The 121896-nt window shown below is 45.7% G+C and overlaps 6 protein-coding genes across 25 annotated transcripts in view; 4 read left to right on the top strand and 2 right to left on the bottom strand.

The window, feature by feature from the left end:
• Nucleotides 1-3146: 3146 nt before the first annotated feature.
• On the bottom strand, nt 3147-16188 carry EAF2 (ELL associated factor 2). The gene is made up of 6 exons (XM_027879767.1): nt 16017-16188; nt 13568-13662; nt 12775-12911; nt 11907-12052; nt 8301-8567; nt 3147-3986 (listed from the first exon to the last, which is right to left on the bottom strand). The coding sequence occupies exons 1-6, from the start codon at nt 16117-16119 to the stop codon at nt 3940-3942; spliced, it is 795 nt and encodes a 264-aa protein (XP_027735568.1). The 5' UTR covers nt 16120-16188; the 3' UTR covers nt 3147-3939.
• Nucleotides 16189-16425: 237 nt separating this feature from the next.
• Nucleotides 16426-41143, top strand: IQCB1 (IQ motif containing B1). 4 transcript variants are annotated; one of them, XM_027879763.1, is made up of 14 exons: nt 16426-16513; nt 16815-17059; nt 17875-18037; nt 19714-19843; nt 22533-22626; nt 23680-23779; nt 24164-24336; nt 26879-26991; nt 28031-28155; nt 32973-33115; nt 33542-33690; nt 34152-34280; nt 34661-34817; nt 35862-36489. In XM_027879763.1, exons 2-14 carry the CDS (start codon nt 16966-16968, stop codon nt 36092-36094), a joined length of 1803 nt encoding a protein of 600 aa, XP_027735564.1. In that variant the 5' UTR covers nt 16426-16513; nt 16815-16965; the 3' UTR covers nt 36095-36489. The 4 variants fall into 4 exon arrangements, with proteins under 4 accessions (XP_027735564.1, XP_027735563.1, XP_027735566.1 ...); XM_027879762.1 differs by lacking the exon at nt 16426-16513 and adding an exon at nt 16630-16692; XM_027879765.1 differs by lacking the exon at nt 16426-16513 and adding an exon at nt 40087-41143 and having other exon boundaries at nt 16726-17059; nt 35862-36088.
• A 1093-nt stretch (nt 41144-42236) lies between these two features.
• On the top strand, nt 42237-89371 carry LOC114055520. 8 transcript variants are annotated; one of them, XR_003570752.1, is made up of 11 exons: nt 42237-42442; nt 72290-72407; nt 74033-75769; nt 81358-81532; nt 82242-82446; nt 82859-83481; nt 85120-85265; nt 86078-87226; nt 88389-88480; nt 88654-88805; nt 88937-89371. XR_003570752.1 is itself a non-coding variant. In XM_027879758.1 (8 exons), the coding sequence occupies exons 3-8, from the start codon at nt 74202-74204 to the stop codon at nt 86871-86873; spliced, it is 3513 nt and encodes a 1170-aa protein (XP_027735559.1). In that variant the 5' UTR covers nt 42237-42442; nt 72290-72407; nt 74033-74201; the 3' UTR covers nt 86874-87786. The 8 variants fall into 8 exon arrangements, 4 of the variants coding, with proteins under 4 accessions (XP_027735559.1, XP_027735562.1, XP_027735561.1 ...); XR_003570753.1 differs by lacking the exon at nt 88654-88805; XR_003570751.1 differs by having other exon boundaries at nt 88680-89371.
• Nucleotides 89372-95810: 6439 nt separating this feature from the next.
• TSN (translin) lies at nt 95811-101804 on the bottom strand. The gene is made up of 6 exons (XM_027879757.1): nt 101702-101804; nt 101522-101615; nt 98184-98280; nt 97281-97396; nt 96732-96811; nt 95811-96387 (listed from the first exon to the last, which is right to left on the bottom strand). The coding sequence occupies exons 1-6, from the start codon at nt 101765-101767 to the stop codon at nt 96151-96153; spliced, it is 690 nt and encodes a 229-aa protein (XP_027735558.1). The 5' UTR covers nt 101768-101804; the 3' UTR covers nt 95811-96150.
• Nucleotides 101805-102025: 221 nt separating this feature from the next.
• Nucleotides 102026-106185, top strand: NIFK (nucleolar protein interacting with the FHA domain of MKI67). The gene is made up of 6 exons (XM_027879756.1): nt 102026-102174; nt 102254-102379; nt 103056-103164; nt 103832-104043; nt 104592-104672; nt 105843-106185. The coding sequence occupies exons 1-6, from the start codon at nt 102046-102048 to the stop codon at nt 106017-106019; spliced, it is 834 nt and encodes a 277-aa protein (XP_027735557.1). The 5' UTR covers nt 102026-102045; the 3' UTR covers nt 106020-106185.
• Nucleotides 106186-117773: 11588 nt separating this feature from the next.
• CLASP1 (cytoplasmic linker associated protein 1) overlaps nt 117774-121896 on the top strand; it is a 177675-nt gene continuing 173552 nt past the window's right edge. For 5 of the 10 annotated variants that reach the window (XM_027879748.1, XM_027879747.1, XM_027879750.1 and 2 more), the window contains exon 1: nt 117775-117840. The gene's annotated coding sequence lies outside the window, so the exon portion shown is untranslated. Of the gene's footprint in view, nt 117841-121896 lie in introns of all 10 variants that reach the window. The other 5 variants (XM_027879755.1, XM_027879754.1, XM_027879752.1 and 2 more) reach the window with 2 other exon arrangements.

Here is a 121896-nt window from a genome sequence, read left to right as displayed (position 1 = left end):
TTCTTAGAAATACCATGGCTCTCTTCTCAAGGTGATTCACTGTCTGTTAGCACGGAAGTGACTTACTAAAGTCCTTCAATCTGAAAAACAGTTATCTCCTGCCTTCCTCCAAAATAAGGAACAAAGTCCACACAATAAAGCTGATCATGTCAGGTGCCTTGACAACAAACTCACAATGAGCTGTGCTCCAGCTGATGCTGATACCATGATTTTGATGAGCATCTGTTTTCAGTAATCCATGCCTAGACACCAAAATAATTGTGAACAATTACACGGGAATTAAGATTATTATTTATCTGGACATTGTATCAAGTTTGGTGCTTATAAACTAGACCTTCCTAAACAGACATAACAGCATGAGGGGCAAGGATCTCAAGAGGGAATTATAGATAGAAAGAAAACCCCAAGTAAATGGCAATCCCAGTGTTAATCATGGAATACAGTGGTGCCAGGGCTGCCCTGAAGAGATCACCTCAGCCTCTCCACATGCCCCAGGGCAAGGTTCATGAAAAATAAGAGTAGGACAGAGTTCTTACAAAAATTGGAAGCTGCCAGGCAAGGTGGGTCCAGTTGGTAAGCACAGATACTCATCATTTCAGGACTTAACAGGGACTAACTACTGCAACTGTGGAGAAATAGTTACCAAAAAAACTGTCCATATACCAGGTGCCACCACGCAGAAAGAAGGGCTCCGGTGAGCTGTGGCTGCAGTGGTCCTTAGCACTGCAGTAGTCAGAAGACTAAAAAATTCTTAAGTTTTCAGCTGCATTCGAAAAGTATTTTTGGTTTATCAATATAAGTGATAAGCAGCTGTTCCACAAATCCAGAGTACACATAATAGCTTAATTAAATGTCACAGTAAAACTTATAATGTCACAATAAAAAATATTCTTCAAATATATCTGCTGCTTAGAGATACACACACACGTTTTAAATCTCTGGATGTACAGACAAAATAACTGAAAGCAACAAGATAGAGTCAGATACATTTCAAATTATTTTGAAAGAGGTTGTAGGAACAGTGGCCATGGAACTTACAGCAGTTGCTGATTTTATTACTTTATAGTTAAATTGATATCACATTAATAAAACTGTTTTTGAGGGAGATTAGAATTTTCGAATCAGGGTCCAAAAAAGAAAATTCCTTTTAAATCTCAGTGCAACTCCCTTCTCACTCCTGCTGCAGTAGGAGATATGAGGGCTTGGCACTGCTCAGGGCACACAACCCAAACCTTGGGGGAGGAAGTGCCCCCAGAAAGTCACAAAGGAGACCCTGGCCAACCCCTATGACAGCTGGCCAAGCAAGCCCTTTAGATCACCTGCCAATATTCCACAGGTACATGGATAGGGGGGGCCAGATCACATACACTCGGGCTGGAAATGGCATGCAGAGCTTTTTTCCTTCATGCATTTGTATGTTATCTTTTTCCTCTTATCTCCCCAAGAACCCTGCTACAGAATCTTATCTCCTGTCGTGATATTTAAAGGGAACCTTTCCTGAATTACCACAACAGTGCATTTGACAAAATATATCCATCTAGATCACACAATTATTTATGTTGAGTAGGGCCTGACTGGCCACTAACCACTTGTACTACATACTGTACAAAAGCTTAGACAACACTCTTCCCATCCTAGAAAGCTTTCAACCCAAAGATCAATTCCTAAAGATAGCACAGGCTTAGTTACAGTCCTGAGACCCAGGAACATAGGAAATCTGATTTACTCCCAGAGCTATATTTAAGCACTTGTATCCATCTAAGTCCAGTTACTCACAGACATAGGTAGATGGCACTCAGCAGTTATACTGCTAAAAGAGTGATTATAATCCATGTGTACACACACTCTGCATGATTTAGACCCTGGCCTGGTCCTCACTCCACACATCTGATCACTCCCATACACCTTGAACACAGTTATTCAGAAAAACATCAGCATGCTGGCTGGAATTGGAATTTAGCATTTACCTAAGGCAAGGCTTTCATGCAAATGAACCACTGGGGTCAGGGCTAAGGCAAAAAGAGGATATTTCAGCTCAGGACACTGCGTTATCATGCTTCCCTTTATTTAGCACACAGGGCTGCTCCTTAGTGCTAAGGATACCTGCAATATCTGGGCTCCTCACATCACCCTGGCAGACCTTAACAGCAGCACGTGCCAAGAACCAGGTGCTCTGCTGGAGTTCCCACACCAACAGTATGACCCACCAAAAAACTCAGGACACTTTCTCTTACAGGAGTTATTCCACAGCAGCCTTCCTCAAGATTGAGCATTAGGCCTTCTCAAAGACCTGTTCACCCATGGCTATTAACTCAAGCTTTTTTCTTTGAGCATAAACACAAGAATGTTTTGCTTCTTATGATGCCAACTTTAGGAAGCCACAAGACCAGCAGGCTGTGACCCGCTGCAGAGCGTGGACCAGCACCATAGTCTGGGGTACAGAGCATGAGGTATGAAGGCATTGGAAAGCAGCATTTCCCGTATTTCATTTAATTTCCCATATTTCATTTCACATATTTCATTGGGCTGATACTCAGAGCACAGTGCAGAGAATAAGCTGGTCTAGTACCATCTATTGTATACATTTCCTGAGTGGGCATTTTTTTCATGTCTGCGCATTCAGGCTTACATATGGGATTCAATCCTCTCAGTTTAGACACAGAGCTGTGACCCAATCACTGCAAGCCAGCAAAGGAGACTTCCGTGCAAGACTGAACATATTTATCTCTTCAGAACTCACCCTACAGACATTTCCTACTGTTAGTTACAAAACTCTTCAGTGGTAAATTACAGGATGAAACTCGGACTCTGACACACAGTTCTTCAGGTCTTGAAGTGTAATTTCAAATGAGGGAAAAATAAGACCTTTTCTTCTCTAACACAGTATCACTTCCCACTGGCACTTGGATGTCATCTGTAACAAACATTCATCAGTACACTTGCACCACCATAAATTTCTGGTGAGCTCTTACTTAGCTCATCTCACTGTAGCAAAAGCAACAAACACGGGTCTCGCAGAGAAGGTGGGGAGTCCATATTAGCTACCATTTCACTGCTTTATTTCTTTGCCTGACCTCTTCACTGGCATAACTACTTTAGATAGAAAGTGGAGTTCTTAACCAGTAAAAACATAATCTGACACATGAAAATGATAAATATTTGCTTTATTAAATTACTTTTATACTTTTACAAAGAAATTTTCTGATTTCCATTACAGAATCAAATGAAGGAAATTCGTTGCTGTCTCTGCAGTTACCTAAATTTAGATACAAAAAGGTTGTAAAAAGACCAGCCTATTCAAGTGACATAAAAAAGGCAGAGAATAGACAAGTTCCTTTAGGAATCTTGAGGCTCAGAAATATAAAGTCCCATAATACAATGAAATTAAGAATTCAGCAATGTGTTGAACAATTGTAAACTGTAACTGCACCAGTGGACCACATTATTCAGCAGTTTCCTTAAAGGTATGAACTGTGAACTGAACAAAAAGTATAGCTGACACAGCAGACCTCATTTAGTTGTTCTCCCTTTCACTCCCTCCAAGTCAAAGTTGTCAGATCAGCATTTAAATGATAGGAAGGAAACTTGCCTCCATAAATATCAGAAATTTCTCCATTCCATAGCTATTTATATAAAGTAACTAGCTGTTACAAATCAGTTTTCAAGTAAAACAGGTGGCTGAGGCAAAAATAATCAAAATCAGATCATACACAATTTTACTGTAAATACAGTAATTTGAAAGATAAACACATAACCATAGCACTGACAGGATATCAATGCTGCTCTATCATAGACATGATGTATCAGTAGAAAATTAGGATGTCTATTATCAAAATTGAGGACATTCATTCCAGTCTCTGGTAATCTAATCTTAGTGCAAAACAGATGCTAGGACATATTTAGCAAAAAAAGGTGATACATTTAAGGCCAGAAAGTTGTTCAGTCATCACTATCGCTTCCAGATTCACTCAGCTGCAAGTCATTTCCTAGAAGAGAGAGTCATCGAATTAGTCATTTTCAAGGAAATAATTTTCTTCTTTCAAGATATTCCCCTTCCCAATTAAAAAAGCTTACAAAAGCTACTACTAAACAGGTCAGGGAGACTGGACCAGACAATCTTTAAAGGTTCCTTCTAACCCAAACTATTCCACGATAAGATAATAAATAGGTGTAGAACCAAATTCCCCAGTGACAGAACTTCAGAGAGATCCCTTTTCTACAATTTTAAAATCTTGGCAAGGAAGCCATTAGCTTATTTGCACAAGTGCATTTATTTAATATCACCAGATCACAAAAGACAACACCTAGCTATCTCTGCCACCCACATTTCCATGCTTCATAAGTGGGAAAACTGCTGGTGAAAGCAGTTTTGTGAAAAACAAGTTGTTAGGTTTTTTTGAAACACATCTGAATGCTACTCGGCTGTGCTTGAAAACAGAATGGTGTCTCAATCAAGCAGCTCTTTGACATACCATTTAAAGATGTATCAGTGACCTACTATTTCAAACTGGTTTTGGAACAAGTGAAGAAACAAAACATCAAAAGAATTTTACACAGCACTTTAATTTGGTGACTATATATATGTACTTTTCAAAATGAGGAAGTAAGAAGAAAGACTATATTGTGCGTGCCATGGATGTCCATAAGCTTGGGGGTGGAAAAGAGGGAATTCTTCCCAGGATGACAGATAACTCACAAAAAATACAGCAGCATGCTGTACACAATCTACATCGTATCTAGCAACTTCCCACACGTTTTTAAGAGTCTGTGCCAACAAGTATGCTTTTACTCACACCTCCCTTGCCAAACAACCATTACAAAAGAAGAAAAGAGAGAGAAAAAAAAAAAAGAAATTCATCTCAGGTTGTGCAGAAATGGCCTAAAAAACAAATCAAAAATCACTGAAAGTGAGAAAACTGAGTTGGCACACTGTTTTCACTTGCCCTTTCCTCAGCTGCAGCACCCTCCACAGATCCCTTTTGCAGATGGGTGAAAAAGTAACCTCAAGGGGGTAAACCCCACAAGACACTCAGATTGGATCTTTTGTTCTCAGGCATACGATTTCTGCCAGAACACTGGAGTCTTTAACATGGCTGCATTTAGCCTTCCTTTGTTTTCTACTATGTCATCACTAAAGCTCAGAAAGTGGTACATGTTTCTCTGCAACAAAACAAAAACACTTTATATAAGAAAAGAACAGTGAAGATGGCTGTTTCCAGCAATCTCTAAAGTACTACTGCAGACAATTATTCTGTTTCCATCTCTCTATATGGACAAAATTTACAGCCGTGTAATTTTAAGATAAATTTTAAAAATCAATTTAGAAAGAACAAAATCAAGTTATTTGTCAACAACTATTCAGAACAATATAATATCCTAGAAAATAGTACTTCAAGATAGAGAATGGTATTGGTAAATTAAACTCATGTATATATCACTCAGAGGAGAATTACAGTGTATTCTTAGAAATCCCAGCCCTGTTATGCACTACCTACTTTAGGAGAGGACAGGGAGTGTGAACAAGAAGATAACTTCCAAATAGTGTTTCTGCAGCCTTCAAAAGTTATTTCAACACAGTTAATAGAAATTACATAAACCTTGTAACACCAGCCAAAAATATCAGTGCTTGTGAAAACCAGCAGATGGGAAAGCAAGAACTCCAAGTTCCAGAGGCAGAAATAATATGTTAGGATTTACTTCAGGGTAAACTTTCTGCCCCATTTTTATAACCCTACCCCCAAAAAACATCTTCAGAGAGATGGCAAAATAAAACAGTCTAGAGCTAACAAATTTCAGATGGATTTGGTGCAAAGATAGAAAGCTTATTTAATGAGGACTCTGAAGAAACTCTGTTGTGCTTATGGGGCAGCAGTGAAAAGGGGAAAAACAGTTGAATTCAGTTTGCACAGAGCCATTGCTTATTAGCAATATTAATTGGGGAAATAGATTGCACTGCAAATTACAACATTTCCTATGCTTTTAAATTGGAATATATTCAACTGAATTCTTACTAGTTGTAGGGAAGAGAGAAACTCATAGGAGTGATCTGTGCGTCACAGATCTTAGTGGTCACAGCAACACCAAACTAACACAAGGGAAAATTATTTATTGTACCAGCACCAAGGATAAGAAGAGGTGAAGTTGTGCTGAATACTTATGTACATAACACAAGGCCCCAAAATAGCCCATCTATGCTGGGTTTTCTTTGGAAAGTTACTTTGTTTAACATAACCCTCGTTTAAACAAAAAGTAGACATAAAGCAACATATGATCAAATATTCATGAAGAGCAGATTCATTAGTGCCACCATTTACAAACTTTGTTATAAGGCAAGTCCTGAGCCTACACAACAGCTTCTGCAGATAGAGAGGGGAAGCAGCAGTATTTTGGGGGTGAGGGGCAGTCTTGATCCCCAGGTTCCTGAAGAGGTAGATATGTGTATCTGACAGAAGTATTTGGTTACCATGCTCTAGACACCACCTCCTCCGTTTTCCAAGTTCCACAAAGCCTCAGCTGTATAATTTCTACATGCCAGATGAGACTCTGCTCTCTAAGCCTTCCCCCAGCCTTCTGCCTGTGCACAGCAAGTCAGAGGAAAACTTCACTAATTACCCAGTATGGCCCTGACTCTACAGAGGTGCACAAAGACTAGTCACAGACACAAGCAGGCAAACCTTAAAACAAGATTAGACAGGCAAACAGCTTATGCTGACATTTGTTGATTCAATATTTTACTTTTGCGGAACATTATTTGAGACAGAAGAAATGACTGTACAGAACCCCAACTGAGAACTCTTGCCACTCAAACTAGAACAGTGTGATATCCATTTAGTTTCTCCAGGTTTCACTCTCCTGCCAAATTCCCTCAGCAAGGGAGCTAGAGAAAAGCATTCTCCTTGAAAGTACCTATTTTGATCTTTACCTAGTTGAAGTGTCTTGTGTTAACTGCACTGGAAGCTGGGGATGGAACTGTGTTAAGCCCTACCAGACCTGTAGCCATAACAGAAGGAAATGGCATTAAGCTCGAGAGCTGGGCGAGCTCAGAGGCCTGAGGCGACAGGCAGAGGTTCTACCTGTCAACGTGGTTCTCAAGCACCACCAAGCCACCAACTTCCCCTGTAACAGTTTTGATGTTGTCATGTTTCAAGCAGCGTTTTCTCACTATGACTGCTGGAACTGGTGGACTTGGCCACCTGTACTTGTAAATGTATTTCTCACTGGAAGCTTTGCCAGCTGGGATTCTGTCACTGGGGATAGAGTTTTCATAACAGTTTTATTTAAAGCATGGAGAATGGGAAATGGCATTTGTGAATAAGGGTTGAAATAAATGGCACCCTAAAGTTGTGCAAGTTGTAAACATGAAGACATTGTTCTCTGCAGTGACAGCAAAATGAAAGCAGCATTTAGTCCTTTGCACATGAAGTCACAGGACCTTTCAGTCTGATCTTATCTGTTAATGCAGTACATCATTAAACATCTATGCAGGTTATTTAAGTATTTAAATACTAACTAAAAAAAAAAAGAAAAAACACAAAAACCCCAAAACACACACACACACACACAAAAACCCCAACAACATGAACTCCGTTCATGTTATCCATTAAGGGCTGAAATAAAAGTAGATCTGCCAGAGTCTAAAATTTCAATATAACAAGTTTACATATAAGTGATAAACCTTAAAGGTCTTAGGCTGCAAACCAGGGTTGATGGGAATCTCTTCAAACCAAGAGCCAGCAGCTAAGCACCTAATTAAAAATGTAATCATTTCAGAAGAGTCACCATAGGTGAATACTCACTTCTGTGTCTGAATATTTCTGCCATTTAGCTAGTGACCTTAAGATTCTCTACCTAGAAGGACTTTTTTATGTGAGAGTTTTCCAAACTCTCCTTTTTGGAATATGCTGACCACTCAATTCTAGGCTGTGCAGCAACCACTCTGGAACATCAGAGCTACTCTTCAATTACTCTTCATTACTCCCAATATGTTTTGGGAGTGCCTTGTTAGTTCAAGTATTTTCAACACAAAATTACTGCTCTCCAGTCGTAACGTATAGAGCTGGAGGGGAGCCAGAAGAGTTTAGGAAGTATTTTCAACTGCATCAGCTTTAATTTAATATCTCTGGGGACCACGAACCTTCTAGCCCACTGTCTAATTCAGCCTGCTGCTGAACAATCAAACCCTAGCATCACTTCCCACAGTTTTAATTATAACAGAGACATACTTAAAAACAATATGGTTTCCTTTCAGAATCCTGATGTCTGGAATTGTGCACTAAGAAAAGAACAGCCTTTGTACTTACGTAGTGTATTCATCATATGACCACTGCTCTCTTGGGATCTGTTATGACTGGCATCTTTGTCAGGAACAGCCTGTTGTGGTATGGCAGACACAGTAGGCTGGGGCTGCAAATACGGCATCGACATAGGAAGAGAGGGCTTCATTTCCTCGTCTTCAGAATCGCTAGAACTATTTTCACTACTTGATGAAGAGGATGAAGAACTTTTAGAGTCAGATGAACTGTCAGAGCTACTCAGCTGGTCCATGATACTGGCTTCTGCTTTTAGCTCTGCAAACAATATGATTTGTTTCTCAGTTAACAGTCATCAAAATTGAAATATAAGGAGGAAGTAAAAAATAAAGAAAAAAAAAATCAACAGACATCAGGTAAACACACTACAGTGACTTGAGCAAAACCCAAACCAAACCCACCAAAACTCTCCAGAACAAAGAAAAGGGCACAGGCAACATCCAGCCTCTCATGTGGTTTTCTTCTCTCATAGCTCGGGCATTTTCTCCCTTTCAATCTAAGCACTAGAACAAGGGTGACTGTGAACCCAAACGCTTCACCCCACATTCCAGGGGGTACTGCATTCCCACATAGCCTTTAATTTCCACAACTAGTAAGTCTTCTGTATTTTCCTTAGCAACCCCAAAGATGCCTTTCACCAACTAAAAACTGCAGTTACAATCACACAGATAGTTAGCTGCAAGATGTCAGCAGCTGCACCCAAAATGCCTCCCAGCAGTTGAGCATTACAATCAATACATTTGTTTGGACCATGTGACATTTTGCTCAGAATCAAGTTAAGCATGAAGAACATCCAAAGGAACCATCCATGGTTTATATTAGGAAGATTGCAGCAAATCCTTGTTCTCCTTATAGATGTGGAGATGTGGATCATGCTGCACAGTACGCATTTTTGATATATAGTAGCTAAGTCCAGCACACAGAGGGCATTAATATTTGCAGAAGGGTACATGTAATAATTGTGCAAAATATGAGTGCTGAGAGAAGCCTGAAACAGAGCACTGAATCCTGGTGGATGGAGGACTTGAGGAGTTATGCAGTGTACAGAAGTTCATCACTATACAAGATTGTAACTACCCAGGCAATTGTTCAGATGGTCTTACAAGCATTTTGAATAGTCCAGGAACAGCTTTGATAGAGCAGACACAAAAAGCAAGGAGGAGTGGCTCATCTCACTTCAAATTTACCCAGTATAGGGCAGGCTGAAGATAAAAGTCACCAAGTCACAAGACAGTGAAGAGCTTAATCAAGAGAAGAAGGGAGAGGAAAATAAAAAAGGTTCTTCTTCAAAACAAACTTCCATGAAGCCTTCCAACTCAGAGTTATCAAATACTGGTCAAAAGGAAAGATACTTAGGCCAGCCTTATCAAAGGCCAGTCTAAAGAAAATGGAGTTCCGGAAAAATGGCACCTGAAATAGTGTAGCTATCTGTGGCTACAGGGATAAACTTACCCAATGCCAAGGAAGAACAGAAACAAGAGAAGACCACACTGGCCGCCTCAGACATAAGGAGGGGAACAGAAAGAAAATAAATATGGAAGCACCTAAGCCCCCTTCTGTTACTAAGGATATGTATAAGAGAACATGATCTACCACCCACCTGGAGCTGTAACCTAACTGAAAGACACTATCCAAGTCCCAAGTGTTTAATTCCACTTTCTCCTCAGCAGTGTCTAATATAAAAAAAAGTTTCAAGTGAATGGCTAATACCAAAACCTGAGGAGTAAGACCTCTGCCTTGAATTTTGATGTAATTTAAGCAGACAGAATTTAAAGTAAGTATTTTTAACCAGTGAAGGAAAGACTGTACTTGTACTAGAGGATAACAGAGGATAAAGGCAGAGTGATCTTCCCCCCACTCCAGAAAACAAAGTTAGTAACAAGTTCCAGGTAGCGTACTTAAGCAGGAACAGTCAGTTACACAACCATGGGATGAAGAATGATTAAGTGGGCAGCACTTCTGAAGAGTCTGTGAGTTACAGTGATCTCTAAGCACTGTTCTACCAGGCTGTGCTGTTGCAGAAAGGATTGATACTATTTGGTCTTGTGACACTTTAGACATGATACTATTTGGTCTTTGTGTATAAAGATGAACTGTGCTTGTAAAACAGCCGCCTTGCTCAACTCAGCACTGCTAGAACCTTACCTGAAACAGAAAATGTGTTTAGGGACTATACCTCAGCAGGTTTTTGAATCCTTATAAGAAAGCTAAAGGAAAGTGACAACAAATCAGAGATCTAGAAAATGCAACTTCTAAGGAAAGATTGAAGCATCATTTTGGATAAAGAATGGGAAAGACAGAGCAGCTTCTGAGCTCCTGAGTTTCATGGAGGACTGCTCAAAAGCCAATGTTCTGTACTTGCATGATAAATATGATAGTAATGGGCTTGCTGTCACACTATTTGTGGGGAAAAACCTGAGCAGTAACAAGAGTAAAGCCCTGGAATGGCTTGTCAGAGACTACACAGGATCTGTCAGTGGAAGGCTTTAAGAACAGGTTGAAAATTACATCAGAAATCTGATTTTTGGACAGAAGGATGGACTAGATGACTTGAAAAGGTCCCTATCACCCCTAGTTGTCAATTTTTCTGCATTTTTAGTAGTACTCAACATTGGACTGGCACTACACAAGAGTTTGATAAGTGTTGGCAGCCTCTTTGCTGACCTGCATGGGTTTGCCCCCACCACTCCCCCAAAAGCAACAGACCACCAAGAAAAAGCATAATTTCATTCCATGAGCTTAAATACTCCTTCCCCTTTGCAGCAACAGATGTATTCTGGTACTGTTCTGCAATATAGATTTCTGGTCAGAGCTTAAGACCAAAATGGAAACAAAAACCATCTTCATAATGATACATCTAAAAAAATCTGTTTAAAGGAATTCAAAACAACTTGGGAGGCAGATGTCAGTTCCAGTCAATGAAACTGCCACCTGTCAGCATTTCTGTAGCAAGTAATTACCACCTGCCATCATCCTTGTCCTCCAAAAGGAAATAAGGCCTCCTATTAAGTGAAATATGAGTGTCACACCAAACCAGAGTCTCTCAAGAAAACAGCGCATAGCACTGCTCAAGGGTTGATTTATGCAGGGTTTTAGCTGTCTTTTTCATTGGAGCCTCATCTTTCACAAGGTTCTATCTGGTAATTTAAAGTGTATTTTGAGTTGTAAAGCACTGTAACCTGTGTGTGCTGAGTGCACAGAAAGAAAATGGAGCAACATCAAACTGGAAGTGACTCGGTTCCAGTGCCTCAATACAACCACATACTTGATTAAAGTGGCAGTGGAAGATAGAGACAAGGAGAGAGCAGTGGGACCCTTGGCATTATTAATCCTAATGGTCCGCAAGTTTTTTACCTTAGCAAGTTACAAATGCTGCTTTGTTACCCACTTGAGCCAGACTGGTCATTTCCATATCAAAGTAAAGTGCTTACATGATCAATTTTAATGTATTCAATCTCAAAAAAACCAAACAAAAACCAAACAAAAAAAAAAACCCAACCAAACAAAAAACACCACACAAGCAAAAACCTGGGCTCTTAAATACTAATTGCTCATGAAGAGCAAAGTTTCTGAAACTCATGTATCAGTGGAGCTTACCTCGTTCAATATCATCCATGGGAGAAGATGGAAACATTTTCTCTTTTGATGGAGAGTTTTTAACGTTGTTTGGAACCTTGGTTGCATTTCGCATTTGCTGCTGTTGCTGCTCGATGCGAGACTGGACTTTACTGCTTCCTTCAGCTCTGTGTGCAAAAGGAAAAGATTTCTAATTGCTAGAGACAAGATGCAAGGAAGAAGGCAAAATACAGGGGATATGGCACAATGGAATTATTTCTCATGCCTTTCTAAATACTATAATTAGATTCTTAGGTAAGTTATTATACTGGCATAATATTGTTTATCAATGTGTTAAAATTTGTTTTTTGATACAGTGCTAATAACTTTATAACACTTTATCAGCTGATTTGTTTTTATACCTAGCTGCTCAGGATCACTTAATAATAATTCTGCTGGAAGTTATTTATATGGACTCAGCCACAGGAAAAAAAAAATTAAAAAAATCTTAGTATGAGAAAAACAAGCCATTAAAATTACTGAAGCCTGTCACAGAATTTATATATTTTTTATTTCCTAATTTACAAGTCAGAAAACAGCAGGCAAACTACTGATATTATTTCTCCCTCCAAACTCATCAGAAAAGAGTTACTATTTCTCTCAATAATGTAACAGGTTTTGGTTAACAAAAAAACAAAGTCCCATTTCTTTTGCAGTCAAGATTCGAAAGCTGTGAAGTCAGTGTGCTGAGAGAGCGGGCTTTTCACTCCTTTGAACAAGGCCAGGTACTTTCCAAAATTATGTTTTGCTAAAAATAGTAATGGGTAGTTAAGTATCTCAATTCAGGCCCATTAACAAATCGATTTTCACAGTGATTAAAGCACAATTGTTTCTCTTGTAAATCACCCACCTGGTTTTTTTCACAGTGATGTTGCTACTAAGTTTCTCTAGGCGACATTCTCCAGTGTCATGGTTGATAATTAAGATACATTCTTTTAGGTAAGGCTTCTTTGAGCCCTTGAACACAGTCACTGGTGGAGTTGAGCCCTATTAAATCAGAAGTCCAGTAAGTCTTTCTTCTTAGAAACAGCAATCCATCAGTCATGGCAAGTTCACTACAAAGGATCATTTCTAGCCTATAAAACTGTTACTGGTTCATTTAAATTAGATTCACAGTAGCCACGTCCAAAAGCAGGCGGTATTTGACTGGAATGGGATTTCACTCAGCTTAGTTTGGAACTGATTAAATGCTTATTTCCCAAGGAGAGCAGGCTCCCTGTAGGACTCCTTTCACCAAAAGGGGTTTCGGTTCCCATATCAGCAGAGCAGTAAAGCATGGCAGGTAGTAAATTTTCCCTTTCCAGTCTTTCCTGCTTTAGAACTGCACTAGAGCAATAAATACCAAGGGGAAACTTGCACTGCCAACACACACACAAAGCTTTTCTGAGTACGCAACACTCTGGGTCATCCTACAGCATATTTCCAATGTGGCCAACACACTTAAAGTTACAGTGCAGCTGCTTAACCTTTGGGTCTTCTGTAGTCTTACATTCCCAGAGCAATTGTTTTTCAACTCTGAAAATCACATGGGCAGCCCTGAAACGGCACTGAAACTTTATACCCTTCCATATTCAGGATATATACTTATGACAACAAAATAAATCACTCCCTTAGGCCCGCCACTCCTCAGCCACCCCACTCACCTCAATATTTGGCAGCGTTATTGTCACCTGTTCACCTTTGCCAACTTCAAGGTCTCCTTCACAAGACATATCGATAGATGCAGGCTTAAAGTCATCTAAATATAAAAACAAGATGGGATTATTTACAGGCTTTTCAGGCATCTTATCAATGTAGACACCATTTAATTGCAGTTGAAGTTAAAGCCTTTTAAGTTAAAGCCTCTTTTTGCTGGTGTATCACCTACTATTCCTATTATTCCCCTGAGCCTCCTCCCCTGAGCAGATTGTTCCGTAAGTCAGTACAATTCAAAGTCAAGCTGCTTTTCTCAAGATTCAGTATAAGTGTTAAAACCTTTTGGTTAAAATTAGGAAAATATTAGGTTTTAGTGGATAAAGAGGCTGAACAAGCTGTGATATATTACAAAGGATAAATCCTCACATAGTTATTTTCAGAAGAATCAATAAATAGTTCTTTAAAATGTTGATCCCAAACATGGGAGATGTAGAAAAGTGACTGAAAATGCAAAGAACAATATCAATCCTCAATATCCATTTCTGACTTTATTACAACATGTGTGTCAGAAGCTGGCCAAAACTTGGAGTTTCAGTATAGGTATTTTTGTCACAAGTGAAATTACTTCCCAATTTAATATTAGCTTCCCTTTGTCTTTTTCAACATCTAAAGTACTGGTTAAAATAAGTTTTAAAGAAAAGAAGGTATCCATTTCCGATCCTTTTAAAAAACGTGACACATGAAAAACAAGCAGCTCTGCCTCAGCACGGCAGCTCTGTTACATACCATAATACTACAAAGTATTATTTCCACCACAAATGAATTGGGAAGGGTTACAGTCAAAAGGCTGCCTGCGCTGATCTAGGGAGACGGGGTGGCAACAAAGAAGCTTTACGAGGCCTGTGGTAACATCTGTGGGGTTGAACCCGCGGCTCCAGGTACCGCAGGGCTGGAGGGATGCCGGTGTCCTGCCCCGCACACGGATCGAGGCGTGGAGGGCCCCCGTCAGCCCATTCTCCGCTCCCCGCCCGTGGCTCGGCACACGCTCCTCGCCTCGCAACCTGCCCCGTCTGGCGCTGCTGGTCACCCGCGGCGGCGGCACTCCCGTGGCTGGGGAGCTTCCCAGTTCCACAGCTCGGCCTGCAGCCACGGGCCAGGCGGCACAGACCACAGCTGGGAAGCGCGGCTCCAGCCTGCACACCAGCCGGGCAGGAAAACCAGGCTGCAGGAGCCGGTGGGCAGGACCGTGCGCGCAGCAGGAGGCTCGGAGCTGGCACACAGGTAATAGCCCCTGCTAACCTTCTGCAGGGCAAACCCCCACGTGTTGCCTCACAGGGACAAGCGTAGAGCAGTTGCAAAGTTTCTCATCAAATCAGAGAATGTTTGCTTTATTTAGTACACGGCCACTGGACTGTTAATACCTAAGAAAATTAAGGTACTGATACTTCCGATCTTAACTTCTAAACAGCTGTTGTCCTCCCTTTTTTTGTTAATATAAACGTCAGGCGTCCAAGGATATTTCTGCATGTGCTTTTGATAGAACTGGTGAACGTGCCAGTTTCTATGTCTCATTTGTTGGAAAGGAAGAGAGATTTCAAAACAGATTTCAGAACAAATCATCAAATTACAAGAGTCAGCAAGAAACTGTAGGGATAGGAGGTACCAGATGTGGTGGTTAGTCCTCTTTAAAATTAGGGCAAATTTCAAGCTGCAGCATTTGTTTAAATCCATTTATAGCTTTCCCCCCTCACCTCCACTTCCACAGTCACAGACAATCCTCCCTAAATGCCGTTCCCTTTGCTCACAAGGAGCACATTGCCCCTCTCTCACACAGGACACTCTCCGGAGAACACACGCGGGACTGAATCTTGGGGATCAGTCTATAAATAACCAGACAACAAAACCAGAAGCAGCAGTCCTAAATTACCAGGACTATAATCCTGAGAGCATTTGTTTCCTAGCTACCCTCAGAATCTTTGAGCACACACCTCTCTAGATAGTAATTATGTACTCAGGGAGGTGCACTGGCTCCGTGATTAACGCTGCCTGCCTGTAACCTTTGATTGCTGAATTGTACGGAACTTCTGAAAACTCGGCGCAAGGGAAGAGGGCTGAGCCAGAGCTTCAGCTCAGCTCGGCTACCAGCAGAACCGCAGGGAGACACTATGGACAAGGCATGGAAAGCGAAGTCAGTGCCCAGAGGGTGGCGAGGGGCAGCTCCGCGATACAATGGCCGTTCATGCCCCGGCACCGACTAAAACCTGCACCGCACCGATCCCGAAACCGGCACCGCACGGCGCTCAGCTCCCGGCTGCACCCCAGAATCAAGGGGTGAAGGCAGCCACCGGGCCGGCAAGGCCAGGCCAGGCCGCGGCCACCCCTGCCCCTCAGGGCACTGCGGGGACAAACAGCCGGGCCCCCCTCCCCGGCCCCCTGAGGGGCTGCCCCAGCACTCACAGCGGACGGTGTGGAAGGCGCAGCGCGGCTGCTTCTCGAAGCTCTCTCCCAGGTTCAGCACCCGCGCCTTGGGGTCGTAGAGCGACGGGACCGCTCCGTTCATCGCGGCAGCGCCTCACACCATGGCGGGCCCCGAGGCCGCCGCCGCAGCCCGCACCGAGCATCCCTCACACCGCCGGGCCCGCAGGCCCCGCCCACCCCGCCTCCGATAGGCCGCCGCCGCCACAGCCCCGCCCTACCTGAGCTCGGATTGGACAGCGCGTGCGCCCCTCTGTAGATCTCCACCAATGGTGCTGCCGGCCGCACCGGCCCGCACGCGGATATGCAAATGACCCCCTCCTCCCTCAGCGGGGAGCGCTGGTTGGCGGAGAGCGGCCGCGACCACGCAGCTGTGCGCGGAGGGGGGGGGGGCGGGGGAGCAGTTGCGTTGGAAACGGCGGCTCGGGCGTTCCGACTCCCCCCTTTCTCCCTCGCAGTGAGGGAGCCCCCGCGCGGCGGTGAGAGGGGCCGGGGGCGCGCGGGGGTCCCCTCAGAGCTCCCCAGGGGGCCCCGCGGTGCGGGCGCTTTGCGGCTCCGGCGCCGCCGCTCCCGGGAGCCGGGGGGGCTCCCGGGTGGCGTCGGTGGGAGAGGGCACCTGTCCCTCGCTCTCTCGCCCCCTCCCCCTGCCGAGGCTGAGGTGCGGCCGCGCTCGGGGCCGCCCGGCCGGAGCCCCGGGCTGCCGGCAGAGCCGGTCCGGCCGCCCGCGGCCTCGGGAAGCAGCGCGGTCGGGTCTCCCTCCATATTTGTTTCCTTCCCCAGGGGCAGACGGCCGGCCCGAGGCTTCCAGCCGGTGGTGCAGGAGCTGGAGGTGGGATGGAGGTAGTGGCATAAGGACCCCGCGCCAGCACCGACACAATTAGAGAGAAAAGAGGCTGGAATCGCGGGTGGTGTGCGCCTGTGGTCGCTCGCCATGGCAGCTGCGGACCCCCAGGTCCTGGCCTTGGCTGCTCAGGTCGCTGAGAGCGGGGAACAGGACATCCCCCTGCTGCTGCTGAAGTTAAAGGGTAATTAATGCCTCTCCTAAAATAAAAGGATGGGCTGGTGCGCTATGGACAGTCCTCCTCTCTTCTGCCTCCTTAAAGACTGAAGGTTTTTCTGAACATTTCTGGCTTGGCTGGAGACTCTGTAAGGTTAACAATGCAGCTTTTCCTGAGAGTGGCATTGAGTGGCGTTTGGCTCGGCAACAATAGAGCAGGAGCTGGGGAGCAAATGGACAGGAGTTTTTCCTGCCTCTCAGCTGTCACCCCGATGATGTGGGCCCTTGTCCTGCTGATACGGGCAGGGGTCAAATCATCTCTCCCAGTGCTTTTGGGCAGAGCGCCAGAGTGGTCCGCAGCATTCAGTGTTTAAGTCTTAAGACAGAAGCTTAATCATGAGCTCCTGTGTGACTCCCCTGCCTTCTCTCCTGCCACACAGCCACTGCTCTTAGGAATGGCTGGAACAAGTCGGGTCCTGTTCTAAATTGGGATGTAATTATAAGGAAGCTATATGTTTCCCAGCGGTTGTGGTTTTATGTGGCCCAGGAAATTCATACAAATGGGCCATATCCCAGGTAATGCATGTTTTGCTACTAAATGTGTAGAGAGAAAATGGAAACCTAAGTTTAGGTATCCTTCCCAATTGTCATATAATCTTACAAATGGATTGTAGCTGTAGGAGCAAAAAATGCTGACAAAATACTTTATGAAGTTGTTAGCACTCTTACAATTACTTTAATCTATGTGCATATACTCTCCTTATGTTTTAGTAAAAGAAAAAAAGATCTTGCACATCAGAATCTTACGCTCCTCTTTGTCTCTCTCCTGCTTTCTTCCCACAGGAATTTTAAGTAGCCCTTCCTTGGGATGTGAAGAATCAAAAAAAATTAAGCAAGATATATATGATTACGGTCTTACTCAGTACTGCTTGCTGGTCCTTAGGCAAGACCACTCTCGACTGCGGGGAGGCTGGGCTACTGCTGCCCAGCTAGCAGAGATACTAAGGTAAAAAAAAAAAAAAAAAGCTAAGAAGTTTTCCTCTAGTTTTCTTTCGGTCCTTTCATCTTGCTCTTTTTCTTTTCAAGCTGCAGTCATTGGCTCACATCCAGAACAAGGCTCGTTGTTCAGAAAAGGCCAGGGTTAAAGTGCAGGGAGCAGTCAAGAGCGGAGGGGTCAGGCATAGCCTAATTAGTCCTGTTTAATTCATTTGCATTGTGTGTCATTGAGCTGGGTAAACTGTGTGGTGGGAACAGGGTTTGTGTTGGCTTTACCTTTTTTTTTTTTTTGTGGACAGTACTCATCAGTGCAACAGTTCTTATACAGTAATTGCTGGTTTTGAATTGTACCTATTTAAAAAGGTTTCTTTGCTTAATTTCATCTTGAAAAAATCTTCAACCTGATTGACTCACAGCTTACTGTGGCTATATTTAAATGTCTGTTTAATATAGCTATTTTAAGTACCTATTTACATTTTTAAATATAATAGATGACAGGGTTCATATAAACTAGATAACCCCGTGTAGTGATATTGTGAGGATGGCGCTCTTAAATTTAATTCATAGTTAGTAAATAAGAAAACTTTAAACTCAAATCTGCAGTGATCAATCTCAATTTTAAATGCCAGGAAAAATAAGACATTTTCAATTTTTCCCAAGTTGTATGTGGTTCTGGCTTAACTAGGGAGCAAAATTCTAGGGCATGAAGTATTAAGCAGCCATCTCTTATTTATACCATATCTGCAGTATGAATTTTTAATGTGAGGAATTTCAGTAAGAGAATGCAAGATTTATCACCAGAGTAGAGTGATACTTAAATCATCCCCTGTAAACTATTTCAGTTTGCAGACAATACTGAAATTTATTCTAGCTGTAAAATTGTCCTTTTGTAACTGGGTGAATCTTAGCTTCATGCCTAGAATTTGCTTCCAAGAGCCTTGGTAAACAAAGCTTTACATGTGTGCTTTCCTAAAAAGCTAACAAATCCTCGATAAAATGTCAGAAAGCAAAATTTGTAAAAAATAAGGGAGACTCTTTTGTTGCACTGGTATCTGTGCCGAGCGCAGAATTGAAAACCTTCCCAGTTGTAAAACGTGCAGTTTCTTGTAAAAAGTCTTCCAAAAACAACCGACGTGTTTGCGGTGAGTAAAATAAGAGCTGAGATCTGAGGAACTGATTTCTAGCCCACATGTCTTCCTCAGCTAGAAAAAAGTTGTAGTCAGGCTTGCTGAAGGTCTTGTGATAAGTAATAGGGGGTTTTATATGTATTTTCGTTGCCTGATGTGCACGCCCTTCAGATCAGTCTTCCTTTATCAATTTTTTGTTTGCCTGTCTATTTTTTTTTTTTTTTTTTTTTTCTTCTTCATGACCATCAGAGCCCTTCCCTAGCATACGGAACAAGCCTGAACAGATCCTTTGAAGCCAAAGGAGAAAGTGCCTTGGTTATGTTTTAAACTGAGAAATGCCATAATAAGTAGTAGGATGGTCTCCAGCCTGCCGGTGATTCCTCTTCCTTTGGAAGCAGCCACCTTGGAGCCAGTCACAGCAGTGAGCTGTTGTTCCGTGGTGAATTGTCCCATGCCAGTGAAGCATTTCTTCTCCGATGACGTGACATTCATTCAAAGCTGTTCAAACAGGCCTTTGACTATTCAGGTTGATGGTATTCCTTTTTTTTTTCCATTTCAGTCATTGTTGTGTAGGGCTAGAGATGAAAGAAGATCCTGAAGAATTTTACAAGAAGTTTCTTCCTTCAGCTGTAGACAACCTGCTGGTCTTGGGAAAACGCTTGCAAGTGCGATTTATCCGAGCAATCAAGGTATTTAAATTTCACAGTTAAAAGAGCAGAGAACCTCTGTAAACTTTCCAAGGTCACATATTGGATAAGTAGGATATTATTCTAGGGACATTATATTATAAAAATTTATTTTCCAGAAAGCACAGTAGTTTTTCTTATGCCTTGGACCTTTGAAACTGAAATCTGTCATGGGGCAGCATTTGGTCCACGACTTACGCAAAGCCTATGGTATCAAAGACAAACTTTGTTACCATAGGCCTGTTTAGAAAGTTTGGCTACTACTTTTCACAAGTTTTAAAGGTAGAGGGAAGGATTGCAGTTATAAACAGGATTGAAGAGGGAGAGCAGTAGAAGAGGGGGGAAAAAAGCCTTACAAAGGCAGCATCCCAGTCACGGTAGTGTCTTAACTTTGCATATCATTAGGTCACCCTTTGTAACAACTCAGTTCCCACTGCTTTTATTCAGCTTTACAAAAAATGGTTTAGGAAGTCTTAAGATTTTAAATCAGATTTGTTGAAGTTTGTTTTGCAATACAATTTCTACTGTAAAATTGGCAGAAAAATTCCAAGAATGCTCCCTGCTTCTGATCTTACACATTGGGAATCCTAAAGGCAGATTTTGTGAATTTTTAAATTTAAACACTCTCACATTTCTCCCTCCTCTTTGCAGAGAGGAAGGGTTTTGTCCAGTTAGGTTCCCTCATGCTTCTGAAGCATTCTGAGTTCCAGAATCAGAAGAGAAAAGCTCAACAAATGAAACCCATGAGTAATTTAAATAACCAACCTCATGGATTCTCACAGTTTCTTTTAATATCCCCGTTTCCCCATATTATCTCATTTTTTAGCTCACTGGCTTCTTGCACTTAGTCAAAGTTTTCCTGCAAAGTATTCTGATAGACACCACAAACAATCAATTCTCAGAAAGCATCAGTAACATCTTTTCTGTTAGGCCGATACTTGAGAAGTGCATTTACTGCTTAAGAAGGAAGCTTCCTGAAAGACATCCCAGGAGACTCAAGTCTTATCCGCAATATGTAATTTCCCCCACACTTTCTTATTATGTCTCAGCCTACATGCTACTTGAGTCATGCTTGTGGGCAAAGATTTCTTTTGAATGCAAATGCAGTCTTCATTATAATTAGTACTTTGTCTTTTAAACTTTGTGGTCTCAGAGGTGACTGGGCACCCAGACTTGGTGCTTGCTCAGTGGAATTTTGGAAATCCCACTGTGCCAGTGGAGATTCGTAGTTTGTTCTGCCCTCATTTGCTTTTTGTACAAGTCTTTGAAGTTGAGGGAAGTACTGACATAGCTTTCAGAAACTGTCATATTGCCAAAACACAGAACAGATAATATTACAGCTTAGTTTATCACTGTTATTTTGTAGCTCTTGTTGTCAGTAAGAAAGTTAAACCTTGACTTACAGCTGGGATTTACAGCACAGATCTAGGGACTAGGCTTTCCATAGTTTGATTTGTGGCGGCTCAAGTAACATGGGAGATACCAGGCCATGTGTTTTATAACAACATTTGTCAGCAATGTAGTACTATCAAAAGCTCCTTTACTGTCCCCCCCGCCCCAAGATTCTAGATTTCCAGTGGCCTGTGGCTCACACCTGGAATACAGACTCTGGACTGTACATCTGTGTGTGCATTCACATGTTAAAACCTGAATTCCTTCTGGTCATGGCAGAGTCTGGAGCACCTCTTCTGTGAGGAGAGTCTGAGAGAGATGGGAGGTTGTTCAGCTTGAAGAAATCCCCAAGGAGACCTTATATCACCTCCCAGTACCTAAAGGGGCTACAGGAAAGCTGGAAAGGGACTTTTTACAGGGGCATGCAGTGACAGGACAAGGGGTGATGGCTGTGACACTGAATGAGGGAAATTTGCATTAGATATTGGGAAGAAATTATGTACTGTCAGGGTGGTAAAACGCTGGAACAAGTTGCCCAGGGAATCTGTGGATGCCCAGTCCCTGGAAGTGTTCAGGGCTGGGTTGGATGGGACTCTGAGCAATCTGGTCTAGTGGAAGGTGTCCCAGCCCATGGCAAGGGAGTTGGAACGAGGGGATCTTTAAGGTCCCTTCCATCCCAACCACTCTGCGATCGATTCTATGTTGTTTTCCAGTCCAGTGTTATCACAGGCAGACACATAATGTCTCTCTCTGTTTGGCAAAGGGATCAGATTTCAACTTAATAGTGGTTTGGTGTTTGCTCCCAGATCTCCAAATCTGAGGTGCTTCTGAAGCTTCATTAGACCAGTTTTTTGGGAATCTTTTCCATTTTAACTGTGTCCTTGGCCACTTTGTACCTTTTTTTCCCCTCTTCTTTAATCTTAAGTGATGTATTTCCCATTTTGTGCGTTAAGTCTGTGATGTATTTTTACTGAGCTATTATTTGTCTTCTTATCCCTCCTATGCTATCAAATATTTTTGAAGAAGTAAACAAGACTTCTTTCTCCTTGTTATAAATTTTTCACAAATTAATGCTTTTACTTTTTTAGTAGTTAAGGTCTTATTGATTGATCTCTGCCCTCAAAGAACTCACAACTTGGGGTTTTTAATGACTCGTTCCTACAGTTTCACTGGCCTCATTTGGGAATTTGGTGGAGTTTTGGCCTCCAAATTCCTGAGGCATACAAAGCTTCCCACTACATCAAACTGAAGTCCTTAGTGAAGATACATACACGTTTTTACCTGCTTCTCTTTTGTTTAGGATAAAGAAAAACAAGATTTTTTACACTGGTTCCAAACAGTAACCGATGCCATCTGCTGGCTGTTCGGTGGGCACATTCAACTGGCAGCGTGTGGTAAGGGAAATGTCAACCTATAAAACACCTGAACGTTTATTTATGGCAACTACAGGTATCCAGAATCACTCCTAAGCTAATCTCCACCTAGTCTTCTAAATTGGAGCAGATGGTAAATCAATCCCTTAAAGTATTCAGCTCAACAGCAATATCTAAAATGGAAAAGATCCATTAAAGGGAAATACTCAAGAGTTTGCCTTCTAATCTCCCAGAGACAAACATTAGAAGTGCCTTCCTGTAATTTCCCACTGTAATTCTATTCCCTTAAAATTAATTTTTTTTCTCAATAAGAGACAGTTGATCTTTTACTGTGTGTCATGAAAATATGCAGAAATTTGACCAGAGTACATTGCTGGCCCTGAGGAGTGGTTAGAGTTGGAAACAGATTTCTGAAGTTGTTGCCATACCAGGAAACTTTACGAACACCTAACAAACTTCACTATACATGTCTGACGAAAATAAGCTTTCAATTAAAACATTGTTAATCACGCTGATTTTAAAAAGCAGAATTTGGTTTTATTTCTAGTATAGAACAAAAACATAAGGATCATAAGATGTATAACTAAAAACACACAAGGTCAGAAAAATTACTGAATATGTAGACAGTGATACACTGGGATAAAAAAGATGGTGCTTTAATTACATCAATGGGCTTGGATTAAATAACCTGGTATAACCAACTGTCAAGGTTGAAGTCCTTATCTTTTTTGGATATTGTTGCCCCAGTGATAATTCTGCTGTTGTAATAAGAAACTGGTACTAGTGTAACATAAAAGGTTTTGAAGCCTCTATTCCATTGCAACATCAGGGCCTGAGGGATATCCAAAGGCAGAAAAAACAGGGTTCGTCATGTTTTTTGGATCTTGAAGTAGTTTACTTCTTTCAGTAAGTTTCAGTGTAAAAATTATAAACGAGGGAGTTTGTTCCAGAAACAGTATCTGGTTTTACTTGCTATGGCTTGTGTTCCATAATGAAGTTTATTTGTTTATTGGTGTTTCCATGTCTGGTTCTGATTGCATAATTTCTTGTTTGCTTGTTTTTGGTTTTTTGCAGTACTGCAAAATGATCGCTTCCTGCAGTTGTTAATAACAGATGATGTTGAAACAGCAGTTATAATGATGGCTGTTTTACACAATATTTTGAGGATCAATAGGTCAGTTGTTTTTCATATAATTATTTTTCTTAATTATAAATTTTAAACTCAGTTCAGTAGTGCTGGGTAAAATAAAACTTCTTCATGTACAAGAATTGTTGTGTTTTGTTGGTTTGGATTTTTCCCCCTAGCCTTTGTTGTAGAAATAAAAAAAATAAAATAAAAAAAAATCTGGCTTTTTTAACTGGTTAAATTGAGGGAATGGGAATTAGTTGATTGAAACAGTAGCACTACCTGGATCAAGTTGCTGGCTCAGCTAGCTGGGCATGTTGGCTTGCTATATGGCCTGACATATCTAAAAATAATCACTGTTAAAAAGCTCATGCTTTTTAATTAACACTTCTGTTCCCCTTTCCCTTTTTTTCCCCTTTCTTCTCTTTCAAGTTCTGTCTTCCTTCAAGTTGATAAAGCGACCCTTCACTCTATTTTGGATGAGCTTGTTTATAAGCTTTCATCTACCACCAATCCTGCTGTTGGAAGTGCTGCCACAAAACTGCTGTTGGTGGTGGCAAAATTGAGCAAACAGCTTGTGCAGTTACTCACAGCTCGCTACAAAGGTTTGTAAACATACATGGGACCCATTGCTCAGCCCTCTGCAAGGAGTTAAGTCACTGTAAGAATATAAAGATGGAGGTTTCCCATCTTGGTTCAATAACTATCCAGTACAGGTGGAAACTGCAGTGCTGTGTTGCTTTGGGGGCTTTTTCCCCCTTCTCTTCTGTTCATTTTTGTTGTAGCTTAAGACACTGTGCCTCTTTCTGTTTCCTAGATTTATTTTATTCTGTGGACTCTGCATGTGGTAACTTGTCTTTTAAACCTGTTGTTTGTCACTTCCAACTTGATGGGCTTTACTTCTTCCTGTTTCCCTGTGCAGGTTGGTTGCTGAGGGATCCCAGTAGCAGGGTGTCTGTACTGCCACAGTCAGAGCCTTGGGTCAGACATCTGTCACTGTGCTTAAGTTTTACTCAAAGTGAATTCTGACCCTGGGTGTTACAGGTCTGCTCATCTGATAGATGCTGTTCTGTTATTGAGGAGCTGACTGTCTTTTGATATCCAAGTAATTGGAATGAATTCTTTCCAAGAATTCATGAAATGAGTTTATCATTTTGTTTAGATGAGGAGGCTGCATATATGTATAATCTACTCTGTTATTCATTCTGTAATAAGGTGTCCCATTCAGTGTTTCTGTCTCTAGCCTGGCAGGGACTTCCAGGAAGCCCTTTTGTCCTCTGTCATGCCTATGGTGACTGAGGAAGAGGCTTTGGTGTTTGTCAGGTGTTTTATGTTTATTGATCAAAACTACTCACAAGCAACCTCAATCCTTTGGGGACAAGGACAATAAGAAATGGGATTAATAGACAAAAATGTTCAATTCCAGTTTTTTACACTTGTGCTGACTACTTATTAGGCAGTACCAGCCAGGTAGATTTCTGGACCAGATGGGCAGCTTTGCCACCCTTTTGCTTGAGAGGGGAGGGCTTCCTTTTGGTTTGAAATTAAGTATAGTGAGCCTAAGGCTGGTATCATGTTGTGGATCCTCGTGAAGATGTTGTGATGGTCTGATCATCCCAGCTCTAGAATGCTGGCTTGTCTGAAGAGGTGCAAGCCTTCATCAAAAGATTGTGCTTTGTTTTGCTCTAGAATCACGATATGCCACAGTCATTTAGAAACTCTTCATATCTCTTCTGTATGTTTCCTCTTTTCACTAAGAAAAAAAGAAATTGCTTTTTTCCTCTCCTTTTTTTAAAAGTTAGAATCCTTATGTTAGTTTTCACTCAGGTTTGAAATCCTTTAGGATAGTTTGAGGAATAACAGCAACAATTAAAGCATCACAGCATTTCCACCATCTGGCCGTCTCACTGAAGTCACTTGGCTTCACAGTGGCTTGGAGCCATTGCCAGTGTCAGGTGCTTCGGTGTAAGCTTTGCCAGTGGAAGCAGCCTGCCCAAGGTGAGGGCATCACCTGAACCCAGGACTAGCACAGTCTTTACATCAGGTTTCCAGGAGGGCCTGGTCTTTTTGTCTGCACAGGTTGACATGTCTGAGAGGCAAACGCTGGGAACTCCCTGTCAGTGGCTGAAAGGGCTGTGTAGTCTGTACAGAGACTGGCAAATGGTTGTGTCAGATCCACAGCACTTCTGCGAGAGAGCTGCCTTGTGTAGCCAGACTACCTGCTTTTGTAGGGCTCTGACAGCCTTAGGGCACCCACTGACTCCATGTAGAATCTCCCCTGTGTCTCTCCTGAAGGGTATAACTGTCATCATCTTTCGAAAATCATGCATGGGGTGCCACAGAGGTGCCATTTCTGTTTGCATGGAGGACTTGGTGCTCCATATCCAGATCCTGTAAGTATATATGAGCTCTGGAGTTGCCTACTATATGAATATGCTTACAATGATTTGAAGATAGAAAAGTTATTTGAATCTGCAGTTCTTCAGGAGGCTGTCCAAACATGTGCCTGCTTCCTGCCCTCTTTCCTCTTCCCTGCAACTCCCCAAAGAGCTCTTAGGCTCTGAGATTTGTCTGATACAAAGCTTTTAGCATGTGTTATTGTCTACTTGCACAAGGGAGTGTGTGTGTGCTGTGTGGGAAGCATAAGTGTGATTTTTAGCTACTGCAAACCAAAAAAGCTACTCTGTCTCATAGACTGGATGCACATGTGCTCACAGTTAGACTGTGTTATGCAGATAAGACATCAAACAATTCCAGTTATAAATAAATAAATTTTATTATGAAAAATATGAAAATAGTGCTAATAACCCCTGCACTTTTGTGGTGCTTTACATTCTTTTAGTACCTTACAATGACTTACTGTTAAGACACTGAAAGTACACTGATAATTTAACTGCCTGTTATGTTGACACAATACTTATTCAGACATACAAAATCACTGGATAATACTTCTCTGTGATGGTTGGAGCACCAGATATTCTTTGATAATATTCTGTGTTGAAACTCAAAGGTGGCTGATGGTGTTCAGCTGTAGTGTTCCTTTGCACATAGAATCAGATTTTGTTTGTTGACTCCAGTTCGTTACTTTGAAATCCTGAAAAGAAAAATTCACCTGCTGGTATCACATGCTGTTTCACTTTCCCTTAGGATTAAAAGGGCTTTTAAATAAACAGTGGACTGGCAAAGGATTTGACAGGGAGCTCAATCAGCTCTTGGACGTGCTGTATTTGGAACAATCCAGTGGAAAAGAAGAAATGCAGGTGACGAAGTTTGATTAGATTTTTGTGTGTGAAATCCTAGTTTTATGGGATTTGTATATGTTTAGAATGGATTTGCTCTATCATGTCCATGACACTTTGCAAAACCTATGTTATTTTTTCACTATAGATTTTTAAATTTCATATTTATTTTTTTCCTTTTTTTGAAAACATCAAGAAATTGCTCATTAATAAGATAGGAGACTGTGACTCTAGAGACTGACTTTCTGTATAGATTCACCATAGATTTCAATACAACCGTAGGGGGAAAAGAAATGATTCTTTTGCTAATCATAAAATAAAAACAACCATGTCTGCTTTTCTCACATCAGTGTTACAGATTTAGATCTCTGAATTCTAGGCAGCATTCACAGAGAATTAAGTCATACAGAGAAAATATGCAGTGAGAGCACCACCTGGGCTGTGTTCCCAATAAAAGGGACGACGTGTGTTTTATGAGCTTCTTAAAAAAATTTTACATAGACAATACTTTAAAGAAATCAGAGTTGTGTTTGTAGAGATCTGCTTTCGTCTTCAACAGAGCAAGGTGTTTCGTGTTTGGGTTGGTTTGTGCAGTTTTTTTTTAAAATCCATTTAAGAATAGAATTAATTTTTTTTTTCATGTTTGCATTTCAGTGACTTCTGATTATACTGCAAATGTAACATTTTTCCTGCTGCTAATTCTCCAGACTTGTCTTTCTGTCCTCTCTAGAGCAGGTGTTTTGATTGAATCACCATTTGAAATACTAAGTGCTTCAGGTGTTTTAAAGACAAATTTCTAACATTGATTATATATGTGTTTGTGCTGTAGAGCCATTTGTTCACCACAGAAAGCATCAATACAGGTGATCAGATGAGCTGCCTTTGGGGCAAATATGGAGTTCATGATAATAACTGTCTTACAAGACCTTAAGTTCCCCAAGCTGTACAAATACTGAATTTGATGCGTTTGAAAACTGATAGGTTTTAGCCAAATGTTGAGATTGTCCAATTATGCAAGCAGTAATTAAGTGTTTTTATATGCATAGAAAATATTCTACCAACTCTTTTATTTCAGAAGCAGCATCAAGCAGCTTGTATAATCCAGGCTGCGTGGAGGGGATTTCAGACAAGGAAAAGGCTGAAAAAGCTACCCCAAGCAGTGACCACGTTACAGAGAAGCTTCAGGTAAACACTATGGCTTTGTGAAAAACAGTAAGGAGTAGAGTCTAGTGAAGGTTTGGGTTGGGTTTTCTCAGGTGACAGGAAAAATTCAGGTCGTCTAATCCAATGTCCTGTTTGAAATAGGCCCAGCCTCAAAATTGAATCTCTCTGCTCAGGGCCATATCCAGTTCTGGAGGTCTCCAAGGATGGAGATCCCACCATCTCACTTGGCTGCTCTCCTGGTGCTGGATAATTTGCCTTGTGAAGAATTCTTCCAGTACAGCCAGTGGGAATTTCCTTGTTGCACTCCTTACCCCTGCCTCTTGCCCTGTTTCTGACCACCTCCATGATCTGGCTGTGTCTGTTCTATAACACTTAGGTAGTGGAAGACAGAAATTAGATTTGCCTTCCTTTTGGCTAAATAAACCTCACCTATCCTTGCATATCCTACCTTCTGTAGCCCTGACAGTCTCTGTCTGGACTGTCTCTATCCCTCCCTTCTGTCAGTATCGTGTCTTCCGCTGGGGGTCCCAGTAGAGTGTGACAAGTATTGCAGATATGCCCTCAAGGGTGTTGAGTAAAGCCAAATCATCATCTTTGGCTGCTGCTCTGCTTATGCTACTGCAGCCCACTGTGCCCTGCAAGGGTCTGTTCCTGGCTCGTGTTCAGTCTGTAATCCCACCAGGAACCCCAGGTCCTTTTCACTGGAGCTGCTGCCCAGGTAGTCAGTGCCCAGCCTGTACTGATTCAAGGGGTTATTGTGTACCAGGTGTAGAACTTCCCATTTGAACTTCACGTGGTTTCTGTTGACCCATTTTATGTGTCTGTGGAGGTTTCTCTAAGTGCCAGCCCTGCCCTGCATGGGAGATTGTGATGGCAGCTTTGATAAAGTCAAGGACAGTGACATCCAGTGCTCTCCCCTCATCCACAGAGCCAGTCATCTCATCACAGAATGCGATCTAGCTGGTCAAACATGATTTACCTGTGATAAATCTGTGCTGGCTGTTCTCATTCACCTTCTTCTCCTTGCTGGAAATAGCTTCCTTGAGAGTTTGTTTCCATATCCCAGGCCCTCAGTTTGGGCTGACCAAGTATTCCTTCATCTTGAATGGGCCTTTTTCCAGTCAGCTGTTATTTCTAAAACATAAATGTAGTGTAATGCCAATATGAGCTGTTTCACTACAGACTCTTTTAGCAGAAACATCCAAACAATGTGCTTCTCCAGCAGTACCAAACTCCCACTTCTGGTGCCAAAATCTCCAACTGTCCCTTTCCCAGCTGCCAGATTCTCCATGAAAAAACTTAGTTCTGTGATGCTTTTATGTTTTCTATGTAAAAATTTGTGGCATATGGAAAACTGAAAGTGTGGCACACTGTAGCATGGGATTGCACTAAATAGCACTGGAAATGATGTACTGGTGTAGAACAGTTAACTGATTCACGGTTAACTTGACACAAAATTGCACTGTAAATTATATGTGAAGCTGTCCTGGAATTTCCACATGCCAGAGTGCTGCAGAAACAAAAGGCCATAGTGCTTGCTCAGTATGGTGATTGCAAGACCTTGTTCTTCATTAATTTTTGAAATCTTTGACTCTCAGAAGTGGAGTAGCTTCAGTGACCTAGATAGTATCCCCTGCCTTGGAGCAGCACAGAAGAATGAAGCTGTGTAAACACTGCTTGTCTCACTTGAAGTAAGATTTCAGCAGTAACGTTAGCACATGTTAGGCTAACTCTTTTGAGAAATTTAATCTGAATTTAATATAGGTAATGGATCTAAATCAAGTTCAAACTCCACAGTAGGGTTTTTTCCAAACCATTTTTGCACTTGTTGAGCATTAGCATGTCAAAACTATACCTAGAGATGAATGTCAAATTACATTGCATTGCGACCAAGGTGATAGAAAGCAAACATGATTTGTTGTTGTCTAGACTGGCATTAAGAAGATTGGATTATCTAAGGGGTAGTCTTTAACTTCTGGAAGATTTGCAGGGGCACATAGTGTGTTTGTTGAGGGCCACTAGTCACTGCAGCTTTTGTACTAAAGAATGACACCTTGTCACTCCCTTTTGCTTCACCATACGCTTCAAGCTAACATTCCTGCTCTCATCAGGCACCTTGCAAGCCTGCAAGCCAAACTCATAGGCCAGGAAATTTGGATGTTGGGCCAAGACATAACATGGTAAAGCAGAAGGGAGAGTGTGACGAGGCTATCAAGCAATCAACAAGCTGCTTGACTCCCTTGTGTCGTATTTTCAGTGTTGCAAGCATTAGTGTGTGCCTCTTAAGTAGTTCTTGAATCATTTAAATGGACTTTTGAAAGTGTTTGTTTAATATTGAGGGGAATGGAAACTTATTAATATCCTTAAAGTTGTGTGTTCGTGGCTCAGTCAGCCCCAGTGTACTGAACAAATACAGTAACTGTGCAGCTCCAGTGTTGGTTTTCTTCTGTCTGGGTCCAAAGTGCTGCTAGCATTATGCTGAAAAATAGTGTTTGGAATACTGTAAGCATGACTTTGGAAGAACCTTCAAGAGGACTTTTTAATTTTTAACAGTCAAGGTCTGGTTATATTCACAGATTGATTTTAGAACAAGTGTGGTTAAATACTGCAGAGGCTGAAACTCTAAACTTGGCTCACCTGCAGCTGCAGTGGAAGATCTTAAACTCTGCAAGTTATAAACTTCTGAAACTGTGGTTTCAGAAATGTCTCCCCAGTGAATATTAAAGACTGTAATCTGTCCTTGAAGTTAGTTCATTGTTATGTAGCTAATTGGAAGACTCTTAAAATGGCAAGAATTTGTGTTAATTATGCAGGAAAAATTAAACCATTTTATATATATAGAGAGAGATGATCTGAGTGAGGCAGATCTGTGCCATGAACTGCTGAAAGAAGCTTGGATCTTATTCTGTGGATGTTTTACTTCTGTTCAGAGGCATTTCTCTGTCACAGTGTGGTCTTGTGCAACCAAATGCTTCTTTTCAGTAGGAGGAACAGAGAAGAACATGTGTTTTGCAGACTACATGGGGAAGAATCAGTATCAAAGAAACATTTAAATACCTGTTAGACACTACTGGTAGTTTCACAAATGTGCATCTGAAAAGTTCATTAAATATTCGTGTAGTTTTCAACCTAGTGAAGCTGGCAAAAATCTATGGGGAAAATAATAATAGTTTTATCAAGAAAATGCCATCAAAAGTCCTTTTTGATGCTGTGACTTTATTCACCTTAGAAATGTAATATTTGGATTAAAAATGCAAAGATTTACAGCTCTAATTTGCAGAAATGTGTGGGCTGAAAACCTCTAGTTTCCTTGAAACCGTTCTGATATAATCACATGTATCATGATCTGTCTCTGTAGGTTGGTGTGTGGGCACACTTCAAGTCTGTGTTACTGTTGTAGAGAGATTATGGTGTGTCAGGTTTGTGGTGGAGGCTTTTCAGTCAGGGTCAGACCTTTAAATCCAGAGCATCCCTTTTACACAACAGCTTCCATCCCATCTTTCCCCACCCAGTTACGGAGACTGAGAGAAAGTATGGTTGATGGAAAAATTGCAACTCGGTTTACACTAGTGGTGGGAAACACATAAGTATCTCAACAGTAGTGTGAGTCTAAAGATATGACATACAGCAATACCCACATTGCTGGACATTAATTCTAGTCTACTGACTTTTTTTCTCCTTTCGGGTATCCGTTGTTCCTGTGCTCTATCCATTGGTTCTCTTTCCTAACACTTAAAATGCTTCTTTCAATGTCCCTGGAAAAGTGCTCGAGGAGAGCAGAACTCAGGGCTGTGGGCCCAGTTGGGGTACTCAGGTCTTGAGTGGGGAAGTGATTTTGCTGCAGTAGGAACAGAGAAGTCACATTCTTATCTTGTTTTGGGGTAAAGTCATAAAGTCTTAGGCATTAAGCTGCTGATGAGGTCGGATCCATTGGGATGAGAAAGGGCAGGGAAGGGAGGGGAGTCCTAGCTCACACCTCCTCTTTAATACTTCACTGAGACCATGTTGAAGTGGTCTCAGTAATTGTTAATACTGATACATGAGTATATCCAGTATTTATATATTAGTCTCTGTATTGATATGTTAGTATATATATAATTGACGTACACGCTATTTTTAGCTTGAACACTCCAGGACCAGTTGCGGAGTTTTCAGTTGTCTCATCTGTGAAACATCTGCTGAGGCTTTTCCAGTGCCAGGCACAGCAGGGCAACATCCTAACATCAAATCTAGTACAGATCAGGAAGAATTTGCAAGAAAATTCTTTCCTAGTGTTCTGTTAACAAAGTTGATGGAGAAAATGTTAGTCTGTATTTCCTGGAGAAAAAAATCCCTCCAGATTTAAGAAGTGAGGCTTGGCAGCCAACATTCTGATCTACCCTTGCAGTCAGTAGAAAAATAATAGTATATATTATGGGAAGCAGGTGCCATGCTTGCTGATGGATGGACTGGAAAAGGTGCATACTGGAGCAGATGGCTAATGTTGCTTTACCTCTTCCCTAGATGAGGGAAACAAAATTGTGTTTCCAGTTTGTGCTGGCTGTGAATGTCCCACATGGAGCATTGTTCCCTTCAGGGTCCTTAGAACTTTATCCTAAGTAAAAATTTATCCTTTGATTTCACAGGCTGGCTCAGAGTTTTTTGTGGGTGTAAGAGAGTGCGATAATTTGCAGGTGACTTTTCGCTGCTTCGTGTGGTTCTGCAGCCAACAGCTGGGGTAGCAGATTATTTTGTGCATTTCCTTTCTCTCTGCTGGACCATTTAACACAAAGAGAAAGAGAGGTACTTTAAAGAAATGTACATTTTAAGGTAATTTTTAACGTACTTATGTATTGCAGAGCTAAACGGGAACAGGAGCAGCAACACTTGGCAAAACAGAAGGAAGATGAGGCTCTAAAACTGCAAATGCAACTTCAGAGACAGAGGGCCATGAGACTCTTCCATGAACGACAGCTGGCCTTGCTGGAAAGAGTCCATGCCAGTATGATTTATATTAAACTATAGCAGAAGATTTAACTGTCTGGTACTCCTTGGGAACAGTTTCCCCAAATATATGTCCTAATCTTGCGCGTCTGTTTGCACTGTAGTCTTACTGTCTCTTCTCCTGACCCAATTATCTGAAAGAGAACATTCTAATTCCCCCAGGGCTCAGTAACCACTGATCAAGATCTGCTGCCTTCAGAATGGTGCAGGAGAAAGGGGGAGCCCGTTTTCTTGTGTTACAAAGCTCCTTTGCAGCTAAAAGTCTGCAAGACACGGCCCACACCTAGTGGACCTTGGGGAAGAGGGGTTTTTAACTGGGAGCACCCAAGCTGTTTTGGTACTATGTAGTTTGAGGATTAAGAATGTAAATTGTTAAGAGATCCTGACCCACAGTCTTGTAACTGGATTTTTGTTACATTCGTAGGTCAGGTAAATAAATACATGGAGGAAATGGAGGATAAATCAGCATTAACTATCCAGAGATTCTGGCGAGGGTATAGAGCAAGAAGAATTTTTCATCAACAGAAACAATCTCTTAAGGAGTATAAAGCAGCTGTCATCATTCAGAGAACAGTGAGTACATATACTTTGTTCCAGCATTAGATGGGACTGAGTGGATTATTGTGATGCCTCAAAAAACTGTTTATTGTCTTACTACCAATGTAGCCATAATTTATCAAAAAATGACTCAGGGGGTGATAGTCTAGAGCCACAAGTTGCTTAGAAGGGTTAAACCTTGCGTAGGTTACAAAGCCTAATAGAGTTTGGTAACTTAAAAATAAGAGCTGCTACTTCAAAACCAAAGATTGGAATGTCACCACACTACAGATGAGTCAGTGACTTATTATGAGTGTTGTTACTTACTATTTAGTGCTCATGCTGACCTTGTATGTTGTCTTTCCAGCATCATAGCTGCATTTAGGTTGTAACAATGCTGTATGGAAATATTTTTCTTTCACTGATTGATTACAAAGAAAGCGAGAAGACAAACTTCTTGTCTGTGATTGTCATATTCTCGTATGTTCTTTACAAAGGCTTGTAAATTCTTGGAAAAACGAAGAAGGAGAAGACCTCTCTCTCCTTGGAAAGAACCCAAGGGACTGACTGATGAGCAGAGACTAGCTTTGCAGCAGAAGGTGGATGACTACATCAAATTGCATCCGGTCTGTTTCTTAGTCATTTCATAATTTGCATTAATGATGCAACATAAAATACTCTAGGGATGAAATAAATTCAGCATCATAAATTCTGATCAAGATAATCCATTTGAGGTATGTGTGTGTTATCCCTGCTTGTTTGACTGCAAGGCAGCAGGATATTGGGGATTTTAACCATTAATCTAATAAAAAGTGCCAAAGCAAACTGTAATTGGAAAATTTATACACTTGATGATGGATAACTTTGGAGATAGTTGCAGAAGAAGCAAAATTATCAAGTTAACAATTAAGAACAGCATTTGCATTCCTTGTTTAGGCATTATTCTACCCTCGGAAGATTTAAAATAACCAGCTCCTAATGCTAACAAACTGTTATTTTCCTCCAGGCTTCCCAAATGTCAGAAGAAATGAGTAAAGAATTACATATGCAGGCTCAGGAAAAGCTGGCACAGTTCCTGTTGAGGAGCAGGCTGGATCAGAGAGCAGCGCAGAGGAGAGAGACATTACTGGCTCAGGTCAACACCGATGTGGAGCTGCTAATGAGTATGTGACTGCCTGGGATCATAGTTTTGATTACCATTTGGATTAAACCAATTTAGGTAGAAAATTAGAGTGAGCAGTGGTAAAGCCTCATTTCAAAACTGAAATATCTTTCTTCCTTTGCCATATGCCTTATCTTGAGACTCAGGCTTTGTTAAAGATTATCCAAGTGCTGCTGTAGGTTAAGTACACCTGCTTTTCAAGGATCATCTCATTCTTCTACAAGCAATGGGCCTGTAAAAGGCATTCACGTTTCTAAAAGGGGGATCTCACACAACCTATTTCTCTACATCTGTTTTGCTTTGTTTTGTTTTCTTGTGTTGTAAGTAAGCTACTGGTTGAAGCCCTCTAACCCCTTCCAGAGGGAAATCCTTGAGCTATGAATTCTAAATCATGTTTTCATTTTCTCTGGCCTGGCTTTATGTGAAACAGAATTCACTATCATATCATCTCAATTCCAAACAAGTGGCCCAGAGTGAAGGAGCAAGAGTAGCAAACTGCAGCCACCAGAGAGCACCCAAGCCGGGCAGAATTCAGCAAGTTACTGAATTCCATTATTTAGTCTGTCACATGCTGTGTCACTGCAGCTCATTGCTCTCTGCACAGGCAAATCAGCAACACACTCTTACACTGTGCTGGGTCCCCCAGGCAGGGAATTCTCAGTGCTGCTGTGCCAGAGCAGTGGAAACACCCTGTTGATGTCACCCTGTGCCAGGAGCACTGATACAGCAGTAGTGACCAGGAGATCCTCTTAGGTCATATTTACCCAAGAAGTCATTTTGGTGGATGCCACCACTGCATCTGTAAGAAGTAGTACTGCTTTCCCCCTTCTTTCTATCCCATTATGTATTTATTTTTTCAGATTAGCCTTTATTTGGATTGCCTCTCCAATTACATTTATCACACAGTCATAAGATTGCAATGCCAGCATGGGGAAAGGGATGACCTAGGACAGTGGGAAGTGGGAGGGTAGTGCTCCTTTTTTTGTTTGAAATACTCATAAAGCCACAAACAAAATACACGAAACTCTTCTCCTTGTTTTTACAGATGCTCCAGGATTAGCAGAGACCACAGAAAAAGATATTGGTGTCTTTGTGAGTCGATCAGTCCCTGTAGCTACCAAGGCAAGACAATCCCACAACACTATGCTGAAATACACTCAGTGGCCATGGTGGAAGAAGCTTGGAGATGAGTTTATGGAGGATGATATAATTCCTGATGAGGCCCTAAATACAGAACTGGAAACGCTCTTTATTGGTGGAAGAAAATCCTTAAAGTAAAAAGCAGAAGAATTCCATATTCAACCAGACTCATACCTTGCACTATGCACTTACTTTTTTGTATTTTTAAGGAAGGAAAACATTTGAAAAAGACTAAAAAAATACCAAAGCCTCATTTTAGTGTATTTTGCTTGGAAAAGGATTCTTAGAAAGAATCTCTTCCTGTACATCAACAGTTGGATCCTATTGATCTTGTTGCAAATAGGATTTAAATACTGTAGTTGTAAATGAGGATATTTTCTGATTTGTATCACTTTAAAGGTAAGTTCATAACCTTTGTCTTTTCAGTTCTTATTCACACTGGGATGCCTAAAAAATCAGGACATTGTAAAAGCCTGGGCTTTTATAGCAAAATATTTTTATCAGGTGATGTGCTTTGAAATAAAGATGGGTTCAGAACAAAACAAGAAAGCAATACAAAATCAAACAAACAATAGGCAGCCTGGGCGCTTTCTCTGTATTTCTCCCAGGCTACCTGTCCTTGCTTCCACCTTCTGTAAGCTCCCTCTTGTTTGAGTTTGTGCAGAAGTTTCATTTTCATCCATGAAGGCCTCATGGTGTTTTTATCTGACTTGCTTCCTGTTGGTATACATTGCTCCTGAGCTTGGAGAAGAAGGTGATCCTTTAATATTAACCAGCTTTCTTGGGCCCATCTTCCCTCCAGGGCTTTATTCCATGTTACTCTACCAAGCAGGTCCCTCCAGAGGTCAGTCTGCTCTCCTGAAGTCGAGGGTAGTGAGCTTGCTGTGCACCCCATTGCCAGCCTTGGGATCTTGAACTCCACCATTTCATGGTCACTGCAGCCGAGGCAGCCCTTGAGCTTCACATTCCTCACCAGCTCCTCCCTGTTGGTGAGAACAAGCTACAGCCCTGCACCTCTCCTTGTTGTGTCCTCTACCTCTTGGAGAAGGAAGTTATCATCAATGCATTTGGGAACCTCCTGGATTGCCTGTCCCTCTAACAGGTACCAGAGTGGTTTAAGTACCCCATGAGGACCGGGGCTTGTGAATGTGAGGCTGTTCCTATCTGTCTGTAGAGGGATTCACCAGCTTGGTTTTCCTATTGGGGCAGCCTGTAGCAGACCACCACTATAATGTCACCAGTCCCTGCCCTCCCTTTAATCCTGACCCGTAAACTCTGTCAGCTCCTCATCCATCTCCAGAGCAAGCTCCATGCACTCCAGCTGGTCACTGACATAGAAGGCAACAACCCCACCTCATCTCCCCTGCCTGTCCTTCCTAGAGAGCCTTTGTCCTTCCATTCCAAGAGTCCAGTCAGAGAAGCCATCCCTCCTTTCTCTGTGATGTCAGTAAGATCACAGCCCTGCAGGTGTGTATATCTCTATATACACTCCTCTTCTTTATTCCCCATGCTGTGTGCGTTTGCACAGGGACATTGGAGCTGGGTCCCTGGTGAGACTTGATTTACTGGCTGGAGTGGCTGCAATTCCTTTGTGCTGCTCTTCAGGTGCTCTTCTGCCCACTTGTGATCCCTCTCCAGACTCTAGGCTTCTCTTGCTGGCTCTGGCATCAAACTGGTACAAGTGGGATGGATGGAGGTTCCTCTCCCCTGGCAATTGTAGTTTAAAACCCTCTTCACCAGCTGGGCAAGCCTGTGACTGAGGATGCTCTGCCCGAGGGACCCATGAGCCCCCAGCAGCCCAGGTTCCTTGAGACTCACAGGTCACCAGTGCTCCCTTGGGCTGCTTTTTTCCTTTAAAAGCCTGCAGTTCTTCCCACAGCCAGTGCAGTGCATGGGAGCATGGGCACAGTCCAAACTCTTACGTGGGATTGTAGCCTCACTGTGACCATCTGGACCATCAGCTCTGTCTTCTTAAACCATGCAGAAGTTGTTTAATCCAGAAAGGTCGCCAGCCCAGGGCCTCTGCAGTTGCTGTGGCCCAGAAGACAGTAAACACCTCCAGTCAGGGGCCAAAGGATCCTGCCCAGAACAAGAACTTGAGACTGGCACTAGTGCCACAGGTACCTGTGCTATTTTTCAGGTGAAAGGCTCAGAGAGCCTTAAAAATTAGATTTTACCTCACTACGGAGGAGGAAAAAGTGCTGTGATTTCTGCTGGTTGTATGTGGGCAGCAATATTGTTTCAGCATGTTTGTTTTCCATTCTCTCTAGAAGGCTTTGAGTTTTAATTTTAGTGGAGATGAATGGAAAACAAAAAATAGAAATAGTGGGCAGAAGCCCAAGCCCATTCAGTTGCAGCTGATACGTTGAAATTAATAACTGGATAGCTGCCAGGAGGAAGAGCTGGGCTCTGTTAATTTTTTAAAAAGAACTGTGATTTGGAATGCACTTGAATTGGCTCACAATTCCTTTTTTGGAGAGTTAACTGGTGGAACAATCCATGAGGTGTTTGCTAGGGCACTTGCATGTGTCTGTTGAGTTACATTTTGTTCTGCACAGCTCTGCTGTTAGTTTTAAGCCGTGCCTATGACAGGTCAGGTGCCCCATAACCACCAGAGCAGAGGGTCTGCGGGCAGTCACCGAGCGCTCCAGGGGATGGAAACTGTCCTCCAGCAGCTGCCAAGCTCTGGCACTGGAAGAGGCCCAGCATCTCTGGATGGATGCACTGCAGCAGACCAGCTGTTCCATCCTAAATACCTCAGTCCTCTGTATACATCGTCATGCCTTCTGCCCCAAACTATTTTGACAGCAGCCTCTGCTGTTATGTTTATTCCTAATCACGTCATTCTAACAGCTCCTTAGAGCAGGGAGATGGTCACAAAGGGGCTTTGCTGAATGTATCTTACAAAAAGAGCTGACACCCCCCCCCATGGCCAGTGTTAAATACCAAGTGAATTAGAGAGCCATCTTACCAAAAAGCCATTTATTGGAATGGCCTCTGCCACTCACTGCCACTGGAGTGGATAATGAAGTCCCCCTTTGGAATATGCAATTTGCTAGAAAATTAGGGGTTTTAAGCAAACAGAGAGCCTAGTAGAAGGTGCTGTCTTGTTGGAGGAAATAAAGTTGCTGGTCCAGCAACATGAATTCCTCTGCCCTACCACTGCACTGACAAAAATGCTTTATTTTACTTTGTGCTTGTCACCAGGATGGTGCAGTCACCTCCATTTTACAGACCAGGGAAACTGAGGCACGAGAGCCATGAGGGAACGTTCCTATGGCCATATGTAACTGTATAACCTGTCACTTGTTCCTGTTACTGTTCCAGGCAGAGCAAGCCAGAAAGGAGCCACTAAATGCTGAGGCAGAGCTGGGAGATGTTCTCAAATGCCAGTTGCTGTGGCCAGCTTGGAGCCTGGGCCCAGAAAAAGAGACCTCCAGGCTCCCTTGCTGGGAGGGATTTGGCATAGCTTAACTCATCGTCTTTTCAAGTCCTGCACCATGTGCACCAGAGGCAGGACATGTTGCTGGCATTTTATTTCACTGCATCTCTTTCTGGAATGAAGTACGCCTGAATAACGGGAACAACTGAACAGAAGCCATCTCCAGCTTGCTACCAGGTGAACAATCCTCTCTGGGTTATACAGTCACCCAAAAGAAAGGACTGTAGGAGAGGCTGTGAGCTGAGATGGGACCAGTCCTGCTCCCACTTCCCTGTGTGCCACAGGCATGCCCAGAAAGCTTGGAGCTGTTACTTGGGCATAAACATGCAGCACAGGTGGTCATGCCAGGTAGGAAAACGGGGCAGAGTTTGCTTGCGCCCAGCAGGTCTGGGCTGTGCCCCACTGGGAAGTGAGCAGGCCTTCCCCAGCAGGCTGAAGACAGACCCTGGTCACCCAGGGGAAGTGTGGGGATGCCCTCCACACGAGGGGAGTGACACACCTGAGGGCACCTGTGACAAGGGAAGGGGCAGAGGTGAAGCTGGAGCTGCTCAGGCAGTGGTCACTCAGGTCCTTAAATACTGATGGCCATCTCATCTGGCCTGTGGGGGTGATTCAGCTGAATTGCGGGTTTCTGTTGCTGTGACAAATTGGACCAATTTATCATATAGTTTTGTTTCTTCCCTCCCTTAAGTAAAGCTATACAGGTGTTATTGCTTCAGCTTCAGCAGCAGCAGACAATCTGGAAAACAAAATCCTCTGGTGGATGTGGATAAAACGGAAGGGACAGTGACTGTTCTTCTGCCAAAGGCGCCGCCAAAGTCATGGAGCTGGAAGAAGGCAGCAAAGGAACAAAACAAACAAGCAAAGAATTACTCAGCCCTTTCAGAGACGGAGACAAGGCAGTGTCCTCTGCTGGCTCCTGAAATTGAGGAAAATTCCTGTTTATGCAGACAGATATATTTTTTTTTTCAGCTGTAGCTGTAACTGGACTCTGCAAACAACAGGATGCTCATCTCCAGCAGAGACACAGGCATGCGCTCAAGACTGTGCTGCTGAGTCCAAGGGCGTCTCCTGGCCTTTGAGACTGGCTGTAACAGGAGCTCTGAGCTGAGGACAGGAGACAACCCTGATGCTATTTCACCCCTCGCCTCTGAGTCTTCTATGGCCGATTTCCATGGGAGCAGAATCTGGTACAAGCATCTGCTCTCCACTGCAGCGTATCACATATATCGAGTACAGGGAGAAATGAAAGCTTTCTCCTAGTAGCAGAATCAGGGCTATTTATAAATTATACTTCATCATAAAAGGAGGCAGATCTTTGCAGGGGGAGCTGCCAAGACCATTGCAAAACAGGCCTCCAAGTTCTTATCCTTCTTTACAGCACAATAGCACCAGGTTAATCTCCAGGCATCCTTGTGCACAGTGAAGAACCCTTTAGTAAAGAGATTGTTTACTACATGAGTGCTATAAGGGCCCAGACTGACCAAGGGGAACTGAAGGACAGTTGCCTCCCATCCCTTCTCCCCTGCTCTCCCTGAAGGTAGGGCTGGGTTTACTCCAGGTGCTGTCTGGGGACAGAATGACAAAGTCTGGCAGGTGAAGACCAAGGTCAGGACACCGCAGCTCTGGCAATTTTTCCCAGTTGTGCTGGAGAACTCCTTTGTGACCTTGAGCACACATTGTTTCTCTCTTTTCCTCTCTCAGATGAGGCTTACTGTTGCATTTGTAATTTAAGGGCCTTCAGTGGAGGAAATCTCTGAATGGGAGATACTAAGCTGAAATGGGAGTTTGACAGGCCCTGGAAAGAAAAAATATTTGTATAATCAGATATTGAGCACACAGAAAGAGCTCAAGGTTGCCATACTCTTTATTTCTCTCCACATTCAACTTCTCTCTGCAGAATTTAGTTCTTCTCTACTTACATCCTCAAACAGAAGCAATGTCTTTACCTGTGCTGGATCTCTTAATAAAACCAATGAACACAAGCAATTCTGATCTCCTTTTAACATGTCTCACCAATGCAGAACCTGCCTGTTCAGAACGAGATGAACACTCACACATATGAACAAGCTGGGTAAAAAGACCCAGCTCACTCTAGCATCACACGATAGAGGCAGTGAACTGCAGCACTTAATCCTAGAAACAATCAAAGCAACCATTAATTTGCTGAGTCCTTACTGACTGAAAGGGAGGAGGCGTTCAAGCTGTCATTGTCACTCGTATAATGAATGGTCAATTAAAATAGTTGCAAATGCAGGGTACAACTCATTCCTGTGCCCAGGAACAGGGATAAACAGAGGCATTACCACTGCCTTGGCTTTATTCTCAGAGCAGCTCCCCCTTTTCCTGCGAGACTGCCCGTCACGTGTGAGAGCCTGTGGAGGCTGATGCAGGAAGATAGTCAGGAAAGTCACCAGAGCCGTGCGCGCTGCAGGACAAAAGAACGCGCGATCTGTGACCGGAGATAGGGACTCCCGAGGTGGCCAGTCTAAGGAAAAGCTACCGGACATGGAAAATGAGGGATCTCAAGCACTGTAAGAAGAAGCCAGGGGCTCACCCAAGCCCGGCTCGGAACTGCCCGGCACGGAACTGCCCGGCACGCTGGGGAAGGAGGGGCGCAGGGCTGGGGAGGAGGGCGGGCGCCCAGAGCCCAGCGCCCTAAAGGCGAGCCTGCGGGGCCGCCTCCTCCCGTCACCGCGGGAACCCCCAGCCCCGTCCCCTCAGCACTGCCCGCCCCCGGCACCCGGGGAGCCCCGCTCGGTCCCCTCAGCGCCGCCCGCCCCGGCACCCGGGGAGCCCCGCTCGGTCCCCTCAGCGCCGCCCGCCCCGGCACCCGGGGAGCCCCGCTCGGCCCCCTCAGCCCCTTTCGGGGCGGGGCCCGGGCCGGTGCCTCTCGCGCGCCGCGCCCGCCGTTGCCGTGGCGACGGGCTAAGCCGGGCCCGGGCGCGGAGGGGCCGGGCCGGAGCCGACCCGCGGCTCGGCGCTGCCGGGGCGGGCATGCACAACAAAGGCGGCGGGAGACGCGTCCCGGGCGGGCTCCGCAGGTAGGTGGGTGCGGGCGGGCAGGTCCCTCTCGGCAGCCGCTCTCGCAGGACGTGTCCCCACGGCCGCGCTGTGAGGGGAGAGCGAGCGCGGGGCGAGGTCCATCCTCAGCCCCGGCCCCGCCGCACCTTGCGGGCGCGGGGGCTGCAACAAAGGCAAATGGCTGCGGTGCGGGAGGGCTGCGGGGCCGGCGGGGGTCTCCTGCCCCCCCGCCCAGGGCGGCTCACGGGGGGCTTTACGGTTCATCTGTGCGCCGGGTCTCATTGCCCGGGTCCGGCGGGGCCGCTCGGGTCGCACCGGCAGCTCCGCGCCCAGCGCGGGCAGCAAGAGCCGAGGGGGGGATACAGAGTTGCTTCCCCGACCCTTCCACCCTCCCCAGGCAGATACCTGCTCGTTTAGGGGGTCCCGCACGCTGCCCCCGCACCCCGCAGTCCCCGCTCCCCGCCCACAGCGGCGGCTCCGCCGGCCCTAGCGCTGGGTCCGGGCGAGCCCGAACGCTCTTCCCGCGTCCTAAAACTGCACCCGCAGGCACAGACAGCTTTGCAACCGGCAGGATAGAGCCTTTGAGGTGCCTGGGTTTGTTTTTTTTTTTTAAATTTTGCTGTGCAAGGTGGGGTATCGTGTGCTGGGCACGGTACTAGCCTGAGTTCAGTCGCTGTGAGGGGTGGCTGGGCAGCACCAAGCTCTTTACATCTGCAGGGTCCGAGTGAGTCATTTCTTAATTCGTTTCCATGTGATTCATTAGGCTTTCAACTCCAGGATGCATTTTCCCCAATTCGTGATAGGTTTTGATACCTGAGGTGTTAGCAAGGGCATCTGTTTGAATCCGTAGAGGTAGAAGTTTTACTGCATTATTGAAAACAGAATTCCCTGGAGGAAAATCTATAAAACCTACTCCTACCATTTTCATTTACACTGCAGCACAGCAATGCTGGGCGCATCTACACTTTTGCCTTCCCTCATTTTCCAGTCATTGTGGCACTGAAAAGCATTTTAAACAACTCTATGTTGTTTGTTGGTATTATAGTAAGGCCTGAGGGCTTGGTAATGGGTTTTTTTCACTCTCAGAATGCTTCACAGACATCAATTAAGACTGGGAGCACTGGTGCAAGTCAGGAAGGTTTTATTGATCCCATTTTACAGATGACAGAGCAGATCACAGACCTAGAAAGATTTAAGTCAAATCCAGAACCTAAGCCATCATCTCACAGATGCTCTGTTTAAGGTGCTCTTCTCCACCTCCTTTAACAAAATTCTCTCCTAATTTTACTGACTGCTCCAGGAGCTGTTTTGGGCACTGTCAGGTCACGTATGCTCTGGGATTTTGAGATACTGCTCTTGCATATTGCTGAAAATTATGTGTCTTTAGTGCCGTACCGTTGAGAAGAATGGTTTCTGATTAAAACAGGTCGCTCTTCTTTGGTTTATACTGAGGTAGAACCCAAGAGCTCCATCATGGACAAGGTTGCATCAGGCAAGGCACTCTGCAGCCCATCAGCAAAGCGTGCACAGAGCTGATGAGCCAAATACAGAAAGCCTGGGTGTCTGCTGTGATTTCTTTGATAGCCTCCCTCAGAAAGAGAGATGGTCTCTCCACACTAAGACTCTCGAAAGGGTATATTTCCAAAAGCAAAATAAGTGGTTCCTGTTGTGACTATAGCTGTGAAGACTCCCAATACTAGCCTGTTAGCCTGTTTTTGAGTTTGTCCACTTGCTTTCATGGCCCAGACAGGAGGTGGGCTGTGTTTAAGATGTGGTTCACATCCTTAGGCATTGCTTATGTTGATCTCCTTTAAGGCCTTTAACCAGAGAACCCCAGCTGCAGTCTCAGATTTAAGGCTTGCCCTTAAGAGAGCGCTGCACAAGACAACATTAGCCCCAAAGCATTTATAAAGTTTTAAGCTTCTTAAACTTCATCTGTGTAAGAAAAGCCTACTGCAGACTAGGTGATGATGTATAGCCCCCGGTAGCTGCAGAGGAAAGGAGCAGATTGAATGCTTTTAGGGCTTTTCTGAGTTTAATATTCATTTGTTGCTTGCTGAGTCTGATTTAGTCTAAAAAGGTGTTCTGGAAATCCTGGCTTCTAAATATTTAAGTTTCAAGGAGATCAAGTTCCACTTTTATTACACCCCCCCCAACCAAACAACTACCCCCAACCTCAAACACCTGGCGCTGCAGGTGCAAGAAGTGTTGTTGATTACTGGCAGGCAAAATACGGTATCGCAGTTTGTTTCCTTTGCAGTGTTTCAGAGGACAGTTCTTTTAGAGAGGCAGCAAGTGTAGCTCCAGGGCCTCCATGGCTGGGCATCAGCCAATTACTGTCATATCAGATTAGCTCTATGGCACATCAGCACTCATTTATGTTAATGCAAATGCAACATGACTGTTCCATAGTATTGATGGAATTATTGTGTTTACAGCCATAAAACATAACTAATTGAAATGGAGGTTCTAATTATAAAACCATGGACTTCCAAGGTGATTCCTGCTATGGCTTCTGAATGGACCAGTTTGGAACCATGAAGAATAAATGAACTGCTAAAAGACATAATCCAGTTTTTATTTTCCATTGATGCAGTTATCCTTTCAGCAAGCTCTAGGGAAAAAAAAATCCTAAAAAAAGAAACAGGAAGAACTTAATAGATTTTTTCCCACCTTGCCATGATCTTGATGCAATACAGCCCGTGCTACTGTAGCTGCTTCCTGGGCCGTGAGAAAAGCTCTAACCTGCCTGTGCCCTGCAGGAATTCAGCCCTTGAAACCAGCATGGAGATTTCCTCAGCTGCCACTGCAGTGCAGGAGCACATTCTCCTTGTCCAGAGCAGCTTGGCAGCAGCAGCCGTGGGTGTTTGTGAGATGAGGAGGCATCACATGCAGCACTCCATAGCCAGGATTGGAAACTGTACACAGTTTGATGACTTTCCTGCTCCCATGTCACCCACTGACATTCAAAGGATACGCCCATTTGTCTCTGGGAATAAACTAGGCACCTCCAGCCAAGAAACCTCAAGTTCTGCAGTCCCTGCTTCGTAATTATCCCAGCCTCAGCTTCCATCTGCTTTGCAGTTTGCAGCGGCCCTAACAGCTGGTTCCTGGCAGCCATTATCACCTTCCAGCACAGGAACAGCTTTAGCTCCGAGTCTTGGGAGGATGGACATGGCTGACAGGATCAGTGATATTAGGAAAAATAACAGAGGAGATAGAACACTGGTGCATGGGCACAGAGGGGGAAGGCAGACTGAGAACATATGTGACAGTGAGGGGAAAATGAAGTGACAGGTGGGAGGCCCTGCAAAGCCCGAGACTTCGTGGGAGTCACAGATGAGGTGGGATGAGGAGGGAGGCAGGGAGCTCTGCAGCTTGTAGGAGCAGGGTGAGGGATCTCCTCAGCTGCTGGGGATGGATTGCATTACTGCTGCCAGCCTGCAGCCCACTGCCCAGGCTTCAGAGCTGTTCAGCCAGCCCAAGCAACGCACAGGGCCATGCAGCATTTGTTATTTTCCAAACATCCCACCGTAAATTACAGCAACAAAGGGTGAGTACTCTGGGAACAGCACAGGAATGCTGGGGTCAGTAGCCTTGTCCAGAGTGCCATCCCTGCTAGGGGAGGGCCCTGGGAAAGCCCGTGGCACCACAGTAGGCACCAGCATCAGTTATATGAGGAGGAGCAATTTGCTGCTCAAGGACAGCAAGGACAGTGGGAAGTCTGTGATTTCAGGAATTAGTTATGGAAAGCTGGGACCCTCAGGCTGAGGTAATAAGAATAGCTGAAGAATTAGGCAATTCCCATATTCATGAGCTGACAGACTGCAGTCCCTTTGCCAAGGCTGTGTTAAATACACTGAGGGGCAAAGGAGTTTTCTGGCTTTGCTAACAGCTGCTTCAAGGTGAAAGACAAGGGGAAAATGAAAAAAAAAAATCTCCACTGTCTGCTGATATTCATTTTGCCATGAAGCATCTTGGGGCCTGGAACAACCCAGGACCCTCTGCAGACCTTTGGAACCTGTGTTTGAGACAGTTTCCTCACATTCTAGAAATAACCTCATCAGGAATTAAACAGTACTTGTCCTAAGGATTTCTCTCCAGGAAGTAAAGAAAGGTTATAAAGCTTTTGAAATCCTTCTCCATCTCCTGTCCTAGATGGGAAGTCAAGGAGCAGCAGTAATTTTTTTCTTATAAAGAAAAAAACATAGCTTTGTGTTTTTAGCCAGGGAGAGTGTCTACGCCCTTGTCTTCTCTGCTGCTGAAATGCTTAAAGATACGTGTAAGCAAAAATCCATTTTTCCTTTGGGATATGAAGCTTCAGCAGATGGTAGTGGGAGTTTACAGGCTTGGTTCTTTGTCAGTGCTTGCAGAAGCAGCCTGACACTGCACTAGCTGTGGATGCAGCGCTAGAGCTGCTCCAGTCAGACACTGGGCAGCCCATCTTGTGGCTTCCCCGGCGTCTGGGAGCAGTGCTGGCAGTACCCTGTCAGAAGTAATTTGTTTACCACACAGCAATCTGGCTGTTTCTGTAGGCATGTTTAGGAAGCCAGTTAGCAACTGAAAGATGACAGTGGCTTTGACCACAAGCAAGTGATTCGCAAGACTCAGAGTACACACAGCTGAACTTTTTATGCAAGGTTCTTGCCCCAGGAAAAAGGGAATTAAAGACCCTCAGACACTGAGCAGAGACAGCTCCGTTCAGACCCAGCACAGAAGTGTACGCATTAGTTTCTGGTGTCACAGCCCATTGGAGTTGCTGTGACAGATTTAACTGCTGGCTTTGTATCTTATTGCAAGGACAACTTGCCTACCATTCCCTCTAATCAAGTCCTTGCTTATCTTAAGGATCTTTACGTCTTGGGCATCTTGCGCAATAAACTCTGCAGAGAGGTCTAGAGGCAAAGCAGTGGTTTAGAGTTTGACCAGAGCAGAAATAGCACCAGCCTAATATCGTCCAGTACCAGGTTGGTATTGGATTGAAGCTGAGCCCCCTGGACTAACAGTACACTGGTGCCTGGGGATATCAGCTCTGTGCTGAAATACTCCTGTCATTCATAGTGATGTGACTGATCCTTCCAACCTGCTTCTAGGAGCAGTCAGAAGCAGCCTCTCTCCAGAGGAGATCCCTCTTAAAAGACAATTTTTAAAAAAATGCCTTGTAAGAGCCAAGAAGGTAACTGCTTCTCATAAAGGATCAATACAGTTTCACTCCTCATCTGTGCTGTGGTAGCCTAACCTGAAAAAAACACTCAGGTCTGAACTGAGACCTCTCATTTGCAAGAAGATGAGAGCATTCCCTCAGGAGTCCTGGTTTGCGGTACTTAACTGTTTTGCTCTGATGTGCCCCATTTTTTACCACAGCTGTTTCAACACCTCTGTTCTCTGTGGACAATCAGGGCTCAGGTTTCCACAGCACAAGGTAATCTGTCTGTAAGCCCCAGTGCAGCACTTCTCTTCCTAGTTTAGGGGCTAGATACGGTTTTGTAAATTGGTGCTTTGTGCTTGCAGAAGCCATACCTGCAGTAGGGAGACCTCACAAGTCAGTAGTTCAGCTTCCCTGAAAGCTCAGTATCATTGAGAACAAATATCAGGCAAAGTCACAGGAGAAAAAAGGAAAGAAGAGGAACATCTGTTTTTGAAAGAGTAGGCCGTGGAAGCCTTTGTACAGATAAGCAGCCCCTGAGCTGATCAGCTTTTTAAGATTAAGGTGCATAGTTTGCTTGTTAGATCTGCCACTGGAATCTTGGAACACCTTCCAGCAGGTATAGGAAGAGCTGACATCTCATTCCTGGCTCTGAAAACCAGGTCTACTAACTCCACAGTCAGTCCTGTCTTTCAGTGAGAATCTTCTGCCCTTTTCTTCAGGTTCTGTCCTTAGCTGGGTACCTTACAGCCACGTCCCTAAGGGACACAGTCACTGCTTGGCTACACAGTGCTGCACTATTTCTGGTCACATGCAGGCAGTAGAGCAGTAACTCTGCAACACTTCTAATTCTGGCTCTCAGCACACTCCTCAGGCTTTTCTTTATTACAGCAGTAGCATGAAGTAAATCCATAAAACAGAACTAACCCAGCTAGAAGAAACTGCAGGCACCAGCGCAGCCCACAGCCACATGAGCCGTCCCCTCCGTGCTTGGGGCAGTGCAGCGTGCATTACTGCATAGCTTGGATTTTTTTTTAATAGGATGGCTTTTGACCTCCATGGGAAGAAGCTCCCTACTCCCTCTGGCATGTCCAGAGGGATGAGAGTTGGCAACTTTCCTCATTGCTTAAGAGCCGTGCTTTTACCTGTATCTCACCTCATATAAAGACTGTGTGAGAACACGGTCTTTTTTGAGTTAAGTAATATTCAGGTCCAAATTCTGGTTGTGCCTCAAGCTAACACTACAATAAAGAGTAATCCCTTTGAAGAATGTATAAGTATTATACAAATCAACTCAGAGTTGTTGTAATAGGAAAGGCAGATGATACACACACATATATATGTATATGATAAATAGCACATCATTGCAAGTTATGTTCCTACCCACCATAAAGAGAAAAATACTTTCCATTCTTAGGATCTGTGGCATTCTGGACCAGGAGAGATGATCTGCTATTTTCAGATGGAAATTAGAGAAATTAAGGAGGTTGGCTCATAGATAGGTGCTTATTTAAGGGGCAGACTTCCAGAGGGTCTCTGCTTTCCTTGTTGAATTATTTTGAAAGATGTGAGCATTTATTTTTGGTGAAATGATGAAGCACATTCTGTGATAATTGGGCTGTATGAGCGCTGAACACTTGTAAGAATGAGGCTTTTGTGCTGTTCATTAGTGAATCTGAACGCAGTGACAGAGGTGGATATGTGTTAGTAAAGTGACTGAACTTTTGAAAGGCATACTGAGGTAAGGCTAGGTCAAGTGAGATGTCCACCTTTGCAGACAGTGAACAAGATCATGGTATATCTGGAAATACAACTCTTAGTTCATGGTTCTACCTGTGGGACCACAGTACATCAATTTGTAAAATAGCATTAGCAACCCACCCTGAATTATCTCTGTGGATTACCATAATTATCATGTGGTAAACATGTCCATGTGTAAAAGTCCTCAGCAGCAATGTAGGTGTGCAGGCTGGAGTTTGCCACACGTGGTGTTTAGTAGCTGCCTAATCCTGCTGACAGTGGCACAGCTTCCTTGGGTGGAAGCCACGCACAGGGTGTGGTCAAAGGAGATAAGAGGTTCATAGAGGGGAAAGCTGGACAAGCGTGCTGACATCTAATCTTTTGCTCCCCATGGGCTATAGGACTTCCCCAAATAGATTTGTTCTATCCATTGCCTCTCTCCTTTAATGGCGGTTTCCAGTCCCTGAGCCCTGTGAATCAGACTTTGCATTCACATCCCCAGTCCCACTGGCTGTCACCATCACTTGCCTCGGTGGGTGCTGGTGTGGTGGCTGTGTCCCCACCTCACGCTGATTATTTGGACACAGTGATAATTATGTGTGGTGATGAGGGATGTGCTTCCTGTGCTTCACACGTTCTCCTTCCACTGAACAAGAACGAAATGCTGGACTGAGCTGACAGAACCTTGGCTGTGGGGCAGTGGGGCCTCTGGAGGGACAAGGTACCAAGGTTTAGGCAGAGGTGCTGCCTAAAATTGAATTCCTGCTTTATAGCACAGCTCCAGTTCATAATTAACACGGGGCTGGAGCAGAGCTGTAATGGGAGTGCAAGTGGCTGTGGCTCTGGGGCAGGTGATTGTTGACAGCCTTCCTTCAGCTCCTTCATCGGGGATATGTGTATTGGGTCAAAGATGAGGAGTTTATAGGAGAGCACAGAAAGATGAGTTAAGAGCCTTATGAGGCAACAGGATAGCAGAAGATGCTCTGTGGTAGGAAAGGGAGTTTCTGTAGGAACTAAGAGAGCGTGTAGGAGGGGTGGCTGTGCTTACAAGTGGGAAGGAGAAACGAGTCCCCACATACAAATGCCTGGAGCTTTTGAGATTCAGTGCATCAAACACCAAAGCGGCAGGCATGCAGCATGCCTCCAGATGAGGAACAGCAAGGAGCTGAATTCCTGGCTCCCAAATAGATTCCACTCTAACCCTGCCCTATCCTATCTGCCCATTTTGCCATTCCTGGTACTGTTTGAAACATAAAGCATCTGGAAAAACCAATGCCCTTGTATGGTGCCTTTGGCTTCAGGAGAGATCTTCCAGTGTTAAATTTTGCCCATGGATTTTAATTACTCTCCACTGTGATAGTAATGGGAGCCAGTGGAATTGTACTGATTTTATTTGCTTTTAATTTGTTATGATGCTCTGGATGCAGATTAACTTTCCCAGCTCGATACATATTATTGATTCATCCTGCCTCCTGATGCAGTAAATGGTTTGAAGAGGTGGCTGATTTCATTGTAGCTTCTTCTGGTAACTCTGTACCCCATGCAGTGTCCTCCTCACTCCAGCAGTAGCCAAAATCAGGTACCTTTGCTTGCTTCTGAGCAGGTTGTTTACATGCATGTGAAGGAGGATAAACTTAAGCCTGTGGTACTGCTTCTCCCTGTGCAATAGCCCAGGCCTCCCAGCTTCCTTTCTGCGGTGATGGGTTTGTGATCATCGGATACTGATGAACCTACTTCTGTGCCCAGCACAGGGGATGGTCCTCACTGAGGGGAATTGTCCTGCAACAGAGGACAGCTGCAGTCAGAGGTGTCTCCCAGCAGTGTTCCTCTGAGCACACACCTTTCCAGGAAGCCTTTCTCAAGGCAGTGGCAGCCTCTTGCCCTTGTCCTCACTTACCTGCAGAGCATGGGTGTGGTGGTTTTAATCTAGGCCTTCCCTGGTTACCAGTTTGTAACCAAAGAAGGGGCAGTGTTCCCAGTATTCCATACGATTTTTACGTAAATTGAGGTATAAATAAGAAGAGAGGAGAGGTCTTCGCTCTCTTCTCTTCCGGCGAAGTTCGGGAACAGTGGGTCCCTGCATTGGTCTCGCTTATCTAAGGCTGAGGCCTGCAGCATCCACTGACTTGCCACGTGGAGGCGTGGGGAGTGCTGGCCGTGTGTGTGTCAATCCTGTTTTTTCTAAGGGACGTGGTGAGATTTGTTTTACTAGTTATTTTACTAATTCTCGGGTTTGATTGTGTATATATGCTCGGTGTCCTTTTTTTGTTCCCTTTTGTTCTTTTTCCCCTTTCCCTATCCCTTCGGGGGGTGTTTGGATTCCCTTTTGCTGTGTACATAGCATCTTAACTGTAATATACATAAAATTTATATTTTTTTATATAACTAGCTTGATTTTCGAGTTCTTCAATTTATATAGTTTTTTTTCCTTTACCCTGGGGGAAGTAGGAAGGGGGAAGAGAGGGGCTGCAACTGGGGGGGTTGGGCATTTGGCAGGGAGCCAAGTCCAAACCATCACAATGGGTGATCAGCACAAGGTAGCTGGGGAGGAGCAGCACGGAGACTTATGCTCACATTCTCCCTCCCAGTGAGGGAACATGACAGCAAAGCTTGTTGTGTGGGACTACACCCTACTGAAGGATCCTCCTCCACTTTCTTTGGAGAGAGACCCAGTACTCCTTGATGCAGAGTACTTAATGTCTTTTTTTCCTCTGCTTTTACGTCATTGAAGCTGTAATGGGGATGAGGAACTGAGCCTGAGTTCTCTCAGTACAAAGCCCTACCAGAGGCTGAGATTAGGAGGCTGAGACTGTGCTCTAACAGGGATGACTGTAAGACAATCTGCAGCCCCTTTAGCAGGAATTTGCTCCACAGACTCAGAGACACCCCTGGAGCCAGGCTGGGTGTACTAGTGAATTGGTGCAAGTGCACAGCCAGCCCTAGCTTGGAACCTCATGCTAACTCTGCCCCACACAGCCTGCTGCTCCTGCCTCTGGTGGCTCTCTGGGCCTGGCTGCAGACCTGGTGCTTCACCTAACCAAGTCAGCTCATGGGGCAGGGCAGTGCTCAGAAGCAGCAGGGGTGTTTTCTGTCCCCAGTGGTGTTCTTATCCTACATCATCTTGGATAGGAAAGAACCAAAGGAGAAAAACAAAAGTTGGACTCAGCAGCCCTGCATCCCTCCACATTCCAGCCTGATGGCATGGACTGCAGCAGGAAGCCTGGTGTTTCAAGACTTATCTTAGCTTCCTTGTCCTCAGCCATGGTGAAAACACTGCTTTGTGATAACTAAATACTCCAGTTCCACATGTCCTTACAGCATGAGGCTGCTGTGCCCCTCAGCAAGTCCAGAGGAACACTGACTGCATTTGTGTGAGTGATAGAGTGTCACATCATCAATCAGAGGCCATTGGGTATCTAAGTGCAGTCATTGCATTGCCAGTGAGTAGCCCAGCAGCTCAGTAATTATCTGGTTTTGCTGCTGATGGTTATCAGAGCCTTGGAGGTGTTCCTTGGAGCAGAAACTGAACCTAGCCCAGAGTAGCTTTGCCTAAAATCGGAGTCTGAACAGTCCCTTCAGACCTAAAATGTTACTTAACTTCAAATGCAAAAAAATCCGTCATCTCTGTGGACAGTTCTAATACACGAGAACATGTGTACTGACCCTGCAGCATTGGGCAAGCCAAGATAAAGCAGTGAAGAGGTAAATATCAGTTTGTCTTGTCACACAGCTGACTTAGGACTTAGACGCCTATATCCAATTAAAGCAGCCAGGCAGTTAACACCAAAACACTTGAGCCTTGTCTTAATCTAGTACATGTCAGTGTGGTTGCTGTAGGTGCAAGGAAGCCTCAGATATATCTGGGTGGGTTCGCCCCCTGCCCCCTTTATCTCCATCTTGCAGAAGTTTCATTTCCAAACCTTGCTGTGCGTGACTTGTCCGTAGCATCATGGTGGCAACAATCTTCTGTCTTCCTTCACCTACAAAGCTATCCCGTGCACCTACCTGCTGACATCCTGCTCATGTTGACCCCTGAACAGTGAGGGACTTTTCTAACCAGCTTCCTGAAAGATACTGGGTGAAAGATTGGGAAAAGCCTTTATGTAAGACCAAAAAACAGCACTCAGCAGAAAAACTGAGGTAAACTGGGACACTGTGAAAAGTCAGATACTGAGGATTAAATCCCAAATCTCAGCATCCTAGGGAGCTTGGGGCAGAATCCTGCAGACCCTAAGCCTTGGATACCCATCATGCATTAGCCCAGCAGTGTCACAGTGCCCTTGTTCCTGGCAGCATTTCCTGAGGATTCTTGGCATTCATTTAGGAGGAGCAAAAGCTTTGGGGACCTAATGATTCACCAGAGAAGATGCTTATGTTGCCTTAGGCAAAGCAGTACAAATACACACTTCTGGCTTAGTTCCACCATATCCTTAGAGAAAATAAAAAAGCATTTAACTTTTTTTTTTTTTTTGCTTCTTTTTGCTGTGTAGACAAAGCCAGGTTTCACACTTAGCTGGGCACTGAGTGTGCCTTCAGCAAAACACCACCAAGGGCAGAACTGGGAGAAAGGCCCTTGCCTCCCTCACAGGTACCCCAGGGTAACAAATGTCTCTTCATTGCCTTCCTTTCCACCTGGAATAAGAACTAGGCTGCTTGGTGCCCTTCTCTAACATTCTTTCACTGTTTAAGTGGACAAATTAACTCTATCCCAGATGAAACCATGTGAATGTTTAAACAGGCTTCAGCTTCTACCCTTCCCCAAAATGGTTTGCATTGACATGGACTTTTAATATCTTCCTGGAAAAAATGGGATTGTATTGGAACTGGTAAAACTCCTGCTTCCCTGTTTCTCTTGCAGTCCCTGCCTCACAGAATCATTTGAAAGGAAACAGCATGTCCTCCAGGATTTGGGGTTTTGTGGTTTTGGTAGTGTGGTGTTTTGTGGTTGGGGTTTTTTTTTAGTTATAAAATCCTTTACTCTCACCTCCCAGCTGGAATTGCCTGAAGCACTCTCACCTGAATGTATCTCAGGGATGGAGCCTTGCTTAGGGAAAATGTTGTAAATACCAGCCGGTCTCCTGAAGGACCAAAGGAAGCCACGTAGCAACTGCTGTTGTCTGGCAGGTCAGAGGGGCACTGTGCCTCCTAAACCAGCTCCCAGAGCACCTATACATTATCACTAGTCAGATGCCCTTTCCAGAAGATAACAGATGTCTGTTTAAAATTAAAAAAAAAAAAAAAAAAAGAAAGAAAGAAGGAAAAGGAGAAGAAAACAGTGATGAAGGCCAAACGCAGCTGCAAAGACAGAGCCACACACAGAGTGATGCTGGTGGTGTGTAAAAAGAGGCACGTATGGGTCACAGACTGGTCTTCTGATACCACAGTCCTGTCCTTGCCCACATACCTGCACTTCCTTACTGCTTCAGAGGGGAAGGCACTGTGTCCCTTGAGGTAGCTGGAGTCATTCCAGCTTGTGCTCAGGCAGTGGTTTGAAGCTGTGATACTGTGACACAGGTCTCAGAGTTTAGTTAATTCCAAGTAATTATACTTCAATTTTATGAAACCTTACCTGACTTTTCTTGGTGCTCAGAGAATGCAAGGAGAGTTCTTGCAAATGCTGGAAGTTAGTTTTATTTTCTCCTCTTACAGATAGCAGAGCTGAAACACAGAAGTTGAAGTGTCTTGTCTGGTGAGATAGGGGACCAGATGTCGGTCTCATATGTTACCAGGTTACTGTCTATTCACAGCATCTCCCACTCCACAGCTGTGAGAGTTGCAGTATTTGCTTCATTCACACACTCAGGGGTGAAAAGTCACAACTTCAGTTTGTGGCTTCTCCAGATTAAGCTATGTCCACAAAAAGCTCAAGAGTGTAAATCAGTGTCCTGGGACCTCCAGCAGAGAGGCTATTAACAGGCATCAAGAGGAGAAAGTGCTGCCTCCATTTCAAGGCAAGGGGAGTTGGCTTTAATTTTTAAAACACTCTCACAAGTGATTGATGAAGAAGTATTTTTGGAGAGGAGAGGAAACTGGCAGTCTTCTGTGGCTAGGTCAAACATCTCATGATGCCAGTGGTACAGCAGAGTGCTTCTACCAGAATACTTCAGACACTGGGGCCTGGCTAAAGTCATCTGCTCGAGCTGCAGCAGAAATGGCATCTGGAAATAAAATCTGGCTGGAGGAAATCAACAAGGCATCAGGGTCTCTCTGTATTCATCAGGATCTTGAGTCAAAGGCTGTCTTGTCCAACTGTCTTAATGATCCAGAGGTGCTGTGCTATCAGTGCCTCACAAAGTCCCAGGTGCCTGGTGGGGGACTAAGGAAGGCAATGCCAACCAGAGGTGGAGCTGAGAACAGTACTGGCCTGCGGGCCAGTTTCCGTCATCCCCAGTTGGAAAGAGAGGAAGGGATGGACTTCAGGGAGGGTCTTAAGCTGTGTGTAGTGGAGAGCGTTGTGACTGCATTAGGAGACCCCCATATCAGCAGCTGGGAGGCAGGACCACATTCATTCCATTTATCTGTTTTTCCTCTTTATTAATTACAATTCCTCTGACCTCTGCAGGAGGACGTACAGGAAGAGGAGTATCAGCCATCTAATTACAGTGCCTGATTTTGCTGCTGCTTTTACACATTTATCAAAGGTTTTACCATTGACCTCAGCGGAGCTGAAAAACAGCCCTTGTTTCATCAAGTGGCACCAGATTAAGTTAGCAGGATTCTGTTCCAGGGCTTCTGACATGCTTCCAAAATCCAGCCCTGACACTGCCCAGTCTGTGTGCGGGTAATTTGATTCTGCTGGTGCTGACAAAAGCCCTGAGCAGCAGCAGAGATTGGACCTTAAGATCTGCATACTCAGATGGTAGTGCCTACTTCTTTGCCTTTCTGGCTGATTTATTTTCATACATAATGATCAGAAAAGCAAGCCAACACCCTCAGGCATTGCTAGCTTATGGAAAATATCTAAAATGAAACCCGATTTCAGTAAGAATTGTGAGGAATTGAGCCATTATATTGTGCAGAAGTTGATGGCTGAGGCAGAATGCTTCATGCCCTGGCAAATATCAGTGATGTTAGCAGGCTGGCTTCCACTTGAGAGACCTTGGTGATTTTCACAGCTGGATGACCTCAGCAACAGGAATCAGGGCCTCACTTCACATGGAGAAAGCCCTTCGATCTTTAACTAGAGAATCTTTGACTTCATCTTATTTAAAGATTTTAGGCACAGTGCAGTGCTAAAGAGGATCTTGCTGAGCTCCTATTACCTCAGCAGCAGCTGATACATAATGAATTATTCAAGACTAGCCAGTTCCTTCATCAATTTTAATAAATCAAGTTTTCCACCATGATCTCAGCAGTGCTGTCAGCTGGGATATGATGAGGTAAGCCCATTATTTCCTGTGGCTTTTTCCATTTGGTCCAGGTTTACATACCTGAGGGCCTTGATAGTAAACAAGAGATTAGTAGCAGACGGTGATAATTTGGGGTGGATCTACACTGGGCAGAAGAGGCAACAGAACTCCCCCATCTTTCAGGAGGTCACGGAGCTCTGTCTTTACACTGGGAAGATGGCTTTGCATCCACAGAAATGGACTCAGCTGCTGCATGCTGACCCCCAGAGCAGAGTGTAACCCTTCAGACAGATGGGCTGGACGCCACAGCAGCTGAGAGAGGCACTTCCCATCTTTTGCACAGACTCACTCTCATTAAATTGTTCCTATGTCTCTAATAGTTTCTAATATTTCTCCAGAGCAGGCAGCTTGTGGTGTTTATGGACCAATCCCATTTAGAAAACACCTACATGGATCACATATCTGTGTGACACGTGCACACCTGTTAATGCACACACAAGCAGCATCTCTCAGAACTGCAGACATCCTGCCCAGGCTGCTGATAAACTTCTTCACAGTGCAAGAGCTCCCACAGCAAACACTGAGCTGGTCTGGTGACTGCTGGAACCTGTCTTTCCCTCAGCTTCTATTCCAACTCAACAACAGAAAATACTTTCTGACACTGAAGCACTTGTAGCATTTTCTGTACATCTCTTGAATAGACATGAACATGCTTCTCTCTGTTTGTTATCAGTGTCAAAACTGCTTATTCTGTTTTTTGCTTCTGCTGTTCTGGGCAAATAGGAACCAATCTCATAAGGGAGTCAAAGGCAAAAAGGTGCTGTATGCCTCCTATAGAATTTATTTTTATCATATTGTGCTGCACTGCATAAAGAGGTGAGAAGGACCCACTTCCTCCTTTCTCTTTTCCTCTGTAAACTGCAGGTTACTCAGGACAGGGTATTTCTCCAGCACAGGTCTTTTAGAAGGTTTAGCACTTACAGTCCTTATCCCTCCTGTACACAGGACGTGCAGTTTTTACTGGAGAGAAGCAGACCATTCAGCCCAAACCCGTTTCTACCACGGCTACATCCAGCTCTGATTATTCCTGTATTCAGAGGACTTACGTTGGCATGAGGACATGATCAGATATAGCAGAGCTGCACTTTACAGCACATGCAAGGAAAGCAGAAATCTCTGTAGCTCCTTCTGCTATCATGTATTTCAGCAGAGGGGAGCTGAACTGCTGAGATGGAAAGAGGCTGGACACGAGCAATGCTAAGAGTGAATTGTTTACAGCCATGGTGATAAATTCAGTGCACGGGTAGCCCATAGTATCTAACCTGTCAGCATCTCTGTGACGCACACTCTCATGAATGTGCTGCTGGAGAGGCATCCAAGCTCAGCACTTTATCCCCAGATCTGGCACTGAGGCTCAGTTTGATTGATTAATGAAAGACTGACCTTGATAAAGGAAGGTCACACTTATGGGGGGTTTAATGATTTGATCTTTGGGGATGGAGCATGAGAGAATAGCACCTAATTGTGAGAAATAGGAGTGTCCTTCCCACAGTGTATTAAACAGCAATATCCATATATCTGTGTTTCAAGAAGTGGGAGGCAGATTCGCAGATCCCTGCAACCATTGTACCTGCTGGCTCTTCAAGTCTGCCTCACACAGACATAGGGCTGTTTCCCATGCCCAAACCATTCCCACTAATCATCACAGCCCCCATTTTATTTTTGGAATGACACCATGCTGTTTTTAGGACCTAGCATATTTCAGCTCCTTACTGCCATCATTAATCCTGAAGCTCTTTAATTCTCCCTATGTCTTTTTTCCACCTTATCAGTTTTGGTCAATTCTTAGCTTGTCATTTTTATTTACTTTTTTTTTTTCCCCAGTGTTTACACATGTAACATGCTTGCTTTCACTTCCCCAATAAATAAGAATCCTGTCTTTTTTCAAAACAATATATTTACTTAGCCACAGGGTTGTGGCTATTTGAACATTTAGGGGGAAAAAAAAGCTCCCAATTACCATTTTTATTTTTCTACTCAAATTTCCCTTTATTACCTGGCTCACAGTTGTTTTCAGCTCTCCGAAGTTGACATTTTAGAGTTCTAATGATGGATAATTGGTTTGCACTGGGTTCTGTTTGCACACATCAAATGTAACTGTGTACTGATCATTGGTAACTAAGCAACCAGTTCTGTTTTATTTCTGTGATCAATTCCTTGCTATCTGTCAAGATTAAGTCTAACACAGCATGTGCCCACAAGGGATACAACAATTTTGGAGTTAAGAACCCATCATCTGGGAGTAACAGAAGCATCATGAAGCCCCTGATTTACCTCTCTGACTGCGGTCTCTTACAGGCATGTAGCCTTCTTCTTTCAGTGGATATGAAAGTTTAATGGTCTTACAAGTCTTGATGGTTAAAGTAGGAGTAGTTATTGCCTGCCATGTTTTATTCCTGTGATTTGGGCAGTGTCAACAAACACATATTTACCCTTCATCTGTTAAAGCAAATTGTTAACACTCGAAGGCTCTAAGTTGGTGTGCTAGTCAGAAGGCCACGTGTGACAGGCTTGAGTTGCTTTGTTCCTATGCCCTGGAAGGTCTCCCAGCAGTGGTTGTTGCATGAGACCTTTGAAAACTCTTCGTCTTCTACTCTATTGTTCCATGTGAACATTTCTTTCTTCTGTTTAGCTGAGGAAAGTATTACTTACCAACCACAAGGGCTTGGAGAATTCCTTGTCAGGAAGCGAGTTAGGATGGCCATCTCTGGGAAGGGAGGTGAGGCAGAAGTCACAGCAGGGCAGGTTGAGACAGGAACCTTGGACAAGGGGCACAGTCCCACTGTACCTAAACTGGAAGAGCAGAGTGGGCCCTGTGAATGTGTCTTTGTTCAGCCAGCAGGCCCCAGAGAAATCTGTAGCTCCAACACACTCTGATAACCCAAGGCTGAGCAGGTCAAAACCAGCACACACACAGCCTAACCCAAGGAAGGGCCAGGGCAAGGGCTTAAATGCAGCTCCTAGGCCAGTGGGTGGCAGGAGCAAGGGTGGAGGTTACAGAGGAGGCTGATCAAAGTAATTAGAGCCTCCAGTGTTCCACAGCCTAGGCTTGAATCTGCTCTGCTACCCAAGTTCTGTTCCAGAGGGATCACTAGTAGACATTTCACATGAAAGAAATCTATTTTAGCTTCATGCAGAAAAGAAAAAAAAAAACCTTGGTCCATCTGGTGGAGGTTGTAACAACTTCCATCACTGTCTATCTGCAACAAATGTTGCATGGTGCTCAGAAAGAAATCTTCAGAAGCTCCATCTCCAGACTCAGTTTGCAACTTACCCTTCTTGCAGTTGCTGGTTGCTGAAAGGAGCCATATGGATTTTGTACTGAAAGTTGCATAAATGCTAATAAGCAAGTATATTTAGGGGTGGCATATGGACAATAGTAAATGGCACTGAGTGGTTTTTTGATTCAGATTACACAGGCAAGTTCAGTGAAGCAGATACTGCAGTGGGTTAGTCAGGAAGCTTCATTTGCCTGAAGTCCCAGGTTTAGATCTTGATGGGGTTATTTCTGCACTTGCCTGTGCTGGGTGACTTTATCAGTGATACTGATGTTTGCCAGCAAATGCAGAAAATCCAGAAGACTTCAACCATTGTGAAAAAACTCCCTCAACATACAGTCTGATCTGGGTGATATTGTAGATTAGTCAGAATGCAATCTTCGTTCTTTGGGGTACTGTAGGCACAAAGGTACATGTTAGAGTTATTTGTAGAATAGAAATTTAGAAATTATTTAGAAAAATATATCTAAATATTTCTAAAAAATTAGAAAATTCATGTAATCTAGTAGCTGACAGTACAGCCTGCTACAGCTACTAAATGTAGGAGATTATTTTACTTTTTTTTCGAATCCTTACTGAACACCAGAAAGTCCTGGTTATGGGGTGTCTGTGGGCTTCGGTGCCCTCTCCATCCACGAGGGTGATGTGATTCATACTGGCACAGGATATCACGGCTCCTGTTGGGCCCTCCCCAGTCAGGGAGCGGGAGCATCCTGTGTGCTCAGGCAACAGGTATTTGAGCTGGATCTAAAAGCTCTGGCCTGAGTCCCATCTGGCATCAGGTGAGCTGATATCTGCACAACTGGCTGTGTCGAGAAATTTCCTAATTTACTCTTTTCTGTTTTTCAGTGCTTGGGAAATTTACTCATAGAGCCTCGAGAAAAAAAAAAATCCAAGTTGAGCAGAGATGGAAATTTTTCATGTAACTGTAGATAAAACATCCCCTTTGATGATAAAACCACAATTTTATCTGCTCTGATTAAAAGGTTAATTAGATTTAGAGCATTTATGCACAAAGGAAAAATGACAGCATTTGTGCAACTTGCTCAGAGGTTGGCTTACAGCTAATCCACTGTGGTACAGTCCCCACTCCTGTCGCAGCCTGGTGCCTCTTTTTTAAAGCCTCGCCTGCAACATTAAACAGCAGCCATAAAGCATTTGGCCACTGGTCCTGCCAGCTGATGAGCCCTCTTTAAAGCCTGCTCATTGCATCGTGTGCATTTCTCTCTGCATAGGGAAGTAGTTCGCTTTGAATGTCACCCAGTCCTACAGAGGCAAGTGGGAAGATGGATTGTGTTGGCAGCAATCCATCCATCTGTTCATCTGCCAACACTAATGTTTAGCTTTCCAGGCTCCCAGTTGTCTTAAATAATGCTGACCTACAGGATCTGGGGTGGGAAAGGTCTCATAGCTCATTTAGTCTTCCATTTCTTAAGTGGTAATTAAACTTTCTGAGGTGTTATGGCTACATGCAGGAATTGTTGATGGACAGTACTTATGAGGTTGAGATTAAAGCCTTTCCTGAAATGCTGTGTTGCATGAGGTTCTTACCATCATGTTGGTTGCAGCATCCCCACCGTATCTTCTCAGAGTACTCCTTAAAAACTGTGTTTATAAAGGATTAATATCTGTTTCCCGTAAGGGATTGGGTGCTTGCATGGACAATATTTCCTCTCTTTTGATTGATAGTATAAAGTTGTATCTATAGAGTGGTTTTGCCTCTTCTTGCTGTGGAGTGTTCAGATTTGGGTAGGCGTGGGTAGCTTGTGACAACCACAAGGGCTACACACTTTTGGTGCTGTGCAGGAGCCAACTTAGGAAAAAAGATGGTTGTTTGCCTACAGCTCTGCTGTGATGCTCTTATTTCAGCTTTTAGCACTGCTTTGGTAAAATAAATGTGCGTGCAGTGGCTCTCTTCACCTGTTATGATCTGTGCCTTATTTTTTCTCAGTTACAAAAAAAAAAATAAGGTTAACAAGAATGTAGAGACCTTCATTGGACACTTGGAATGTTTTGCAAAATGGCATGGAAGTAATGATACCTAACTGAGACTGCAAGGGTATTATAGAGCCCAGATCCGGTTGGGAACTACCAGCTTCAGACCCTACAGCAACAGAGTGGCGTATGAAGGGACATGGAGTGTCCTGTGACTCTGGATCCAGGGTGGGCCTTCATCACACTTAATATCATGTGATGTAGCAGCACGTGGAGAAGGGATCTGATTTACTGTCCTTCTCCCTCAGTTGTTTAGAAAGAGCTGCAGAACCCTGCATTTATTCTTAATTTTCTTCCCAATGTTACGTGTGCAGTGGCTAACCTGCACTGCAAAATGATGCAGCTTGCACAAGGTATCCAGTGCGTTTGAGCAAACAGAACCATTTTCTTACAGCTGGCTCTGAACAAAGGGGCATGTCCTGCCTCCTCCTCCATCACCTTTCACTATAGCATAGGATCTGGCAGAGAACCAAAAAGATAGAGTCCCTTGGCAATACTGGTAAGTTAAAATACGTGGTTGTGGTTAGGAACATCCCAAGAGCATGTGTGTTGGTAATAATCAGTCTTAGAATTTGTTTCTTAATGGTGGCTTTAAAAACATCTCCAGTAAACGATGCATGACATGATGTGTCTGGGGGACACTTGTGTGTGGTGAGAAATCCCATGGATCTCTATTACCTTCAGTATGATCTCTCCAAATCCTGTCCCTGTGGGGTCACCTGGCAGTTAATGCCCAGCTGGTGTCAAAGACAGTCTAGATTGATTCTCCTATCTTGAATGCATCTGATGCGTTTTAAGTCTTGATATAGTGATCTGAGAAACCTTTGGTGACCAGCTGTTTAAGGCAAATCACACCTGGCAAGTATCCCTCTGGAATGTGTGCTCCTCTCAAAATTCTGGGATTTGTGCCTAAAGGCCTTTATCCTGGTGTCTCCAGGTGGAGGAACTCAGAGCTCCAGCCCAGTCCAAATCCCATTTCTGCTCAGCCCCGAGCTGCTGTGGGCAGTTCACTACCTGTCATGCCTCTGCAGTCAGAGTTGTTAGCAGAAAAATAATAGCTGCAAACACAGCACAACAGCAGTTCCCCACAGGCAGAGATCCTATTTCAAGAAGCTTTTACGTTCCTGTTGCCACCTGTCTCCCATGCAAAAAACTAGTTCCTGCCCTCATCTGTCCCTACCTGTTTGTGGTGGTACCTCTTTTCTTCCACTGGTAGCACTCACAGCTCCCCCATCCCCTCACTCCTTGCTGGGGGAAAGGCAGGATGCAGCAGCTCAGTCTGTGCTCTCCACCCTGGCAAGCAGCAGGTCAAGCAGAGCAGTTAGACTTGCTAATTGCAAGTCACAACATTTCCTGCAGGGAGGACATCAACTGGAGTCTCCTCCAGCCATCAGTGTTCCTAAAAGCTTCTAATACAGACAGACAGGCAAGGGGAGATAGAAAAAAAATCCAAATAATTTCCATAGCTAATTGAAATGGAGGGGAAGGGAAGAGGTGCAAATCCAACTTGAAAGAGCAGCCTTTGCCTCTGATAGTCAACTGGGAATTTACTGGAGCATTCAAGAATATGAAACACAAGCAAATAAATGATGCTGACGTCTGATCAAAGGGTTGCTATACAAGAGAGAGCCTCTGTCAGGTCCAGCCTCCATGTGCTTAGGAACCTTGCCCAATAAATTTGATGAACAGCTACATGTAATATAAAGAAACTAACTGAATTTTTCTCTTGGGATCTGTTCCTGATGTAAAGGGCTTTCAGACTCTGTAGTCATTTAGAACTACGTTTATCAAAAGATGCAAAAGAGAGAGGCAGGGTAATTCTCTTTCCAGTTCCTGAGTTCACATGGAGGCAAAGGATCTGAACACACAAATAGATGGAAAAGCTGACACATCTGTTGGATCAGATCTGCACTGGGGCATTTACTGGCAAAACTGTCTGTGTAACGGTACTGCTGTAGATACTGCTCCCTTGTGGATGCACTTCCTCCTCAATAACAGATCCAAACCAATAAAAACTTTCTGGATTAAGAGTGCCCATCGTGCCTGGAGCAATACCACATTTGGGAATAAAAGGATCTCTAGTAAGTTTGTATGTGTTTAAGGCAACTCCTAGATAAAAAACACAGCAGAAAAGAGTCTCTGCTAGGACAAAAAGCATACCCTGAAATTTGATGATAATACTAGAATCTCCCCCAAAACAGGGCAGTTTGTGTACTCCTGCGTGAGCTTAGATAAACAGCATGTGCGGAGGAAGATGGAGTCCCAGTGGGGCATTATCACTTCCTCATTAATGTGTCACCAACACGAATTGGGGATGTTTTTCCCAGAGAAAGCAAGGTCAAAGAGAGGACTGGTGTTTTATAGGGAGATGGTTCCTGTGCCCCAAATCCCAAGAACACTTGTGCAAAGTGAAGGGGCCCAAACGTGACTGGAGCGCAGCCTGTCCTTGCCAGTGGTCACCCAGCTTGGATGAAGGGTGAAAGATTATTCTAAACTGCACACTGCAGAGTTGGAAGCTGTGAGAGAAGAGTGCACAGCGCTGAGCCTCAGGGAAATAGAGCAAAAGGCTGTGCAATAGAGGCTTTTCCACGCTTGAAACAGCTCTGGAGAGGCAGGGGGTTCCCAGTGGCTATCATGGCAGCTGAATGAAATTGTCACTTGCGATAAGGCATCCTGAGAGCTGGGGGAAATCCTGGCTCTGTGCCCACTGGCACAGGTCCAAGTGATTTCACTGGAGCCAAGATTTTTACTATGTATGTGAACTGAATTGCCAGAGTAAGTGAAGCTGCAAAACTATCTGCTGTAATGAAATCCACTCGCAGCAGTGCCACTCTGCACCAGAGCCCTGCTGCAAGCAGGAGTGTTTGCACGGGCTCTGGAGAACACCGTGTTGTTCTTGTGAGAGGCTGGAGGAGTCAGGAAGTGTGAAGTGCCACTGAATTCGTCAAGGATATCACATAAATGGCCATTTTTAGGCAAATTCATGTTTTCCTGGGGGATTTTGTGACCCACTTTATTTTTATTTTTTTCCCTATCTTTCCCAGGATTCCCACTAATGCCAGGGACTATCCATCAATATCACCATAGCAACAAGAAGTCATTAATGGTATTGTGCCTATTGACAGGATCTACAGGGTGCTGAGCTGGGTGGTGAGCCATCGCCTTCAGCTTCAGTGAGAAAGGCGGGAGCTCAGGATCTCTGCAGGATCAGGGAGATCTTTCATTCTCCATCCCCTGCATCTCCCCAGAGAAGTCCTGCATTGCGTAGTGGCCATAAGGACATATTTCTTCTCTTAGCAAGTTATATGCAGCATATCCTGGCAGCATATTCCTAGGGGACTGCTGCCAGGAAAAGAGGGGGCTGCATTTGCTGCACGAGTAAGGATAAATGTGCCTCTCTTGGGTTTGTTTGCACGGGGCTGTGGCTCTGAGAGACACTTTACATTGCAAATAAGCAACTTATCCTGCAAACCTCCAGGGAGTTCGTAGCGAAGCAGGAGGCTCAGGGGCCAGGAAAGGGGAATGGCAGGCTAAACTGCAAGGAAAGATAAAAGACGTCATATAATTCTGCTAAATGGTGAAGGAAGGGAAATTCTCAGCGAGTGCAAATTAGCATTGACAAGCAATACTGATTTACACCCAGCTCGTGGTCTGGCCCACAGTTTAATCAGCTGAAAAGCATCAGCATCTGAAAAGGAGAGTGTTGTTTAGAGAGGCCCGTGGGAGGAGTTGGAAATCTGCAAAAAAGAAGAAAATAAATTCTCCTTGGTAGGTAGGGAAGAGCTTGCGATGTTCCCTGGGACTGATGCAGAGGCAGAGCCCTGCCATCTGCACCAGTTCCCTGTCAGGACTCCCACTGAGTGGTAACAGGCAACATGCTGCACTGGACCTTCTGAGGACACATCCCTCAGCTGAGACAGCTGGCAGGTACAGTCCTCCCAGGTTTTCTGCAGAAGCTAAGTACACCCACGCTCAGAGGAAAGGGAGGTGTGCCTGCCTGTGGCCACCCCTGCCTGGCCAGGACTGCTGATGCTACTGTCACCCACATTTCCTCACACCAATCCTGCCTCTGCCAGCAGTATGCCAAAGCACCTGACAGCTTTGGGTTGTGACCAAACAAGGCATAGAATGAGATCATCCTTCTCCCTCACCCTCCCGAACACCTCCTTCCTCGCCCAGGCCTCTTTCTGATCTCACAGATGAGTTGTGAGTTGCTGGCATGGAAGAACTCTGCTCATCCACCTACCATTGCCTTTGGGGAGTGCTGGAGTGGGTTCCACTGCAAAGTTAATAAACTGAGATCAATAGGATTAGGTTAGGGGATTTTTTTGTCTCTAATGAGATGAGAGCCAGGGTTTATCGCCTTATTGGAAAGACCAATGGAGTAAGCCACTAGTGCACTCAAAGTTTGAGGCTTGTTGCTGTGCTGCAAAATAATGTCTTCCTGGTACAAGGAAGGGAGCAGAAACTTTTGACATGCAACTTACTCCTAGAATTAAGGTGTGAATTATTTCCTGTGCCTTATGCATTTTAAGGATTAGGCTGAGACTCTTGGGGCAATCTTAGAACAAGGAATTAGGAATGCCTTCAGCAACCATGAAGGATCCAACTGTATAGGACTGGCTTTCTGTTCTCTTCCTGGGACTGGTGGAAGCAATGTAACAGGACAGGGGAAATGCTGTGGTGCTGTGTTCCCTGTTGGTCATGTATTGCTAGTTCAGCTAGGAGTATTTCCACCATGAAAAAAATCCAGCAGCATGACTCAAACCCTGCAGATCACAAGATTAAGCCATGGGTTAAATGATAATGGTAAAAAAAAGATTTGTTTTTTCCCATTAAGTGTGGCTTGGCTTTTTACGTGTACAGCAGCTAACTCAAGCCTCAGCATTGGCTCTGCTTGGTTATAATCCTGTGGGCTGTTTCTCCAGCTGTGAGAGGGGAGCAGAGGGGTTCACAGTGTTGCAGACAAGGGCAGGGCCTATCAATCAGATGTGCCCTGCAGATTTTCAGGTGCCACGGGTGATCTGGCCCACGAGATGACTTCATTGCAAATGGGACTTTCTTCCTCCCGAGAAGGAATCATTCAAAGCAGCTTTGTGGTCAACCAGGGTGTTGAAAAAAGCTTGGCAGATGGTGGGTACTGTCATGTCCTGAGATACTTCACATCTGATAATACCAAGCAGGTCCAACTTGGACACTTGATGGGGGTGTCAACACTGGGTCTCCAGGAACATTTGCACAGAACCGCCATACTCAGCCTTCCTTAGCTGCAAGATGAATGCCAGTCCTCTCAAGCTCCAGTCCCACTGCTGCATTGTCAGCAGGGCTGTTGGAGCAGTATTTTCCAAGAGATTGAGTGGTAAAAGGGGATACAAACAAGGAATCAAGAGGGAACACAGGTCACCTTGAAAGTATGCTGCCTGAAATCAGTGCACTGGAGTGCCTGCCCTTGGACGTAGGATGGAAGCATCATGTCATCACAGCCTTTCTGAAGGAGGAACACAAGAAGAAAACCATGCTGTGACACAAGAAGGAGAAGCTGCTCAGACTAAGACAGCAGCCAGAAAAAATCATCAAAGGCACTGCACAGGTGCACAGGTGTGTGGAGCACTGTGGTTTCTCAGGTGAAACCTTTCAGGTCAATAAACCGCATCTCCCAAATAGCTTAAAAATCCCACAGAAAGAGAGCCAAGAACGCTTAAGGCCTTAAGTGAGTCCATAAAATTTTGTGAACAGCTTTCCCACTGCCATGACACTGTTTTGGAGCCAGTCTAACCAAAATAGAAGTTCACGTGAGGTTCTGGTGATTCCTACGCTCTCCCTGGTGGAACTGTGTGTACCATAGCAGGATGTTCCTACAGTGACCAAGAGATAACTGCGGACAGATTCTTCTCTGGTACATCTGGCTGGCACATGTGGACATTTGGGCTGCTCTGACCAGCCAGCCCTGACACTGGCCATGGCCAGTTGTTTTTCTGGAGGCAGTGGTAATGCTGGTGAAGCTGCAGAATGATGTGTGTCAAGCAGCAGCCACGGATGGGTTGTGTTAGATTGTGTTCAGTGCAGTGGAATGGAGGAAGAGTTGGGGAAGTAGGAAAAAAATCCTGAGAAGAGAATGAGAAGAGACAGTATCGTGTGACGAGGCAAGCAGCTTTAACACAGCAGAATTTAATGCCACTGCCTGTGCTCTCAGCAACCCCTTGACCCTGGGATGCACTGAGTCTTCAGAGGTTCCCTGTGCCAAGCTGTCTCTGAGATTTCAGGGACAATAAATACAGTGAGCAGACTGAAAAGGTTATTGTTTTCTCTTTATTACCTGTTTTTGGAATCAGTATGGCAATTGTTCCTCTTGTTAGCAATCCTGATTTGTACTGTGGAGCAGACAATGAAAGTAGTGCTAATACTGTAAACTCAAGGAAAGCTACATTCAGCTATTTACTCTAGGAAGGAAAAGAAACCCAGGAAATGGTACTGGCTTAGAGAACTACTGTGGTTGTAGCTCTTCTGCTGCAATTAACAGACACTATATAAGCCCTGTTCCTGTTTCAGCTGCTATACCAGACAAAAAACCCTCCAAACCCCCAAGAAATATAACTGCAGTCACCTTATCGTCCTGCTGCATCAACCAGTTTCTACAGCACAGCTGTGGTTAGGAGAATAGCTAAAAAAGAAAATACAGCCAAGACACCTTTATTTTTCTTGTTAATCTTTAACTTGAAAAAAATAACTGTATCTGGCATTCTATCCCTTGAGACTGCTGGTGTTCTGCTAAGCAGCTGAAGTGATGTGCATGACGTGGCAGTAGACAGATCATGCTGTGTCCATGAGGTTTGCTGTATCAGATAGCAAAAAACTCACAGCAGTATTGTAGCTTGCTAAAATCCTTTGTACAGCTCTTTGAAATGTGCTGTTTGCATCCATCTGGCTGGTTAGATCTCTGAAATAAAAGGGAGATTGTACTCCAGAATAAACTAACCTCTGTTCAGTGGTGCATTTTGCAAAACCTGATGCAGAGAAATTAGAATAAAACCTGAAGGTTATTTTGATCTCATATTTCAAGATGGAGTAAGGTATCTCCTGTTACTCCCTTCCCCTTGAAGCAGGAGTTTGGTGTGATGGCTATGAATCAGAAGTTAATTTGCTTGTGACTGAGATGATGTAAGAATGGAAAGCGGAAAATGTACCAGTCTCATTTGATGCCTCTAATCAAGGCAGGAGAGGCCAGACAATAGCAAGCTGCTCTCCACCATTTCATGGAACAAATTTCCCTCTTTGGTAAGTCTGTTGAGCAAATCTTGCCACAGTGAACTTTGCAAAGCAGCACCAGTAAACCTACTCAGCCCTGCCAGATTTGGTGGCCTCTTCTCCTGAGGCCTTGTGAAGCTCTGTGATCCCCTGTCCTGATGTCCCTGGAGTCCTTGAACATTACTGGTCTTCTCCACAGTGCTTTTCGTCAGCAGTGAGCTACTTATCCTGTGCCTGCCTACTTCATCCTCCTGACACTTTATCTGCTGCTTTGCTGGGAAGGTCAGCCAGGCAGAACGGTTCTGATGTGTTTGGGAGGGAATAATTTCTCCGTCAAGCTTTAATCCTTGAGAAATAAGTTCTTGGGGGGGATTTTGCAGGAAAATTGAGGTTAGTGGCAAGTGTCCAAGCAGGCACTTATCAGAGTAGTGGAGAAGATGATTAAACAGAATCACATGGTAGAAAATAAGCTGAGCACACGTTGCTTTAGTCTTATGCTCACTTAAGGCGTGAGGCTGGTAACCGCTAGGAGCTTCTCAGTCCCTGAGCCAGGGAACAGGCAAGTGCTGCACAGGCAATGTGACTGAGGAGCAAAGATGTGCCACAGTAACAGCCAACACTAAGCTCTGTTTTGCTATTTGGCCTGGAGGATTGTTGAACTAGAATAAAGCCTGAGCTTTGGGGAAGCATGACCAGGATTTACCAGCTGGGTAAATGAAGGTGTGTAGCCTCAACCCACAGTGCTCACATAGACTGTGGAGCAACAAAGAACTGGCAATTCACTGCTTGGTCTAACTGGTAGAGAGCAAAGGGTGCCTTAGGACTGTTGTGTACTCTCAGGAGACAGTGAATTAGGACCCAGAGCTGGGTCACCATGTGAGAAATCTGCATTTACTTCTCACCATTCCCTCACACTTCTGTGACATTTGCTGGTTTCCATACCTGGCATCACCTGCTGTAGCTATAGACTGTGGTTACAGCTCTGAGGTGGTGGGAGGGCAAACTCTTTCATGTTGCTGTATTCCCAGTGTTTCTTTGTTGGTGACTTTGTTGGTAAGACCACGGCAAAATAGTCTGCATATACAATGGGTCTTCAAGTATGTGCTGGAAGGTGATCTTGAGGATAACAACCATAAGCATATTAACTGAGATTTTTTTCTTCTGTCTCCATCTGGTGCTCTCCTCCAGCGGACTGCATAGAACATGCTTGTGGCTGTGTTACTTGGGAGCTGACTGTGTAGACACATCCCACATCCCTTATATTATGGGGGTGTCAATGGCAAACGCAGGCATGTGAGCTGGAACTATGACGCTGTTGCTTGTGTGCCATGAGGAATGGAGCACAAGAACAGGGAAAAGGAGGGAGAAACAGTGTTTCCTGGTTACAGGCCAGGTACAAATTATCTGGTGTTTTAGAGAGACCATTACCTTTTTTCCTGCTTCAAGCATCCCTGAGCAGCGGGAGGCAGGCTGTGCCTCAGCACAGGCAGTGCCCCTTCACAGGTCATGGCTCGGGCAGCAGCTGGCCAGGGTGCTCAGGGAAATTAGGCTTTAGCTACCTGACGTGCTGTGCGCAACCCTCAGGGTAGTGACGTGGGGGAACGGGCAAGTTCAGAAGAGTTCATTAGGAAAGAGGTGGTCCTTCCAAGAATGGAGTGACAAGGAAGAAGGGTGCTGCTGCCCCAGATAGCTGTTATGAGATCGCTACAGCTGCTTTGCAGGCGTGAGGTGAAATGGAAATCGCTGATTTCTGAGGCTCCCTCTCACCCCAGCCAAGGCACCAGACCCCATTGCAAACCCACCTGTGCATCAGCTGCATCTATGTGCACCTTTGCTCTGAGATCTCCTGGAAGTATCAAAGGGACTTCCTGTGCCTAAAGTGTTCTCTTAGACCAAAAAATCACATTTTAGAGAAAGAAAAGTCAGCTCTGTTGGGTGACAAATATTAAAATTAATTATTTGGAAACAAAATTCCCATCTTCCTCCACTTAATCCAGTAAATTTGCCTACGTGCCAGCAAACTCTGCGCAACCTCTGGAAAGTCTCTGTCTCCTGCTGTCTCACAGCCTGCTCTGGCTGTTCTCTGTCTTCTCTGGCTCCTCCACTCTGCAAACCTGCCTCTGGCTCCTGCTCTCTGTCCCTCGCTCTGCCTGCCCCAGTGTGCCCACAGGAGGTTTCTCCCAGCTGGTCCTTCCCTGAAAGTGACTTTTACCATCCCACACACATCTTCTGGAAAATCCTGCCCTGGCAGAGCAGCAGCAGGTCCCTGCTGCCTGGCAGTGCTCCTGAGGACTGCCATCTTCCACACCCGCTGGGGAAATGGGCCTCAGCTCTTCTGCAGGGCAGAGGGGTGCCCTCACCTGCTGGTTGGTTTGAGGCATCCCCCTGATTAACAGAGGGATGCAACCCCCCCTTGTGTGGTCTGTGCTGTCACTTGAGCAGGCAGGGGCAGAGTGGCCACTGCCAACCCATGCCTGGCATCACTGTGGCTGGCCTGCTACAGTGGGGGTCAGCACTATGAGCCCTGGCAGTGAACGTCCACCTGAAAAGAATCACGAGGACAAAAGTCAATTGCCTTCTCAGTGCTGACCCATCTCTTGATGAAGGAAGCAGCTACAGACAGATCCTCCCCTGTCATTTCTGTTCCTCTGCTTTCTTGCTCTTCTCCTGACTGCTTCTGCCCCTGCCTCTGTGCTTTCTTCTCTGACCCCCTTGTTCTCACACTCATACATGCAGAGCCTGCCTCACATGGCCTTGCTTTCTCTTCAGGCCTTGCTGTATGTAGCTCCCTGCCTTGGGCAAGGGCAGCTTTATTCTCAGCTCTCACTACAGCAAGAGCTGTTTTCTCTTTATACCTACTCTGAAAGGCACAGGACCAAAAGTACATGGTGGTTTTTAGTCCCATGGCTGTGACCTGATCACAGACCAACCTGACAGGCCATGGCATCTTTTATTAACAGCACTTTCTCACAGGAGCCCTTTGGCACTACCAGGAGCCGTGTTACCTACTCAGTGACTGGCTCTCACATCATATAATTCTCTCTTTCTTGACAGATTGTGTTATAACCTATGATCACAGAAAATCCTGATCCTCACATTTCTCTGCTGTCACCTGTGGGCTCCTCCAGAGCCATGGAGAAGGGGAACTCCAGCCCCACCATGACAAGACCGGGTGAGAAGTGCCTGTGAACAGCCACACTTTGAGAACTAGTTTTAATTTTTATTTTTAGCAGTTATGAAGGATGGAAATAATGTTCTCCATTCAGCGGTGAACCACAGGAGCAGCTCTGCCTTTCCTCTCTGGGATTAGATTAAAGACAGTTTCATTAATGTGGGGAAAGTATGCTAATTTGAGCCACTCTAAGCAAGGGATGAATCGAGCTCCCAGCATGTTACCAAGATTGGCTTCCAGGCAACATACTACCTCAGACTTCCCCTCAGATGGAAGATGTCTGTTGGTGTGTCACGTGGTGAGATGCCTGAGGTGACTTAGCCTTCAGGGAATAACAAACCTCTTCATTCCTGTCCCGATCAAGGTGGCTGTGCTGCCTGAATGCTTTGCCACATGTGGGGAACCCAGATGCACTACAGAGCAGTCTGGGCTGTAACTTATATGGTTCTGTCTTGCTTTACCAAGACCTCTTCCTATGTGTTCAGCCTAGTTGGTTCCTGCCTGGCTTATTACTAAAGGCTGATGCCTCACCATTCCAGCTCTATCTTGCCCTTACGAATCTCAGGCTAACCCCATATCCCCTGCCCAATCTTGCTGTCCTTTATGTGTGGCACTCACTCGTTGCCTTTGCCAAGGAAGGGAGTGGACTGAGCTGTAGCAGACACTGGTGCCTTGTGTGACTGCTGGCAAGTCTAGGAGTCCTTGTGAGAAATTTGGAGTCTCTCCATTCAGCATAAGGGGGCTCCATCCACTTCCAGCGATCACTTAGATACTTAGCTTTCATCCTGCTGGCCCAAACTAGAGTTTGGGGATTTAATTCTCTGTTTTGGACATGAGATTTAGTCACTTGGATTCCCTGGTCCTTACAAATGCTGAACACAGCTCATAGGAGCAGCCTTGGAAAGCACACCTTTCTCTTTCTGGGTCTCATGGAGGGTGATCATTTGGGCCTGTGTCTAAGGAGTCAGGATGGTACCTGTGTGAAAGTCTGTGAGGTACCTTCGTCTCTGCACCGGGAAGGCCTTTGGCAATGTTTGGCTACCATATGCAGTCAATACCCCATATGCATCTTCCCTGTGAAGGGTGAATCAGAGCAGTAAGGGGCTGCAGTGTGATTGTTAGTCACAAAACCACCACCTTTATTCTTCCTTCATGCTGCTTGGGTCTTCCAGGAGACTGCAGTGTTATCTGATCCTTTCACACTCCTAGCCTCCCCCTTAACCCACACACTCTTGTCTGCACCCCCTTTGAGGGCAAGAACCTCACTATCTCTTGTAAACCTGCCGTCTCCTGAAGTGCTGCAGTGAGAGTAAGCTGGGCCTGCAGCAAGCACTTCTGAGCATTTGTCACTGGAGTTGAACCATGTTATTGTGAGGGAGTTGTTGAGGGTAGGTAGGATAAACTTCTCCAAATTCAGATGGGTAGTGTAAGGCCACTGTTGGCTTGGCTAGAGGAGAAAAAGATTCCCTGCCCCAAGCCCTGTGGCTCATCTCCTAGTTATGCTGCTCTGTTCCTACGCAAGCTGTTGGTGTTGGCTTCTGCATTCCCTGGAAGCAGACCTGCTGTTGCATCCTGCGAGTCACCACCAGGCTGCTTCAGTAACTCATCTTTCCTTCCATTCACAGGTCTTCTGCGCATGGCGACTCCACCCATGTGAGAGCTCTCTTAAGTGAGTCCCCAGCAGCACACTGTGCTGTCTGTGGTCTGTGGACACTGACTGCCATCTAAGCGACACCCCAGCTCCCTCCTGTCCCCCTAGACGCCACTGTCTTAGAGCCTCCATGTGCATTTGCTATGACATACATCAGTGTTGATGAGAGACAGGAACACTGCCGGGTGATCTCGAGCTGCCAAAATAATCAGCTCTGTGCACAACATGGCTTAAAGGATTTTTCGGTTAGCAGCATGCATCCACTAAAGAACCTAGACACTCACATTTTTTCTGGGGACTTCCACACTCTAGACTACTGCCACAAGGGCAAGGCACCTTTGGCCGGTCCTGTGGAAAACCGGATGTATCGGAGCGTGGAGAACCTTCACTGGGCAACAGTTGCCGACTCTGGGCTGTATTCTCACTGCCGGAGCCTGGATAACGAGATCATCTTTCGCTATAGAGGCACCAGTCAGTGGACAGAAGGCTGTGTGGATGTGGCCCCGGTACAGAACACATCGGACTCTCTGAGAAACCTTTCTCTCCACGCTAAACAGACGTCTCGATCGGCACACAACGTGCTCCTCCCTCCCTTTGCCAAAGTGCCTCAGTGGCTCTTCCCTTCTGCAGAGGAAAGAGCCCTACGTGGGGATGCCAAAAAAGAGCTGAAGGAGAAGCTGAGGCTGCACAGCAGTAAGGTGGCAGAGCCCTGTAAGCCAGTGCGTCCCCAGGTGGCCCTGCCTGACCTGATGGCCCGGGAGATCTTTGAGTGCCAGGTATGCCGGCAGTGCAAGAACGGTTGTGCTGTCAACTACTGCACGGTGCTGGTGGAACACACTGCACTCAGGCACAGCCTCACTGGGAGACAGGGACTGTGCTTTGCACACAGCATCATCAGTCCAGACGACATCAAGCAGGAGGCTCAGAGGAGGCTTCAGCTCCGAAGGCAGAATAGCTCCCCCAATTTGCCCCTTCAGCACACTGGGGAAAGCCATGAGATGGGCAAATCCAGAACAGCAGAAACCCTAGAACAATACAGTGGGGAACCAGATGACAAAGTCACATTGGGACAGAGCAAGAAAGGTCGCTGTAAAGGGAGGCTCTACATACCCACCTTTGAGGAATTCAAGCAGATGAGAAGAAAGGAAGGGAATTCATCTACCAGCAGCAGTGAGACAACAGATTGCTTGAATAAGGGTCTGCCTGCAAACCAGACACTGGAGGAGGAAAAGAATGTCTGTTCAGAAGCTCTGGGGACCAAAGCTGTGAATGAATCTGCTGTCACAGCGGAGGATGATGATGATGATGTATTCCATGAAAACCACACCTCTGCTGGCTTTTCCCAATATCCAGCCACATGGGATGGTTTCAGGATGAGCAGTCCTGAGGTGAAGGACAAAACCTTCCAGACCTCCAGCCCAGATACATCGTCAGTCCCTATTTGCTCCAGTCCAATTCCACGATCACCTTTACAGGCAGTAGCAATACACAGAGCTGGGCAGGAGATCTTGAGTGATGAGCAGCAGAAAGGAGAGACAAGAAAATTAAATGATGTCCTCCACCTTGCAGGGCAGTCCCCAGCTTCTGAAGCCCAGTCCTCTTGCTGTTCATCGCTGCTGTTAGAAGCCACAGACTTATCCAGCTACGGAGCTAAGCTACAAAAAATGAAGGATGAATTCATAGGTTCAGCCTTGGAACTTATTAAGAAAAGGTAACATGCTCCATGGGGTCACCTGAAAGCAGTTCCCTTGTTAATGATCTGGTCTTTCTCCTGATATGTACATTTAAGTCCTGTAGCATAAATGCATTGTTGGCAGAGCCTTTGATCTTAGAGTCTGTGATAGCCACATGGACATGTCTTTAAGCTGTTGAGCTTAAACTACATCTTTGCGTAGGATTAAACATCAAAAAGCATTTTCATCTAGACTTTGCCTTTTTGTGCACCTTAATCCTGTAAAGACAGCAACCATTGGTAGTTCTGACACAGAAATTCCCACCCATTTTATTTCTGCATTAAATTGTTGAAATGTCTTTTTTTTTTAAATCATCTGTTAAAAATAGAAGACAGACAAGGGATACAAAGTACTAATACGATTCCTTTGAAGAAAGATGTAGAGTCTGTCCTACCACTGGAGGACATGAATTTAGATAGTGTGACACGCAGCAACAAGTCCTTTCACTCGCTGCCTGTATGTAGTGAACCAGCAAATGAGCAAGGTGGCTGCTCTGAGTCTTTAACCACCTTTTGCAGACCCACACAGCAGTGAGTGAAAACACTCGCAAATACTGCTCACCTGCCAACTCAGTGTAGGCAGAGAGAGAAAATGCTTGTGTAAAGTCTTCCTTCATCTTCTCCAACCGTGGTTTTCCCCTTCTCTGGGAAAGATGTCCACAAGGACTGCTTTTTCTCTATCCTAGTTTTGGACACTGCAGTCCTGTTACCTCTCTCCTGCCAAAGAGAAGTGGATCCCTTACAATGCAGGGCGGCTCAATAGGAATCAGCAAAGTTCTAGAAGCTGAGGATTTGGGGCAGTTATCACTGTCTTGTCACGAGATAAGGCTGATGGGAAAAGGAGGAATAAGTGTTGGTGGAGTGGTTTTTCTCCATGCGCTTGGCTTTCATGGCTGGCTTTGCCAGGAATTGCATTTGACTTGGTTCCTGGCTGCTTCTGCAACCCACAGATCAGTGTGTGAAATGCCAGGGCATCGACCTTGTATGCTGTTGTGGTATTTCTGGAGTGCATGGGCTCTGAGACTGGACTCATGTTTCAGAGGAGACAATAGTGACTTCTGCAAAGTCATCTGAAAGAACTTCTGTGAAGCTGAAGCAGAGTGACAAGCAGAAATACTTCTGCAGCTTTATATTCCAAAGGGAAACAGGTGGTGTCAGAGCCCTAAACTCTTCCCTCATCTGTCCAGCCCAGCCCTTGTGCTTTTTTTCTAGAGCATGAAAACCCAATGAAGAAGCAGATGAGAAGGCTGTGGTATGCAGCCATTTTCACTGAGTGGGTTATTTTTGTCATGGATGTGAAATGAAATACACAGCCTGGCACAAGCCATGAGTAAGAGTGTAGGAATAGCTGCCTCCATGCACATCAAAGGTTTGACTACTATCTGGAGCTCAAGGTGAATGCATAGCAAAGTACAGGAAATGTGCAGTGCATATGATCTTCCCACTACTCTCCTGGCCTCCAAACACTTCCTGCCCAGGGCCTCTATGGTTTCAGTGTGGGTTTTTTTGCTTTTAATATCTACAGTGGTTTTTGTTTCTGTGAATGTGTTCAGTCTCCCTAGTTGGATTTGTTAAAATCTATGAAGTGATTTTATTAACATCAAAATGATAGTTGATCTAAAAATGAGGATGACAGTGGTTCCAGGATGAGAGAGGTTGTTTCATGTGAAGGAACCAGCCTGGCCTGTTTATTTTCTGTAATAATAACATCAGTTAATGGTAATTGTTATTGCCAAAGCACTGGTTAGTAGGAACTCGAGTTTCCTTTTTATGGAAATTTTTCATTTTTCCATCATTTTCACCTGAGACTGTAATGTGCCTGAATATTCACTACTCAAGCTGATTCTCACTGCAGAGGTGAGAGACTTTTTGTCTGAATGTTTTGGGTCCTAAATGGTACCCTAATGGGTCCTAAATGGACCTAAATTGGGTCCTATGATCGTTGACATCCAGGCCACATTTTTTCTAACTTCTAAATGAAATGAGCTGAAAGCTGAGGATTCCGTCCCATTTCCAGTGATACTGAGCTCAGCAAGCCCTTGGTAGAGATGTTGTGATGGAGTGTCACAGAATAGAATAGCTAAAATTGTCTTCTCTTTCTAGTGGTTCTGTGTAAGTGTTACAGTTTTACAAAGCAGTTCTGTCTGTAATTTAACTGTCTCCCTAGTAATTCATAGTTAATTAGTTAAGACTCATTCAATTGACTTAATATTTCATCAGGGAAGATTTGATTTTCAGTCTTGAAATTATGGCAGCTTTAGGCCCCTCGTCAGTCACTGGATGCCTTTAATTTAGATTGTAGTCCTGGCTGGGAAGGGGTGTTGAGATCTAGGTGGAAATCCCGTAAGCATTTCAATACATAGTCCACTTCCTGAAATGGTTAAATGGCAAATTGTTCTGGGTAAGGGTATGAAAGGACCAGGGGGTTGTGTCTGTGAAATGGGGGATATGGTGACAATAGAAACCTGCACAAAGAAGCAAAAGACATGACTAAGAAAGAAGACTTCCTGAAAAGAGTGTTGGTCTGTATTTGGGATGACACCAGGATGGTGGGTAGAATACCAGCTTCCCATAGCAGAGGACTCCAAGTCAGGGAAGCAAGTGACAGCAGGGAAGGTGTGCATAAAAATGTTTCCATGAGTCAGAAGGAGTCAGGAACATGTGAAAAGGGCTGAGAACTGCTGGCCTGGACAATGATACAAGCATGAAGAGTCCCATAGAGACCGTGAAGGAAATCACGTGCATTTCCAGTTGTACACCACACCCCCAGTGCTTCTGCTTCCATGAGATTCAGAGAGGATGACCCAGAGGTTTAAAAAGACATTCAAAGAGAACATATCCTCCCTGTGCTGGCCCAAGTGCATCACCTGTCTTGGGGGGGAACAAGAAAAACTGATGTCAATCCCAGGCATAAACTCCTGTCCCAGCACATGGTTTGATCAGGAGGAAATATGCCAGAGTCCCACCTTCTGCAGCTCTACATGAGGGCAGAGGGGACTGCTTGAGCAGGCAATGGTGCAGACCTGTTGGCAGCACAGATCTCTGCCAGGGAGTGGAGAAAGAGGCAATATCCTGTTTTCTTGGCAATGTCTCCTCTTCCTCCTAACCAGAGGCAAAGGTTGAAGGAGTACTCGAAGCTGTGGTTCTACAAAACTGCTTGTATCCTCCCTGTTTTGCCCACATCCCTCTGATCACACTCCTGGTGAGTGAAGCAGCACTTGCCCCAACACCACATGGCCAGTACGTCATGCAAGAGAATTCTAATCACAACTAGAAGTAGAGCACTCAAAGCAGGGATGAAGAAATCTCCTTTCACACAAGGTGGGCTTTGCATCATTGCCTTTTTTACCTCTCACTGACCAGCCCTGGGGTGGATTGAATTTCTCAGTCTTCAGTAATGTTTCCTTAGCTCAGCTCTCTGGGTAGTACTGGCTCTTATTCCCACTGCAGGTCATGGCTGGAGATTTTTTTAAAATATCCCTATTGGGTTATGGAAACCACAGTAAGTGGTGGCATCTGGTCTGCAGAGAGCTGCTGTCAGCTTCACTTAACGGAGCAGTAACATCCTGGAGTACTTCCCATATTTAAGTGGATGATTTTGAAGCACTGTAAAAATGATAAATGAAAGCTCAGCATCTCTCTGAGAGTCTAGTCTGTGTGGTGGTAGGTGGTGTGATCAAGAAGATAATATTTCAGTTATGAGCTCTGCTACTGACCTTGGACACATTGTGTTGCCTCTCTGTGCCTCTTTCTGTGTGTTTCAACCAGGAGCTGTTTGAGCAGGAGCATCTTTTGGAATGGGTGGTTTTCTAGCAGTAGCACATCATCCTCAAGAGCCTTCTTGCTCCTTGACCTGTGCCTCCCCTCCCATAAGTGTGGCCAGCTGAGCTGTTCATACTTTACCCAACTCAGTGAAAGGTTGGTGAAACGATCTGGCTGGGAGTACGTGAGGTCAGGTATATTTTTTAAACCCATATGATTTCAAGACTGGTTTCAGGATGTGACCAGAGCCTTGCTGTGTTCCTGCACTGCTCTTACTGCAGCCCTGTAAGGGGGCTGACACAGTCCCTGCTACAGACTGCTTCATGACAGTGCTGATGTTGGTATCCCCTTTCTGCAGGCTGGGCAATAGAGACCTGGAGGGTGACAACAAAAAGTGAAAGCCGTGAGCCTGCTGTTGGCACTGTTAGTGTTGCTGTGCAAGCCACATCTAAACTCTTTTAAACTGGTAGTGTCAGCAGGGACCTGGAAGCATAAATGGAGGAAGATGAAAAAGCATCAGCTGGAAAGATGCAAACCAACTTTTCTGGCCTGACAACAGAGACAGTTTGTGTCCTGGGAAGTTTGTTCCCTCTTCAGCGATTTCAGTATTGGCTGATGGTTTGTTATCAGAGCCAACTGTCACTCACTGTAAGGAGAATGCCCATCTGTCTCATGTGTTTGCTTGTAGCTGACACTGTTGGAATTGCACATTAGCAGTATGACCTATCAGCATAAGTTCACAAGTGAAGCCTTTAAGAAGAAGCAGATTTTTCTCATAGGAGATTTTTGTTAAGCATAAAATATGTGCATAACCTGAAATGTGTTCCAGACTTTGGCTTCCTGTATATACAAGCATCCATATCCAGTCCTCACAGCATTTCTTTGTAAAGGGATCCAAGTCCATAAAAATAAAGGAAATCCAAAAAAAAAAAAAAAAAAAATTCTTCCAAGCAGGCTTCATTATGCATGGAAATAAGGTGTCTTAGAGAGTCTTAAAAAAAAAGTATCACAAGTAGTATCACAAACGACAGCCTGTCAACTACTCTGTCAAGTCAGTGGTTTTGCACCAGACTGTGTCTGTCTGGAGAGGTGCTGGTGTCTGCAGAGAGGGGAACATGGGGTTGGAACAGGCTGCCTGTATCAGCCAGACCAGGCCCATGTTAGCACCAGACAGCCGTGAATAAGGGCATCCCAAAATTGCCAAGTGAGAGCAACAGACTCTGCCAATCTTTTCAGGTCTCTTAAGTGCACCAAAAGGCCTGATCCTGAGATCACTGAAAGCAGGGGGTATCTTTCCAGTGGTTTCAGTGGGCTTGGGATCATAAGAAATGAAAACCAGAGGGAAAGCTCCTTTAAACCTCTAATCCCTTCAAAGTATTATGGTTTTTAGCAGGTTTTCTTCCAGATGAGCAATATGTTTTCTGTGTTGACAACACCTCTTTAAATAGCAGCAAATATGGATATGGCCTAACTTAGAAAGAAGTTTTTTTGGTCCCTGGGGAGAACCTCATGTTTTGTGGACACAAAAATGCCCTGTGAACACCCAAGACTTGATAACCCAGACGGATGTTGGCAAGAGTGCAGTTACCCAATTTGCACTGCCTTAACTGAGCTGTGCTTAGAGCCCCTCTAAAATGCATGTACAGCCATCCATGCTGGACCAGTCATGATTCCTGCCTGCACTTTCCCTGAACTGTTGCGGATGATTGTTCGAACTGGGGCTCGCTGCTCAGTCTCATCTGTGTCAGGAACAGCAGGACAACTGTATCCATGATGTTCATCAGAATCTGCTTCTTCTCTTGCAGCTGCAATGCTGAGACTGTTGCCAAATCCCCCTCCAAGGGACAGTGTGATCTGAGGGAAGCTGATCTCCCACCTCCGGAGGACAGCCAGCAGCCCACAGCGATGTCCATGGCAACAGAGACCTGGGAGGACAAGCCAAGCAATGAGACATCCAGCGACACTCCACCTGCAGGGAATGTAAGGGAGAGGAATTCACCTCTCTTGTGTTCAGGACTTTTTCCTCATTAGAAGCTCTGAAGGATCCCTTGGTTGTAGGATCTGGGCAGGCTGGGAGCCTTCGATCTGAAATCACACCAACTTCCATGAGTGATTAAACTCTGTTAGAAGCACTTCTAAAAAAGTGCCTTTTTTATTACAGTTAGTGAAACGGGAGTTGGTTTTGTGCCCCTGCCTACATGCCACTGCATTTCTTTCAGAGAGTTCAACAATAGTGCCTTCATGGCTTCCAGAGTGTCTGGGAGATCAGACTCCCTCCTAGTCCCCTCTTGGTCAAACTGCTGATGTAGGTAAGGCATGGAGGATGCAGTTGCTGCACCAAAATGTTCACAGAGCAGAGGCAAGATAGCTCAGATTCCTGGGAACAGGCCCCTGGCCTGGGCTGTGCTGTTGACTCCTTCATGGGTATTTGACAGCCATGATCCAACCCCCTTGTGTGCTCAGAGCTACACAACAGCAAAGGGAAAGGGGTTCTTGTTCTTAGGACTGAGCAAGACAGAGGGACCAGAGGGAACAGGTTCCTTAATGGTCATGTAGTGAAGCTGCATTCACAATCCCCCTGCTGATGAGCTGCCTTTCCTCTGCCTTGTCAATTAAAGTCCAGTGGCTGCAGACCAGGTGCCACTTTGACCACAGCCTTGCTCCAAACCCCTTCCTGCCTTTGTTGCAGACTCCCAGTCCCAGCTGTCGCCGATCCAGCTCTGACATCGTCCACGAGAGCACGGACGGTGCGAAGGCCCAGCGGGAGTGCCGGCTGCGGCCCCACTTCAGTGACCCTATGCCAACAGACTCGGTGAAGAGGAAGCAGCTGGAGCTGAAGATCGCGGCTGCAGCGCGGCAGCACGCGCAGAAACGCCGGCAGGAGCGGGACTATGGTACACACTCGGAGGGGCTGAGGGGCCAGATGCTGAGCCTGCTGTGCTGCTGTAAATATGGAGTAACTCTATGACCTGGGGAAGGGAAGCATTCTGGGTTGTACCCAGGCATGCAAGAAATCAGGATCTACTCTGCTGCGTCTCTGTCCCTGCCTGGCGGGTGGCAGGGGAAGAGGCAGCCCAAATGAGTTCACAAGTATGGGCAGTGCAGGGGTGACAGGCTCCAGGCTTCACCTGGGAGCTATTTGCTTCTGACTCTAACCAGTCTCAGCAGCAAAACAGGGAGGGGAGGCAGTTCAGAGCCCTGCTTCTCCAGATCTAGCCTGTCCCCCCAGGATTCCTCATGGCGAGAGATCCTCAGGTGAGCTCTGTGCAGCTGGCAGTGCCTGTAATGATTTGTGTCTGTTCTCAGGTCCAGTGGTAGCAAAAGCCAACCTCGGCCATGGTGGCAGCTTTGACGAGACCCGCCGTGCCCCACGGGGCTCCCTCCGCTCCAGACACCACTGGAGCAATGTCAGCAGCCTGAGCACGGACAGTGGGATTGTTGGTGTGAACGATGCCCGGGACGACCTGGATCCCAGCGAGGGCACCCGGACCAAGTCAGCGGATGTGGAGAGGGCAGATAGTGGCATTGGCCAGATGCCAGCCAGGAAGTGGAGGAACAGGGCATCTGAAACGCTGAGCTCCTTGCAGGCCTGGGAAGCCCACCGTCCCTGCACTGACTGCGGAGAAAGGGACCTGCCGGTGGAGACAGATGTTCAGAACTGCAACCAGAGGCGGGCTGACCTCTGCGAGAAGTGCCGCAAGCGCAGGACGGAGCGCAAGGAGTCTGTGCTGGAGTTCGTCAACACAGAGGCCAGCTATGGAGAGGACCTGCGCATCATTAAAGAGGAGTTCTACCTCCCCATGCAGGCAGCCGGGCTGCTGAGCCAGGAGCAGCTCCTGGGCATCTTCAGCAACATCCAGGAGCTCATCGACCTCAACGAGAACTTCCTGGAGATACTTCAGGAAGAGATCGATCAGGCCTTTGACCAGGTACGATGCTGTGCTCTCTGAAGGGGCCAGACCGGGCAGGTAGGAATAGGTTTTGTATCAGTGGGGCAGCATAGCTGGAGCAGAGGACCAGGAGGGAGGACTCCTTGGTTATGGTCATCTATCTAGTCCCTTGCTCCCTCAGCTACCGTAAACTAGTGATTTCAGAAGCTGTGTGCCAGGTCATAGCTGCTGGCCTCACTCTCTGCTGTGATAATGCCACTGGCCTCACAGGCCACCAGTAGTCCTGCTCATTTATCCCATTTACAGGACCTAATGGTCCCATTACCAAAGTTAGCTCTAAGCTGGTTAGCCTGGATGCTGGTAAGAGTGTGACCAGTGGGCACAGAGCTCAGCTTGGTCTGTCTCTCCGGCAGTGCTCTTGCAGCCCTGAGCTGGCTCACTTCATGCTGGCTTGGCTGTGCTTGCCTTGGCTTGCAGTTTTGTGCAGCTTGGCTCTAGGCTGGCTACAGGGTCAGGCAGCGCAGGCTGCTCCCTGCTCTACAGCTCTGTGTACTGGCTGTGTACCACCCTATGCACCTGCCTCACAAAAGGAGCTTTCCTGCCCTACCAGCATGGTGGTCAAAGGGCAGAGAAATAAAAATAAGACTAGAGCAGCAGATAGTCACTGCAAAGGACATTTAAACAGCTCCACATCCTCTTTTCTTTAAGAAACCAAACCCCATTTGTTGCTGTGTCGGTTTCTCCAGGATAATTTGCTCTCTAGGAGACACATCCCTCCTCTCCCTCTTTGAAACCCTGCATGTCAGACTGAGTGACACGTGTCTCAAAAGCTGGCAATTTGGACAACCTGGCACAGTGAAGACAGATGTGCACTGTCCGTTTGATGTTCCCTGTGAAAAATTTATTGAGGCAATGGCTTTTACAAACAGCTCTGGGTTTCCCCAGCTCCTCCATCTTGCCTTGGCAGTCAGAGCTCAGTACTGTAACGAAAAGCTGCCAGCAGCCAAAGAACTGCTCCCTCTCCTGCTGCTGACATGAGTAGTGACTGCAGAGCGTGTCAGGAGCATACACCTTGACAGAGTTTAAAGCATTATGTGGCACCAAATTCTTGCTATTCCCATAACTTATTACACATCCAGAAATCAGAGGACAATTTACCATGGTATTTATTTTTCCCTCTAGTCATCGAAGTAGCCAGTAACACAACTGAAGGAGACTGCTTCCCAGCAAGGCCAGTTGCTGGGAGCAACTGGAGAAGTTGTTAGGTGCCATTGGTGTTACTGAGTTACAAGCCTCCCCTGCACAATTGCTCCTAAATTCTCTCTGTTAATTTATGCACTGCTGCAGGGCCCCAGTAAACCCTTCTGAAATAGGACACTCACTCCGGCCTTTGAGCCCCTGCTCTGGTGAGCTGGCTGAGTGCACAGGAGGAGAAAAGACAGCTCTTTGTGTGTGGAAGAGCAAGCAGTTAGACCAGCTTTCCTTCCCCTCCCCATGGACTGCTTCCCCTCGACCTGCAGGGACTGCCTTTCCACCAGGAAGGGTGAGCCCAGCTCCACCTTTGCTCTGGTGCTCCCCAAGTCCTGCAGCAGGGTCATGCTGACAGGACTGAATGCAGGCTCTGTGGCTGTGCCCCTCCTGAGCTAACCAAGCAGGGGATCTATTGCATCCTTGCAGGGGGATGATGACCTGATGACCGTGTGCATCGGAGAAATATTCCTAGAGTTTGTCAACATGCTGCCGGCCTTCCAGACCTACTGCCTCCAGCAGTCCTCCTCTGTGAACATGCTCAATGCACTGGAGAAGGAAAAAGAGTTGCTCAGGTGAGAACGTGGCTGAGTATGTTCATCCAGGCTTTGGGGACAGAAAGACATCAGGCTGAGTGTGAAGCCCTTGTCAGCCCAACTAGATCAAAGTTTGATGCTAACTTCCTTCAGTTATCACTGCTCTCTGTTGGGATGAGGACAGTAATGTATTCTCCAAACAATACTGAGTCCTTGGTATCTCCACTGAGGCAACCAGTTGGTCCCCAGCCATGTTTTGTGGTAGCAGTGTCTGCCCCCTGACCACTACACTGAACTATCATGAAATAGTGCTCAGCTGAGAACAGCTCTCAGTCCCTGTACTGGAGCCCGGGTTGGATTTCCACTGGGAAAAGCCACTGTGAGGCACACGTGGTTTGAATTTGTTTCCCATTCCTAGCCCCAGCTTACTGGAACATTTCTCTTTCCATTGCTCAGCTTAAAATGATGACAGTACCAAATTCGTGTTTAGAGTGCTGTGTAATCTAATGATGAAAGGTGCTACAAATTAATACAATCAGATATAAGCTCATGTATCTGCCTCGTGTCTATGTCGGGGGTACCAGGGAAAGATCACACCCTTGTTATTTTATGATTTGATGGAAGACTGTTAGGATGCCATGTGCTGGTGTCCCAGGCACCTCATCACAGTTCTGCAGCTGAGCACAGGGGCAGAAATTGTGGTTGGTCTCTGAGAAGACAGAATTCACGAGGTTGCAAAACCTGGGGGGCTGCAGTGCCCAGCAGCACCATGTTGTTCATTTGCTTTTGGGATCGCAGCATCTGCCGGCAGAACAGCTGCCATTTCATTCTCTCTTCTTAAATCTCTGCAGAATATTCCTCAATGTCTCCCAGAATGACAACACCGCACTGCGGCGGATGAACCTGAGGTCCTTCCTGATGGCTCCCCTGCAAAGAGTCACCAAGTACCCACTGCTGCTCAGCAGAATCATCAAGGCCACCACCGAGTACCACCCGGATCACGGCAGCCTGCGGGAGGCCAAGAGCCGCATCGAGTCCCACCTGGAGCACATCAACATGAAAACCAAGCAGGAGGGGAACACGTGGACCCTCCGATCCTTTCGCCAGGACAGCAAGAAGAAGAGGGAAGTCATTAATATTGAGATGAGAGAAACTGCACTCAAAACTGTTGGTTGGCTGCGCGAGGAAACGCGATTTGTGATGGAGGGGTCTCTGCAGCTGGCCCAGCCCCCCGATGGCCAGTGGGTGAAGAAAGGCAGCAAGACCCTGAAGTTCCAGAACATGCAGGTCCTCCTCCTGGTGAACATGAAACGTGTGTCCGAGTCCAGCCTGGAATCAGCTGAGCCAGGGCCTGTGAAGGATGCCGTGCTGGTACTCATCAGAGACAAAAATAACGGGAAGTTCCATTTGCTCAGGGAGCCCTTGAGGCTGAGTAATTGCATTGTCTCCACTGATCCCGACTGTGACGACACTTTTGAACTCATTGAGATCAGGAGGGAGGCGTTTGTGTTCCGGGACAGCGACCGGGCACGGACTCACCACTGGTTCAGGCAGATCAGGCGGTACTCCAGGGAGCTGGGCTCCTGGAAGAAGCGGCGGAACGCGCTGCCCAACATCATGATCAGCACTCCTCACACCAGGCCCTGAGTCCTGCACGGGCAGACTTGGCTTGGCCAATGTCACGTGCAGAGACCATCAGTGGCTTGAACTTGCTGTGCTCCATGGACAACACAGGGAGGAGTCTGGCCCCCAAAGATTCTCAACAGCACTGGAAGCACCACAGCTGGTCTCCAGCCTCAGGACTCGCAACCAGTTTGTGACTCGTATATACAGAGATGGTCTCCCCTCGAGGAGCAGATCACTGGAGGAAAATACTGTTTAACTTGTTAATATTGCACTGCAGGAGAATGATGTATGATGCTTGCCATTGCATGGATTGTGTTGAAAGCCAGTCTTGATGAGAGAGGTTTCCACTATTGACTGTATTTCATCAGCATTAGGTAAAGTCAGGGTCAAAATTATGTGCAGTATTATGCAACAGAGGATGAAAGTTGCAGAAAAATATGTTTTCCACTGCTACTCCTAAGGACTGTATTTCATTATTCACCTCTGTATATTCAGTCAAAATACTTGTTTAAAAAGAAAGGTCTTTCATCTTTAATCCACATCAAGTAGGTGTCAATTTGCTCAAATTCAGCTGCATGCACACAGCAAAAAAAAAAAAAAAAAAGAAAAGAAAAAAAAAGGCAAACATGAACAAAAGGAGTTTTTGCTCTCTGACACATACACCCCACATATGTGTAGAACCTGTGGAAGAGCAGCATACCCAAATGAAAGTCTGTTATTTAACTGACTTAGGGACTGGAACATAATGCTGCATCTGAAGTATCTCAGAAGTATATGTAAATACAGCTCTGCTACCACTGATAGTGAACCTCAGAGTTTGCGATTATTTAAATGATGTAATCTAGTGTATTTCAAAATTTAATTGAAAGGAACAATTTACATTGTACTGCAGAGTAACATAAAAGGTTTTAATAACTATGTTTCGATTACTTTAGGTGGGTGGTTTTTTTTAAATATTTGTACTCTGGAGTATATATTTCACTTAGTGTGGGTGGCATTCAGGTGAACAATGTGCCTACGTCTACTCTGTGGAGGGGCTACTCCTAATGAGACTGGCAGAACAGTACAAACCTGCTACTCTAATTCTCACAGACAACAACAGACTGGCACAAAATCTTTTGCTCTGGCTGCAGTCCTGCCTGGGCAGGTCAGGCCCCAGCACACGAGATGTGAGAGCCAAAACTGAGGGCACAAAGCCCTCCCCCATAAGGTCCAGCCTCTCTCAGTTCCTCAGCAGGGAAATGACTGGAAGCTGAACAATGGTAAAAAGGCAAACAGGGTTTAACCTTTTCAGCCTGACATTACCACTGACCGCTGCCTTGCGATTACAAGATCAGCAAAATGTCATGCTGTGACTTACACAGCAAAGGCCAGATTTCAGCCCTGGAGGCTAAGTAAAGGGAGCCTAAATATTGGTTCATGGATCTTGGAGGACAGCCCGTAAATGTTCTTTCAGGCCTGCAGGGTAAAGACAAAGCCAATCAGTATTATTCACTACCAACACAGTATTTTTGTTACGGGCATTTTATTTTACAGGAGGATTCCTACAAGCCCAATTGTGTATTTCTTCAGGTCAACAAGCATCAGTGGGCACCACATGAAGGCAGACAGAAGCCACCCTCATAAAGGTAGCCCTAGTCTTGTAAAGTCACCACTGACCCAATGCCTGAGCAGGCCTCAAACCGTGCCCAGTGCTTTGTCCTCTGGCCACAGCTGCCAGGGCTTGTCACACTGCTCCAGGCACTGAGGCAGACACTCCTGCTGTGTCTCACTGTGTTTTCTCTTCATTTGCACCAACCAGCGTTCTAGTGCTTCATTTTGTCCAAGAGGAAATGGAAAGATTTGCATCATCTGGAGGGTGCTCAAGACGTGAGGGTGGCTGCACAAAGCTGAGCGCTGTAGTGAGCAATAGCTGTCAAAATGCTTGTCAGAGCAGCAGCCTGGCTCCCTCAGGTGAGCTGGAACCCCCTCCAGCTATATTCCTATTTCCTAGTTGCTGAACAATAATTGTGTGTTCCCCAAAATACTGAACAGCCAGTGAAGAGCATGAGGCATTGCTTTAGTGTGCTGTTCGTTTTTCACAGAGATGGATGCCTGAGCAGAGCAGCTGCTGGAGGAAAATTTCTCTTATGCTGTCGTGGCAGATCTGCATCTATGAGCCTTCAAGCCCCATTCACCTCACACGCAAAAAGCAACAGCTTGTAGCACCTTTGTCTTCCCTGCCAGGATACAATGGCGCAGCCACCTTCTCTTCATTACCTCCAGGGCAGCTTTGACAAGGCAAGGCATAGGTACAAGTAAGTGTAACAGGTTAATTTATTCAAACAGCAAGTGGTTTTCACAGCCACGCAAGAGCTGCTGCTTTCTGGAAAGTTTTCAATTACTTTCCAGCACAGTGATTTTCTCCCCATCAATTCAAGCTCGAAACCAGCCATGGACTGTTTGTACAGTCATATCTTTCTATCAAGATACCTTCAGCCAGCCTGGCTGTTCAAAAAGGTTAGAGAACAATAAGTATACGTAAAGAGTCTGATATTTAGCATCAAGCTTGTGTTTGGCTGATTGTTCAATTCGTTAGATTCAGGGTTTTTCTAGGTATCACAGGAAGCACCTGCCTGCCAGGCTCCAAGTAATCGTGGCCTATTTCCTCTGAACCAAGCAAAGTGTCCCCAGAAGAGGGTCCATAAATAATCACAGGGTGTTGTGTTACAAGCAGGACATGTACTTGGTGCTGTAGCCCTGTCCTAAAAAACCTGTGGCCAGGGAACAGTACAAGCCCTTTGATCTGGGACAGCCTGCTACGGGAAGCGACAGTGGGATTGTTGAACCTGTCAAACCAGAGGTTGTGCTTCCAACACACGTGCTCCTTTTATGTATCCAGTGTGTACACAGCTGCTTGGCTGCCTCTAAATTACAGGTGTTGAAAAGGAACACGAGCATGGAACAATCCCTGTGGCCCTGGAGAGCCCCTGATGTGGGGTGAGGCAGCACAGGAAGGGCGAGGAGTGCCAGCACACTGGCAAGGCAGTAGATTTCCATAATCCTTAGACACCTTTCTGAACTGCATGATCCCACTCCTGGAAGTTCCAGGTCTATCAGCATCACATGTACACATCTTACTTGGCAGCCACGGAGATTAGTTGTGCTGTATTTTTCCATCTCTGATTAACAAACTGACAAAATGCTATTATAACCCAGGGTACTCGAGAACAGGGTTGTCTGTAAGCCAAGAAAGCAATTATTTGTTCCAAACTCCATAATATTTTTATGCTTCTCATTGTCACGACTGACAAAGTACTAAGATTAGTTTTCAAGACTCCTGCTCACTGAACTTACCCAGCTAGTACAAACAGACCTTTCTGGACATACCACGTCACAGGGAAAAAGAAAAAGTTTGTTACTCCCTTGATTTATCAGAACTCAGAAATGACCTTTAACAGGAACTTAGTATAAGCCTTACTGGTCATTTACCAGGAAAACAACAAAAGGCAGTCTTTATTTATAGAGTTCATGTAGTTTTGAGTTCTGAAGGCAGACACACAAGAAGACAAAACACTGGATTTAGAGCCTCCTGTGAGCTCAGGTCCCAAGGAAAGAAAGAATAGCTCCTTTATGAGTCACGAGGCTGCGTGGGAAAGCCTGAAAAAAACATTGGGAGATGAAGAGCAAATACTTTGGAGGACAGAGACTTCTGTGTTGGTGAACAGAGATCTTCTCCTTTATGATGTCCTTGTACATTTCTAGTTGTCCTTTACAGAACTGTGGATGGGGAAGGGGTGTTCAGTGTGGGTCTCCACTCTGTGATCAAGAACACATCTGAAATGGAGCACCAGCTTTGGTCTGGCAGCAGGAACCTAATGTAGCTGTCACTGGGGACTGAGAGAATGACCTCAGCACATCCCAAATTCTGAAAACAGCTCCAAGATCATCTCAAATCTGCTGCCTTCGCTGCACGTGAGTTTATAATGCAGTGAAAATCCCAGGAAAGCAGATCTCCAGCAGGATTTTCTGGTGAATCTTGCACTTTCCTGCTTGTCCCTGACATGCTCAAAGGGAAAATAATTTTAATCTTTGAGAGCTATGTCAAAGATCCCTTCAGGGTTCACGGATGAGGCAGCTGTAGTAACTCTAATTTTGTGATGTCAGCTGTGTCTCCTACTAAATGCATGTGGGGGAACTGGGTGAGATTCAGCTGGAATTAGGTTGACATTCTCTGACTTTTAATTGGAAAAAACCTGAAACCAAAAGCAAAGGAGGAAGCAGAGATCTCCTCCCAGAGATCAAATAAATATTCAAAGCTCTCACTGTCATTGCTGAGTGACCTGTCACTACAGTGGAGTATGATGGAGCAAAAAGTCTTACTGATCAGGCAGGCAAAATCTCAGGCTGCTGCAGAATATCAGTACAACTGGAGACAGGTACAAACATTATTAAAAAAAAAGAAAAAGTTTGACAATAGCACTGTATAGTCCAAAATAAGACATCCCCCTCAGGAAGCTGAAGGTGATCCACTAAGAGAAACCTTTCTACAACATGGTGGAAAAGTTGAATGATAGGAACGTAGAGTTCCTGTTCAACAGAGGTGGAAGAACACTGGAAGAATCAGAACACAGGCAAAGCATCCTGCAGCGCCAGTCCCTGCCCAGGCTTGAGCAGTTACACAGCTGAGAAACATTGAAAAGCTGGCATTAGGCTCTAGATGCATTAGCAGAGATTAATGTAATGATAATTTGCAACTCTCCAGCTCAAATCCTGCCCCAGTGTGATTGCCACTACTGCAGGCTTTGTATCCCTGACAAATTTTCTTGGCTACAAATGAGAAGACCCAGTCTGCAAACTGGATAGAGACCTTGGGACAGTTTCCTGCATAGTATCAGGCAGAGGAACCCTTTGTTTCAGTGGCAGTGGAGCCCCAGTGGTTTTGAATCCTTCCCTCTTAGTGCAGGAGCTTCCCTTGCAGTGCCGGTCACATCCTTGGGAGGATCCACAGCAAACCTGTCTCTGGGTGGAGGGCTGGCTGATGGGATGGCAAGCCTGGAGGTCACAAGAATGTCACAGAGCAGATCCCATGACTGATGCCTGGGATAACCCAACCATGGAAAGAGCAAAAGGCCTTTACAGCCCTGGGCCATTTCACAGGGGCTGAAATCTCGGTCTTTTTCTTTCCTTAAGGCTTTCTGCAGTCCCTGTTGAAGTCTCCAACAGGCTATGGTGGTTGTTAGACTTGACAGAAGCCCGAGAGAGCTGCACAGGGTCCCAGTGCAGACCCAGAAGCAGCCACTCCACTCTCCCTATGGGGCTGGGAGCCAGCAGAGCGCCCTTGCAGAGCTCAGGCTCTTACACTTCCCCCAACAGAAGCAGGTTAAACCTTTGCACACCAGTGTGAACGTGCAGGTGAACAGGCATTCAGACGAGGAGCGTATTCCCCCTTCTCTCAAGAAAGGGCTGGTTTTAGCACAGCCATGTTCTCCTCGGGCAGGGCAAGCCCCCAGTGACGACTAACCAGCAGAAGCCAGAAGTGCTGCAGCTTGAAGTGACAATAAATAGGCAGTGACACCTGAGAGGAGATACCCACCTTACCTAACTCACTCTGGACCCACAACACACCGACAGGAGACATTTACCAGATAGGACTCTTCCTTCCAAAACCCAATGCTCCTTTCACGACAATCCATGAATTCAGGAGGGAGGAGGCTCTGACCAGCCCCTACACACTCTTCAGTAAAGCTGCACTGCAGCATCCACCAACAGGCAGCACTTTAATGAGGGAAGATGGGCTGCTGGTGAGTAACAGTCAGCATCCACGCACAGACCCCTGGAGTCACAGAGAGCCCCTGCTCTCCTTAATTGCCTTAGTGTGTAATGAACTTACTGGCTGAAAAACTTGAGTGAGGCTCTATAGCTTTCCTCACAGTGAAATGAAGGCAAATTATTTACTCAGAGAGAAAAGCCTTGGCAATCCTAACAAAATAAAAAGCAGTTAAATTACTGCAAGAAAAATCAAAGTTTACCACATAGTGTTACAGCTCAAAGAATACTTAAAGCTGACACTGCAGGGAGAGGAGAAAGCCTCCCTCCACACACTGGCACAGCACGTGGGGGGACTGTGTGATGCACCAGATTGGGAGCAAACACAGTTGAAAACTAAAGAACAGTTCCTTGATCCAGTTCACTGCACAAAGATGTTTGCTGGGACCAGAAAAGGGCAGCCTGGAGGTGATAACATGTCCTTTAACAAGTGCCAGTTTAAAGAGGTGGCTGGATCCTGGCTGCAGTTAATCAATTCCAGCAGGCAGAGCCCAGATCGACAGCCAGTGCCAAGGTCTGCTCTGCATCCTGTGCCACGGAGCTCTGCTCACCTCTGCTCACCCCTGCTCCCCAAACTGTTTCAGGTCAGCACTTCCATTGATCTCCTGGCCTTGAACAGGCAGTGCTATAAATAAGGAGCAGTTAATCAACTATTTAGGTGCCCTTTTTACTGAAATAAAAAAAAAACCACAGAAATGACGTAAAGATGCAAAAAAAACCCAAAAAAGCAAACAAAAGCCAAATGAGTGAATACAAAGACGATCCAAGAGAGTGCTCCTGGGAACACACTTGAGGCTGAAGTGGCTCAGGGAACAGCCATGCTGGCTGTTGAGTCACTCTCCAGTGCTCCTGCTCTGACTCACTCCCCTTCCAGCTGCCAGCTCTGCGCAGTCCATTCAGTACCAACAGGAGTTACTTGTTCAGAGTTCAAGTGCATCTGATTCATCATGAGCCATCAAGCCTCTGCAGTCCTTTGAGCTCACTGCCATTCCCTGCTGGCTAGCCTGCTCCCATTCCCCTTGGGAAAGGGAAGGGTCAACAAAGAGACACCTCCCCATCCTTCCAGGTTTTTCCTTCTTCCCTCTGTTCCCAGCTCTGGGACGGAAACACAACTTATCATTTAGGATCCGAGTACTGTGCAGATTTACAGTCAAGGCCACAAGATCCTACAGGCTACCTCTGTGCAGAGGAAGCTACAAAAGCACATCCTGCCTTTCCCTGCTGCAGCCTAGGAGGAGTTACTGGTTTTCTTTTCCCTTCTCCAGACCCAGCTTGGGAATGCCCTGTACAGCCTGGCTCTTGCAAATGATGCTTTTCCAGAGGAAGGTGCTAGGCTCTCTCAAAACCTAAAAACAGCAAGGCACGAGGTGTTTGCTAACACACTCCAGGAACACAACACAGGAGTGTCTCTTTCTCAGGTAGTTGCTCTTCACAGAACCCTAGACAGAAGGATCCCACACTTAAGCACTGCTTAAGCCCTAAGTAAGAGACTTGCTCTTCCAGTTACCCCTCCCATGGTCCCTGCACCTGTGACACAGCACTGCTCTATCTGCACCAGCTCTCGGAAAACACCGAGAGATGCAAAAGCTGGCAGATCTGGGATCTACTGAAAAGCTGCGTTAGGCACACGGGATCTTGTGTCAGGAAGCAGATCTGCTGCATGACCAAGTGCAATTGGAGTACCTGGGACATCACAAAGCCTTAACCAACACCTGCCCTGCAACCAGAAACCCGCCCTGCCACGTGGCTTCACATCCCAGTTCCACATGCCAGGAGTCCTCCAACCCGAGACACCCCAAACTGGTGCTCAGGAAACCTTTCTCTTATTCCCCTGCTCCCACACATTTCCTGTGTGATGTGACCTTGATCTGCACAGCTGTGTCTCAGAGCCTTAGCATGTTGTTTCACCCCATGTCTCTGTTTCTGGCAGTAAAACTGGCTCTTTCCTTCCTCCCACCTCCACAGAGTTAAATCCAGAAAGGTGCAAACAGTGGCACAGGGCAGGAACAAAGAAGTACTTTGAAAGCTGGTCTCATTGCCATAGGACTCAGGAAGTTACACCCTCATTTTCTTTGGCTGTGAAAGAGGGATATTACCATCTGGGTATAACTTTAATGCCAATATATCAGAACAGGATCCCAGGAAGGGAAGCAAACAACAGCAGGTGATCAGACAACAGGCAGAGGTACCAAATGGCCAAAATCAAAGAACACATTTTATTGGCCAAAATAACCAAGAAACCATTGTCTTCCAATAAACAAATAACCCCCCCTACCGAAACAGTGGTAAATCTTTGCTAACAAACTGAAACACTAACAAATCCCACATAAACTTTACTGTTTATGTTCATCCTCTGGAAGTGTTCCTCCTCTTACAGAAGTTAGTTAGCCGTTCTCCTTAACCCTCCAGCACCACCAGAAGTAGAAGAATGGAAAAACTCATTCAGGAGAAGAGAAAAAGCATACTGGGAGCCATGAGTCTGTCCACTTACACAGGTGAAAGAGGCTGTTGGTGTTTGCAAACACCTTACATGCAACTATCTGAAACTAGTAATTTCCCCTTTTCTCAAGATACAAACATTTTACTACAAAGACTATAGTTTTGGGGTTTTCTTAATCCCAGGACACAGGTATAGTTGTGGCCTGTTACAGGTTGTTACAAGTCAGATGCTTCTCTATTCAGAAATCTTGGAAGTTAAAAAAAAAAAACAAAAAAAAAACATAAAAAAATTGGTTACACTAAGTTCTTGAGGCAAATGATCATATTAAAACTCAGCATTTACTCATGTCAGTAAAAAAAATTTCAGATAGAGAAAACAGGTGTTTGAGAAAACCTTGCTCTCCATGGTAACTGAAATCTTGGAGGAAAGATAAAAATAAAAGAGAGAAAGAGAGAGATGTGCCAGATACCAGTTCCAATGGAGGAATTCTCAGGAATATTTTCACTAATTTCTCAATTAAGGGGAATACATTAACAGAAACCATTTTAAAAGATCTGGTTAATAAACAGTTATGCAAATCTGTTCAACCTACCTAGGTGAAAATTCAAGAAACAAAAAGGCAAAAAAAACACCCCAACTCAGTGTCTTAAAAAAAAGTAGCTATTTACACACTGTGTTTTTTAAAACATCCTGTGTATCTGCACTGAGCTGTGTGAGCAGTCACAGCCACAGCACCTCACTGCCGGAGCAGGGAAGCTACACTAGAGAACTAATGGGAATCAGCTCATGGGAGTTACTGACTATTGCTGCTGTGCACTGAACAGCACCGTGTGTTTGACAGGGGAATTCCACTGAAAACAGAGAGCCTCCTGCCCTAATCTAGACATGATTTTACAAAACATCTAACACCTGTACCACACTTTTTGTAAGAAAATAGAGAGCAGCTTTGAGCTGCAGTTCTTCTAAACTACTGTAGGAAGGCTTCACTAGATACTTCCTAAATTGGCAACCATCTGAGGTAATCGATGATGCTGTTAAAATGAGCACCCTTCATTTCTCTCCACCTGCACCAACTGCTGCCTCCTTATTGAGTCCTCTGATCGACAAGTCATAAACCACTTCCTCGATCTTCTTGACGTCGTATTTCAGGCCATCGTAGCGTTTCCTCAGGGAGTCGTTCTTCAGGTTGAGGAGACGGAAGCCAGAATCCAGCTCGTTGATGAAGGCTGAGATGCGGAGAGGGCGGGAATAGTCACCGGCTGTGACACTGTTCACTGCCAGCCGGGCCTGTGAGAGGAGACACACCGGGTAATGTCGGCTGAGCACCTGCCCAAACCACATCACTGTCCCCATCAGCTGCTTTACCAAAGGAAGCACCTCTGTTCAGGGAGCCAGATTATTTATACTCAGATCTACCTTTCTGCTGACGATAATTCTGGATTTTCAATCAAATGACTTAAAAGTATCACTGAGGGACATGCAGAGAAGCATCTTTGCTAGAAGTTCAGATCGAGGTGTTGTGTATCAGAACTTCCAGGAACAATTCGGGAAAGCTAAAAACCACATTACTTTGGGTGTTTGGGTTTTTAGGTCAGTTTCAATCCAAAAACATGCATGAATATCTTCCTTACCAGCTCACTGGCGAGAGTTAATACACCAGAAAGATAGTCTTCAATGTCCAGGTGAAAGCCCCGCTCTCGATCAGCTTCAACTGAGACAAAAACAGAGCACGGATCAGGTGGTGCTGAGCACGACCAAAACCCAGCCAGCTGAAATTGCATTTGTTTACTGAAAGTAATTTGAAATATCAAATTTATGAAATATTATTACAAAATAGAACTCAGCATTTTCCTGCATGTGATGAAATTATTGCCTCTCCTCAGCATTTTTATTCAGCATCCTGTACGTCCTCAACTGGAAGTGCAAGAGGTTACGATCAATCCAACAGAATAACTGAATTTACATCAATATACAGGATGTATTTTCCTTATGTTTTTTCAAATCTTTTGCTCTGTGAGGACACAATTCTTTTATGGCAAAGAATTTAATATTTTCCACCCTTTTTAAGCACCAAAAGCAAAAAGTTAAAAAAATAAGCTCACATCTTTGTGTTACTCTTACACAGTTTGAATGGATGGCCTACATTGATGGAGAACTTATTAACTACAAGATTAACTTACTCCCAAGTATTTCTGCAACAGCTTCTCGAGTCACTAATGTTTCTGACTCCAAGTAGACTACGAACGCTGCCAGAAACACCAACCGCTGAAGCACAAACCTCCAATGCTCATGAAATCTGCAGAAGAAACAACAAGTGAAGGTATAAATAAGTAATGTCTGTTACTGGAGCATTAGGCAGCAGGCACACATTATGTGTGCATTGTGTTTTCTACCTTTACACAGCATTTTTCAGTATTCTGGGCTTATCAAAATGACAGCAGCTGAAAACCATCTCCTCGGTACCCCAGAACTCCACCCCCAGGTTACTGTGCTGGACACTCACATTTGCTTGTCCCTCTCACACACATAACTCAGCTCCCAGAGTTTTCCAGGTTGTGGTGCCCACAGAAGGCTTTCCCTCCTGCCTTCCCTCAGCAGATCTGAGCTGACAAGATCCTTGTTCTTTGAAATGTTCTTGCCAGACACTGTCCCCTTCTGGCAGCATCAAAACACACAGGTGACAACTTCATTTAGTGTCTGCAGAACCAAACAGCCATTTCATGACAGATTTAGAGCTCTGCTTCCAGAAATGCCCCAAACCAAACAACTTAACTGAAATTAAGGGAGCAGCAAATGCCCAGCTCCAAGACATAATCAATTTCTTAAGCTTTCTTTTTTCTTTTTAAAGAAAATTTCTAGAAAAATAATTTAATACTGAATATTCTTAGTGAAAAGTTACAGTGTCTGAGCAAAAACATTTTTTTATCTATGCTGACAAAAACCTCACACTTGCCTATGACGATTTACTTTTCAAAGAGAAAGAAGCATTCAGCCATACACCTTTAAATCATTATTCCATAGCAGTGATGGCAAATGCCCAGGTAATTCCCATATATATCTGTGACTGGTGTGATCCTGCGTACCTGTAATACTGATCAGCAGGAAATTTGGTCTTCAGAGACTCCATCTGTGTCCTCACTGTACTAAAGTGCTCACGAGCCTTCTGACATTTCTTTGGGACTGAAAAAGAAACAACAAAGGAATGAGTATATTTAGGAAATGGATACTTGGCAGGGAACAGGGGCTTGTAATCAAAGTTTTCTACTGTAGACAGTGCCATTTGCGCTTCTTTGTTGTCCAAGACAGGCTACTGACCCTTGGAATCCATCTAAGAGGTATTTCTTGTCAAACCTTGAACCACAGAGGTAAAGGAGAAAGACTCCTCAATTCCAGGCTGATCTGCTCTGGGCCTTCTGACTCATACAAAGGAAAAGCAACTTTTCTTTCTCCATATTAAAATCTTACCCTGTTTATTTCTTATTGATCAGAGTTAGGTTATGTGAGGTGCAACATCCCTCCAGGTTACTGCATTTCCTGCTTTCTAATGATGTATTTGAAGAAACTGGGTGAATTCAGCCTGTCCAGTGTGTGTCACCCTCTGCAGAGCAACCATCTCGTTTTCACAGCACCCACTGCCACCTCCCGTTTGCTAGCGGGAGTTACAGCCACGCTGCACCAGTGATCGACCAGAGGAATCAGACCACAACTTCTTAACTGCAGCCCTCTCACAAATCCTGGCAGGCTCTCCTGCACATGCAGAAGCCAGGATTAATCACACAAGATCCATAGAAGCTAAACCTGAAAGCTGTGATGGTTTTTATCAAACAAGCCCTAGTAGATGTCACTTAAGTGTGTTTATAAAATTTCTTTCAGTTGATAAAACATAATTTCTGTTTAAAAAAAAAAGAGATGGAGAATAACATGGGAAAAAAATAAAAGTAGATAGACACATAAACCCCAAATTCAAACTGTCCTTGTACATCCTCAGGTATCACCCCTGATGTTGCTGTTTCGAGAGCAAAGAGACAGAGGCGGCTTTCAGGCTCTGGAGCCCCTGGCTGACATCAGCTACCAGCAGGCTTACACTGCCCTAGGCAGCATTCTGAGCAGTTCTCAAACTCCATTTTGGCCAGGGAGCCAAGGAAGTTTGTGCAAGATGTCATCTTCAAGGCCCCTGGCTGGTATGGGGAACTGTCCTCCATCAAACTTCAACCATCCCATGTTTCTATTGACAGAGCTCACTGCTTACCCCGAGGACAGATTGCTCGTGGAAACCCTTCCCTGTTCTCACTGGCTCTCTGTTGTTTCCCTGAGTTTTCATCACTCCCCCTCAGTTGATGATGCAGGAATAAACAAAGGAACCAGGAGGCTGCAGGAGGAAGTAAATCTTCTCCCACATATGGTGGAATAAGGGATGGGAAACAACTGGCAAAACGGCTTCTGCTGGAGCTGCACCTGCTGCAGCTGCAATTCAGAGCAACACAGCTGCAGTCACCCAGTATTAGTAACTCTATCACCTGTGAACTTGCAATAATTAATAGTATTCTTGCCTTTTTATTATTAGTTTGTATATTTTACTTATAATTTCATATTCTCCTAGTTCAACACAGTTTATTAATAGCATAGCGTTTACAGTTTTCCTTACATCTTGGAATAAATAAGCATAAGGCTAAAACAACTTCATGTTACAAAGTACAACCAGAACTCTGCTGCAGTGAGAATAATCCTCTCTTTCATAGTTACAGGAGTCATTGTTTATCCCTTTTTAATCTCCTAATCATTCTAGTTTCTTAGTAAAAACACAGTACTGACTCAAACAACAAGATGCTGTAGGGAGCCAAATAGACATTTAAGGTACCACACTGCAGAACTACAACCACTATCAAATAAAACTGTAATCTGAATATGTGGCATCTGACAGGTGCTATTTATCCCCCAACAATGCCTCTGTTAATTTGCATTATATTCTTCTGCTGTAAACCTTTATCAATCTAAACATTTATTAACTTTCTTTACCACGCTGGTAACTGATGACAAACTGACAGGTCTGTTACCTTGAGTTACCTCCTAACCTATTAAGCATGAATTCATTATTGTTGATATTACAAGAACTATAAGCTGAGGCTTTGGGTTTTTGGTTTGGGTTGAGGGTTTTGGTTTTGTTCTTTTTTTTTTTTTTTTTCCTTCAACTATTCCAAATCTCTTCTCAGACTCTGCAAGCTCCAGGACCAGCTCTGTCCAGGAATTAAAAATCAAGTGAAAACACACTGAGTTAGATGTTAGATGTTGGCCTCTGCTGTTAAATGCTGGAAAACAAGCCCTGAAGTTGTCACCCACATTACATCCATGGGTTTTCACAGCTTATAAAACTATCTGCTTGTCTAAATAACCACTCAGCAGTTCTCACTTCCAGCACTGCCAGATTTCCCAAGCAGGTGGAACTTGCACTTGACAGCACAGGTCAAACCTCAGGTGTTGCTAAACGTGGACCCTCTCTGAAGTCAGAGGAATTCCAGGCCTCCAGCTCCAGCAGGAATGTCCTGGTGAACATCAGGCTGAAAACAACCAGTCAACTCTGCAGGTGAGTAAAACAGCACCTGGGGAGGCTTGTTCTATTCACCTTCAGAGGGTGGCCTGCCCAAATTCCTCTCAAGAGATTCCAGCAAAGTCAGAATAGTTGCCTCTTCTCAGGAAATGCCGACTAGAAAAAAAACTGCTTTTAAGTCACATATGTGAGTTTATTCCAGTAGTTTCACCAGTAAGCTGAGAAATAGGGGAGCAGAAAGAGCATATTTGACACCCGCAGTGCTGCTCTCATGGCCTGGAGGAAACGGGCTGGCCCTGAAACATTCTGTCAAACATCTTAAACAAATTTGGACTGAGACCCTGGAACCAGGCTGGGCACAACCCAAACCTCAAAAACAGCAGAACAATTCCTGCTGCCACCCAAACATGCAGCAAGGACAGCTCCTGCTTTTTCAGCCTTTGCAAATTCCATTTGTATTATGCAATATTAGGTAGACTTTACACACACACACACGCACGCACGCACAGGATCTCTCTTGTACAAATCAGATTAAAGCCCAGCCCCTTCCCAGTCTATGCTGAGCACCTCTAGAGCGTTCAAGACCGCAGCTTTATGGGGTGTGGGGTGAAGGGGAGGGAAGAGGACACTGATACAAAGGCCCAACGAGTGATAATAAAACAATCCATGCACACACCACTTAGAGGGATACCTAAGAGCCACTTCAGCATCCCAGGAAGTGAATACCTGGAAAAGAACATACTGCTCTGCACTGAGATGGGAGGGGAGAAAAGGAGAGAACGGTGCTCCCTAGGACTGAACGGCAGCTTTGCTGCTTGTCTGGCTTGAACACCCCCCCTCCCCCCCGCGGCCCGGGGCGGGCGGAGAGGCACTCACTGTGCTGGAAGCCGGGCCCCTGGTGCACGCCCTGCAGCACCGTCAGGATCTCCCGCGCCGTCTGCTCCAGCGCCTGCACCACCTTCCGGATCTCCTGCGGGCACAGCGCGCCGTCAGCAGCGACACCGACACCGCCCCGGCCCCTCCCGGCGCCCGCCCGGCCCGTCCCGCGCCCCGCACCTCTCGGATGTCCTGGTCCTGGCCCAGCGCTCCCTGCAGCGCCGCGAACATGGCGCTCACCGACATGGCGCTGCCGCCCCGCCCGCCGGCCTGCCGCCCAGCGCCCGCCACGGGCTGCCCGCGCTCCGCCTGAGCCGCCTGAGCGGCCGGGAGGGGCGCGCTGCTCGGCCCGGGGGGACAACTGGTGTCCCCTGGGAGGGGGTCGCTGTTCCCGGCGGTGCCGGTGTCCGTGCCCGTGTCCGGAGCGGCCGGGCTGGGGCCGCGCGAGGGCCCCGTTGCTGGGAGACGGCGTCAGGCCGCGCGGCGCCGGCGCGAGGTAGTGACGCCTTTCCGGCGGGAGCAGCATGGCGGCCACGGGGACGGAGGCTCCGGCCGCGGCCGTGAAGGCTCCGGCGCTGCTGGCGCTGGAGCCGCGGCTGCAGCGAGAGTTCCAGCAGAAGGTGCAGCGGTCCCGCAACAAGCGGGAGCCCAAGGTGAGTGGCACGGCGAGGCGGGGGTGGCGCGGCGGGTCCCGTCCCGTCCCGATGTGACGCGGCCGCGCTGTGCCCGCAGGAGGAGCTGAGGCCCGGCGTGGTGTTCGTGGGGCACCTCCCGCGGGGCCTCTTCGAACCGCAGCTCCGCGAGTACTTCGAGCAGTTCGGGACGGTGACGCGGCTCCGGCTCTCCAGGAGTAAGAAGGTGAGTGAAAACGGCGGCCGCCATCCTAGCGGGGCCGGGGCGCGGCGGAACCCTCAGACCCGGCCGCCTGGGGCTGGACGGGCTCCGTGACCCTCGGGCTCCCTCCTTGAACCAGCGGCCGCCCCGAGGCAGAAGCAGAGGCGGCCGCGCCCGGAGTCTCTTCCACAGCCCCCTCTGCCCGCGCCCCACGTGGGACGCAGAGTTGCCCTCAGCCGCGGCTCCTGCGGCTCCTTTTTCCGTAAGTAAATTCCCTCCTGTGGGGGGTGTTGCCAGAGCGCACTAGTTCGAGGTACAACGCCAAACGTCACGATTCAGCTTTAGGTTTCTTGTTGCTTTGTGTGCAATTATTCTTTTCGTTTCTGGATTTGCCATCACGTTATGAGGCTGCTGTATAAGCTTGGTAACGAGCACAGAACAGTAGCAATGAGGGACTGTGTTTTTTAATAAGTAGGTGCTGGTGAGCTGTTTATTTCATGTGAAAACACGTAATTTCCAAATAATGCAATACCTATTTAGGGCTAAACACGGTGCTTGTCGTTATCTCGCTGAACTATTTGAAATTACTTGTGTTTAGCTGATGAAGGGTTATGACTTTAGAAGATAAATAAAATAATTTTATAGTGCTCATCAGGTACCAAAGCATTGCTTCTGGTTTGTCTCTGTCGTCACTTCACAGACTGGAGGCAGCAAAGGCTATGCATTTATAGAGTTTGAGTGTGATGACGTGGCCAGGATTGTTGCAGACACAATGAACAACTACCTGTTTTCTGAAAGACTGCTCAAGTGTAAGTATAAGCTGAAGTGTAAGTCCTCTAATGTGGAAAGGAAATTCAGAGGTATTTCTGATTTTTTTTTTTTTCAGACTGTTCATAGAACCTTAGGGGGTTTTTATGAAGTTTTGTCCCAAAAGTGTTTTCTGTGGGACTAAGCTTTCCATCCTTCTCTTCATGTGTAAAGAAGATCCTCAGCAGCCCTTTGGTCACTGCTGCTGGTTTCTTCCTCCAGGCTGATAATGCTCATGGTGTGATTGTGTAATGTGAAATCTCAGGGAATGGCTGGGTTTGCTGTGGAGGCAGCAAACATGGAAACTCCTTGTCATTTGTGACCGTTGCAGCTTTTGTCTGTAAGGTCAGACAGAAGGGGCTTTTTTGATTACAAGATCAGTGAAATCAGCAAGTTTCTCAGACACAGTGACAGTAACACTTGCTTTGTAAAGGATTATGAGCTCTGTGTTGTTGTAAAACAGTTATCTCTGATTTCTCTGGGTGAAACTGAAAAGTGTTCTCTCCATCCATCCTTCCTCAGTTCTCCCAGTGGCTGAGTGTCCAGGTACACGTTCTGTGTTAATAAGATGCTGCACCAGTGACAGGGCTGTCACAGGGAGTGAGCGGCGTTGTGTGGGTGTGTTTGGGGAGCTCTGCTGTGACTTCCTGCCCTGTGTCTGTGCTGCAGGTCAGTTCTTACCTCCCGAAAGGGTCCACGAGGACCTCTTCAAAAACTGCGACAAAATATTCCGGAAACCTTCCCAGCCGGCGGTGCGGCGGTACAACAGGATCCGCTCCCTGGTGGAGAAGGCCAGGATGACAAAGCGCCTGCTGCGGAAGGAGAGGCTCTTACGGAAGAGGCTGGCCGAAAAGGGGATCGATTATGACTTCCCAGGATTCGTAAGTTTGGCACTGTTTCCGTGAGTGTTTTGTGCAAAATGTGTTTCTAGGGCCGGGCTGAATACAAGAAAATCACCTGTTTTGTGTGGAACCGGCAAAAGTGCTGGAACCGCAGGGAGGTACAAGCAGTTGGATATTCTGTGGCTTAATACTGGAGTGCAGGTCATTGGAGAGCAGCAGGGGCTTTGTCTGAGCCCTGGGGAAGGCTTTGGCAGGGTGGAGTTTAAAGGCAGGTCCCAAGCCCAGAGCTTCCATCCACAGCCCCTGCCCACGCTAACCGGGATGTCACTCCTCTGCGGATGGCTTGGGTTAAGTACTTGAGTTGTAAGCAATGCTGTTTTATGTGGTGTGTTTTTAAAATGCGCAGGAGCAGCTTTTCTTGTGTTGCTTTGGATGTTTTTGTTCAAACCAGGTCACCTTTGCGTCAGTCAATGTACTACTGTAAACCTATTAACTGTAACAAAGAAACCTGTGGACTATTAAGTTACTGTTTGCAACTTCACACAAGGAAGTTTGTAGTGATCCACCTGATCTGTCTTACTTCCTAGGCTACACAGGCCCTTTGCAAAAAGAGGAAAAAAGTTAAAACATCCAAGAAATCAAAACTGAACGTTTCTTTGACCACCCAGGTAAGACGGACCAGTCCTGGTGGTGTCCAGTACCACACTCCACCATTCACACCAGGGCAGATATATCAAGTCTCCAGGTGGCATCTTCATCGTGATTTCAAAAACCTTGACATTATTTGCTTCAGAGATTTTTGTGCCAGTAGCTCCTTTGAGATGTATTAACACTCTTGAACAGGGGAGGGTGGTGGAATCATCTCAGTTCTTTCTCCTGTGGGTGTTCAGCAGCAAGGGCTTCTGCTCAGCGTCTTGTAACTGGCAGTGCCCATCCCATGGTGACCCCAGGTAGTGGTGGGTCTGCTGTCAACTGTGGCTGTTCAGCACTCACTCTGCTGGGGACAGGCACCTGTACACCACCTACACCTGTGCTTTAACCCGGCATAAAATGATCTCCTTGCTGGCATCCTGCAGTTGGTCTGCCCTCCGTTACAGTGCCAGCCTGTTTTGGTAAAAAGGAAGTTGAACTGTTAACACAGTCTAGTGCACTGTGTCCCCATTTACATGCTGTGCTGTCCCTTCTACCCTGTGCTCTTCAGGCATGGCATTTGGTATTTTGGAAACAAATGCCAGCTGAGAGCAGCAGTAGGATGAAAGGGAAGTTCAGGTCATCAGGACTGAGATTTGGGATATTGTAAGGTGTGAACTTCTGTTTCATCACTGTTGTGGGTTGGTTTTGGGTTTTTTATTTATTTTGAATGTTGCTGGATTTACTTGTAATAATTGGAACATGGCTGATTGTGAAGAATAACTCACACATTCTGTCAACTGAGTTCTGAGGTCTTACTGAGATAACAAAACTGGGATGTTTCAGCTCTGCTGGGGGCTTGATTGTGGAATTTCTGTATGCCAGCCTCAAATATACTTCCCTCTGTCACCCTGATTCTTTTCCTCTTGGCTTTCTTGGTGCTTTGAGTCAGGAGATACAAAGCTTAGAAAGCAAATGTGCATAATGACTTGTTAGAAAATGTGAATTAATTTACATTTGCCTTTCACATACACTTTTTTGAAGGTGATGCTTTTGTCCGAAGAAATTACATCTAAAAAACCAATTTTCCTTAACGTGGAAATTCTGAAGGAGAGGTGGGCTGAGATGCCTTGTGATACCACAGGAGCAGTGACAACTTTCTCTGTCAGGTGGCTTTGCAGTGAATCATGTTTTTCTGATCTCTTCAGGATCCTACTCCAGTCTGTACTCCAGCAGTGCTCGAGCGCCGGAAAGCTGCTCAGGTGGATGATGATGCAGAGGACGACGAAATAACTCTCCGATTGCCCCCTGCCAGCGTTAAGAATGCTTTGCAGAGGCCAGAGAAGCAGCCAAGGAAAAGACCAAACCCAAAGATACAGAAATAGACTTAAATTTTAGGGGCTCTCGCCATGTTTTCCCTCAACTTAAAAACTGTTGAGGTAGACGTTCTAGTGGTTCTGCTGCCCTAGCTCTGTTCATCCTGACTAGGCTGTTTCAGTCTTTCCTAGGCAAGGGTTGTTCACAAATCCTGCCCCTCTGGTGTAGCCAGCAGGGGACCTCTTCTCTGCCTTTAAGGATTTTCTTGACTTTGTGCTCACAAGTGCCTGTGCTGTGACATGGCTACAGTTGGGCCAGAACCTTCAGGTAATTCTGTACGTTGACTCTAGCACTCACTGTTTGGAAAGAAAATATGAGGCTGTCCATTCAGAGCTTACTGAGGAAAGTAAATGTTTCTTGGATTTATAATTAGTGACAGGTTATTAAAAAAAAACACCAACAACATTTTTCAACTTTGTTGACTCTGGTAGTGCTTCTTCTGTTTAACCCAATGTCTGTGTTTCATGTGAGTTCTCACGTTTTGGATGAATACAAAGTGAGTTGTTTTTTTTTTTTTTTTCCCAAGGAAGACATTTCATCTCTTGTTTGTGATTAGTCAAGATCTGCCTGTACTGTCCAGGGCAGAGGTAGAATACCACACTGCCTGAGCAAGCCAGTGCCTTTCAGCCCTGCTTTCAGCAAGGCCTGGGAAACTGCCTTTGCCAGGATATGGAGCAGTTGCAGAGAGCTTGGAAAGGCCTTGGATTAGGAAGATGCAGAGAAGAGACAGATGGCTCAAGTCACTCACATTCAAGATTCCCATTCCTTTCCCTGTGCAGGCCAAAGATTTGTGTTTGAGTGTTCCCTGCTGTGGAGGACACAGGGTGACAGAGCTGTTGGCTGGTGGCTCAGCCAGAGTCACGTTCATTCCTCACGCACTGCTGTAAAAGACATTTCACTCTGCAGAGGTCCCAGGTGGCACCTGCTGATGAACTGCTTTACCTCGGGGCTGGCCAGGCAGAGGAACTTGCTAATTCTCCAGGGTTTTATGTGCCACAAATGTGTTGTTTCCTGGTTCAGAAAATATTCAAGGATCTGCAAGGTGTGGCTGCTTTTAGAGGGACTCCTTGCTGAGCTGTGGAGAGGAGCAAACAGTGACAACAAGCTTAGGTACAGCTGTTCTCAGAGTGAGCCAGGCTCTTTGAGAAGATGCATCAGTAATCAGAGCAGTCTGAGTTCTAGTGGCAGTTCTGTTATCCTTTGTCCCTGCATTTTAGTTTCACTGCCTGCGTGAAACAAGAGTGTCTTCTGCTTCAGGGGGCGAAAAGCGCATTGCAATATTGCAATAAACATCTGGGTGGGTGAACCAGGAGTGGGAAGGCAGGTTTTGTATGTGTTCAGAGAACTGAGTGAAGCTTTTTGTTGTGCATTAAGATTTAATTTTGTTACAGCTAGCTTGTCATAGAGCTGATGGCAGATATCCAGTCCTGTTTGAAAAGGCAATTTGACTGTGAACTTAGAATTTGGATTTTATTGCAAATCTGAGACCTGTAGAAATTCCAGTTTGGGTTCTGTGGCACCTACTTAGCCATGATCTTTTGTTTTATGAGATTAAACAGCCTCTGCTGCTGTTGGCTGCAGGTCAGGTTTGGCAGAAGATTTCAGAGGAAAGCCCAGGTGATGATAACTGGCTGCTCAGGTAGGTGGCTGGCACTAATTCTCTGGCTATTTTAAGGCTTGGAGTCCTGGCAGAGGAGAAGAAATCTAAACCATTTGCCTGGCTAATCCTGACCTATCTGGCCTAATCACTTGAATAATCATGATGTTGTAATAACATTCTCTTGGTGACTCAAATTAGACCATTCTCCTTTGTCGCCCTAAACTGTTGAGGAAGCCACTTGGGTGTGTCTTTATATCAGACACTTGTACCTTGGGCACACCAGAGAAATCAGTTCACCAGCTCACTGGTCATGGACACTCCTTGCCTTTTTAATAGCAGTGCTGCTGTGTACATCTGCAGGCTTTCTTCCCTCTGCATTGTTTGATGTGAAACAGGCAGTGCTTGCCTCTCAGACCTGTGGAAAATACATCCTCAGCTAAGATGTGAGACACACATTATCAGAATAATTGGCAGAAATTGCTTTTCTGTTCGTAACTGATGTGCAGCTCTGAAAGAACAACTAGCTTGACATCTTACAGCAGAGAGCAGCAGAAAAAAAAAAAAAAAAGGCAATTTCTTTTAAAATCCATGTTCCTAACTTTCTGTTGGCAAATAAAGATGGCCGTTGGGTCAGGATGAACTCGAAATGTGGTTGGACTTTCTCCTGCCGGGAGCTGAATCTCTCGGGCCCAGCCTGACACCGGGGGGCAGCACACCTCAGCGGTGGACTCACTCTGCAGCACAAGGTTTCCTGGGAGATGACGTCCGGGTTTATGAAGAAACCCGCCTTGTCCAGGCAGTTTGGAGTGACTGGCTGTGTTGGTGTGACTCGTGTGTCTCCAACAGGGTTTAAGAATATGTGAGAAAGGTGGTATGATCTTAATCAAATATTCCTGTTTCTGTGGTGCTGCTCCTTCCTAGGCTGTTGAGTTAAAGCTGCTCTTAGGAAAACTTAAGTTTATCTAAAGTAACTTCTCCAGTGCAGTTCCACGTTCACCAAAGCCTGAGCATCTCCGTTCCTGTGCTTCCCACTCCAACCCTTTGGCCTGCATTTTGAACCTAGAGTTGCTTTGTGTTCCTACTTTGCTTCTGTTGCTGTGCTCCCTTCTGTTTTGCCCCTGCCTGTGTCCACTTGTGGCCATCTTCTGTGTTTGACTCAGTGGATTCTTTTCATGCTGCTTGCAGTGCCAGGGTTATCCTGTCTGGCTGCATGAGCTTCCAGGGGCTTTGGCTTCTGCAGGTCTCTTGGAAAGGTTTGTGCCTTTAAGCCAATACCCTGGCTGCTGGTGACTCTCCATGTTCACGTAGCAGTGTGAGCCTTGATGGGAAGACATTCAAGAAAGCTGTGCTTACAATAAGGGTTGCTTCCTGCTGTAATTTTCCTTTCCCTTCCTTTTGTTTGTTCATCTTCCTTCAATTGAGATCAGCTTAGATGGCAATTCTGAAAAGCAAGGAAACAAAATTCTGTTTTGTCTGAGTAAAGCACAACAATACCCAGGCTACAGCAAGGAACTCTGGGCAGAAGGGCAGCTTTTCTTGGTGATAGTTTCTGTTTTTAGGCTGCCTGTGTTATTAATATACTGCTGTCCAGGGAGATGTACGTAAGCAGAAATTCAGACACCTGATACTTGCCAAACATAGTTTCCATAGCAAGTGGATGGACATGCTGTGTCATGAGTTATGCCACAGTCTCTGCACTGATTTTAATTTCTCATCTCTCCAGTCGTTTGATCATTCATCTTGGACAAACACAAACCTCCTGGCCACTGATTTTTGGGCAGGCTCTGAGTTGGTTTTACTGGGATGCTAGGAGTGTTAGGGCTGTGGTTTCAAGGCATGACTTGCAAGTGCTCTGCCTTTCAGCAATGAATGACTTTGTGGAGCTGTTTTGCTGAACACTTATGTATGTATTACTGTTTTCAAGCTTCAGAAACACTGAGGTGCTAGCCAAGCCTGCTAATTTACACTCACTTATTACAATTCCTCTGTTTTGCAGGAGAGGGAGCTGGTTTTAAGAGTGCTGAGCATTTCCCAGCACATGAAGTACTGGAAGTATAAGAAATATGGGTGTTGGGGAAGGTGGAGGAGAAAAGCAGAATTGGCTGTGAGATAGAGGGAAGAAAGAAATGATGAAGCCAATGTTCACCTCTCGTGAATTTGGCAGTGTTGTACTGCTCAAAATTAAAGAGGCAGTTTTATGTTTCCTTACTTGTTTTGCCTGTCAGATGTGCTGTGGGATGCCCAGGCTGCACAGAGCATAAGGAGTGTGCTCCAACCACGGTCCAAGCGCTGGTGCTTGCTCATGATCAGAGTGGAGGAGCAGATCAGGCTGGGCAAGTGACACTTGCTCTTGCCAGTACCAAGCCTGTTTGCTTGCATGCCTGGCTTTCCAAATGGCTGCAGCCCCGAGGAACAAGGCTAAAACCTGCCTGCAAATAGCTCATGGTGCAAGGGAGGACTTGGGCATGGCTCTGAGCGGTGACACGCTCTCCTCTCAAGTGACGCAGCAGTGAGGCAGAGGTAGCTCTAGCAAATTCCCCCTCTCCCAGCGTTCCCCTCAGAGTGCTGGAGTGTTTGGTTCTCACTTTGCTGTGGGATGCAGCTGCCCAGGGCAGGGCTGTGCTGTGTGAGGTGCTGCACACACCCCTGCCCTGGGCAGGGAGCTGCAGGTGAAAGCCAGACAAGCAGGTAACAGGAGTAGAGTGAATCTGATCTCCATGGCGTGTTTTCCAGGAATACCCATGAGTCCTCTTGGACCAGGCTCCTTCATTGTCCAAGACACTGTTCAAGTACATCCTGTTTTCCTGAGTTTACAATCTAACCTCCAAATTCTTGAAATGTTCAACTCTAGGCAGCAATAATCTGCACCTTCTTAGCCAGAGATATGTTGGGGACCACCCCGGGGTGCTGCTGGAACAGTGGAGAGGCCATTCTGAGTTGCTGCCTGGCACGGCTAATGCAGGCACATCCCTCCCTGCCCAAGACCAGCAGCTGTCAGAGCAGGCTGAAGTAATGGCTGACGGTGTGAGTGAGAATTCTTAAAGTGAAACGCTTCCTCCCATGCAGGGTGCAGCAAGGCCTTTCATCACTTCTCCCACCCAGCACTAATTAAGCATATGGCAGTGGCAGAGGTCTTGGCTGTCCTGGGAGGCTTGGACTAGTTGTGGCCAATAATCATGTGGCTCTTCTGTGCTGGCAAAGGATAAACTGGAGAGAATTTCCTGCATAAATCTTGGCTCCGAACGAGGAAGAAAATGCTGGTTTATAATTGTCTTCAAATTTGTTGTTGAAGGAGCAGGTGGGATTGGGAGGATGAACACAGCAGGACTTTGAGACAGTGAGGCACTGGGGTCACTTCCTTTCCCTGGTTGCACATTTCACCCTGCACTTGACCCGTTACATGGAGTCTAGGGCCTGGCCTGGATTTGAAACGTTGTTTTAAAGAACAGGAAGGAGAAAAAAAAAAAAAAACAACTGGGTTTTATGGTTGTGATTTTGGAAAGGCCTAGGTTTTTTCTGTGCATTTTTCTAGTGCTGACTGAGAGGAGGCTTGGAGAGCAGGTACAGACCTGGAAATCAGGCTGCTGGCTCCGCAGTGTGGAGTTGCTGCCGGTTTCCCACAAGGGCTTGCACAAACCCAGCGAGTTTGCATGTGTGTTGTTATTTTAAAAAAAGCAGGGAAGTAAGTCAGGGTGGCTTCGCAAGGCTGAAAGCATTGCCCCAGTTTGAGAGGGAAGGCAGTTCTTTGCCTCTTGCTCCTGCACTCAGTTACTGTTTCTTGCAGAAGGCAGCCTGCAGTGGGGGGTGAGCAGGGTCTGTGCCAGCTGTGCAGCAGCAGCAGCACAGCTGCTTTGTTGCCTGCAGCATTTTTATTTCTGTTGATGTGAGAGCTGGAAGGGATCTGGTATAATTTTCAAATGCTGGGCTATGTTTGCAGGTCTGCCTGTTACAAGGGCTGGGTTCATCTGCCCAGACACAATGGGCAGAGGAAATGTAAGACAAATCTATAAGGCTTTTCCCTCAGCTATCCCACACAAAGATGTGGTGTTTGCAGTTTGTTAACTGGACAATGCTTTAAGTGCATTCTATTGAATTGTATCCTGAAAAACAAATTCCAGGTTTGGAGCTGCTGGAGCTTTGTGACTGGTCTGGCCAGAGCTATGCAAGTGCAAGGGACTAATTTCAGAGTCATTACGGGTTCTCCTAAGGCAAACCTGTCTGTTGGTGTAATGTCAGTGCAGCCACATCAGATGAATCACAGCCCAGGTTTTTATCCTGAGATCTACTAGCTCAGCTTTTTTTCCCCATCAGCTCATAATCTTACAAAATGAAATCCCACTGTGTTAATATATAGTATAGAATCAATCAGTTGGTTGTTAAGACTCATTTGGAGTTGGTGATTTGGACAATTGGTTTTGGGTGAGCTGCCAGTGTATGTTTGCCGTGTTGCCATTCAATGTCAGCCTTCCCCTTGCATTCTGTAAGAGCTTCCATTAATTTCAGTAGAAATCTGCATTTGGGGTGAAGGGTGACCTAATCTTTAAAAAGGATCTTAATCCACTTAGCCTTTCTTGCAAAGCTCAGCAATTTTTCCTTGTCAGGAGCAGACTGCATTCCTAACCTTGATGTGTCACTTTCCAGTTGGCTTAATATTTGGGTGAGGATGAAAAGGAAATGTTTTTCAAAGATTAAAAGAACCCATGCTGCTAAGGTATGTGCACGTGTGATATGCAAGTACTAGAAAAAAGGAGATATGAGCATAATTACGTTTGGGTGGTGGAAAAAAGATATAATAACATCAGCAGATGACTACAGAAAACAAGTACAGGAAGAGGTAAATCCATTTGAAACAGTGTAAATGGGAAATTATGAGGGAAGAGGAAATGGGGCTGAAATGTTGTTTAATGTAAATTTAAGTGCAAGACAAAAATAGGACTCTTGTAAGTTTGACCTGTAAATGTCTCTTCCCGAGGGCCTGAGGGCAGCCAGGAAACATACAGTCTCTGGTGGAAATACAAGACCTAGTGCCCATGCCTTGGTAAGACCAGAGATGATCATCTAGGCTACTGCCTTAATTCTGACACAGCTCAGAAAGGCTGGAAAATTGTTGCCAGTAGCCTGTATTCAGTTTTGGGGGGTTTAAGCTCAGGCTCCGGTCACAAAACAAAGAATTCCACAATTAACACTAATTGGTACCTTCCTTGATGTTTTGGTCAGGGAGAATGAGCTGTTCCCTGCCTTCCTGGAGGCAGTCACTCCAGGTCAGGGGGAGAGGCCCGTGGGGCTGTCGCCTGGCTCACAGGACCTTCATGCCAGTGGGAAATATCTAATCAAACCCAAAGCACACTTCATGAAGACTCCCTGCTTTGTACGTGATGTTTCTCCTTGGGTGGCCAAATGTCTGCAAGAAGTGAACACGGGCAGACGTGCCCATGTGCACACGATGAGCCTTGAAGCCATTTGCTCACTTCCCTTTAATCAAAGCCTTCTGCTTTTGTGTTTTCTTTTCTGTTTGGTGACTGAAGCGCAGCTTCATGTGCCTTCACGTGGGAGTTAAGTGGGTCAGTGGGATGCTTTGTTCGTGGCAGCTCTCACGTGGAAAAAGTCCGATGCAAAATGCTGAGGCTTGGCAGGAAAGTGCCAATTAAAGATAGCGGTGCAGGAGCACATTGTGTGAGCTGAAAGTGCTCAAATCTGGGGCTGTGACAACTGTCATGTGCGAAGGAAAGAACGAGGAATTACTAAATTTAATGTTGGTTTGAAGTACTAGAGCTTTCCCTGTTTCAAGTGTTTGTTCTCACACAGGGTGGATGAGGAGTTCGTTCTGTGTTTCACAGGTGAGTGGTAGAAGAGGTGAGTCACAGAAAGAGCCTATGCCAGAGTGGGATCAAGCTGGGTGCATGGGCTTCTCCTTGTGTTGGCCCATGGTATTCATCTGCCAGCAGCAGTCCAGCCTTCTCCTTACTGCACAAGTCTGTTCAGGTGATGTGTTCAGGGGATTTAAGTGCCAGGAGATGGCAAAGGGAGAGATGCAATGCTGCATTGAGTCAAGTGAAGCTGTTCTTCCCCTCAGCCATGCAAGTAGTCAAGCTGGGACAGCATATAAAGGAAATGTGGCTTTCTAAGTCTGCATGGCAGTGTGCTCAACTCTAGAGAGGCAACTCAGGGACAGCCAGGGTTTGATGCTGCTGTCCTCTGCTGTCATGGGCAGCTATATCATCATACTGTCATTCTTAAATAAACACATTTCTCCTTGGAGCACTCGGCCCTCAGATTCCTGAGCAGATGTTGTGCAAAAGGGCCCTAAAGGAAAGGAGAAGACAGATCACTCAGGCATAGTCAGTGTTTCTGCTGAAATAGAGCCAGTCCATCCCTCCACTTCCCACTAGTTCTATTTTATTGATGGGTCTTTGTTCAAAAGAGCAGTGTGGGTAATTGAAAGCCAGTTTTACTTTTCTTTATTTTAAAAAGCTTTCTGAGTTTGCATTGCCCTTACTTAAAGCTTTCTGTGCCCTTGCTGTAGATGTCCCTCAGTTCATCTTGTGCTCCGTCCTGCAGGTGGACTTGTTTTCCATGTGTGTAGGCACACACCTGCTCAACAAGCAGGAAACAAAGTACTTTGCAGGTGGACTGATTAGAGAGGTACATGCTGCCTCACTGGGAACAGTATCCTCTCAGGAGACAGATGTTCCTACCTTTCTGCTGCACTAGTCTGTTATAGAGATCCACATGTGAGAGAGGTAAGTAAGTGGATATCTTTCAGAAATGAGGGCATAGTAAAAAGTACCTTATATCAGGTATGTTATGTGTAAGGGTACTGCCAAATGCTTGCTGTTGAGCCACTGGCAGTGAAGGCCTTGTCAAGCAGTCACGTTTGATGGTAGCTGCTCCTCTAGTGGTTACTGCTGTTTCCTTCATTTAGAGAGCCCTTTCTGCACCCCAGGATAAATCCCCCAGGACTGGTTAGCCATAGCATAGTTGTTACCTAACAATAACTTTGGGGAAGCTGAATTGTCCCTGTAGATTGGATCCCATCCAGAAGCTTAGATCTGGTTGCCTTTGGGGTGTCCTGATGTGCCTTCGTGGTGGGTTTCCCCTGAGAGCCATCACAGGCAATGGATGTGCAGATCTATCATAGGTGTGCTGGAACTAAAGTAGATGGATGTCCTTGGGAAAGTCAGTGGACTGTGCAGGGCAATCAAGAACCTCATCTGAGCAGAACTGAAGAATACTGAGATTAAATGTTAAACCTAAAGGACAAGAATCAGAACAATGCCTTCACCTCCTTTTTAAAAATTTTGAAGAAAGCTTGCAATTTATGATTATTTTAGACTTGTTTTTCCAATGAAAACGAGGCTTATGTGATCAGTCTGTCTTTCTGCTCTTATTCAGCTGTCAGACTAGCCCCCTCCTTTTTCCTTCTCAACATTTAGGGGGAAGGATAGAATCTCAAATTTCATGAGAACTGGAAGAGAGAAACAACCACTGGCAGCCTCAGGGGAAGGCAGGAGGGGAGCTCAGGCATGGTGTGATCCCTTTGGCAGAGGGCTGTCCTTCGATGTGCACGTATGCACAGCCCTGGATAACCACACACTGTGCTGCCTGTGTCCCTTTGGAGGGGACTCACAGGAAGGTAGGGCTGCTGAGGGAACAGGGCAGATTGGGGGGACGAAAAACACAGATCTGTGGGAAACTAGGCATCATTGGTGCTGCTGCTGCTGCTGCTCATGGAACAATTTGGTTATCTTAAATATAGGCAGAAACTGTTCTGAAGGTCTTTGAAAGGAGCCAAGGAAACAGTCACATAACAACAGAGGGGAAAAAAAATCAAGACATTAGAGCTGATTAAGTGACAAATTTATTTCTGTGCAGAGATTTTACCTGTTTTATAATAAAAATGTGAAGAAAACACATAGAAAAAGACCACGTCCACAATCTTTTTGTTAATTGCACAGTGAGCAAGCTTTTAAGATTTGTGCAGTTGCCTCCTGAAGTCTTGCAAGTTAAAAAAAAAACCAAAAACACACCACCATATCTTCTATGCAGGTGTTACCTAGGGGGGGAGAAAAAAAAACCAACTCTGCCAGCTGTATTTCTCAGCATTTCTTTACAAAGCTTTAGGCTGCCAAACAGTGACTGTAAAATCACCAAAAGTAAGAATCTATGAAGAAAGGGCAAACATACAATTACATCAGAAGGAATATCAGGGAATTTCCAAAGTAAATGCCTCTGTATTGCAATACTGAAGAGAATGAATTCACAGCAAATGTGATACACAGTTATTGACTTCTTACTAAAATGAAATTAAATATTCCTTATTGTAATTCAGCTAACTTAGAACTATTCAGTCCTTATCTAATTTTCTTGCTCAAAATGGATTGTGATGATATTTTGGGAACAGAGGGAACTATCCAGTGTCGGAGAGAACTTTGTAGCAGATCCAGATGAAGTGGAAGGATCGGTCCTTTATTAATGTACCCTTGACCTCGGTCATCAGCTGCTGGTGGGAGACTGCAAAACGAGAGCAGGGAAAACAACTGGAGTCCTGGTTGCAGAACTGCCCAGCTAGGGAGGGAAAGCACTGGGCACAGGGACTGTGTCTTGTCCAGGTGCAGAGCGATGGTAATGTGGGCTCTGGGAAGCCACAATAGGTGAAGCAGAGCTGTTGTGTCTCTACTGTGGGTAGTGCTTAGCCAGTCAGGGCTCTCAGGAGATTAGCTACTGCCTGGGGCTGAGAACCATGGTAATTTCTAAAGCTGGTTTGTAATCACCTGCTTTCAGTTTACCCAGAGCTGGCATCCTTTTAAGCACTAATATCCCCAGCTTTCTCTTGACATCTGTGCAGCCTGTTCCAGAACTTACGTGCAGCCTGTGCCGGTGGCTTTGCTCAAAGCAGCAGTTTGTGTATTGCTCTGAAACCTGATGGAGGAAAGGAACAAATTACAAAATCTAGGATTATTTGGGAGAGGGTTTGCCAAAAGGAATTTCTGTGCCAAAATTGTGAGCCAAGGAGAAGGGCATTATTATTTCAAGAAGTTATGAATGAAAATGAACCATTTGTTCCACATACAGCTCTCCCCTTTGAACTGTTTTGATGGTTCAGACAACAGGCTTGTTGGGAACCACAGTGTCACCAGGGGAGGTCAGCTGCAGAGGACAAGCACAGTGGGGGTTCAAGGGGAGATGGAGGTTCATTCCCTACAACACCACGAAAGCCACAGTCATGAGCCCGGGGAGGAAGATTGTCAAACATGGCTTGGCAAAGAGCCTCTGCACAGGGCAGTTGTTTCCCATTGTCACCTTGGTTACGTAGTGGTAGCACTGCAACTCATTCCATGTAGGAGAGAGATTTAGTTGCTTTTAAATGCACCTTTTTAACTAAGGCTGCACAAATCAGACACGTGGAGCTCCTGGAGCATCCAGCGGGTCCAGTGAAGAGCAACAAAGATGATTTAGGGACTAGAGCATCTCTCTTAGGAGGAAAGGTTGAGAATTGGGGCTGTTCAGCCTTGAGAAGACTGAGAGGACCTCATCAATGTGTATCTAAAGAGGGGTGGTCGGGAGGACGGACCAGGTTCTGCTCTGGGGAGCCGAACAACAGGACAAGAAGCAACGGGCAGAAACTGATGCCCAGGGAGTTCCACCTGAATATGAGCAAGAACTTCTGTATCGTGTAGAGTGACTGTGCACTGGAACAGACTGCCCAGAGAGGCTGTGGAGTCTCCCTCACTGGAGACATTCCAGAACAGAGCTTCTCCACGGTAGGACCCAGGAGCACGGCACTGCCTGGAGCAGTGGGAGGCCGATCGGGAGGGCCGGGGCTCCGGCATTCCCGGGAACACGAGTCCCCGCGCCCCCGGGGCTCCGGCATTCCCGGGAACACGAGTCCCCGGTCCCGGCGCTCCCGCCGGGTGGTGTCTCCATGGCGACGGGGCGCGCGCTGTAACGGCCCACCTTCCCCCCGCGCATGCGCAGGCCTCGCGCTGACCTCACCGCGGCACCGGGGCCCGCAGGGCGGCGCCGCGCCGGCGCGTGGGGCGGGGCGGGGCGGGCGCGGGCGGCGCGTGCGCGCTGGGCTCCCCATTCTTCCCGTGGCGAGCGGCGCGCGCGGCCATGGAGCGGAGCGGGCGGCGCCGCCGCCGCCTCTGAGGGGACGGGGCCACAGCGGGACAGCGACGGACGGGACAGCGGCACAGCGGGGACAGCGCCCGCCCGGCCCGCGCCCCCAGGTACCGCCCGCGTCGCGCCCGCCCGTGGGGAGGAGCGCGGCCGCGGGCGCTTTGTGTGCGGTGCCACCGGCGGGGACCGCGGGCAGCGCGGGGCGGGGCCGGCTCGCACCGTGCGGGAGCGGCGCGGGGCCGCTCTCCGGCCAGGGCAGGGCAGGGCGGCCCGGGGGGACCGGCCGTGCGGGGGCTGCGGGGCCTGGAGCGGGGCCGCCCCCCGGGGCCGCCCAGCACCGGCAGGGCCGGGGGTCTCCGGGGAGGGTCCCTTGGGAACAAACAGCTGGGCGAGGGGCGGGAGGCGCGGCCGTGCCGAGCTCGCCGAGCGGCGCCGGGCTCTGCCGACGCTTGGGGCTGCTGTGCCTCCAGCAGCATCCTGCGGGTGGGTGGGCTCGGCCCTGGGGCTTGGCCCCTTTGTGCACGTGCCGCGCTCCGCTTCGTTCGTTCCTGGGAGCGTTTTTAGTGGGAGTCGGGCGAGGACTGGGAGTTTGTGCCTGTGCGGAGAGGTGGCTTCGTCGTTAGGCACATCCTGCAGAAACACTTCAGAGAGACACTGGCTCTGAGTAAACGCAATGTTATGCGTGTTACAGGCCTGTGTAGGCTCTGCTCAAGGTATTTTTTAATGTAACGTGTCTAAAGATATCTGTGAGGAAGGGAAAGGCTGCTCCCTTCCCCAGCCACCTGCACAGCCGCTTGAGAAGGGTGTGGGGAACTGAGGTAGGATGACAAGCCTCGGGGTTGTATGGGAAGCTTGTGCTGGAGTAGGGCAGAGGCTTCCCAGGTGTGAGGGTTGTTCCGACCAGTGAATCTCTCTGTCCCTTATGGATTTATTTCATAAGTCAATATTTGGTAGAGGAGACAAGGGTTAAGTAAAGAAGTATGTGCCAAGCCAGTGTTGATAAAGCAGGGATGTGGTCTCCAGCCTTGCACTTGTGCCAGCATCAGAGGCAAATTTGTCGTAGCCCAGTTTGCTGCTGAGCACTGCAGCCCATTTCTCTGCATCTTTTGAGCAGTTGTATCTCTGTCGCCTGCTCCTCTTGGTGCCACCTGGGCGATGCTGAAGACAAACCAAAGTATTGTCACTTGATACCTGAAGATACAGATCCACCATTTAGCTCAGCAGTGGCTCAGATTAGTTCTTGGGAAGGCGTTGGAAGCGCAGGTGTTTGCTTCTGTGTGGAATTCTGAAGATTCTGAATTGAATTTAAGAGGTTTGCAGCTGGAGAGGGAGGGGATATGTTTGAGAACTTGCAATAGAGGTGAACTTTCTCTAGAGCAAAGAACTACACCCAGTGCAGGATGGAACTGCAGTACTGTCATATTCAGGGTCTTCCTTATCATGGCAACATTCCTCACTGTGTGGAACAAGCCTTTGTGCTGCGGTCCTGGGCTTGGCAAAGTCCAGCCTTTGCTTGTTGTCTCTGCTGAACCCTGTCAGTGGGACTGAAGCCTGGAAGTTACGAGAGGGACAGAGGAATGACGTGTCACCGTGGGTGATCCTCTCCGTATTTCATAGTCTCACCTGCTTAATTTTTATTTTAAATTACTGTCAACATAGATTTTTTTTTTTTTTGGCATTGCTGCCTGCAACATTCCTGTGAAGTGCTTAGAATTGATCAAACAGCTTCAAAAGTTTCTGTTTCATGAAGAGAAATGCCATGAAGTTATACACTTTGGCCTTGCTTCACTTGCCTGATAAGATGCAGTGTTAAAAGTGAGAGAGCAGCACGCTTGGGAGATGGACATGTTTCTCTAGTTCATGTGACATTCCCTAGAAGGACAATTGCAGAGAATGCCTACAAGTGAATGAACTGGTGCTTCAGTCATCTTTGAAGTTCTGGAGGAGTGCTAAATTTATGCTACAGCTTAAGTATTAAGAAAACTGTATATTTAAACAGCAAAACTCAAATGATTTATCTGTTTCTCCTGTGTGTTAGTGAGTCTTTCTCTGTCCATCAGGCAATTTGTTTAGGGCAGCTGGTTGTTGGAGGATGAGAGCTGACAGCAAGTCTGGCCACTTCTGTAATGATTTACAACATTACAGTGGAGGATGAGGACAAGATCTCCCCAACAACCTTTGTGTTGAGGCAGGTCAGAAGTTTCAAGAGGCTGAACATGAAATGTTCAGACGGATAAAGCAGTGACCTTCCCCACATGTACCTCTCCAATGTTCCTGCAGGTTTTTGTGAGAGGTGGCTTTGAAGTGTGTGGACTGCCATTACAGGTCCCTTCTGGCCTCAGATGACTTTGGATCAGGCTCATGTGTCACCCTGAGCCTCTCATTATCTTGGGCCTTGCCTAGACTAGGGATGGAAATGTTGTTGGCGTGCCTCTGGATCAGGTGTGCTGCTGTTAACGCCTCCTTGGCTGGCAGTTGTGATTGAAGCTTCCTCCTGGATTCTGACAGTGCCAGCACTTCTTCCAGCAGCCTTTGCCAGTGCATAAGAGAAAATGCTGGCAAGTGTATAAAGGTCTCTCACCTGAGTGAATAAAATGGACTGTTCTTGTCTATTAATTTCTTCAGACTGTGACTTTAGTAAATTATAAGCAATCTAACTGAGGGAAGGTGTTTTCTTCTTCTCTCCTTGATGAAGGGTGATGTTGTGTCAGTGTTGTGCAGAACAGCATTAGTTTTACCCCACTGTTTAATGGCATCCACCTCATGTGGCTCTTTGCTCAGTTGCTTCATTTTCATCACCCTATACAGTGTTGAAGTTTGCATTGCGTGTTTCTTTCAAGCTCACTCAGTGCTTTGGATATTGTCCATTGGACCAACCTGTTACCAGTTCTCAAAGCTGTCTGAAAGCCTGATGTGAGCTAGTTATGAGCTTTGCACAGTGGGATACTGAGGAGCTAAACACATTCATGTTCCCTGGCATTCTGCACTGCACTGGTGTCTGGCTCTGTCACACACGTGAGAGCTCACTTTCTCCTCTCTTTGGCAGCATTAGCATTCTTACACCAAAATAAAGCTCCATCACAAAACCCAAATGAACTGCATGGAGTTGTAGCTGTTCAACCTACAGGAGGGCAACAAATGGATTTTGTGGTCTGAGAGGCTGCCAGTGCTCCCCAAGAGATTTGATCTCAATTTATGTGTTCAAGTTCACCTGCTTTCCTGTTCTGTTCCTTAACCAAATCTCTGCATGTCTGGCCCTGCAAGGAGGGAGATGTCCATTCTGCATCTAGAAACAAGTATGCCAAATAGCCACAAAATTAATTGTTAGAAGAGCATCATCATCATTAGTTTATTGGAAGTGAGGGGGCAGATTTAAAATCCTCTAATTTGTTTCCACCACCAGTGAGTTAATGGACTAAACAGCCTAACCAGGCCAGTCCCCGGTGCAACATGTCTGTAGTTCAGGTTTAAGATGTGGCCCTTTATTTACACTTTGCTTGTAGATGCTTTAGATTCCAAGATATGTCAGAAAACCAAATTGAACCAATACTGATTTGAAGCAAAACTCTGATTAAAACAGGGTCAGATTCTGACCTGTGTTTCAAAGTGATGCTGAGCAGAAGGGAGGAGTTGCAAGGTGTCTCTCTCTGCCTGTTAGATGCAGGAGGTTTTGTTGCCCAGAAGTCTCTTCGCTGCCACTAGAGGTTCAGCCCAATTCATGGTATTGTCAAACAAAAATCCCCTTCTCCTCCTCCTTGTCCTTTGCTTTCTCCACCCGTTGTTTAATAAATCTAAGAGTGTTGTGGTTTTCTGCACTCCCTTGCAGCCTGTGTTGAGGGATTTCTTTTGCCATCCTCTTACACGTGGTTGTAAATGCTAGGCTGAATAGAATCTGCTTCTACCTGAATGTAGAGTAACCCTCCTTCTCCTCCCTGGAGCTGAACTGGTTCTAGGTTCTGTTTTCTGCTGGCCCCGGTCAGCAGTTGAAATCCTGCTGCTGCTGAGAGTTCTGGTCTCCTTGGCCAAGAGCTTCCATGGCAGCCCTGCAGAACAGGGGTAGGCAAAGACCCCTATTTTGCCATGCAAATTTTTGAGTCATGGAAGACAGAGAGGCATTAGCTGGGAAGCATGAAGAGAATAAGGAAAGAGGAAAATAGACTTTTTCC

Source organism: Empidonax traillii, unplaced genomic scaffold (genome assembly GCF_003031625.1).
Source record: "Empidonax traillii isolate 1590-97213 ecotype Southwest subspecies unplaced genomic scaffold, ASM303162v1 scaffold57:size2250009, whole genome shotgun sequence".
Classification (NCBI taxonomy): Eukaryota; Metazoa; Chordata; class Aves; order Passeriformes; family Tyrannidae; genus Empidonax; species Empidonax traillii.
This window is presented reverse-complemented; position numbering and strand designations above follow the sequence as displayed.

What these genes read in the sequence shown, in the direction of transcription:
- LOC114055520 (XM_027879761.1), top strand. Translation starts at nt 74,202, where the DNA reads ATGACATACATCAGTGTTGATGAGAGACAGGAACACTGCCGGGTGATC. An exon ending in TTGGAACTTATTAAGAAAAG is followed by an intron (nt 75,770 to 81,357) that starts GTAACATGCTCC and finishes CTTCTCTTGCAG; the next exon opens with CTGCAATGCTGAGACTGTTG. An exon ending in TCGATCAGGCCTTTGACCAG is followed by an intron (nt 83,482 to 85,119) that starts GTACGATGCTGT and finishes GCATCCTTGCAG; the next exon opens with GGGGATGATGACCTGATGAC.
- EAF2 (XM_027879767.1), bottom strand. Translation starts at nt 16,119, where the DNA reads ATGAACGGAGCGGTCCCGTCGCTCTACGACCCCAAGGCGCGGGTGCTG. An exon ending in CGCCTTCCACACCGTCCGCT is followed by an intron (nt 13,663 to 16,016) that starts GTGAGTGCTGGG and finishes TTTTATATTTAG; the next exon opens with ATGACTTTAAGCCTGCATCT. An exon ending in TCATATGATGAATACACTAC is followed by an intron (nt 3,987 to 8,300) that starts GTAAGTACAAAG and finishes TCTCTCTTCTAG; the next exon opens with GAAATGACTTGCAGCTGAGT.
- IQCB1 (XM_027879765.1), top strand. Translation starts at nt 16,966, where the DNA reads ATGGCAGCTGCGGACCCCCAGGTCCTGGCCTTGGCTGCTCAGGTCGCT. An exon ending in CTGTCATCATTCAGAGAACA is followed by an intron (nt 33,691 to 34,151) that starts GTGAGTACATAT and finishes TTCTTTACAAAG; the next exon opens with GCTTGTAAATTCTTGGAAAA. An exon ending in CGATGTGGAGCTGCTAATGA is followed by an intron (nt 34,818 to 35,861) that starts GTATGTGACTGC and finishes TTGTTTTTACAG; the next exon opens with ATGCTCCAGGATTAGCAGAG.
- TSN (XM_027879757.1), bottom strand. Translation starts at nt 101,767, where the DNA reads ATGTCGGTGAGCGCCATGTTCGCGGCGCTGCAGGGAGCGCTGGGCCAG. An exon ending in AGGACCAGGACATCCGAGAG is followed by an intron (nt 101,616 to 101,701) that starts GTGCGGGGCGCG and finishes CTGTGCCCGCAG; the next exon opens with GAGATCCGGAAGGTGGTGCA. An exon ending in TGTTGCAGAAATACTTGGGA is followed by an intron (nt 96,812 to 97,280) that starts GTAAGTTAATCT and finishes TTTTTGTCTCAG; the next exon opens with TTGAAGCTGATCGAGAGCGG.
- NIFK (XM_027879756.1), top strand. Translation starts at nt 102,046, where the DNA reads ATGGCGGCCACGGGGACGGAGGCTCCGGCCGCGGCCGTGAAGGCTCCG. An exon ending in GCAACAAGCGGGAGCCCAAG is followed by an intron (nt 102,175 to 102,253) that starts GTGAGTGGCACG and finishes CTGTGCCCGCAG; the next exon opens with GAGGAGCTGAGGCCCGGCGT. An exon ending in GGCTCTCCAGGAGTAAGAAG is followed by an intron (nt 102,380 to 103,055) that starts GTGAGTGAAAAC and finishes GTCACTTCACAG; the next exon opens with ACTGGAGGCAGCAAAGGCTA.